This window comes from Athene noctua, chromosome 1 (assembly GCF_965140245.1).
Source record: "Athene noctua chromosome 1, bAthNoc1.hap1.1, whole genome shotgun sequence".
In the NCBI taxonomy this organism is placed as follows: Eukaryota; Metazoa; Chordata; class Aves; order Strigiformes; family Strigidae; genus Athene; species Athene noctua.
Window position 1 is genome coordinate 130,059,237 of NC_134037.1, and position 142,630 is coordinate 130,201,866.

The following is a 142,630-nucleotide window of genomic DNA, read 5'->3' on the forward strand; positions in this document are numbered from 1 at the left end:
ACACAATCATTAATGACAAGCCACATGTGATGCTTCTGTAGTGACAGCCCTCTGGGCACCAGGCACTTTCTAGCAGCTTCTTCAGGCCCCAAACCTCTGCCGTGCCACAGGTTGAGGGGGAATGGAGAGGGTAGAATCCCCTGCCAAAGCTAGCCAGCCTGGAGGAGAGAGGGGAGAGATGCTGCTTACTCATCCTGGCTCCAAGGCACTTACTCTCCTTACACAAGGCACCCCAAGACTGCACCATCAACCCTCCTGTGTGACATCCCAGCCATAAAATGACATCTTCTCTATTCATTAACCTTGTGGCTGCAGCACGTCTCTGAAGACAAACAACCTGTCCTGACACTGCGTTGTGCAAAGTCGTCCCCCACTGGCTGCTCCTACAGCATTGGCTTTCAAAGCCACATGTGTGGTTTTTTCTAGCTTTGATTTCCAGCTGTGGGATCATGTTACTCCACGGCTGCCTAACAGCAATGTGCTCCCCATCTAGACACCAGTATACCCCATACAGGTCAGATCCTTTGGAAAACAGGCCACATTGTTGAAGGAAGCGGTACAAGGTACGCACAAATCTGTTGTGGTGGCAGCACAGGGACAAGAGGTGATCCAATACCTCCCGCAGTGGAGTTCACCAGCTCTGCTGTGTCATACGTCTTGTCCCCCCCACGACACAACTGCTGTGTCTCTTAGCTGCAGCACCATGCAGCCAAGAAATGAGTCTGTTTGAGGGACAGACCCCCAGCAGCCCATCTCCAGCTCTCACATAACTGTGAGTATTTCCGGGCATTCTCCCTCCATGCCTAAAATGCCAAATAAAACAGTTGTTGAGAGCAATTAAAACACTCTGGCCAGAGCCAGCCATGGTCCCTGCTCAATTGTACAGTTGCCACATTATCCTAAACACAAGCAGCATAAATCTTTCAGACATACAAAACCACACTGAGCTGTCTCAATCATGATGTAAAAGCCCCACTGTGCCCTCCCCACTCCTCCAGTTTTTGGGCATCTCTGCATAAATTTTGCTGTATAAAACACTGGTCACTTTTTATGTCTAGTAACTATAGAAACACATGGTTAGGGAAGTAAATTCCTTGAGCAGGACAAGCCATGGTCCTGGGTTATTAATTCCTTTCACAGGGCTTTGAGTGCTAAAAAATTTCCTGTTCCATTCAGAAACGCACTTCACCTTTTTTTCTTTTCCTCCCTTCAGTTCTGGCAAGCTTCAGGTCTGAAGGATGCTGCTGGCCAAAGGGAGATGCACCAGGAAGGGCTGGGATAGCACAGGGAGGAGGTTGTCAAAGAGCCAGCTGTGTGCAGCACCCCAGAGAAGACCAAAAAGAGGAATGGTGAAACCAGTTTTGCTACAGGCACACGTTTTTCTGTTTGTTTTGTTTTGTTTTTTTAACGTGTGGGGTAAAAATGCTAATTTTTGCCTTATGCACTCAGGGGGTCTCAGCAAGACCCCAAAAGTGACCACGAGGTCCCCAGGAAGGGGCTTGCACAGCCCCAGGTGTGCAAGGGGACACCCTCGAGGACGAGGATGGGGCTTGGCCGCAGTGAACCCGATCCAGTACGGCAGGAGCACTGCTCCAAGCCACGGCTGGGCTGGGGCCCCCCGGTTGCTGCCCTTGGCGCAGAGGGCCACCTTGGGGTGGGAGGCCAAAAAAAAGGCAGAAACAGGAAAAGCGAAATTCCAAATAAGTCTCAAGACGGGGGTGGATGAGGAGAGGGATTAGAGCCGGGCTTGCCCCCGCCACTAGGACAACAGCGGCGCCGAGACGCGCGCCCACCTCTGGCACGTCATAGCAGCGGGCGGGGCCCCAGGGAGGTGTGGCCCCGCCCGCCGGCGCGCCATGAGGCCCCGCCCCCGCCCTTCATTGGCGGCGGGGAGCGGCCGGTTTCCCGCGCGCGCGGCGGGATGGCGGGGGAGCGTGCGGTGGGGCTGGTGCGGGAGCTGCGGGGCGCCGCCGGCGGGAACCTGCCGCCCTTCCGGGTGAGCGGGGCCCGGGCCGGGGGGAGCGGGGCGGGCCCCAGCCCGGCGGCGGGGCGGCCTTCTCTAAGTCTGCCCGGTGTTGCAGGCGGAGGGGTTGCGGCAGGCGCTGGAGGAGATGCGGTCGCTGTACGAGCGGAACCAGGCGGACGTGTGAGTGTCGCGCCCCTCCGCGCTCCCAGCCGGCCCGCAGCTACCGCAATGTGGCTCCTCCTACTCCTCTTCCTCCCCCAGGTCCGAAGCGAAGTCGGGACGGACGGACTTGATTTTCCTCATCCGGTTCCGGCACTGCTGCCTGCTCCGAAACCAGCGCTGCATCCTGGCCTACCTGTGAGAGGGGGCAGGCGGGGAGCTGCCGCGACCTGTCGGGACCACGGCGTGGGAATCAACCCCACTGGCACAGGGGCGCAGCCTCCAAAGAGGGGGGGCCCGCAAGCGCTGGGACTCCAGTTCCTCCACGGGCTGCAGCTGCAGGACCGGCCTCCTTTGTGCTCGTTACACCAAACGCTAGCACAAAGAAAAGGCCCTGTTTGCTCCTGTTCTTTAAAAATTTTCATTACGGGATAGGCCAAAAATCACATCCTTTAAGGGAAGGAGGGTGGAATGACCCAAATTTTTGCTCTCTGCTGTGAGGGCAGTGTTGCTTGGGTATTTTCCAGCCTCACCTCAGCAAAGACGCTGGTTTTCCCCCTTGTTTCTTGCCCTAGGTACGACCGGTTGCTGCGGATCCGAGCACTAAGGTGGGAGTACGGCAGCATCTTGCCAAACACCATCCAGTTTCACATGTCAGCTGAGGAAGTGAGTCGGCTTTGTCTTAAATTCTTTCCCCCTTTCAACTTATTTCTCTTGATGGATTATCGATTTAGTAGTCAAAATAGGGTAGACTTGTCTTCCCTCATTATAAACATGACACTTAATGTGCCTTTCTCTAAACAGTGATTTGTTTATTCGTGGTCTACAAGTACAATCCCAAAGATACTGAGGGTAGGTAGTGCTTGGCAGTTTGAAGAATCAGGTGGTCTCCACTAGATCAGACTCAGAACTAGGTCATCACATGCTGCTCTTAAATGCCATCTCTAGACCAACATAGTGTCCTACTCTGAATCGAGGTTGATCTGCCTTTGGGGCAGTTTTCAAGAAGAGCTGGCATTCATCTTTGACTGACATGAACACATGTGGGAACAGTGGCCTAACAGGACAAACTAGATCTCACTCATCATGGATCTGTCTTTCAGCATTAGCTGTTTGGCTTTGCCTGAGGGATTGCTGTTAATGTCCACAGGTGGAGTGGTTCAGTCGGTACAAAAAGTCTCTGGCTACCTACATGAGGTCAGTAGGAGGAGAGGAGGGGCTGGACCTTACACAGGACATAAAACCTCCAAAAAGCCTGTACATTGAAGTAAGTGCAAGATTGGTGGTTTCTGTCTGTGAACAAATGTTTTGCCCAACCATCTTTTTTAAGATAATTTCACCCCCATCCCAAATCAGAAAGTCATTGAGCAAAGCCTCTGAGAGCACTAACGATTCTACAACCTTCTACATTTTACGCTACGCTCTGCCTGCCAGCGTTCTACGCCATCTTATACTGAGGGCTCAAAGTATGTTGAAAAATGACCATTTCTAGTCCACAGGGAATAGGTGTGATGGTGTGAGTCGTCTAAATCGCAGTGAGAAATTTTTGCAGCATTTTGCAGAAACTTAACCAACTCTCAGATTAACTAGAAAACTTATTCTCATGTTAAGGATTGTTGACTAGTTTTCTTTACTGTTATTTTAAATGGGCCTGATAGATGAGACTGTAAATTGTTTTACACAACTGATAGAGCAAGAGCATGTGAGAAATTGGAGTCAGTAGCTGAAGTGCTCTGTTCTGATGTTCTCCTTGAAAGAACATCTAGTGACAATCAACCTGCTCCTTAGGACTGTTTCAGTGTTAACAGATTGGCATTTTCTGGTGTGTGTGTGGAGAGGTTCTTAAAATGATGCTGCTGCTGGTCCCCAGAGCCTGTCTTTTATGCTACCCTTCCTCTAGTCTCTGTGGAGGGCTGGGCTGTGCTGCTCACTGGTGCTTCTTGCTCCAGGCAGAGGCAGAAAGAGTATGTCAGGTAGTCCACAGACCATGGGATCAGTCCACTTCGGCATTTCCAGGTCTGCTCTACTGCAGCTGGCAGGTAGGAATGTGTCCATACTTAAGAGTTCTGGGGCACATGTTGCAGGTCAGCAGTGATGTGTGGTGTTTTTTGATGGTCTGATGATCTGAGAGCTGCATTTCCACTTTACAGGTGCGGTGTTTAAGAGACTATGGAGAACTTGAGATTGATGATGGTACCACCGTCCTGTTGAAGAAGAATAGCCAGGTACCCGTGACAAAAAGAGTAGTCTCTTCCTTCCCTTCCATGACCTCCCCCTGCTTTATCCCAGCTTTGCAGCATGTCAAGAGTGCCTACATACATAGCTCCTCGCACATGCTGCAAGCTGTCTGCGTGGCCCAGGGCTGCAGCTTGGCTCTGCCTGATCTGGTACCACAATGCAGCAGCCATGCAGCACAACAAGCAGCTGCTTGTATGCAGCAACAAATTCAGCCTGCCCGGGTTTCAAGGAAAATTTGTCTCTGTTTCTGCACAGCACTTTTTACCCCGCTGGAAATGCGAGCAGTTAATCAGACAAGGAGTCCTTGAGCATATTCTGTCATAAGTATGCGGGACAGGAGGGACAACCGCAACAGGGAATGAATTCAGGTGTATAGGACTCTTAAGACACCTCAGTGTTTCTGCAGTGGACACCCTACCTCTCCTTCTCAGCAGCCTTTGATACCCAATACAAAGATCAGCCCCAAGTTTATAAAGTATGCAAACCCCATTGGCCAGCTCTTCATGTCCAAAGGGTGCATGCTGGTAATGTGCTCCCAGGAATCCAGCATGGTGGCAGGGGCGGGGGGTGGTGTTATCCAAGCCCCACAGCTACAAGTAGGTTTTGTGAATGCATTTTTGGAGCATTTCTTTGTTCACTGTGCATGTGGGAGTAAGACACCAACTGGCTGGGCTCTGGAAGCCAAGAGAACTCCACGGTTGCAAAATAAAGAACGTTTTGGCCTTCAATTTAGTGTTTTTCAAGAGTTAACACTGTGTTTGTTAAACACTCTGACCTGGCTCTCTGGCCCACTCCATTTTGACCCCGCAGGATGATGCTCAACTCATTACTTGGGTGTCTCAGTGGAGCTGTTCCTCCAAGTACCAGATGAGGCTGCACAAGCTTCATTCTAGAATTTTGTCTCCTATTAGAGTCCTATAAATGTTTCTTAAGGTGCTGAGTGAATGAGCACTGCAGTCTGGGTCATGGGCTGACCAGGGTTTCTCTGAGCATGCTTGGGCTGTGCCTGTGTCCCTCTATGAAGAGTCTCCTTCACCAGACCACTGGAGTAGGGGTGGGAAACAGAGCAGAGGGTTTTAAGGATACCAGTTAGCACAAAACCAGAGCAAGGCTGAAGAGCTGCTCTTCCTGTCTGGTTTTCCTAATGGAGCTGTTCACTCTTGAGTAGTGGCTGAGGGATAACACTTTCAAAAACATAAGCACTAGGTAAGGCTAGAGGTTTGCCTAGCCCCCATATCTGACAGAAGCCTAGAAGCAAATACTTAGGGTAAGAATAACAGGATAAATGCCTGGGGTGTTAGTACATTGCTCTCCCAGCCCTAGCCAAGGAACCTCCCTGAGCTAGCACCACACCCTTTGTGGGGCTTCCCTCCTTGTAATAGCCCAGCCTTCCTCATGGCCCTAGTAATTAGGGCTGCCCCCAAGGCAAAGAGGAGTCCACTGTCATCCACCAGGGCAGAAAAAGCATGTCTAGACCAAGGAGGGCTCAGACACAGCTTCCAGCCAGCGCCTGCCAGGGCCAGGTAACCTCTGCCCTGGCAGGCTGAGACTTAAAAGCAAGTGGCTGAATTTTAGCTCACAGACAATTTATCTTTTTGTTCTTGAACGAACAGCTTGAGCTATTTTTAAGCCTTCTTTGTATTGACTTTGTCCAGCCTCTGCTATGCTACCCTGATCCAGTCAGGCTTGTCTAGTCTCTTGTACAGTAGTAGTCTCCATAGCCTCAAAGAAGCCTTTTCACAGCCAGTGGCAACCACAACCCCCATGTAAACACCCTCTGCTCTGCACTGCGATGATGTATTCTCCATGCAGAGGGTAACACCCTGGGCAGAACAATAAATGTGGTATTTGCTGATGTGAATACTTGGCTTTTTGGCCTTTTAGACAACTTACTTTGGCAAGAGCGGTACTCACTGACTCTGTGAAGGCTGGCAAGGAATACAAGATGACACACTTCACTTACCATGTCTCCTGGTCTCCTTTAAAGAAGTACAGTGCTGAGCGGGGGTCACTAAGCCATCACCAAGCCTGCCCTAAGCCTTTGGAGGCTCAAACTGAAAGATGGCTCTTCCCTCAGCCCCTCTGTCCTGCTCATTGAAGAGGCAACAATCTGGCAAGTTTAGTTTGGATCCTAGTCTTAGGCTTTAGCAGAGCCAGCCTCCTAGAGCCCAAAAGGAGCTGTAGAGAATAAAAGTTCAACAATAGCTGGGGAAGGCTACTGAAATACAGAGCAGACTAGAGATGGCAGAAGGTACTGTAATATCACAAACATTTTAATGCCACAACACAGCTTTCCTGCTTGGAGTGAGATGGATGCAGGAATCTGTAAGCCCTCCTGCCCTGGCTTTCTAGCTGTAACAGTGTGATGACAACAGCAAATCCTCTGCAGAGAGGGAGCATCTGCACCACCACCAAACACACTGCCAGAGTGCAGGCAGCTCCTGCGGGATGGCTGCCTTGAGACAGATCTGACTTACAACAGCACACCGCTGCTGAAGAAGGCAGCAAAGCTGGTGCTTTCAGTAGGAAAATTCAGCTATCCACAGGACCAATTTCTTTCTCTGTTTTCTACTATGTACTCAGGAAAATCCTGTCAAGACTGGAGATGACAAGACTTATTTTCCAACCCAGCCATACCTCCCCTTCTGCACATGACAAACCCCAGTCAAGACCAGTACAGGCTGCCACACCGGCTGCCCCATCACCCACTCAAAGATGCTGTTGTGATTTTTCTGATGAGCTGCTTCAGAGCTGAGGCTTGCTCCTCCAATAGCTTGTTCTTTTCCTCAGTGCTCTTCTGCTTCAGCTCAGCTGCCTGCAGGGCCATTGCAAACCTCCTGTTCTCCTGACGGAGGTCTTTGATCAGAAGTTTATTCCTGGAGAGTTGGGCCTACAAGCAGGGACAGGAGGCTGAAGGTTCAACATCGCCACACAGTGGTCCCAGGCATGCAGGCACGTGCAGCACTAACCACTTTTGCACTCACCTGGATGTCTTTGAGCTGAGCTGCCCTCTCCGCCAGCACAGCTTTAGCACTCCTCAGACTATGCTCCAGCCCCTCTGCCTGCTCCACAGCTGCCTGCAGCAGATGCTCGTGTTCCTCCTGCAGCAGGCAACAAAGCCTAATGTTGCATTGGCCCAGCACTCACCTGGCCCCTGGCAACCCACTCAGACCTTCATGCTCCCTGAAGAGCATTGGAGGATCAGCAGAGGTGATGCAGGCTGCAGAGAGCAGCAGGACAAGTGTCTAGAACAGGACAACCTTCCCTAAGTCAGCACCAACCAGTTTTAAGACAAGACACATACTTCCCAGCAATGTTTTCTACAAAAACAAGCCAATGGCCTTCCATCTCTCAGCTGTGTCCAGAAAAGCCCAGTGAGAGACAGAATTTCCTTGGATGCAGCTTTTGTGTGTGCTCATTTTTATTCCTTGGGTTATAATTTACTCCATTTTTGCCCAAGTTAGTTCAATTGAATCACAGTGTCCTGAAACAAGGGACAAACTCAAAAAAACCCACACCTTGTTGCCCAGTGCCCTAAAGGTAAAACCACTCCACTCTGTGAAGGCTACATCTCTATGTAGAGGCGTCAAACTTTCTTTCCCCAACCTGAGCCAACACAGAGTATCTCCCTGGGTAGCTCCTCCTCTAGGCACAAGGTATCTGGTCTGGGGTAGGTGGATTAGAGTGGGGAGGGCTCCTGTTTCAGTGCAGGGTGGTGACAGGGTTCACGAGGAATGAAAATTGCAGCTGAATTTGAAGATCAAGTGAATTTTCCACATGGGCTCTTGATATATAGCATCTTCCACCCAAACCTCTGGCAGCTTTGACCACAGCTGCCTTACAGGCTGGCAGTGCTCTCTCCCCGGTACCCTTGACTGTGTTTCTGCAATTACCTGCTTACCTGGGTCCTGACCAGCTGCCTGCACATCTGCTCAGCCTGCTGGTGGAGGCTTTCCTGGAGCTGCTGAGCCTTGCACTGTTCCTCTCTCAAGCTGGTTTGCAGCTGTTCAAAGAGTTTCTCTGACACCATCTTGTTCATCTGGGCCTTGGCCTGCTGCAACTGCAGAGCGTGCCGAGACTGGGCCAGGCTCAGGCTTGCTTTGGCTTCTAAGAGCTGTAACACAGAAAGCCAATAGCTGGTTACGGCTTTGTGCCAGCAACGGGACAGACACAGAGTGTGCTGCAGGTGAGGGGAGAAGTTAGGAAGCACCCTCAGTTCCCACCTCAGCTCTCACACCAGCATGGCCACAGCAGAGCAGCAGGACCATGGGAGTGGTTCTTGCTGGGCAGCATACAAAGTCAGGGATGGAAAGCACCAAGTGCTGCAAGAAGAAAAACAGGGACCCCTTTGTAAGAGATGCTCCCCTTGCTGAGCAGTGAGGAGCAGGAGTTGCTGCAGGGATCCTCTGGGAGGGAGTCCTAGCAGCAAGGCCCACAACGGCAGGAGGCACAGGGGGCTGCTCTCATGCATTTGTTCTTAGGTACATCCCAGGCAAGCTGGGATTCAATCTCTGCCTGTACTACATGTCCTCTGCTTCCTGCCACCAGCCAAGGGCAAACCTGGTACTGGGAAGCAGGTCTAGCCCAGCTTTGCCCTAGGGCTACATAAGGGTGGCTGGCATGGGCAAGCTGCACTCTTGAAAGCCAGTCCCTGAGTCTGTCTCCAGAGTAGAAGGCAGGAGAGGGATATTAGCACATTTGGAGGTTTCCTCTATCCTAGTGATCCTTATTCCCCTGCTCCCCTTGTTCCCTCTCCTCAGATATGGCCTGCCTGCCTGGCCCGTCATCCCTACCCAGCCCCTACACGATTCTGCCACTCCTCTAGCTCCTCTGTCAGCTAAGCCATGAGGAGCCACAGCTCCTGGAACTCCTGTGTGAACCACCTCCACTCAGCCTCCATCTCTTCTGCCCAGCCAGCCTGCACAGGACAAGGACAGAGGGACACCGCAGGGTCAGCTGCAAGCAAGCACCTGGTCCCAAGCTGCCCCTGAACTGGCTTCAGACATATCTAAGTGGGAGGGCAAGGCCTTTGACCCCTACAAAGACGAAGAGAGCAGTCCTTTCTGCCTGGGGAATACTGCCCTGATGAGGACAAGACCAACATCACAGGGACCACCCAGCAGCCTGCCAGCCTGCTACCAACTAAGTGACACCCACCTTCTCTTGCAAGGCCTTGAGCTGCTGTTGGAGAAGCTCTGTGCCCATCCAACACACTGCATGATGCTGGTGGTGCTCCAGCCTCTTGGCCGTCTCTGTTCCTTGTAGCCACTCGGCCTCTGCCAGCCTCTGGCTCTGCAGCTGGACAGGGTCAGGGCCAGCACTGTGGCCAGTCTTGTGCTCACTGAGTTCAGGGCCCAGCTGAGGCATCCTGACATTTGGGTGGGAGACCTCCACCTTGTTCTTCTCATTCTGGAAAAGGTTGAGAAAAAACCAATTCAAACGCAGAGGCTTGGGGTGGGAAGAGAGTAAACAGAGACTTAACCTGTCGCATGCTGTCCCCACTGGGTTCCCACTCAGGAACACCACAGTCACTGCAGGGCACTCAGGATGAGGAAAAGCAGACAGTGGGCATCAGGTTTGTGGCTGAAGGTTAACAGAAGCTGAAGCCAGCAAAGGCCACCCTGCTGTGGCTTATGGCCCCAAAGAGTACCAAAGACACCTCCAAAAAACAGGTTGTGGTTCCCAGTCACGAGGAATCCCAGGAACAGGGTGAGGAACTAACAGCCTGCAACCCTCGTTCATGTTGCACACAAGCAATCCCAGATAGGCCTTGTGTGCACACCTTGCCAAGGGCTCGTGAGCATGTAGGTTTGAGACTGGGAGCAAGCAAAATCTCTGAGAGAAAGTCAATCTCATTAGAGATTTTGTAGTAACACCTTCCCTTCTATAAGACCTTCCCTGGCTTTTGTCACACAAATCTTTTCTACTTGACAAGCTATAAAATGAAGCAGATTCTTCAAAGCAAGACTGAGTTTGAATGTTTGAAACAAATATTCCCTACTCCTCTATAAGCACATGTAGTTTTTGTCCTCCTAAATCCTTCAGCCAAGAGCCTGCCAATTAGTGTTAACAGCTCCTTACCGATACTGTTAACTCTGTTATTTCAGCCAGCTCCTCCACCTTCTCTCTGCCCAACTTGCTCATGTGTTTCCTGTCAGGGAGAGGGATACAATCAGCTTCAGGCCAGAGCGCAGCAAACCACAGCCCCCCAGAGAAGGGCCCCATTTCGGGAAGCCACACATCTGGTTTTGGCCTGCAACATGAAGCAAAGCCAGGCCAAAACAGATATGGTCCTGAACTGATTCACGCGTGCATCAGGCATCTCTGCCCCAACAGGTGACTCGGCCCAGCCCAGGGCAGGCAGCTGGGGACACCCAAAGTCCTGCAACATTGTCAGAGGCCTAAAAATCAGGGGATGAACAGTGGGAGAGCCAGCTTAGGAGACTCTTGGGACCATCCACACCAGAAACCTGGTTGTCCTTGGATTTCAGGCTCAGTAGGTGACCTATCTCAAGCTTCTTAAGATAAAACTGGCCAAAAGGTTTGTGTAGCGAAGAATTCTGTCCTTTCCTCCCTCAGCATACCCATCTCCACAAACTTACCCAAAGCCAGCTCCAGACCCTGTGCTCTGGCCTGTCCAAGCCTTTGGCTCACCAAGCCCATCCCAGCATTGGCTGCTTTTGCATGGAGCAAAGCGTGTGACAGTGCTGGCTTGCTCAGAAATGGGAAAAAAAAAAAAAAGGCTGAGCCAGTTGAGATCTGGTAAATGCACCTGAATGGCTATTCCTTTTACAAGAATTAGCTATCCACCAATTTGCCAGCATTCCACAGCTGGCTCCTCTCTTACTCATCATACTCACTGCCCTTCTCCTTTGCTAGCCTCAGCTCTTTCTGGAGTCTCTCAAGTCAACTTTTCAGCAAGCTGTTCTCCAGCAGCTGGCACAGCTCTCCCCTGCAGGGAGAGAAAACCATGCAAAAGCCCAGTTTGCTCTTGGCATTCTATGCTGGTTCCCAGCTCTATTCCCATTTGGTTTGCAAAGACAGCAAGAACTAAAGGAATCTGAGAAACAACCATCCAAAAACTCACTTAAAACGTGGGGACAATAAAAACATTGGTAGAGAAGGAGCAGGTCTTCAAGGCAAGGAAAATGAAGGGTAGTAAGGACAAATAGCATCAGACCCTGAATTTGTGTGGCTTCCAGCTGACTGGAATTATTTTGAAGGCCTGCCAAGGAGTGGAAACAAAGTGATTTGGCTCATCAAGACACACTGAGACTTCATTACAGGATAACCAGGTGGTGAGCCCAAGCCTTCAACTGCAATAGAGCCACGTCTGGAGAAGCCAGTTTGCTTATGAGACCTCTGTGATTTTACAGTTCTGGACACAACAGCTATAACCTCCAATCCAAGGCAGCCTCTCTGCCTCATTATCCTTCCAATCCTACTGGTACTCCCAGTCTCCCATGAGGCCATGAATACTGGCATTTGTGAGAAGGAAGCTCAGTCCTGTGTTAAACAGTCTTATCCAATAGCTACTGCTAAACCCCAGGTCCACACAGGGCGCAAATTCCTCAGAGGAGAGCAGAGAAGAATGGACTGTCCATCCCAGCAGGAAGGACAGCATTTCAGTTGCTGATAACATGGCACTGCATGTGGGAGGCGGAGAAGCTGCGTAGGGAAGTTCTCCCTCTCTTCTCCAAGCCAGGAAGCAAGAGGACTAGTGCATGGGCTATCTGTGTGGCATTCACTCCCTCTGCTTGGCAGGACGCTCCTCACAACAGCTGCTTTCTGAGTCAGTTTTACATTAGGATTCCCATGGTGTGCTTCCTGTACCATCTTGAAAACCCACATACAGCTGTACGAGGCAGAGGAGTGCACAGTCAGGCAAAGCCACATGAGCACATCCCAGCTCTCTGATCACACTCTCATGCTTAGTAGAAGACATGTGGGAGACAGCAAGACAGAACATATCTGCTGTTAGAGTGCCTTGGACCATCATGTTGTTAAGCAGCGTTGTGTTTCACAAGGCATCTGCTTTTTTATTTTTTCAGTAGCAGCACTGTATTAGTTCTGCAAACCTGCCACTCTCTTGAGCTCTGGGTTAATTTTCCAGCCAGCACACATCTTTGAGCTGCATCAGCCCTAGTTTCACCCTGTTTCTTTCCCTCTCCAGCTCCATTTTGACATCCTGAATGTCATGTTTCCTCCTATGCTGCTGTGCCACTCTGTCTCCCAGGGCTTTTTTTCTTGCCCTCCAGATGAAGTCTATCTGTGCCCTGACATGCTGCTGTGTCTGCTGTATGAAGGCAAACTTTGCATTCTGACACTTCCCAAGCACATCCCCCTGCCTATCAAGATTTAATTTCTCTTTGACAAATGCTTTCAGCTTTGGTGCCAGCTTCTAGATTGAGCAGGCCATTCCCTGCCACAGACACCTGCACTGTCTGCACTGGTCTGTCCATCACACAATTTTTCATTTCTTCTCTGCTCCTTCAGTGCTGAGGTTGCAACAGGAGACTTTGTTCTACCTGCTCACCTGAGTCTTGGGGACCTGCTCCTTTTCCCCCAAGAGGGCAGCTCTCCAGACACTTTATCCCTTCCAACACCAGAGCCCTCAGCCCCACAATCTCTGCATTACTCCCATTTCATCCTGGTGCTTTTTTACTTTTCTTCTTCCAAACAGCTATAGCATCTCACACATCTTGACTTGTTCCTCATTAACCTTCTCTTCCAACTTTAGCTGCCTCTTCTTCCACAGAGAGACCATGTCCTTTTCTTTCCATTTCTGCCTCTCCTGGGCACACTGCTCCTCTTGGAGCCTTCATCATTGGGAAATCACCTCCTCTCAGACCAATGTTGCTGCAACAAAACCTTATAGCTGTCCTCACGCTGGCATTTGCTCCATAACAGCTCCTGATTATGCTCTGCATCCTTCCTAAAGATAAAAACCATTTTGTTGACCTGGATGTGGCAACGCAGCTTAAAAATCTCAACCAGCCTCAGAACATACTTTTTCTGGAGAGGCAATGCAAAGTTTTCTTCAGGTTGCAAAGTCAAGGCAATTACTTAAATGCTACAGAAAGTTTCCATCAAAGACTCATCCATCAGATGTTTTCAACAACTCTGAAAGCTCCCCACTACAGCCAGTCCCTCTATCATTCACTGGAGATGGTGATAACACAGCTCTAATGTATTGTATTCCTGTTATTTGGGTTTGTTCCCCTAGTCTACCACAGACTTCAGATAAGTCACCTCCCTTCTCCCACATCTACCCCATATCTCAGCTCCTCAGCCCTAAAATGGGGATAACGACCTAGCAAAATACACTTGTGTATTGCTGAAGCGGACTCTGGTCCTGAAGGGAGACATAGCAGGAAAGAGGCAGGAGGAAAGCCTGGGGCTGTGGTGGGGTGTGCTGGGATGTAGGAGGGAGCAGGCATGGACAGGCAACAGTTCCTTGTCCAATTCCTCTCCAGTCTCCTCTGCAAGGCCATTCTGGCCCCTGGGAGGCTGCAGAACTGGCACCACAAGCACAGGAAGGGAAGAGGAACAGCTATTTAGCGACAACCTTACTCTCCCACAAGCCAGTCTTTGGCTATACAGAGAAATTTAAGCCATTTTTTGCTGCTTTTAAGACAGCAGGTTGTGCTGACCTAGCAAACAGAGGCAGGTTTGCTAAAGAAGCAAGAAAGAGAGAGACAATAAGAAAACACTGATGAAAGCTCTCTTATTTCTCTCACTGTTTTGAGATACAATCTTTGCTGGCAGTGAAACATGGCAGGAAACTTAAAGTCTTGAAATAAAAGCACACATGTAAGGAGACTTTAGACATCCCACTTCGAACAGCTGCAGCCCTACAATACTGCCCAGGTTTTCTTCCAAACTGCACAGGGGATGTACCATTAGTCTCCCACTTAGCCTCAGAAAGAGAATGGCGCCAGACCTCAGGCTCTCTCCGTCCCTGTGCTGCATCCTCAGCTCTTCTTCCCCCTGGTCCAGCTGCTGCCCTGGATGGTAAATGTCTTCAGTGTGCTGTTGTCCCACCCTGGCCTGCTCTATCTCAAACCTCTCCTCCAGCTCCAGGCTCCACACACATTTTTGCTCTTTCAGGCTATCAATTACAGGCCAGTCCTTTGCAACTGTTTTTTCCAGGTCTCTTTTTTGGTCTTCCATCTTGTGCATCTCAGCCTTGAAGCTTTCCTCATTGTCTTTCTTCATTCTCTCAAAGTTTTTCCTCATTAACTCGATTTCCTCCTTGTAATAGTCTATCTGTTGGGAGGAGACAGGAATTGGATATTAGCATCATGCTCCCAAGAGCTCCCTCTCTTCCAATAGCTCTGGCTCAGATCGATCTATTGGTTCCTCTCAACAGGGGACACTCTTCAAGCAGTTCTGGTCCCTACTGAACTTGGGGCAGCAGCCTCTAATCAGATATCAGTGGGTCCCAGCTCTTCCCAGCAAGCAGCACAGTTCTCCCCTTTCTCTGTGTTTGCAAGGGGCCCCAGAGAAGAAAGGGGAGGGGCCAGGGCATCATATCCCACTGGTCCGCACATCCTTCCTCCACCCTGCAGAGTGGTCCCTTGTCCAGGATGTGGTGGTGAGTAGCTGCTGCTCCCCATGGCTCCCCTGTAAACACTAGAAATGCCAGGATTTGATGAGCACAAAGGCAGGACTGTGAAGCAGGCAGATCTGCAAGCAGCTTTGTGCTCCTCGCACTGTTCCTCACCTGTGTGGCAGTTTAGGATTTACTCTTGCAGTGCTGCAGTGGAAACACAGCAAGCGCCTCGACCTCTCAGTTCAGCAGCAAAAGGAAGACTGAAGGTGGAAACTGAGGCCTCTCAAATGAGTACTCACTGATGTCTAAAGGGAGGGCTGGGCTCACGCTGGCACCCTAGGGGAAGCAGGTTAAAAGCGTGCTGCAAGCCCAGGGAGACAGGGCCCTGACATCCCACCATGCCCTCAGGAGACACCTGGCTACTTCTCCTCTTGGTCCTCTTGCTGCTTTTACTGCAATAGCAACACTGAGTAGAGTTAATCTCTGGTTCCCCATTAGGAGCAAGACCCACATAAACATTTTGCAAAGTGACAAGACTTCCACAAAGCCTTTGACAGTCAGTCATGGTTCCAAACCCTCCTACCAGCTAAAATGGGCTGGGGAAAGCACATACAATAACTCCAGCAGAGAGATGAGGTACCACCCTGCTCCTCAGTCTGAACCTTCCAGCAACCCTCCTGGAGCAGACATCCCATCAGCCATACTGTAGCAGGGTGCTTACCAAGCAGTTGTGCCAAAAAATCAGGACATCACCCCCCATCCCCCTCACCTTGGTTCCCAGCTGCACCTTTGGGTCCCGCAGCTGCTCTTCGAGCTGCTCCACTGAGAGTGATGTCTCTGTGCACACAGGAGGGGGAACCAGAGGGCTGGAATAGTGGCGCACTGGCAGAGAAGAGCCCTGTGAGGACAGGCCTACAAGACAGGACAGCTGCAGCTTCATCCAGTCAAGCCCATACAACCCCAAAAGATGGAGATCCCCCATCTTTCTGGCAACTAGTCCCAGGGCTGCATCACCCCTCTGGGCCAGAAGTTTTTTCTTAATGTTCAACCTGAACCTCCCAACCCACAGTTTGGGACTTGTTACTATATTGTGTTTCCTCAACATCCTCAAAAGTGAAAATCTGCACGTTCACTCCCAGCTGTCTAGTTCACAGGTCACCATCACCAGCTTTCAAGTTGGAAAAGCCTCCTTTCCTCCATCTCTCCTTCTCCTCACCACCCATAACCTCCCTTCTTCTTTCCCAGGCTGCCCAGTACCAGAACGGGCAGCAGCAGCTCAGGCACAACAAGCCGCCCCGCAGTCCCATGGCAACTCCCATCCAGAGGGAATACTGTTCTTGCTAAGATGGAGAGGCACCAACCCCTCCCACATTTTACCTCCTGCTGGCAGCCCTCTCTCAGCCCTGCTCTCCCATAGCTGTAAACGCAGCTTTTCCAGCTCCCTTCGCAGCACTCCATTCTGGTCCCACAGCACCTGAAGCAGAGGCAGGTCATGATGCTGCTCCAAAGTTCCCCAGGGCTGTGGAGGGCCAAGCACCTATGGCTCCCAGCAGCCATGTGTACTCAGGGTCTCTCACAGCATGAAGAGCAGAGCCCCCTCGCCAGCACAGTCTGAGAATAAGACAGGGGGATCTTCCTCCTTCCCAAAGGAAGAAGAGATTCTGGAAGAGCCAGAGAAGTAATACAAGACCAGACTACTGCTATCACCATCACTGGACACTGTAAAGCATGGAGAGCCACAAGCAACTGCCTCTGCATGCAAAAGCACACAATACCAGAGGTTTCTGCAAACACCTTGGAGGGTTTGACCTCCGGAGACCCCTCCTGACCTAAACACAACCATTGCTGACAAGCAACACACAAGAAACACCATGATCTCAGTACGATCCCTCACACAGCCCAGAGGTTTGCATTTACATCCTCAAGATACTCCTGCAGGTATCTGGTCTGGCCAACAAGCACTACTGTATGCAAAGTGACAGCAGGATTTATGGTGAAGCAAGTCCCACAGGGCTCCGTAAGGGAACATTTCCAGGTTGCAGAAGGAATAAAGCAAGGCAAGAAGGTGCTGATCCCATGGGAAGCATGAGGCAGGTCCTGCTGCCTGCTTAGCAGAGACAACCCTCAGAGGCTAGCACAGGAGTTTATCCCACCTCAGTGCCAACATCAGCCTGCAGCCAGGGGTCCCACAGCTGAACACCATGCTATGAGCCAACATGGCAGTGCAATGATCCAATTCCACACAGGGGTCTGGAGCTTGGCAATCACTTGTTTCACTTGACACCTTCCATCCCATACTGGAAGCAATAGCATACAAGGCATCCTGCCTCCCTCTGGACTGCTCGCTTTGAGCAAACATCAAATTATTCCATATGCTGCCACCCAGAAAACTGATGTGCTACAAGACACTATGCACTAGGATGCTTCCAAATAGTAATAAATATTATTGAGCAGGTCTAGACAAATGCAAACCCAGTTTGTTTAATCTCCATTCCAAAGAGGAAAGCAGAGGAGGAGGAGGGCTGACAGCATTCAACAAGTGTAAAGGATAAACCCAAGTGGTTGCCTTCCCAGGGGCAGCTGAAGCCTGAAGGCCGAACCTCTCCATCCACCAGCACTCTCATGGACGACTAAGGGGCTGCTCAATGGGAGGAAAATTCACACCACCAAGCACCTTCAACCCTCTGGTACCACCTGGAGCAATGCTGCACTTGATAGTACTTCAGCATGTTTGCCCTTAATTACAGCTTCAGGAGGGGCTGTCTGCTGCATCCATGAAAAGAGCTTAGCTGAAAATGCATATTTCGGCCCCTGCTGAGGGGATAAGTCACCATCTCTACTCAGTGATGTTCCCCAGCCACACAGAGCACTCAGAAACAAATGGGCAATGCAGTAAGCATAGGACTCAGGAGCCAAGTCACAGAGCACCCAGCAACTTACAACATGCAAGATAACCTAAGTCACTTAAAAACAAGATAAGGGGAACAGTGCTCAGGTCCCAGGGAGCCCAAAGCTCTCAGCAGAAGCACAGCACCCTGCAGGAGGTACGACACACACAGCATCAGTGCCTGGACAACACACAGACCCGGTACCTGGACAGGCTCACCTTGACTCTCTAGCAGAGTCCAGCAGCAGCAGGTTTTGTATGGGTTGTTAAAGTGGGGGCAGGAAGGAGGAAGGGAAAAACAAAAAGACAGAAGAATTTAAGTGATAACATGCTTTCCAAAGCAGAACAGCTTTCTCTTTGCATTTGATAAGAAATGAAACAGAGCCCAGGGTGGTCTGTCCTTATACACATGGTTCCCAAACAATATAGCACGGGGCTATAAGGTAGCAGGAAGGGAAGATTTGATAGCCCACCCCTACTCCCCTCTGCCAGTACCCCAGCAAGGGAACCAACCCATAGAGGGCTGCAGGAGCAAGGAGACAGGCTGGGGGCACTTTGCCTCCTGCCAAAAGACTCAGAGCAAAGCAAGAGGGATCCCCTCTGAACAGGGCTGCCTCCTTCCTCCCCTCCCCAAAGTGCCCAACGGATGTGCCGATGAGAGCTGTACTTTCACAACAGCATTGCTGGAAAGCTGCCCACCTGTACCTGGCACTGCTGCTCATACTCCAGGATAATATCTGCAAAGCGCTCACTCTGGTTCAGGAGCTCTGGGCTGTGGGGCTCCATCTGGCCAAGCTGCACAAGCACAGGGAAACACTTCTCATCAAGAAAATTATCACCTCTCCAAATGGAGAGCCAAAAGCTCTACAGAATCACTGGAGTCATGGCACAACACCCATAGATTCAATGGAAGGGCTCCTACTGACAGCTGTGGGACGGGTCAGATACAGAAATGGGAAGAAAAACATTTTTCTTCATGTGTGAGAGACACCAAACTACAGGCAGGCTAGCTTTCCCAAACTGGCTAACAAGATCACAGACTCATTTCTTCACCCAGATCCATTTTACCAGGTGCCTCACTGGAGTGGAAGACACTAAAACCCTTTACTTCTAACACTTGTAAAAGCTTTTCTTTTCTGGAAACCAAATTCTAAAGTTCACAGTTGAAGACTTCAAATTTGTAGAATTTTCTACAATTGCAAACTTTCCTTATCCTTTTTTTTTCAAACTTTGAAAGGCCTAAATTAAAAGCCAGTATTTTTTCTTTCCAGGTTGTCATTTCTGTGCAGGACAGTTCAAAGAGGGGGAGACCATAACAACTGACCCAAAATACTCAAGATTTCATAGGAAAGGGTCAATCTTTTGATGAGTTCCTGAAAAGTTCCTATGTAACTGCAACAGAGAAAGAAAGGCTACCTTGTCCTTCACAACACGGTTGAGTTCTTTCTGCAGCTCCAACACCAGCTTCTCAGAGGCCACCAGTTTCTCAGCCATCTCTGTGACCTTGTTTTGCAGCTGTGTGTTCTCCTGCAGACAAAAGGCAGAAGATTCTCTTGATGTTGTGGGTCCTCACATCACAGGACAGGTTCATCAGCCAGTTCATCAGTTGTAATACAACTGACACATCAACATACCAAACAACGCAGCTCCCAGGAGACCCCACTTTGGACAGCATGCTGCTGGTACACTCCATGTGGGCTGGAGTTTGGCTCGTCTCTCCAAAGGACAGATGCAGGAGTGGGTTTTGCAGAATAAGAGCTAGACAGCCCCACAAACTCATCTCTACTTCTGCTTCATGAAACTATGATTTCCCTCACATCCAACAAAGGCAGCAAGTCCTAAGCTATCTCCACCTGTACGTCTATGCCTAACAGCACTGGGAAAAATCCCAGACACGTGGACACCATTGTCTCTGCTTGGTCCCTGGCACAATTTTAGCCTCAGCCATCAGGTGTTCAGGTGTTAGCAAGGGCCAAACCATGCCCAACAGAAAATATGGGGGTTTAATAATGTCACAGCAAGGGAACAGCTCTGTATTTAATTCAATAGTATGGATGTGGCTGATGATTTTTCTGCATAAAACTCTTATCCTTCCTAGCAAGAGCAACACAAACCATCCATCTTTGTCACCACCTCTGCTTTGCCTCCTCTGAACAAGTGAGGATGTTTCACCCAGGGCAGTTTTACTCACCTTCATTGTGTGGTTCAGTCTCCCTTGCAGGCTGGCCTCTTTGCCCTGGAGGAACTGTGCCTCGGCCTCCAGCTTTGCTTGGTGACTGACTGCTTGCTGCAAAAGCAGCTCTTTCGCCTCTGTATCTGCCTGAAAACCCCTGAGGGAAGAAAGCAGCATGGCTGGGGCACCCAGAGTGTGTTCTCAGGTGGCCATGAGGTCCAGGCACCCCCTCCCACCATGCACAAAGCTGATGAGAGCTTGGTTGGAGGGATGCTGGGACCGTAATGTGGGGAGGTCTTCAGGGACTTCTCTGCCACAAACACAGTGGCAAAACAAGTGGGAGATTCATAAAGGGAGACTGGGACAGAAGGGAGAAGCTGTGGGTACCCACAGGAAAACCACTTTCCCTGCCCCACCAAAAGGACCCCTCCTACCTGAGCTTGCTCTGGGTGTGGTCAAGAGCGACATACTGCTTGTCCAACTCTCTGCCAAGCTGCAGGCAACGTCTCTCCACTTCCTCCAAGTCCAGCCTTGCCTTGTCCCTCTCCCTGGCAATCTGCCTCACCTGGATCCTGCAGGACAGCAAACAGTGCATTAAGACATCTCACACACTCCACAGAAGGGCCTTCTTCCCAGGGAGCAGCACCGTCACCTGAGGCATTGCAGTTTGTATCCATAGGAGGTGACAGCTGCATGCCGAAGCCCTCTCCTGGGGACCATGAGTGTGTTGTTGAAAACTGCAGACAGCTCTGCCTGGCTCACCCACTCCTCCATGCTGCTACTCAGCCTCTGCAAGGACAGCAAAGACTGAAATCACTTTCTTCCTCTTCTAACAGTGCCAAAAGTATTTCTGTTGTTACACCATCTGACCACCCTCCTGTCTTTCAGAGATTCCCCCTGCCATATCACAGGCCTAGATCATAACTCACTCCAGATTTCCCCCAGCCCTGGGGTGGCCAAACCCTGTCATCCCATCATGAACCTGACTGCAAGCGCCTCGTCCACCCCAGGCGGCTGCTTGTGAAAGGCCTTACTGCTCACTTCGCCTGCCACCACTGGTCAAGGCAGCACCACGGACCTAGAGGATCTCCTCTAAGTTCTTTCAGGACTCAGATGGCAATGACAAGTCCAGGCTTGGCAAATCTAGTGCCGTTGCTGATGCCAGAGAATAGATGTGTGCCCACACAGCTTTCCTGGAAGGACAGACTGCTTCCCTGTGCACTCTGACACTGAGGAAAAAAGCAGGGGAGGTAAGTCAATGGGGCAAAACTGGCAGAGAAAAACTGACAGCTTTCAATACTGAAAGGAAGCTCCAGGAATCCCATCAATATTGGAGAATATTCTAATAACAACCCCAAGCTGCCAAGAGGGAAATGTCCTGAGCTTAAGGCAGCCACAAGGAGCAGGTTGGCAGGCACAGACCATGTACTCTGATCTTGCTGCTAACCCATGAAAACTCAGTATCCACAGAAAGACCAACACAGGAAGTTATAGAGCATCAGAAGGTCTTGTGAAAACTGACAGATGGGGACTGCCAGCCAATATTTTTTCTGATCTAGAAGCTAGAATTGGGTTGAGGTCAACTTCAAAGCTAAATGAGATTCAGCCAAGCTGAACCAAAAAGCAGAATCCAGAAAGCTGATACAGAACTGGTAATACCTCCAAGAGCACCGATTTCATACCAGGTTTGGAAGCCTATCTTCAGAGAGCTGTTACCTCAGTCTTAAGCCAAAAGAACCTGAAACAACTCTTTTTTCTTTTTTTTTTTTGAGCTGTTTTGCTCAGAGTCCTGGATGGAGTTGTTCTGGCCGTCAGGGTAATCAGCAATTCACTTACTTACACTTTAGTGCCTTAAAGCACAGTTACTTCAAAAGCATTTGCAAATGCCTTGCCAGCCCTTGGAATTAAAAGCATTATGGGGAAAGTATTTTACAGCAAACAAAGAAAATTTGGATGAATCTGAGTCACAAGAGGTGCAGAGATGTCAGCATTTCTGCAGCCAATGTTAGAATTGGGGTGATCTTTCCATTCTCCTAGGATATGCATTCCTCTCTCTCCTGTAAAAAGAGGAGGCTCGGCAGCCTTCTGTTGTTCTGTATTACCATCCCACTCCACCTGCACAGGGTTTGTTCCTACTCAGGCAGCTACCAGTGGAACCTTTCAGTCACCATGCAGTAGCCAAAGTCCAGACCATACCCAAAAACTGACTGACAAGTGGAAAACTCTCTCCAAGTCACCACCCTCAGATGCCAAACTAATGTCTATTAAATCACTCCTTTGTGAAATGAAACATCTTGGCCTGAATTGTTCCTGGTAGAACTCATTCTTTAGACTCCTTTTCTGTGGGGAAATGGATGGAGAAACCTTCCTAAGTGCGATGGCTGGATTTGTGTCTGGATTGCCTGCAGGACACTGTAGAAACATCAAAGACAAATGAACGATCCTGTGTAGGGAACTGGCAATGATTTAGGTTCCTTATCCAAAGTTAATGGAAATCACCTCAAGGAGCTGCAGATCAAGGACATCAATCAGGATTCTTGTTACAAAGAAAGCTTTCTGCCTTTCAACTCATGCTGCAAAGTGCTGAGTCTTCATTGCTTGAGAGATGTTGACGTACCTTGGAAAAAGGTGGTCATGTGGCTGAACAAGCCAAACTGCAACTCCTCAAAGCTCATCCTTCCATCTCCATCCTTTTCCAGTTTAGTGAATAAATCTTTCAGTTTCTAAAAAATGAGTACAAGAGAAGAGAAACTCAACAGCTGCAAGAACAAGCCTGAAACATCCAAACAGCTTCTCAAAATAAATATCATCTTTTTTACAGCGCAAATGAAACACAATTTAAAAACTCTTCTGGAAAATTAACACTACTGTATTTCTATGCACACACAAAGAAACAAACTCCTCTCCACAAAGTCTGAAATGTGAGCCCCAGTAGTAGATGCAGACAGGTATAAAACCTACTTGAATCCTGCTTCAGTTTTGGGAGAGAAGGGGGACTATGGCCCCATGCCTACTCTGGGACACTGAAGCGATCATCGCTCTATAATTTCACTTTGGAAATGGCAGGCTGTTTGCAGAGACACACAGCAAAAGGACAAAATACAACGGAACAAGCTGCAACAGTTTTTCCTAAACCTTGACTGGCTATAAGGAAAAAAAATTTCCTCCCGAGTGTACTGCAGCCCTAGGACAGGCCCAGATAAGCTGTGGAGTCTTCATCCTGGGAGACACTCAAACCAAAACTGGACAAGCCTGAAGCAACTTGGCGCAGCTTATAAATCAGCCCTGCTTGAGGAGGACTAGCCCTGATGTCTCCAGAGTTCCCTTCCCACCTAACCCTGCCACAGTCAGACACATAGGGAGGAGGGAGACCATCATACCTTGTGCCTTCGGTGTCACGTTCCCAAAAGCTTTATCACTTTCAGTTTCTTTGTTCAGATTCTATAAGAAAAATGAAGAAAGAGCATCAGTCAGTCTGCCCCAGGGCACAGGCTGCACACCCCAAACCTCCCAGCTCCACTTGAACATGCAGCTCCTGACACATCTACTCACAAACAGAATGGGAACAACCCATAAGCAGCACTCAGCCTGACTCACCCAGACACCCTCGGACAGGCTAAGACTAGAAACACTTGTGGGTTTTTCATTTTACCACGTCAAACAATTTGGCTCAGGACTCAGAAGAATACCCTGACAAGCAACTTTTCCCACAAAAGTTTAAGGGTTTGTCCAGAGATCAGCCAAGTATCCTGGAGGCTCCATGGCAGGAGGAGGGTTAAATCTGCCCTCTGTTCAAGGATGAAAAAAATCACTGTATAAGGAGAAGATGGAAGATGTAAATCCTGCTGAAATCCCAAATGGGAATGGAGGGTAAGGGGGTGCAGCATGTCCATATCCAAACCCTCTGGCCCAAAAGCAAACACAGACATCCAGCTCTGTGAAAACTCTATCCCAACTGTTTGCATGACATGGACAGAGAAATGAAGAGAGCAGCAGCTGAAGAAAGGCAGAGAAAAGCATCCGTCCTTGTCCTCTGGTCTTTGTTGAAAACCTCTAAATCTCATTCAACTACCATGTCTTGAGCTCAGGTTTGCAAGTCAACCTTGACACCCATTTGCAGAAAAGTTGATATGGGGCTGAGACCCAGCCCTTCCTACCCCTGAAAATTGCCTGGGGCATTCCTGGATCTGGACACTTGGCTTTTACATGGGTAAGACAGACCACACATATAGACACCAGTGAAACAAAGAGCTTCACTCAACAGTCAGAATTCAGTATAACTGTTAAGCTGGTATTCTTTATTCACGATGCTGGGCAGCACTGGGGATCACTCCACCACAAGTGCCACACTTATTAACAAAACACTCAGACTATATAAACAAAAATCATACATATGCATCAGATTTCTGAAAAAAGGCAGTCTTATACTAATGCGTTCTTAGAACTCATTTACATAGTCTGAGCATGCACAGTAAATACAGAGTGAGGGTCTTCTCCCCTCCTTAGGGGTCCACATAGCCTCTCACACTGCCTGTTAGTAAACTTTAGGTTTCTCATGTCCATATATGCTCATAGAGTTATCTTATCCATCCTTCAGCTCCTGTTTGTTCCAAGGAAGTTAGTTTAGACCAGCTTCCAGTTACTTATCTTAACACTGGCATCTTCTTAGACACTTGGTTTTTTTAGGTTCATGCTATCAGGGATGTACTCAGGGAGTTTTTCAAACTGTCCAAGGTCTGTCTTATCTTTACTAGGCAAGAAGTTAAAGGTTTCAAAACATCTCACAAGTGGATGATGACTACAGAAGGTAGTTAGGAAAAAGCATAAATGAAATTATATACATTAAAGTACAGGAAAAGTAAAAGTTAGTAAAACACAAGTGATGATTAACATTAAAACTAAATGTCCTGCTTTACAGGTCCCTGTACATTAGCAATTTCAAGTATACTTGTAGCAACTTCCCTTCACCAGCACTTATGGCTTTCTAAGGGGGACACATCACCATGCGATCAAGGGCCATCCATATAATCTTCAAGCAATATGTTAAGCAGGGAATCGAATCCGCGTTCCCCACGCATAACCTCTAATGCCCCTTTTCACGGTGTTTTAAGGATCTACAGCCTCACACGAGCCAAACAACAACGACACTAGCCAGCCCCCAGCGCACGCTTAAGACACAGCTATCTGCAGGCCGCATGCCGCGCCTCGGCCGGAGGTGGGGCGCAGGTGCTCCCCACACCCTTGCGTAGGTGCCTGACCACCAGACGGACCTGCGAGGATCAAGGCCTAGGCCGCGCCTGCCCTACCGTCCCCGGCGCCCAGCCACCGCGCCGCCGCGCATACATACACGCCACTCCCCCCGCGCATGCGCACGTCGCACCCGCCCGTCCAGCCTCCCGCTCAGGTAGCAGGCCCGCCCTGCCCACACTCTCGCGCATGCGCAATCCGCACCCTCCGCGCCCACACTTCCGCGGTGCCGACGCTCTGCGCATGCCCCGCCCACTTCTCATGCGCATGCGCACGCCGCAACTCTCTCTCTCCCGCTCGTACTCCCGCGCAGGCCTCACCGTCCCTCTCGCCCACACTCTCGGCGCATGCGCAAGCGCGGCGGCTCTCTGAGCGTGTGTAGGGTGGTAGCGCCATCGCCGGTGCGTGAAGGGTGGGTGGCGGCAGAGGGAAGGTTGCAGCCATGTCGGGGTCAGCGGGATCTGGCGGAACGACCGGCTCGGCTCGGAAGCGGCTGATGAAGGAGGAGGACATGACGAAGGTGGAGTTCGAGACGAGCGAGGAGGTGGACGTGACGCCCACCTTCGACACCATGGGGCTGCGGGAGGACCTGCTGCGCGGTATCTACGCCTACGGTGCGCGGCGTGGGGCAGCGTGGGGGAAGGGGGAAGGGGGAAGGGAGGGTGGGGGCCGGCTGGCTGTGCCGGCGCCCGGATGTGTGGCCTTGCGCCTGCGCGGTAAAGCTGCTGCCTGGTGGGTCCTGGGCCTGCCTCGCCGCCGCTGATGGTCACGGCCGCCTCCGCAGGTTTTGAGAAGCCCTCAGCTATCCAGCAGAGAGCCATCAAGCAGATAATCAAGGGGAGAGACGTGATCGCCCAGTAAGTGAAGTTGCCGGGGCGAAGGGGGGGGGGGGGGGGGGGGGGGCGGCGGGGGGATGGCTACGGGAACGGGGGGTGTCGGTCGCACCCGCCGCCGTTAAGCTGGAAGCGAGATCTGGCACCCGCGGTCCTGGGCTCCTGCGTGGCAGGATTAGGGAAATCGCATCGCGAGCGATACTGGTTGACACTGGCACATTTGCACATAGATTGTCATTCTAACAGTTGTTATTGTCAGATTTTATTAGACTTAGGTATGTCACTGCAATAAAGATTCATCTAAGATACTGTGTGCTATCAATGAACAGGGCTGTGAGACTCTTGGGATTGTTTTGCAGCAAAGCCAGAGACAACTGCAGTCTCAGTCCAGGGAAGAAGTAAGCAGAAGAAAACCTGTTATGTGTCTAGAGACAAAGAAGGATATACATCCTGCTGAAAAAAAATCCTTTCTAGGTCACTAGTGGGAATTGCTAGCCTTCCAAATTGTACTGGCTCATCTGCCATTTACTTTGAGAGTAAAAAATACTATGTACAATAAATTTCAGGAGGTTGAAATGCTGGTTTGATAAGGAGTAAACACACCAGAGCTGGGGACCCTATAGTGGAGTGCTCCATCTCTGATATTGCAGTTCTCAAAGGTGCTTGTCTGCATATCATGCTGTGATCATCACAGAACTTTGTCAACTACACTGTTGGCAGTATCGACTTCTTTGTGATGAAGGAGTATCAAAGAGCAGAGGGGTGGAATATATTGAAACTGCCTGTATTTTTTGTCCAGACATCCAGAGCATTCACCAAACATATGTTTCTCAGGTCGCAGTCAGGAACAGGGAAGACAGCAACATTCTCCATCTCTGTTCTGCAGTGCCTGGATATACAGGTAACTTTGTAGCACGTCCTAAAAATTATTTTTAACTACATTGGTAGAGTCTTCATCATAAAAACCTTCATTTTTAGTGAAGAAATGAAGCTTAACATTGAAATCTATTAATTATGGGCAGTGAACCTCAGACAGATTTCTGACTGAAAATTTCACCTGGCTCTACTCTGTAACAGTTTAACTGTTAAACCCATCCTGGCAAAATAGGTTCAGATAGTCTCGTAATTATAAAGTTGGCTTTAACAGTAGACCTCTTTAACATATTAGAGAGTAAAATAATATTTCAGCAAGCAAAATTGTCCTTGAACAGGACAGTTCAGCATCAGTAACCTGTCTGAACACTTGGCACATGTTGCACAGAACCAAACCTGGATTTTTGTCTGACAGATGTTTGCTTTTGTTCTAGATAGGGGTATCGTGTCCATCTAGTTGGTTTTTAAGTATGACTTGAATGTGTAGATGCCAATGAATAAAGTGATGATTTTCTGTGGGCCAGTACCCTCTAAAATAAAGCTTAGATTGTTACTCACCTGTGTTGTTATGCCTGGGGGCATAAAAATAAGTTCTGCATGTTTCTGTTCTTTTGCAAATAAAGTACACACTTTTATAATGCTTTCAGAAGTCAGGTTGGAATGAAAAATGATCTATTGAAGAACTGCTTTAGTGCTGTCTTGTCAAAGGTAAATTAAGAGGCTGTTACTGTGTAAATACTCTGTGAGAGCTGCTTTCTAGGTGTACTGAACCTTGCAAACAGTAGGTTTTAGCACAAAATTCTATGATTAATCCTTCAGATGTGACATTTCAAAGTACTGTGGCATTTGTAATCTCTGTTGTGCTTGGATGTCTGCCCTGCGATTAACTGCTATATGATCACCTGTTTTAATCAGGTTCGTGAGACCCAGGCGTTGATCTTGGCACCAACTCGGGAGCTGGCTGTACAGATTCAGAAGGTAGGAGCATCTAAATCGCCGTCTCTAAAGCACTTGCAAGGCCTGGGACCAGTTCTCACGTGTTCCTCAGCAGAGCTTGAACCACAGCATCTGCTTTTTCTCTCTGTTCCTGAAAGCGATAAGAAATTTTGATAAAGTGCTCTTTTGTTCGTCTGCGTTATATCCATTCTTGCTTACATGACCACACTGGTTAGCAGTCTAAGGTTTTACACATTTCTAGCTGAATTTTTAAGGACAGCACTTTTGAAGAAGTTATGCTCCCCTGGGAACTGAGTTCCCAGTGTTTGAAAGCCTGCTGTTGAGGAGGCTTGGGTAACAGACATAAAAAAATCCCTCTTAACTGCTTGCGCCTACATCTCTTTAAATAAAACACTGTCTGACTGTGCAGACCTGTATCTCTTCACAAATGCAAACTTCATGAGAGCTCAGTTAATTAAGCCATTCCTTTGTATCAACACAGGGTCTTCTTGCTCTGGGAGACTACATGAATGTCCAGTGTCATGCCTGCATTGGAGGGACCAATGTGGGCGAAGATATCCGGAAACTGGATTATGGGCAGCATGTTGTTGCTGGCACTCCAGGCCGTGTATTTGGTAAGGAGATATGGGAGGCTACATCACTTCCAGCTTCAGACTTGAGTTGAGCCATGGGAACCTCCTGCAACTTTTGTGCACTTGGATTTGGAATAGCGTGAAAATTACATTTATCATGACACCGTTAATGTGAAGTATAACAAGGTAACAGCTTACTGTAGTAATATCTGGAAAAGACTAGAGAGAAATCAGTGGGGATAGTATTTCAGCTTTGTTTCTATTTTGCTTTTCATTGTTGAAGTGTTTCTTTATATGGGGGCATGGGAACAAAGAGTATTTTTTAAGGAGAAAATATTTCTCCTTAAAATTACTTCAGGATCTTGGAGGAGATAGGAGCGAGGTATACTTGAATGTCAAAGTCAGGACCACATTTTCTGTGTACTGGCCATCACACTCTTTGTTAAATCAAGCACACTTGCAGGTGGTACTTTCTGGTTTCATTGCCTGAAAATTTTTATATTTACTGTTTATGGCAGTTACCACAGTGGTAGTGTTAGCCTTCAAGCTGACATCTTCTGGGTCTCTGAGAATCAGGTAGCACTTTATTGCACAAACACCTGTCATGGTGAGAGCATGGAGCTAGTCTCCACAGGCTGAAAAAAACAAACAAAAAACCCCGCAGTTGCTGAACTGGGCTGGCTTTGAATAGCACACTAATAACAAATACTTTTCTATTGCATTATTAAGGAATTACACGAAGCCATGTGCTCTTTCAAACAGGATGTGGATTTGCCCAGCCTATTGACAAAAAGTTCCTGCAGCATTTTGCGTTTCTTGCAAGCAGCTTCCATGAGAGACTAGCTCACCTGTCCTGTGCAGTTAGCCCAGAGCTTGGGCTCTGGGAGCTTCCCCGCTGTCAGCACTGCCTTAGCCAGGCTGCAGAGATGGTCCTCTGTGTTGCAGGGTGCAGGGGATGTGCTGTGGCCCTTGGATGTGCCTTCCATCACCAAACACCCATTTCTGTTGGCAGCAGGGCAAGTGTCTGTCCCTCCTCCACTGACATGCCCTGACAGCAGCTGGGAGCAATGTGGGCTCACTTGCTTTCGGAGCCTTTTCATCTTACAAAGTGAAATCTTACAGATATGATTCGTCGGCGAAGTTTAAGGACTCGTGCCATCAAAATGCTGGTTTTGGATGAAGCAGATGAAATGCTCAATAAAGGTAAAATATTTGTCTCCCTTTTATTTCCTTTCATCTTACCTCTTTCAGGTTTCCAGGTGATTCTAAAATCAATTGGTTTTGCCAGAGTTCGATGATTATCATTAATTATAGACTGTAACAGGTTTAGCTGCTTAATATGCCTTGACTGATTTAGTTGTAGTGTTCTTTTCGATAGTTATAAATTCTTGAGCACTGCGTTTCATACTTTATTATGTACCACAGCCACATTGTAGTGGGTTTGGGAAAATGAGAGAGATGAGCAATATGTGACATTGGCTCTGAGCTGATTCACTTGTCTCATAGCGTGGGCCCAATATTAAATTCCAGATCAAATTGTGAAGGCACGGGACAGTTGGGAGAAAGATGTGCTAACTGTTCTGTGCTACTTGCTTTTCAGGTTTTAAGGAGCAGATTTATGATGTGTACAGATACTTGCCTCCAGCCACACAGGTGGTTCTGATCAGTGCCACTTTGCCTCATGAAATTCTGGAGATGACCAACAAATTCATGACAGACCCCATTCGCATCTTGGTGAAACGGTGAGTGAGTTTCCTTGGAAAGAGTGGGAGCTCTTTGAGTTGGTCTAGCACTGGGCAGTTCACAGTATTAACCGATTGAAATATGCAGTCTCTCTCACATTCCTTCTCACCGTTGCAGTTTGTCTGGATGTTTGCAGACATCCTCACATCTTGTTTTCCAGCAGGGGCCAACTCACCACTTGGACTTTATCCTTCCCCAGTTCTGTTTGCTACTGCTCAGCCTGACTGCCCCCCACCCCTCATCCTTCCCATGTATAGCAGTCCCTTCTCCCAGAAAGGCCATCTTCTGCACCTACCCAATTCCTTTGCTCCTCCAGGGGATATTTGTAGGCCTCCGTCATTAATTTTCTATAGCAAGCCAGAAAAGACTTTAGCTGCCTGATCCTGAATGCCCTTGAAGGTGTAGTATTTGTCTGGTGGTGTCATAGGTCCTCATGCAGTGGAACTCAGCAGGAGTCAAGAGGAGGAAGCATAGGCAGCCTGGCAGGACGAGCCTCCCTCTTGCCTGATCTCTTACACTGTCCCATTTACCTTTCTTCTGTCTCTGTGGTCAAGATGCTTGAATTAAAACCAATGAGAACAGACATGTTTGTTTCCCTTTGGAGCTGTCTGTCTAGAGCAAAGCGAGTGCCGCAGTTGTAGTCTCTGTTGCATGGGTGGTGTTCGAGACCCTTCAAGCAGATTTCTCCAGGAACCTCCTAGAACAACTCAACCTTGTGCACAGACCCAGCAGTGCACAGGGCAGAGGTGTGGTCTCCACTGAAGCCCACCAGGCCCTTCTGACTGCATTGTATGTATTGGTCTGCTTGTGGAGTGGTACAGCTCTTCTTCTTCCCTACAGTGATGAGCTGACCCTCGAAGGAATCAAGCAGTTTTTTGTGGCTGTGGAGAGAGAAGAATGGAAGTTTGACACTTTGTGTGATCTCTACGACACTCTCACAATCACCCAGGCTGTCATCTTCTGTAACACCAAGAGAAAGGTACAGCAGCCATCACATGGGCCTTCCACTTCCTGAGAGTGGCTAAGGGGATAATGCTGGGACAAACCCAGTGAAGAGGTCTGGTTGTTTCCTCACTTGGGAACAGTTTAGCAAGAGCAGAGGTTAAACATTTGTCTTTAAGCTAGGCACATCCCAAAAAACTAGTTATAGGCAGACCTGATACAGTTGGCAGGAATTGCCTTTTAGAGAAGTAGAACTAATGAGGTAAGAATGTGTTTATTCTTCTAATTGCTTATAGTCCCTGAAACAGAACCACACTTTTTGAATAAATGCCCTTAATCCCTTGCCTTTCAGGGCTAGTGAAGTCCTGTATCATAACAGCTGATGCTTTGTAAAGATTATTTACTTCCTTTAGCTCCAGGATGCTTGTTAAAGTGTCTCTCAGTCCTTCAATTTATGTCTCTACAAACATACTGCAAGCACAACTAGCCCATCTGGCTGTCCTGAGCTAACCTGAGCTGCTTGGCTGTATGTACAGGTAGACTGGCTTACAGAGAAGATGAGGGAAGCCAACTTCACCGTTTCATCCATGCATGGGGACATGCCACAAAAGGAGAGGGAGTCCATCATGAAAGAGTTTCGATCCGGTGCAAGGTAAATGCCTTCAGCAGTCTTGCTTACAGCATTGCTGTCTCAGGGTGGGATTTCTTCTAGTGTCTGAAGGGAACTAGCCTCAGAAATCCATAATGCCCCTCTTCTCTGAAGGCCTTGTTCAGCTCAAATTAGGAGGATCTGTGATTCCGTCCTATCTATTGCCCTGCAGTTTCACAGGCTTGAGAGTTTACTGCTTTCCAAGGCATTGAATTAGTCTGTTTTATTTTGCTGAAGAGTTTGGGAGCTGCTGCATTTAAAATAAGTCAAGGAAGAAAAACATTTGGTTCCGTCCTCTGTATTTCAAACTCTTAGGAGTGTCATATTCTTTCTGAGAGACCAAAGCTGCCTTGGTACTCTCTACCTCTGCTGAAGCTGGATGATGCTGCATGTGACAGCTTCCCTTGCAGCCAAAGTGTGGATGCTATAGTGTGCCATGGGCAGGGAAAAGTGCAGAGTAACAGGGGCTGCTGTGTGCTGGAGACATGACTCTGGTCTCACACCCCCCTCAGCTGGGTAGAACAGCCAATAATTGTCCCCTTCTCTTGGCAGCCGAGTCCTTATTTCAACAGATGTTTGGGCTAGAGGCCTGGATGTGCCTCAGGTGTCCCTCATCATTAACTACGACTTACCAAACAACAGAGAACTCTACATACACAGGTGAGCTCAGCCTTCACACGGGAGAGCAGGGTGGGATTATCTTCCCCCACACTAGCTCCATTTTTTTTTTCTGCCTCCACAGAATTGGCCGATCAGGCAGATATGGTCGAAAAGGTGTTGCCATCAACTTTGTGAAGAATGATGACATACGCATCCTGCGAGACATTGAGCAGTACTACTCCACCCAGATAGATGAGATGCCCATGAATGGTGAGTGCAGCCCCAGCATGGCTGCTGCCCTCCTCCAGTTGGGAATTGGTGTGCTGCCTCTGAAGGAGAAATGCCAGAGGCTTCCTTTACCATGTGCCTCATTCTCAGCACACTGCACATACTCAAGAGTCTCTCATTTTCTCTCATTTCAGTTGCTGATCTTATCTGAAGGTCTGTGTTCACCAGGGACTTAAAATTATGGAGGCTACCAAATAGTATGTTTTGGACCCACATCCTTTTATCATATTGGTTATATGTTCTTGAGTTGAGTTGCACTTGGGAACTTGTGTAAATAATGTCTTTACTCCCACTCATGTTCTTCAATAAAAAAAGAAGTTTTACCATAATCTATGCTTAATTATTTTAACCCAAGATAGTACCTGGCAGGGAGTTCAGCCATACTTGGCTAACACAATCAAAAGACATTAGACACTTAGTACAGGGCTTCCAGTTCTCCACTGTTTCACTAGCGTTATGCTACGCTACCTGATGTACTTGCTACTTTCCTTGATTCTCAGGATCAGCCATCTACAGGAAAAGTCTGTGGCCTGGCCCAAGCCTGCTCTAAGAAAACTGGGTTACAAGGTAGCCAGAAGAGAGACTTGTCTCTGCCTTTCTGGAGCTAGAAATCACCTCACTATTTGTTCCAGATTAGTATTTATTATTTCCCCTCCCAAGGAACATAAGGACTTGAGCAGGTGCTTGTGAGGCTAAGTGCCTCTAACTTGATGCCAGCTGGAGAAATACTTCAGGAAAAGTGAGTTAGAATCTAACCCAAGAAGGATCTCTTTTCACCTTTCTCCTTTTATGCCCCCCGGTATTCCACTAGTGATGTTCCTCTGGTCCCTCATACCCACACTGTGCGTGATCCTGAGGTACTTAACACTACATGGGCAAAAGTTGAGCAACACTGACCTTTATTTTACTGAGAATACTAATTGTAAGGGGTTGCCAGCTAGAGGTGAGGTTACCACAGCTTTGTAGACCCATGTGCGAGCAGCTGCAGGGCTGAGCCTGTGTTCCCCACAGGCACAGGTGCAGCACCTGCTAGTGCCACCTGCATGGGTTGACATTCAGCACTGGCACAAACAGCACCAGTAACCTCATCCTGCCCCTCCCTGGCCCATGTTAGTGGGAAATAAATACATGCTCCAGTTGCCACTTCAGCTGCTGTAGATGCCCTCAGTAACTGGCCTTCAGCCACAAGTCTGTCTTGTAACTGGCCCTGGGAGACTCATTTGTCTCCAGTTGCTTCCCACAGACAAATAGCTCACAGTTGAACCCCAGACCCTCCAAGTGAGTCTGGAGTTCCTGGTCCCTCCCAGTGCCTCATACAGAACTAGATGTGCATCCAGCCCAGACTCAGGGCTGCTTCAGTGCCCAGCTCCCTAGCCCCTCATTCTCTAAATCTGGCTTGAAAACACTGACACCACCTCCCCTTGCAGTTGCCAGCACTTGCTTTCTGCTTAATCCAGGCAGCAGTTTGCTGGTGCACCAAACATACAGCCCCTGGGCTCCAAGGCTGGGGGAAGAGACCTCCACACATACAGTAGAATCCCCTCTCCCAGGAAGAGGGCATGAAAGGAATTAACAGAAAACAGGACAGCCAGAGCTAGACAAGAACACACTTGTAACCTGTTCCCACACTTGCTCCTCCCACAACTGACCTTGGCACCTCCCTTTTCCTACATTTGATCCCTCAAAGTTGGGTTTTTTGCATTAATTCTGCAACTTCTTAGCACAGCATTCACAAACTCTTCCCCCAACTGACCCCAATTCAGTCCCCTACTAGAAGGGCACTGTCTGGGCAAAGCCTTCAAGCTTCACTGCCCCCAGCCTCAATAGAGTTCTACTCTCACCATCACTGCACAGCACAGCCTCAAATCCACCTCAGACCTTACGAAGGCAAACATGGCTAGTTGTTCATCCAATAAAGAGATTCATCACCAAAACATTCAGTTGTTTAAATAACAGTATTTAATCTGTACAGTTTGAAAGATGGTATTGTAAAATGCAACATTCCTACCTCATCTTCAGCATCATCAGAGGGAAGGTAACCACCACTCCCCAGCAGTTCTTTATGGTACAAAAGTCACAGGGCAATCGCTTTAGTCCTAGGCAGGTGATATCCCTCACTCGAGAGAGGGGAGACTGATGGAGTTCAAACATTCATGGAAATTGCTACCATTTAGGAATGCAAAAAAACCCCCAGCTATCACACAGTCCTTTCCAGCTGAAACTAGAGCAGTTAATTGTTCAGCTGCCTTTACACTCCGCACATCTGAAGACACCTTAGTTGACAGATTTAGCCAAGAGTGAAAACAGAACCAGTAACATCTCAGAATGATACAGTTGTTGGGAGGGCAGAAGCTGACAAGCAACTTCACATGTCAAGAGGCATACTTCAGAATACCAGAAAGTTTTCCTGTACAGGAAGGGGATATGAGCTAGACAGATGGCATTTTTCAGAGACAAGCACGAGAGGAACAGTAGCTTCAAGAGAAAGCTATGAAGTACAATAGACCATTTGTTCATATAACTGTCAGGGTAAGTATTTGACATAGTTTATGTAGTAGAATACATACTTGAACATCTTTTAAAAATAAGCACGACTTTCATATATACACAACTGATTTTAATCATGTACTGAAAATAAGTTACAGTAAATAACTATAAATGCAACAGAAGACAAGAATTTCACAATAAACATTCCCACTGATTTTCCCAAGGGGTGAAAGATTGCAGTGCTCAAGGCAGGTAAACATCACAAATATATCAAAAAACTTCAAATTGTTGATGCATTCACACATTTACATGAGCCACAAACATTCCTTTACAGGGACTGCACTTAGCTACCACAGAACCAGGTTTTGCCATAAACTACAAAACTTTGATACAAAATTGTATTTATATATTTATATTTCATATACATGCCCTATCTGTGATTTCTTAAAAAATAAAAACTAAACACACTGTACAGACAATCCTAACTCATTGCTTGGTAGCTGTAGGCAACATTTTTGGATGGAATTTCTCCCCCAGTAGAATTAATGGCAATATTATATACATGAAGGCTAAACTGCAGAAAAAGACAGCTCAGTTCTGATATGCACCTCCCTTGGGCCCATGTCTGCAAGGGCAAAGTGAGACACCACATGCTTTGACCCACCCTCAAGTCAGTTTTGCCAGCAGCAGCGTGAGGAACCAATACATGCGTGTGTGTAACACTGGTATAAAAAGGCAATAAAGCAAGATCTGTATTGTAATGTGGTGGCTCTGGTGGCTTCAGCAAGCTGATACACAAACACCTGTGAGAGGGAGCATGGGGACAGTGCGGAGCTGGGTGTGTGGAGAGAGCAGAGTGCACCTTCTGTGGGGTCTGATCGTTACACTTCCAAATCGGCTCCTGCAGAGGGCAGAATCCCACCGTAGGCCAGAGACTGAATCAACGCCGACACTGGGGGAAGATCCCTCTCCCTGCTCCCACCCCCCAAACACACTTGGTTCACCGGGACTAGTCGTAAAAACAGACACAGGCCCTCCCACCCCCAACAGTCTCCATGGCACCAGCTTCTCTTAGAAGCAGAGCACTGACAAACTTACTCTTTCCAGGTGATGGTAGCAATCTGTGAAGCCAGTCACACTAAACTACTTCTACAGTTGATTGTAAACTTTGGTTTATTTTTATTTTTTTATTGAGTTCTCATGGTACAGCAAGCATGTCTAGGATGAGAGGGCAGAGTTGAAGAGGAAGAAGACCTGTCAGTCTGTCTTTAGTCTGGCATGGTGAGACACCTGCTCGGTCAGGCCTGCTTTGATAGAGTTTTTTACAGACTGCTTCATATGATCCTCCATCAAATTATCACTCATGGGCTTCAACACCTGTGGAATGAGAAACGTGCAAAAGAAACAAAAAGATGAGGTAACCAAGGAAGACAATATAAAAACATACAGAGAGATGAGACTTGAAATAGTGACAAAACTTAGAATGTAGAAGTCTGACACAAACTGGCAATGAACTGAAAGAGAAATGAGTTTTGCTGCTAGAGTAATGAGGTTAAATCAGCCACATGCTATGGACACAAGTGATATCCCTCCTATACAGCAGTATTTCACTGAATTCCAACCACTTTACAGTTCCTAGAAGATGGATGTGCAAGTCCATACCCTATATGCAGCATCAGTCTGGTATGGTTACAGCATTTATGCAGGCCGGCCCAGACGGTCCAGCTTATTGTCCTATATGTGTTAGTGTGAACACTTCAGATACAGAAAGAAAGGTAAAAATACTGGCTAGTTTTTCTTCTTGTTATTGTTGGATGAGAGTCGCTGTCGCGGCACTGATGTAAGAGTACGGCGAATTGTTCGGCGTCTAAGAACCTCAAAGAGTTTGGAAAACACCTAAAACATGAATTCAACTGTTAGAAAAAGCAGCTCTTAGAAGGCAGCAGAAAAAAATCAAGTTCAAAAAGAGAAACTGATTGCCAGTAACCTCACCTTCCTGGGATTCCTCTGAAGCAAGGAGGGAAAAGAAAGGGAGAGATTCAGAAAAGTCAATAGCAAGAAGATGGTATATAATCACAGTGACTCAAACAGGACCTGTAGGTCTATATTGTTGGTGATGTGCAACTGTACCACCACCAGCAAGCTCTTTTTAGAGCCCACCTTCCCCTAGCCTGCAGGAGGCAAGCTCCTGCTAGCATAAGCCAAGTTCTCCCCTTCCAGGGAAGGTCAGAAGTCAAATCAAGCCTCATGCGCCCCAGGTATCCTAGAGCAGCAGTGGCACTCTGAGTATTACATGTAGAACCGGACACCTTCCACTTTTCTGGCAGTGGTCTTCATCCCCAAGCTCCAAAGCAAGAAGCTGTGATGGTACAGGAGAGCCTCAATTTTAATCACTTGGTAGGGGTGCAACTCCAGATTTAGTACCCTAACCTTTCCTCCTATTATTAGAAATCCACTTTTTCTGCTCCAGTGTAACTCATAACCTTACCTGGTTGCTCAGGTAGGTCTAATGTACAACTGCCTGTGGTGAGCCTTGAACAGAGTCACTTTTCAGATGTAGGAGAGCACCTCTGCATAGAAAGCTTGTTAGTTATTTCTTCATGCATTGTAGGACCCATTTTGATGTCAGCCCAGGTAAGTTCAGCAAGCCCTTTATGTCCAGTAACAGAACCACCAAAGCCTTTGCCTTCTGCTGGCACCAGACACAGCTACTCAGAATGCTCCAAGCACTACTTGTAGGAGTTGGTCAGGGATTCTCTACATTGGCTTTACTGGCACAGCTGTGTCAACTGGATTCAGGCAACAAAATCTCTGTACAGAAGGCTTTAGTGCTCTTACATGTTCATGTCTGTTCTTTCAGAAATTTGTCTGTCAAGTATTTCCTGCAGCAGCAGCTGCACCAACTGAAGTTGTCACAGACAACACAACTCTTCCTGAAGGAAGAAATCTGCTGTACATCCTCTTGTAGCAGTTGCTGCAAGTCGTCAGCCATCTCTCTGAGGTCTAATTAGCCCTCCAGTACCACACCTTCAGGTGAGATGAGGAAGGGCAGCAGCATTTTGCCTTCCTCATTTCTTGCACCACCAGAGATATTTTATCCACCATGTCCATAGGACAAGTTTATCACTTTAAACATACCTTTAAAAGCAGAATTCCTTGCTCTGAAAAAGTACCAAGATTTTTAAAGAGTGCTTCCACTCTTTACTGTCCATGCACCTAGTAAGGCCTTTAAGTAACACTTTTTTGATAATATCCTAAGTTTAACATTCTTTGTGTGCAGGATCTCTTACTGAGGAGAGCAGTCACACTTCTGAGCCCATTTTCCCTTTGCCAGCACTAGCATTCTCCATTAGGTCTAGACCAGATTTTTGCTCACAGCACTAAACAGGAACTGTTTGATATGTCTGCTCAAGAAAGGAAGATTTTGCATTAAAAACAGATACCAACCTGTTCCCATATAGCTTCAGCAATCTGATCAATGGCTGTTCCAACTTCTCTGAATTCCCCAGAGTACTTAACGTATGCCCAAGTACAAAACGATATAAGAGCCATCCCCAGCACAAGATTACACAGGGTAGCTATGGAGTTCATGCCAAGAAACCCAGTCAGTCCTGAGGTTAGATACATGGCAAACATGACTGCAAAGAGAGTGGCAGGGGTACGAGCAGCATAAAAGATGTTTTTGCCATCATTGTGCTTCACAAAATTTGCATAGATCTCGTCGATTTCCACTTCAAGCTGTTCCTGGTAGCGACGACAAAACTCCTCCCCTCCCATCTTCTTCACCGAACAGAACTGCCTGACAGCTGACTCTCTGAAATCCTGGTGCTTCCGCTCAAGGTCCGATGGGGCAATGTAAGGCTTATCTCCCCCACAAACCTGTTAGAGCAAGCAGATATGAGGTCATCACACCCTGAGTATCTTCTACTGTACAGAAAGCAAACCTGCTCCTCACCGCACCCTCTCAAGCCAGCAGGCTACCTGCTGCAGTTTTCTTGGCTCTGTAAACTATGGAGTCCCATCCCAAACGAAGCAGGTAAAGGTACTCTGCACCATGGCACAGCAAGAGCCTTATCTGTCTAATCACACACAGAGCTGTAGCACAGAACTGAACTCATACTTTCAACCGTTCCCTTTGGGCAAGCCCAGGAGGACAGGACATCAGCTACACATACATTCCTGTTGCAAAAAGGTGAAATAAAGGAACGCCAGGAGGCAGAGAAAGCTTAGCTTCAGGAAGGTTAATGAGAACTCTGAAGGCCACAAGCCCCCCCCTCATCTTTTTACTCCTGGTCACTTATCTCAGTTGAGAGGATCAGAACTTAGAGAAAGAGGGTAGACTTCAGCCACTCAAGTTTATTCCTGTTTACTGCCACCACTAGCAGGCTCCAGGGAGCTTACCAGGTGATATGAATTAACAAGAACTAGCTGCTGACATCTTTAACCTATTCTTCCCTAAACTGTCCTCTAGGCTTGAGTCTGATCAACTTGTAAGTGTACATTTTGATGAAGGGTTCAGGCCATGGACTCCAATTGATACCAATGATGTGGACACCACCATCTTCCTCTCCCTGAATCAGCATGGGTATGAAAATGGTTAGGCTCCAAGGACACTTCTACTCTCCAAGACTGATTTCTGACCTCTTGAGGACTATTATTGGAGATTACCTAGGCCAGAGACATGCATATGGCAGATCTAACTCCTCCAGACCCTCACAGTCAGACTGTGTTTAAAAACTGAAGATCCTTTCCATATAATGTCAAACAACAGCTTTCCCTCTCCTGCCTCAAGGTAGTCTTGTCACAGTGCTTATCATCTTATGTTTTCAGTGCAGCAACAACTTTAACCTTCTCCTGCTGCTATCCCTTCAGCAGGACACACAGAAGATTACTTTCTCAGAGTACAGCATCCCCTTTCTGCCTCACAAGATGGCTTCACTGGCTAGCATCAAGGCACACCTTGTTGTCTAGATCCTGACACCCCCAACTCCACCCTTTGCTCAAGTTTAACAAGCACCTTTCTATTTTTTCCATATTGAAATATTCCACATCTGGCAAAGTTCCCTGTAACATGGCTGCTAGTCTCATCCTCCAAAACGGTCTTTTCACATTGCTCAAACACTAGGAGGTGCTGATGCATCGAGACCACCCCACAAATAACTGCCACTGTTTTCTTATACCCTGTGTGACTGCACCTGTTGCTCCTTACATCAGGAGGTCAGTATTTTGCTTATGCACACTCAGCAAAGCAGGGCTTTGGTTCATGGGAACTCAGAAGCTACAGTAAGAATTATTCTTACATAATCCAGTCTCAACTCCAAAGAGTTCCCACTTCTAATCATAAAAATAGAAGTTTCAGAGCTGTGTAACATTAGGAACATCATCTGAGACATCTGGATAAAAAAATTAAGACATTTGTGTGTATCTCTACAGCGATATAAAAATATACAATACTGGGGAACATTACTATGGAAACGAAATCTGTTTAAGAGAACATCTGTTCCTGTTTATTCCTTGCCCCAAATAAAATACCTTACAACTACAGTATCTCAACAGCTATTGAAGATTCAAGGTAGGAAGGCGGACTTGGCATTTATTATAAACAACCCATTTACTATTTCAAGATATTTTCCAAAATGGAAATAAACCAAGGAGTCCCTCTACACCAGCAGAGCATTCTCAGAACAGCCTGCTAACAACTGGAACTGGCTAGTCTGCCACTAACATTAGCTCTTACCCTAATTTCAAAATGGAAAGCTGCTTCAGCCATTAAGACCAGAATTAGCCTAGTTAATGAGAAGCTACCTTTGTAGCATGTTATCACAGCTACTGGTCTTTTCTGGTTGTAGAGTTTCACAATAAGCATAGTTAAGCTTTACAAGAAATGTAATTGTTTTCAGAATTTCCTATGATAAAACCTTGCATAACACTGTGTTGAAGTATGAAGTACACTCAGCTTGGAGTGGTATAAGTCACTGTCTTCAAGAGAAGAAGCAAGTAGGTAATTACATATACAGCTTTTTCAGACAAGATAATTCTTGTATTTCAAATGGATTTTTTTAAACTTTAGAATTGATCTTTGCATTTTACTGCTAATGTATGACCACAATTCAGAAGCATAAGACTATAACACTAGAACTCTACCCTTGCATGACCCTGGTCCACCAAATAGCTCCTCACCTGTTTTGCCCATTTCAGGTCACAGGATTTTAAGACATCTATCAAGAGCAGCAGGGGGAACTAACAGGTGGTATCTTACAAACACACCCATTCCCAAACCTCCCCAGCAATTTCTGTCTCCAAGAATCCTGGTTTTGCCGTGTCAGACATCTAACCTCAGAGCAGAATGCAGAAAAGACATGAGTACTGGCCCTAAGCTACTTTTTGCCATTAACACACATACAACCAACACTGAGTATATTAGAACATAAGGCCTGTATTTGCATGTTGCAAGCTGTGAGAGACTGAAATGACACATGACTATCTCAAAGCTTGCTTGTGTCTGTGCAAACCTCCAAGAGAAGCTGCTGCAGTCTGTGAATTGGTCTGGGGGATGTCACCCAAAGAAGCAGGAGTGTATTGAAGGATGCACACCCCCCACTTCTTTGTGGTTGCACTGTCCCACTCCTTAGACAAGCCTCAAAGGGGCAGACAAGTACTGAGTAGGCCTCATCCTGTAGCCATTTATGGCTCTATTGTGTAGGCTAGATACCATGCATGGTATCTCATTGCTAATGAATTGACAAGAGGCAAATGTTCCTGCCCTGAAGCCAGATGCAACAAAACCTGCGGGACCAAAGAAATAAAACTAAAGGTGGACAGATATGCTAATCAGTGGATTCGATGAATTTAAAAAGGCAGCATGCATCCACCACCAAAGCCAGATCTGTGTGCACCCACCACCAAAGAACTGAAGACTGAGGACCAATGGAACACTGCTGGATCCATGGTGGTGACTATTCTTGCACCCTATCCCACATTCTTGCTTTATTTCTGCCTTTTCCTTCCATTCTGTCCTATTGCTACCCCTCTTCACTATTTTTAATAAAAACACATTTTCGGTATATGGCATTTGACCTTGTTTGTGTCTTAATCTCGCTCTTGGGATCATATTGAAACCTCCCCTGACATTGGCTTGGGACATCAGTTAGAAAAAATTTTATCATCATACCTGTTCCATGCCTTTACTGTACAAGTCTTTTGCTCCTGCCACAGCAGCAAGATTGTTCGCCTCAGCAGTTGCCTAGAAAACATTGAGCACTATGTGTCATCACAGCATTACCAGCTGGTTACATACATGTAGTTACACTGCTCAACATACCCCCACAACCTCCAAAGCTCCAGATGGCCAGAAAAATACCCCACAAAAACAAGTGAAGGTTAGTGATATACATTAAAACAGATTACTGACTAGGAGAACATTTTCCTCAGCTTTCTAGTACAGCTGCAACACAAACTCTAGTGTGCTTTTCATCATGAGCCATCTCTTCTGAATGCTCTATTGTTAATAAGCAAACAATGATCACTGAACTACTAAATGTTAATCCTGATACATCACTACCTGTGATGAAAGCAGCAAGCTGGTATTTTCTGCATTATGTATGTGCAGTTTTGGTGTCATAATTTGTAAGAATTTAAGAACATTGTTAACCTGTGTCATGTCAGGGACAGTTATTCTAGCTAATGCTGCAAGACATCATCCTGCATATCTTGCACAACCCCATTTATGGCATGCTAAGTAGAGGAAATGATAGCAACCTTTATTTCACTGTGATGGGTTTTATGAACTTCCCCAAGTGTCTAAAGATTTGGTGCCTTGAAGGATGAAAAAACCACCCAGAACAGTCATGTTTTAATGAAGTGACACAGGAAGCTTAAAAAACCCAATTTAATTACAAAATGATTAAAACCAACCATAAAGCCCACACTCTGGGGAAAGCTCTTCATCCCAAACAATTCAAGGATTCAACACAAGCTTTACACAATCAGTTTGTTTTCTGATCACTTTAAAGCTGATTATATTCTCTTGGATCAACCCAGAAAAGAAACCTCAGTGTAGCTATCCAATCTAACAAACCCACAGAGTAGCCCAGCACTGCAAGATCGTGGCAATAGCTGCATTCCTGCAAGCTTTCTTCATTTTATCTGCTGCATCTGATGCTAAAAGCTCTCTGAACACAGTTAAAGACACTGAAAAAAATAACAAGTTACAGGAAACACATGCTTAGAAACTGAAGCAGCTAGAAGAACCCAACCAGATATACCCCTACTCCATTTGGTAGATGGAATTTAGGGAAGACACGAATATGTACCCAGGCTACATAGTTCAGATGGCTTTCAAAGTACATAGCTCCTTCAAGAACTACATCAAGGTGTGTGGGAGCTTCAGACCCACAGCAGTCATGATCTTCATTTGAAAATAACTTACAAAGTACACATCTATCAGATTATTTGATAGAAAAATAAAATACCTGCAGCATAGATTTTGGATGAGGTAGCTCCTCTCCTTGATAGATTTTAATATAAGCCTAAATGGGAGAAAGAAAAAAAAAAAGTCTTTTTCATAAACATTTACAGTTGAGGAAAAGAGAGCAATGATATAGAGCTCATTGACTATTTCTTTGTAGTAATGTTACTCAATTAAGCGCATTTCTTCATACAAGTCTCACAGTTATCACTAGTGCTTTACTTTCCTGTGCATTTAAGACTGGGGCCTAGCAGGTTAGCAAAGCACCTTGAAGAGACATGGATACTATCTCAAGAAGTGACAGTCTTGACAGCAGCTTTCTGCTCCCTCAAATATATTGGGTCTTTTCTAGGCAGGGAATCTTCACCCAAAACAGAGTGAAAATGACTACCTCACACAGCTTTTCTGGCAAGAGGTCTGTCCAAACACACCCCAGTGCTGGGAGAACCAGTCCTTACATTTCCGCACATACCTTTCTCCCTTCAAGCGTGGGAAGAGAAAAAACAGATCAAAGCACTACTGCAGACAGAGTTGAGCAGCCAAAATAGTTCTGGAAGCCAAGCAGGCAGTCTATCCCTCTGTGCCCCACTCCACCAATCTCCAGGTGTCCTTGCTTTCACCAGGGTTTCAGAAGGCTGGAAGAGAACATGCTCCTCACATCACCTTCTCCAGCCCACAAGATGGCACATAGCACAGCCAGATAGGACAGATCAGTGGAGCGGGCATAGCAGGCAGCAGTAGCCATTTCAGTGCTTTGGACAAGCTGTGCAAGTTCAACCAACAAAAAGCCACTCTCAACCCCTCAGAGGCTGGGCAGTTATTCTTTTTCATGCTACTGCTGCTCTCCCCCCAGCTTGTCAACAAGCCCTGCCCTGAGGATTCTTCTCTGTAAAGGAGCAGAGAACAAGTTTATCAGGGGTCCCTATATACCCAATGTTCTAGGTTGTAGGACAACCTACAATAATGTATAGAGTTATACAAGACTCTGGTCCCTTGACACCCTCCTTGCTTCTGTAGTTATTTTTCCTCCAAGTAAAAGTCCTCCAGTTCCCAATTTCAGCTTTAGGTGCACAGTCCCAATGAAGCAGTCCTCTTTAGTTACATAACCACAGTGTTTCCACAGCACCCTGCACGACTGCTCCCAGACTGGATACAGGACATGAATCAGGCAGCTTTTCAACAGAGAAGATTTTACATAGTTTTTAGGGTGCAATCCTTTCTAAACTACTGATGCAGTTAAACACTTCCTATACTGTATAGGATCATGTCTTACTAGAGAAGAAAACAGAACAAAAAGCAGCATGCAACCATGTAAATATAGACTGAACATGAGCTCCACAGTGCTGATTTTATGCTTGTCAGAACAGTCACGACTTCTGCATCCCATATCACGTAAAATGAAGTAACTTTCTAAAAAGGAAAGACAAGTGCTAAAGAGTTCTGGTCTCAGATTCCTCTGTTGCATAGCTTCTTAACATCAGCCCAACTCTGTTCTACCTTTAACACACATGATCAAAAGTAGTAATGCAAAATTAATGTCCATAGGAATGAGTGCCACTTTCTCCTAGCAAGCCAACTAAATCATTCCAATTCAAAAAAAAAGTAACACACACCAGACCAATTCCTGGTGATGTACAGATTATGTTATCACATTTCTACTGGTGTCACCATGATACCAAAACAGCCCAAGAGTAACAGCTGCAAGTATCATACACAAGTATTTCAGAGGATACAGTTGGTGCTGCACATGCAAGTGTTTAGAAAGCATCTTCCTTGCATGTTAAAAATCCACAGGGGAGTATCTGAAATTTCCACTGCATACCTTGCAGTTTGAGAGCTGGTTTTCTACCTGTACAATCTACACAAGACCCTCTTTTAAAAAAAGGCAACACACCCAGACAGACTAGGATTTCAAAGTAGGAAAAAATCTCTAATACAACTTGAAGTATTCCCGCCTATTTACAAAGGAAAAAAAAAAAAAAAAAAAAACACACACACCACAATTTTGCCAACAGTAGCTTACTAAGAGCTATACTGTTAGGAAGCTGTGTCCCAGATCTGGAAAGTCAGAGTAATGAAATGAAAAGTGAGCTGATCAGTGTCAGCCTAGATATCTTCTCTGGGAACAACATGCCCTAAAATTAGAATATTTTCTTTTAAGCCATTAACAGAAATAATTAGTATGAGCTTGCTTACCTTGAAGTATTCTACAAGATCTCTACAGGTCACCTTGGATCCACTAATCTCTTTTTCTACCAAGTTTTCAGGGGCAAGCAGTAATGGTACCAAATTCCGCAGTTCATTCTTAAAATCCTCATCTATATCTAGTAAAATTCAATCCATTTCAGGGAAAAAAAAAAGTGGTTAGTTTTCAATCTTGCATTTCCTAAAGGAACACTGATAACCCATGACCCTTCAAAATCCGTACCACCACAACTCTTGACAGCATTTTTAAGATATTTAACAGCTTAAATACATAGTAGAGCTTTAGTAAGTTCTACCTACTACTCTTTAATCTCTAGACTGAGGGAACAAGGTTCCATAGTCCTTGTAATATTTAAAGTGCATTTCCCCAATTACAACATCACCTTACACAATAATCCCACAAGTCTGTGCCCCTCAGCACAGAGGTGGCTGGCACCCCACTACTGCAAACCCACTTCTTTAGCCTTTGCTATTCTGATACATTCCCTCAGTTGTGGGATCAATCAACAACTGGAGGAATCCTGACTGCCTCTTATTCTGCAATAGCAGAAACCTACAGCTTTTATTTTAAAGTCATTCTACTTCTGATCTTTGGTTTAGCAAGTTTTTGGGAAAACCTTTCAATTTCAGAAAGTGAAGTCTTTCATTTTGTGAACTCTGCCCTCTGGAATCTTTATTTATCACCAAGATCTTTATTTAATGACCTTTAAGTATGTCTCAAGTTATCAGATTACAATCAACAGCTAGACACAAAGATATCCATTCCCTCTGCCTGCTTAACTCTTCTACCTTCAAACCACTGAAAAGAACGGAGTGCACATTTCTAGATTCCACAGTTTCACCTTTTAGCCCAACAGTTTTCCAATCAAGAATTTCAATAGGCAAACATTTCTGTGTTTAACTTCCATTATAAAATAAAAACTCAGTGATCTGAATCAATAAACACATAATCGAAAGCTTCCTACCATTCAACCTCCCATCAAAATTTGGATTTGTTGCAACTTTAAGACCAGGGTGGGGCAACAGGAAACAGCCAAGATTACTGAAGCAGGAGTGAATATGCTTCCTTACGTTCTGTAGCTCTTCATGTTGGTTTTGCTTTACCTGAAGAAAAAGAAAAAGGCATTAAGAACTGTTAATAGTTTTGCAGTACAGCAATTAAGATTAAATAGCGGCTTAAAAGCAGAAAGAGCACAAAAGCATGTTTAAGCTTTCATTCCTGAACCTAAAACTGTCAAGTTCTAAACCCCAGAACTCTGAACACCAGTAGGAACATTACAAATGTATTTTATTAGCACAGATCGTTATCTCATCATGCATCATTACCTTGACAGCAAGTTGTCACTTAAATTACCAGGACTACTGGAGATAATTTACCTGCAATCTTTTCTCTAGGAAGTTTTTTCCTCCTTCCAGGCCATATGCATGTTCATAAGGATAACTCCAATCTCTAATTAAAAACATCAGTGTCTGTAACAGGAAGAACAACAGCAGTGAATGGGTTTCATCATTCCCAAAGTCAAAAACTTTCACACGTGATTATTTTAAGTAAAAAAAAATTTCTAAGCTTGGCTGCTCTAAATGAAGTAGCCTTGTAGTTTTGTGGTGCAAGTGTTTGCTTGTTTAAAAAAAAAAAAAAAACAAACAAAAAACCCCCCAAGAAAACCCCCAAACATCAAACCCACACATTACACACACAAATGCAACTCACTCCTTATCTGAAAGGAAGTACCCAAGTGTCTCAAAAAGACAGCTTCCCTGTTCCATAGGTTTGCCTTTTGCTATCCCACAGGGATTACACTGTCCTCTCTCCCATCAGCTGAAGACAGAAAACAAACCTTGACATTACTCTTAAATCAGACTGGGCCAATCACAAGAACACTGGGGACTCACACGTGCAGGCTGTATATTCTAGAGACACAAATCTTAAAACTCACCACAACAGCAGTCAAGTAGTACCCTTACAGATTAAAGGGGATACTTCAGGATGGAAGAGACCTCAGTCTTTTTCTCCACTAAACAGAAGAAGCCTCAAACCCTTCTCTGGCCTAGCAAACAGTCAGGAGATGCTATCAGTTTTGAGACTTCTAATACTGAAGCTAGTAAGGCTTCATGTAAACGTAAATGAAATGCAATATGGCCCTTCTCAGTGCTATTTCTTAAGAGGCCACAGGACCTTTATGTATAACCATGTACCACCAAAGACCAACCACATCTCAAAGGGTAACGAGTGAAAAGGCAGCATGAAACTTTTCTCCTTAACATTGCACATCACTTGCCACCTTCATCCCTTCTATGCCGTGTAACTCAGGTACAAAGCTATACTTGCCCAAATGTGATCCTCTTCAGCATTTTTCCATTGTGTTTTTGACAAGAAATGTGGTGACAGGGAAGAAAAATCAGTCTTGTAAAGAACAGACTGGTTTCAGCCCAACTATTTTCATAAATTATCCTGAGTTCATTTGCTACACATGCTTGAGATCCATTTAACATATATAGTTACCTGAAACGGCTTTTGATAAATTTCTTCCATAGCTAGTCTTCCATATTCTGTAAACAACTGATAGAAAGAAGAGCGTAAGGGTGCCACATATAAACCACATTTTGATACTGTAAAATATTCTATCATGTCACTAGGAAATAAAGCATTTGATCTTAAATCCTATTATGAGTTGAGAATGGCAAATACACCAACCCTCAGTAAAATTCAAGCAGGAGACATGATTTCCACTGGTTTCCCAGTGCCATTCCATACCTGTCAATGCACCACAGCTCTAAGTGGGTGGCCTGCAGGCTATTCTCAGAGGAAAGCTGGCTGTATCTCTCAGCAAGCCAATTTCCAAAACCTGTTTCCAAGGCTAAGGAGGTAAGCCTGTCTAACATTTGCACCTTATTTCCTACAAAATATTTATTCCTGGATATCTCAAGGAACTTGGCTAGAGTCAATGTATCAGACATTTAAATACAAGCCAAGTTCAGCAGCCTCCCAGATCTCTACTTCAGCCCATCATCTTTATAGTGGTAGGAAAGAACAATTATCAATAAAGGCTAGTGTCAGCTGTCTTCCCCTTGTTGCTATCACCATCTTTAATACCAGCAGCATTCTTCACTGGACTGAGCAGGCCAGACAACCCACGAGAACATGAATTGTGGACTCTGCTGGCTGTTTCAGTAGAGGTCAATACTGTCAGATGTTGATCCACACTAGCTCCCTTACAGATCTTGGAGGTCAAAGTGAAGAAAGCACACCAGTATCCTCTAGTACCAGGCAACCATTGTTCTGCATTAAAACTAACTCCTGGAACATCTCAGATAAATTTCACGGCTAAAAGAACAATTTTTCCTGTGTTGATTACAAGAGCATCTGCAAATTTCCAGGACTAATTTAATGCAAGTTAACTTCCAAGCCCCTGTCACCCTAAGCAAAAGAAGCTCTGAAGTGGCCAAGCACCCACAGAGACTGGCTTTTTTGATCCTAACTCCCTACACCCCATTCACTTCCCTGCTACATGGAAAAGGCAGCCATAGACTAACAGTATTTCAGAATAACAGAAATTCCTGTTATAACAAATTCAGAATTTCCTTCCCTCAGCCCATGATTCCTTGTCCCAGCTTTAAATGCATGGGTGTCCCCTACCCACTGCTTATGTTTATCACCCTTCTCTTCCCTCAGACTTCACCCTCCAGTATAAAAGAAAGGGATCGCTCTATTCATATTGCACCGAGACCGTCGAAGGACCAAAGTCATGAGAAAAGCCTAGCTTTCAAATAATTAGCTAAGGGTTTTTTTTCCTGTTTGCAGTGCTTGGTTGGGGTTTTTTTTGGGGGGTGGGGAGGTCTTGGCCCAGTGATACAACTCTGTTAACTGAGAACTGCATCATAAGACTGTTTAGTTAGTGCGCTTCTACTTCCAGTATTGGCAGTCAGTCGTTTGCAGCACTGACCAAGACAGAAGTCCTTTCAATCAGAAGACACGTAGAACAGTTTTAAGCTGTGACAAGGTCATGGCCTAAGCACAGGCAGACATTTGTTAGTACACAAGCTGGCCTTTAAAGTTACAGGTTTTAAGTTAAGGAGATAAGATTCTAGCACCATTCACATGAAGTCAGAATTCAGTGGCCTTTGACCACAATGTTCCATTAGAGGATGAAAATCACACACTAAAGAAGACAACTCTTTCCAGCTTTTTTTTTCTAAGCAGAAATAAAACTCTGTATTCAGTTGAAAAACTAGAGAAGGCTTCTGGATAGAAAACACTCTTTCTGCCCTGACCCAAGCTCCCACATTTCTTTAGAAACTGATTATGAAATACTCTTCTTTTTCCCTAAAACAGGAAAATGGATGAAAATTGGAATTTTCTCATTAGTTATTTCCATAAATCATTTTCCTTTCTCATCTTTTTGGGAATTTTAGAACTTACATATAGAGAACAGACTTTAGAAAGATAAGATTTAGCCAGATTAGAAGCCTGTACTATTTTGTCTCTGCAATGGCACAGCAGAAGCACCACAGCATCATGGAGATGATGCGTATGTTACAGGCAGCACTAGTTCTAGCATCAGGTCAGCTTCAATGTTTTACATGAAGTAACAGACAGCTCTGAAATCAGTTACATTAGTAGTAACTTCAAGAACAATGTCAAGACTGTCAGTTAAGAAGCAACTTAATATAAATTCAGCATATTCTTACCTGCAAATGCTGAAGGTCATCTTCCTGAATATTCTGGGACAAGTTGTATACCTGCAAGAGACAGTCAAAAGGATTAGTGTAACATGAAACCATTACCTTACATTCATGTAATCTATTAGGTATCTTGAGTATTTTTACCCCCTCCAGATAAGTTCAACTACGCAAAAGTCAGCAACTAGAAAGGTGTCACAAAAGGCATCTCAAACAAAAGTCACTTCCTTATACAAAGCACTAGGGACAAAACCACTACTGACTACCCTAATCCTTCCTAGAACAACTTCCTTCCAAGGAAGCAAGCCATAAAGGAATCAGAGAAGACTGAATACTTCAAATCACCACACAGGTGAGAGACAGGAGGATTAAGAAAGACATGTTTAAGTGCTCTAGGATTCAGTGGTCCAGCTGCATCTCCAGCAACTACATCTCCTACTGAAATGACTGGGTAGTTAGTGCACCAGGTTTTTTTGCTTTCAAATCTTCCCAGAGAAATCTGATCTTATCCAGTGAGCTTGCGACTGTTTCAACAGCATAAATATTAAGCAGCAATAAACTCAAAGATGCAGCAACAACCCAAAGTTATCCTAGCCACAGGAATAAAACAAAACAAAAGCCAAACAAACAAAAAAACCACCAAGACCAACCCCACAGGGCAAAAGCGGTGTTCTACATACTCCATGTATGTATACTTTCATGTTGTAACATGTCTGAAGAAGGTCACTTGTCATCCCTCAGTATCTGCTCACTTTTGGCACATTTAAGGCACAAGCTTAAAACTACTTTTGAACATAGCACAAGAGAATTGTCAGAAGTTTCGCAGTAGCAGCAATTGTATATTTAGCTGATCACAGTGTAATTTCACCCCAAACTGTATCTAAAGTCATAAATATTCTTCGAGGCATTTGTACAGAAGCAGTTGCTATTATGACTTTTTTTTTTCAGGATTCCCCGGATCAGTCAGCAATTTAACTCAGCTTGGCCTTGGATAACCTCAATTCCACAGAGAAACTTATGTAGTATACTAAACTGAAAATAAGACATTAAGTATGAAAGCTTAAATGACATTTGGAGGATATGCAAGTGAACTTTCAAAGCACGGTTAGAGAGATATTCTTTGCATGTTCAGGATAAAAGATTCTTATAGCTACCATTATTTGCCAATACAGGTATTCTCACCTGGACAGAACTCGTCATGGTGCTCAGAGCAAAAACAGTCGCACAGTCTTTGATAGTGGATTGGCTATCAAAGGCACCTTGGGTATCCATGAGTAGTACAGCAACCTATAGAGTTTTAAAGAGCAGCAATAGTTAAACAAGTTGTTAAGATTTTTAAATGCCAGGCCACTGGAATAAATTCTATTTCAAGTCACGTCTCTGCCTCTATAACTACTTATTAAGCCTCAGTCAGCTTCCTGCATACATGTCTCTACACACCTACAGCTGAGTAAGCAGCCTTAAGTCCTTGGCCTTGCTACACTAGTTACCCTCTCCCACAGAAATAGCCTCCCTCAGGCCAGTTGGGGGTAAAGTGCAGAGTAACAGACAGCTCTTATTCACTGGAAGATCTTCAGTCTCAGCTGACAATCCAGCACAGTTCATTAGAGCTAAGAGTGACATGGTTACTTTTAAAAATATATACATCTTAATAATGTTCAGAAGAAAACAATGTCATTTCAGCAGACAGTATCAATGACCAAGAACTAAGTGCTTAATAATATAACTTAATCTGTCCAATTCCCACCTTTGGGATCTACTTCAATTGCCTTCTCTTTCAGTTAAAGATGATGGATAAGCAAGAGCAAGCAAGTGATTTGGCCCTAGATCATAAAAACATCCTCACAACTTAACTGTTTTTTAGCCATAGAACTGTTTGGTTAGCTATGAAATTTGATAAAACTTCCTGCATGCCCCTAAGCCACTACCTGTTTAAGATCAGTGTCCCATATTCATTAGCCATCGGATGTTTTCTTTGCAAATGCAAAGGGTATAAAAGTTAAATAATCAAGAGCTTATGGTCCAGGAAAACATGAATAGCTCAAGATACCCCACCAGTATTGTGAAGTAAATATTTATTAACACTTTGTTTCAGCATGAAGATAACACACCCACAACCAAACTTTGTAGTTAAACTGACTTAAGAGTTAAAAAATATGCACCAGCTTTGATTAGAGTTAGTGCCTTTTATCCCACTGTTAGACTTAGTCCTTTTTTTACAGACTCTTAAAACTATACGGAAGGACCAGCTTCCAGACACTGACACTGTTTCCAGTATTTATAGCCATGTACAGCATGAAATGTATAGAAGTACATTTCAATATAACACAGCTATAAGCTAGAACACATTCTCACCTCTCAAAAAACAGTGTTTGTTAGAGAGCTGTTCTTATCACAGCATTTGTCTATATATGGTATTTACAGCCATGAGTTTTACAACATCCACAGGATAACCCACTCATCAGCCTCGACAGACTTTGCCAAAACAAAGTACTCCTAGAACAGGACTACTGTTGGAGATTGAATCTTACAATCCAGTAAGAAAATTCATACTTACACTGATATAAGGTTTCCAAATATGTTATGCAGCTACTGAATGCAAAGGAAAGCAACTGATGAAAGCAACTGTCTCCATGAAACCCATGGCATTAAAGGTAAACACGGAGGCAAAAATCCTTACATATACTTACTTAAGTCAAGCACTTACCTTTGTTCCATTGGGTTTATCAATTACAAACACTTCACTCCAAATCTGAATACCAGTGGTTTCCCGTTCACATCCACCTCTCCATGTAAACCCAGTCAACGGCTCAGTGTTTCCACCTATCCAGCAAGGGGAAGTCTACAAAACAAGAAGAGAAACTTATCTAAAACCAAGGAGGAGATGAGATTTTTTTAAATTTTTTTACATGCTACACTTTAGCAGACTTCCACATTGTTCTCCCCTCTTCCTCAGAGCCAGTTGACAACACTACCCAAAATACTAAAACACAATGCTATTCTGCAGTGTTTCAAGAATCATCCACAAAGAAATGCTGTTCATGCCTACTGTATTTCAGCAGCTGCACTACTCTTCAGTCACTGAAGAGTATACATGCACAGCTTTAAAGTCTCCAGTGCTCAGAGCTGATGAGAATGGCTCAGTTTTGTCCATCAATTACACTTTGCAGTCGTGCTTTTTTCTCTCACAGACGAGAGAACTCCATTCAAATATAGTTGTAAATAGCCTGTATTTTCACTACAAGAACAGCTAAAGCTCTTCAAGGAACAAAAAACCTGATCTTGACTTAATCCTCTCCCTTCCCCCTCACAAACAGGTCAACTGCTGAAACTAGCTAAGCATCTCAGCCCCTGCACTAACAGAGGCCAGCACAACTCCCAACACCAGAAGCCAAAGAGAACAGGCAAGAACAAGAAGATCTACAATCTATATTTGTCAGTTACCAAATAGTTTTTAAGGGATTAGGACTCAAGAGAAAAGGTCACATCACAAGTTTAATACATGTCCATCAACACATCCATATTAAAATTTTATTAGTACATTGCCCACTCTGGAAAGAGCTATCAAATACAATTTGCAGCTAACACTTCTGGCTAATGGTACTGTAACAAGGTCTTTGGTCCTCAAGGACAGGCAACACACAGAGCAGTGTCTCACACATAAGAATCCAGCCATTATAGGAGTACATTTAACCCAGAAACATAGTTTAATGTACTGGGCAAGTAAGGAGCATGAACAGGTACCCTGAGGTAGTTTCACTGTGATAGGTGATACACTGAAAGAGAGAAGTGGTAGGCAGAGAATAGTTCAACTGATGAGAGGGCTTAGATAAAAACTTTTATTTTACAGGCTAGAATAGAGCATGCTGGCAGAACAGAAAGAGACATTTAATGAATTTGCCTCTGACTACTCAGAGATTACCAGCATGGAAATTGTGCTCTTTGAGAAGGTCAAAGGGAAGACTTCTCAATTCACTAGGCCATGGTCTCTACCTTGCTGACTCTGCACTGGCAGTTTTCAGAAAAGAGCTCAAGACATCTCAGAAAACAGCACAAGCACCCAGGGACTGTACAGAATAGAAACACTACAAATAAGTGAAACTGCTTATTTCTAAAGGGGGATGGGAAAAAACCTGCACGCATTCCTCACACCTAGCAGGCAGAGCAAACCATGCTAAGAGGGAAAGGCAATCAAGCAATTCTGCAGGAGCATTCTCCCAAATGACACCACTCAGCTCTGCTATTTGGATCAGACATGGACAAGTAAATGAGTTGAGCAATAAAAATTCAGAAAATGAACACAAGTATCCAACTGAAGAGAAATAACCATAGCTCTTTATAAGTTGTTCGGTCTTTTTGGTTTTGTTTTTGTTCTGTCATGCACATATACCTCTACCAGAGAGGCTAAGCAAAACCTGAACAGCTTTCCCCAGGAGTTTTTTTTTATTCCAGAAAACATTTATGCATCCACTGACCAGTCTAGAAATCAAAGCTCCAGGCCTGCTTTGAGTTTCAGTACACTCCAGGATAGTTTTGCAATGCTGAATCATATTTCACAGGTATGTCAGTGGACTGTAGCTTTTTGTTTTTGCAAGAGAATCTGTTATATTATTCAACATTAGGTTCCAGTTGTCATTTAGACATGCAAAACTCATGAAGTTCATCAACAAGGCCAAGTGCAAGGTCCTGCACATGGGTCAGGGTAATCCCAAGCACAAATACAGGCTGGGCCATGAGTGGATTGAGAGCAGCCCTGAGGAGAAGGACTTCAGAGTATTAGTGGATGGAAAACTGACTATGAGCTAGCAACTTGCACTCACAGCCCTGAAAGCCAACTGTATCCTGGGCTGCATCAGGAGAAATATGGACAGCAGGTCAAGAGAGGGGATTCTCCCCCTCTATTCTGCTCTCATGAGACCCCACCTGCAGTGCTGTGTCCAGCTCTGGAGGCACCAACATCAGAAGATGTGGACCTGCTCGAGCAAGTCCAGAGGCAGCCAAAAAGATGACTTGAGGGCTGGAGCACCTCCCTAATGAGGACAGGCTGAGAAAGTTGGGGGTGTTCAGCCTGGAGAAGAGAAGGCTCTGGGGACATCTTACAGTGGCCTTCCAGTACTTAAAGGGGGCTACAGGAAAGCTGGGGATAGACTCTTTATCAGGGAGGGCAGGGATAGGATGAGGGGTAACAGATTTAGATCAGATGTAAGGAAGAAATTCTTCCCTGTGAGGGTGGTGAGGCACTGGCACAGGTTGCCCAGAGAAGCTGTGGCTGCCCTCTCCCTGGCAGGGTTCAAGGCCAGACTGGACAGGGCTTTGAGCAACCTGGGCTAGTGGAAGGTGTCCCTGCCCATGGCAGGGGGTTGGGCCTAGATGATCTTTAAGGTCCCTTCCAACCCAACGCATTCTAGGATTCTATGATACAAGAATACTTTTTCCCAGTTTGGTCCAGAAGTTATCCCTAGTTGTAGTAAATCAGGCCAAAACTACACAAATCTTTTGACAAGTCCCTCAATGAGCACTAGATATGACCACATTTGATTTCATGTGATTCATGTCACTTTGGTCTCATAACAGGCACAACTTCACCTAAACCTGCTTCATCTTGTGGATAATGCACTTAAGCCTGTCTCTGACTGACCTCTGCATCACTCTGAAGCACTGCTAGATTGTTACCTGCATCTTTCCTTAGTTAAAACTCAGTATTTTAACAGTCTCCATCCATCAAGTTGGCTTGAAAGATATTCAATAAATGGAAGGAGGAAATAAAGACTTTGTTCATACAGGAAAAAGCTAAAAGTTGTACTACAATTTTGTATCAGTCACTTAAAAAGATAACATCTCAATATTCCACACTAAGGAAAGGACCAATGGAACTTTATTTGCATAGTGCCATTATTACACAATGCACCTTGCAGATTAATACAAGCTAAGAAGGTCATACCCCTGTAAAAAAAGCTTTTAAACCTAAATGTATCAGTGTTACTGCACCTAACCCTTAATTAGGCTTAAACGGCGAAAAAGATCACAGTATCCTTGCAGCTGCAAGCTGAGTACACAACTGCAGCTGTTTTGTGGCAGATTATTCTGTTCTATTTAAATGAGCAATCGTAACACCAGGTATCAGTGCCTGAAATGAGATGCCTATCTCCCTTAAGTTAGTGACCAATCTCAGCCATGCCAAAATCCTACATGTTGACTTCAACTGGTACAAGTGAGTTTTAGGATGGTAGCTTTTCAGATGACATCCAGTTCTTGGTTTAAGACAAGAAAATGGGATTCTGAAGTATCCTGGCATGTTTTTCATCACACATGTTAATATCCACAGGGGAGAACATCCCCAAATTGCTTGATTAGTGTATGAACTGAATGCAGATGTTTTAGTATTTTGTGCAGGATCCAGTATTTAGTTCACAGAAAATACAGGCTTGTAATTAAGCCTGACTGGAGATGGAGCAATCAGACTAAAGAGTACTATAAAACTATACCAAAGCCTCCCCTCCTGTATTGAGTTTGCATATGCATTTGATTTGATACAATTCAGCAGTACTTAAAAGAGGGGGCATTGCACTTCTCTCATCCCCAACTCCCATCAATCAGTTTGCAGAAACTGATGCTTGTCAGACTCTTTACCTAAGCCAGTTTATGTCACTGAGCTTGAAGGAAAACATTCTGGCAAAGTGTAGTGTCTTCTGATGCATCACTGAGTTGGACCAGCTCAGTTAAGGGCCTGCAACCACTACAGCTTCAGAATGCAAATAACTGTCCAGAAGTAGCACAGGTGAGCAAAACCTCTGCTTTTGCTAAGTTACTTGTTAGAGTAGATGGCCAAGTTTGCCTTCACCTTCAGTTTAAGTAAAACAAATGGTATTTTTAAGGAGACCAATAGATAACTGAAAAAAGTGATTGCACAATAAAGGGACCAGAGGGGCATGATATTACACAAGGCTGAAACAGTGTTTCAATCAATTTTGGTTTATGAACTTTTGTTTTATTTCACAACCTGAAAGTTAGAATATTTGCTCAAAGCCCACTCCTATTTTTGGAAGGGACTAGCACCACCTTTAGCCAGCCACCATCTAGCTCAGTGTGCTATACTTCCTGGGATTTGGGGGGTTTGTTTGTATTTGGGGGGTGCATGTGTTTATTTTAAACATGAACAGGACACTAGAGACAGTTTATATACACAACCAAAAGGCCACCCACTGAACATCTGTATCAGTGAAACATTTATACTTCCCTAGGTTAAAAGTGTCTTAAGAAGTTGGGAACACCAGCCTGCTGCTGTGTACTCCTACCACCTCCTCTGTCTTTCTTACGGAGCTCTTGGCAAATCAGCAAGAGGAATTCAACAGCAGGCACTACTATGAGTGAGAGAAAGGAAGTCTTCATCTGCCAACTACCAGCAGCTTCTTTGCAATATTCCCATATTTACTGTAACTGCACAGTTCACCTTAATCTCACCCCGAGCCAGGTAGCACAAATGTTAAATAGATGTAGTCACAGTTAGTTTCTGCTACTGTGAATTCCAACTCTGAGAAACAGTGACCAACAAAGGAATCACTTCTGATATTTAAGAGCTTTAAAAAACAACAAAACACTGATTTATCAATATTCATTGTACAGATTAAAAGAAACACACATCTGCCTGTCACAGGTTGTGGTGTATGTTCACAGAAGGCCCTACCCCACCTTCTCCATATAGGCCAAGAGTTCAAAGTATAGCGGAACACAAGAGAGTACCAGCCAAAGGCTACAAACCAGAAGTTAATTTTTGGATCAGGCATTCATTAGCCAATGACTTAGGATTTAAAGAGTTCCTGGATTATATTCAGCGACATATTCCACGCAGAATACTTTCTCCTTTTTGCCATACCTCTGAACTAAGCAGATTTAGTCTTCCAATAGCCACCTGGTAAGACACTCCTTTTTGTAACAATGGGTAAACTAGTGCTACAATATGATTTCAGATCCAGTCAAAGCAAGATTCCTCCAAGCCACCACTTGGATGAGCCCTTCCCCCACAACTCAGCTAGAAGGCCACCACACTCCCTCACTCAAGTTCTTCTCATATGCACTTACATTGGGACACCAGTAAGTTCCCTTGATAACTGCAGGAAAATTTATATTGAAAAACTTCACCTAAATACACTTCTTCACAGAGTAGAAACAGAGTAGCTGAATTCCCCACCTCCCAAATAACGAAGAAAAATCTGACCTGCTGTATTTGTGCTCAAGTCAACAAAAATACATAGGTAAATGACTAAGATACAAACTACTTTTCTCCTGCAAGGAAAATCCAAATTACTCACCCTGTTATACATGTATCTAAGCATGAAGTCCAGCAGAAAAGATTTTCCTTTGCGGAAAGCTCCTGCTACAGACACAACTACTATGTTAAGATCTTTGATGTGTTCCTGAAGCAAGATTTTTTCCAATGCTTCTTCATCTAATTCAAAGTTATGGTCATCTTCGTGAGCAAGAACAATCTGTATGGGGCACGGCTTATCCAAATCCACCTCGTCATCCGAGTCTGCAAAGGCATCCGAGTCAGGTAGGGCATCCTCCTCTTCTTCCTCATAATGCTTACCTGCAAATTGACAGGTTACAAATAAATTAGCAAGTCAGAATTTAGGGCACTCAATATTTCTTTGAAGTGAAGCCTTGAGGTGGGCTTTCATTCCCAGCAGCAAGAACTATATTCTTGAGAAGGCACAAACAATAAGATCAACAGCAGCTCCCTAACTGTTTTCATCAGCTTTGCATATAGTCTACTTTTTAGATGTTTGGTATTTTCTATGTTTTAAGAAATCACAAAAGAAAACTGTTTTTCAGAATTAAAACCCCCTTTAAAGGCTTCTTAAGTATAACTTCCACTAAAAATCCATGGCCTTTTATCTGGAAAAAATTAATTAGTTTAAGGTCCAAGGAGGACCAAAAAAGGCCATTTTTAGATTACCGCCTTCTTATCCTATTGTAAGGGGAAATAAAATAAGCTATGTGTTCTGTCAGTTTTGCTTGCCAAGCAAGACTAGTGATCTAGTATGTAATCCTAGGATTACATACATCACCAGATTAGTAAATTCCTCTCCAGTTCCAACACATTACACCCATTTCAATTCTCAATACAGCAGAGACCTCAGAGTGCCTATTCACTATTTTCAAGAGGATAAACTCCCAAGCATGTGTAAGGCCTAACACTTCTGAGATAAGAAAACCAAAAAATTGAAGTAATCATACTCATCCTATGACACATTTTTAAGCAAGACTTAATAACAGTAAGTATCAACTCTTTCAAAAAGAGTAAGATAATATTTTATATACAATTTAAGAATCAATACCCTTTCAACATCAACCTGTAGCTGAAAGAACTATAACTCATATGAGACAAATTATGATGAATGATAAATTAAGGTAACAGCCCTTCAGACATACAGCACAATAGTATCAATATCTATTTTCCTGACTTCCAGAATTCAGGAGTTACTGGGTTAGAGGCCTAAAAGGAAACCAAACAAACTGACCTGTCTGAGATGAAGACTTTTTCGAGTATCATACCATTTAAGTTTGTCTCACAGCAGAAAAACTCTACTACTGGCCCAATTCCACTTTTCCTATCAAACATCTGGAAGCGTTTTTGTACTTACAGAATTGCCTCCAACTCCAGATTTACATTTTGCCATTTTCTATCAGAACCCCATGTGCACAAACCTGACTGAGGCACCTTCCTAGCAGCTACTTATCTGGAAACATCACTGTATGAATTTAAATATGCTGGACTGCTAGTGCTGCTTGCATTTCCAAGTATTGCTTTAACAAAGACAAAGAAGGAGCCATCTCCAGTTACTTGATGCACTGTGTGCAGGTATGTTACATGGCCCCCATTCTTCCTGTGGAAGTAGCCCAGAAGCAGTGTTCTCTTGCAGGATGTATCATGAGGCACCATGGCAAGCACCACAGTTTAATTCATTCATGTCAGAGACCCTGCCAATACCCACAGGACCTGACAAGTCACTCCTGACAGACTTTGCATCCTAGATACAATCCTCAACAAAAGACTTATAAACAGTGATCCAACTGTTTTGTGAATGTAATCAGACATCTGAGTTATTAGCATGAACTTGAAAAACTGGTAACATGGCAATCCAAGTTTTTTCCAGTAGCTGTCTCTTTAGCCAGTTCTGACAATTTTTCAATTCATTGCAAATCAGAAAAGATGTTTCCATTTCCAAGCATCAAATCTGTGCTGACTTTGACAGGGCCAGTGGCACTGAATCTTAAAAAAATTGGTTTGAATACATTAAGCTAGAGTAGTACTTGGTTTGAACAGGAAGTAAACTTGAATGCTTATTAAATCTTAAGCAGCTAGAACTAAACTCCAACATTATCCCAGTGGGCATGCAAAACAGCCTCTAGAATTACCAACTTAAAACTGGTTGACAGAGTAGGCCAAAAAAATTCAATTGCGTCAGCAGGCCTGACAACTGGAAGGAGTAACTTTAAAAATAAATTATGTCAACAGGACACCAAACTATATAAACTACATTGACACAATAGTGGTCACCATTTCAGAAGAAAAACTCTCACCTTTGGCCTAAAGCTTTTATATTCCCAGAAATTAAACAAGTCCTCTTTTTTGAAAGAGTTTACAAAACAGACTTTGCCCCATATAGGTAGCACCCTTTGTAGGCCAGAAAACTTAGGAGGATGGCCCAGGTGAGGTACAAAGATTTTGACAGTCAGAAATAAAGCCTTCAGTGTCACAGCCTAGAAACATAAAAGCAATATTGTATTGATAGAAGCATTAGGATTAGATAGCTCCAAAAAGATGCCTGTGATTTAATAAACAGATACTCACATAATGTATCAAAGCCTTTGCAACAAGTTTAACTTGATTTCTTAGAACAGCCTTATGTTCTTAACGCATACTTCACTTCAGCTGCAGTAAGATATCACGTTTGTAAACTAATGTAGACTTTAAAATAGTCTGAAGTAGTATTTGCAACTTCTCTTCATTCATCTGGAGTCTGACATTAACCATCTTTTCCTACCTGGAAGTCATCAGAAACTTGGCAGACCTCAAATTGCAAATTGTAGCAGCATCCTTCTGCCAGTGCAGAGCACAGCCAGCAAAAGATTCTTCAAGCCAAAATGCTTTCTGAACAAACAAGTAGAATGGTCTTTCATCATTATATTTCTAAACAAGCAGATTCTCCCTATCACAAGTAGATAGTACTATCAAGAGTTTACACACAGTATGCCCGTTAAAAGCCCACATGTTGTTAATAGTATTCTTCACCCCTGGAGCTCACTTAGCTCAGAGGAGACACCAAAGAAGATTCATCTTGGGCCCTATTCAATTCCTGTTAGATTTCACTTACCAGCAGAAATTGGAAAATCAAGTCCAGAGCATCAATTCAGGTTTTTTGTTTGGTTTGGGTCAGGTTGGTTTGCTGGGTTGTTTTGGTTTAAGTTTTTTTACACTAGACAGCCTAACATATCTGACACTGCCCAACCTATCTACAGAAAAGACCATCATTGCCGCGAATCAAGCACTTTAGAGGGTGGAGAGCTACAGTGTTGACAGCTGTGAAAGAAATATGATCCATCCAGAAGAACTGGTTTGATAACTTCATGCTCAAATTGCAGAGAACACCCTTGCCTTCCAGAGATTTTGAACTAGTTAGGAACTACCAGGATAGACACTGCACAAGTTAAGCATGTTAAATGTAGAACAAGTAGTAGTGTTCATCCCAGCAGCATAAGCTAACCTGTCACACACTCCTCAGCAGATGTCACAACCTTTTTGGTTCTTTATACTAACTTCTAACTGCTTACCCTGTTACTCTGTCACTGTCTCAGGTAGCACTGGCGTACTTTGGAAGCCTTTCTAGAAGGCTTTGGCATCCTGGGCAGAAGGAACACATTACACTTCCAAGAACTACTTTCAGAGCAGTCTCTCTAAACAATGCTCAGGACAAGAAGTCCTACTTCACAGTCCAGTTTTCTGAAAAAAAAAAAATATGCAGCAACATTGTACTAAGATCTGTAAGTGTTCATAAATGCGTGCTGATAGAACTGTCAAGCCAAGTCAGGCCAGGTGTCAGTGAAATTCACAACACAAAGCCCTACTCCTTAAGGTTCCCTTCCCCCCCAACCTTTCCTCACCTGCTCCAGGTCAGACAGTGTACTACCTGAAATTCAGATTTTAAGTGGATTCATCCTAAAACCCAGTCTAAGGACCACAAGCTCGTTCTTGCAATAGTCCAGTCCCAGTAAATCAAGAATAGAAATGGATGAGGACTAACTTTAGAAGAGGTGGCATTGACAGAATGATCACCCCTACACTTAAGTGTTTCTAGCCAACTGGACAGTAATTTGGACTTCCAGAGCTCATGACAGCCTCCTTATATAGGTCTCCATGACAACACATTCAGTACTGTTATAGACACAACTAAAGCAACTTTTTTTGTTGTTTTGGGCTTTTTTGTTTTTCTTGTGTTTTTTTTTATAGTGTCCCTTAACACTTTAAGTAGTCCAGTTCCATCCTAGTAATGGAGTTACAGACCCCACACATTCACACTCAAGAGTGTTTGAAGCAGGGTTGATGGCTCCTTGCACTGCATGCTGAACAGCCAGGCAATGCTGCCTCCTGCCAGAGTACTAAAGACAGGCCAGTAGATTCACCCAACTCACACACAGGGTTGGTTTCAATGCTGTTGAAAATCCCTATGTGCACAGAAGACTGGACCTCAGGCTTTTAGTACATACAGAAAAGCCCTCATCTTTCAAAGCATATGGCACTAGAGCTTGCAGCGCAGTGTTGCTAGTCCAGAAAGCCATAGCTATAATTTTTTGAAGATGTTCATCTGATCTTTGAAGTTTCTGTACTACTGAACTAACATAATCTAGACTACAGTTACACTCTAGCTTGTGCTGATGCAAAGAGACCATCAACTGGACTTGCCCCTGAAGTCTGCCATCCATTCAGGCCTATTACTGTGGCAGTTTACTAATCACTCCCTACTTCGTTATGGCTTCTTGCAACCTGAATCATTCAATTAAAGCACGCAAGCTAATGTGCAGTTCTGACTGTGCATAATAACTTCCTAACCCAGGTCAACAGGCTATGAGAAAAAAAAGCAATACTGTACAAGCAAGACACAGAAGCAGACTTGAATGGAAGCAAATATAGCCAGGAGAAGATACTACCACAAGGTCTCCCTATAAGCTCTTCACTCCACTCAGCAACTACAGCAGGAATACTACTGACAACTACTGACAGCTAAGTATACAGAACAAGCACCATTTGTTAAAACGCTAAGCCACATTTTGAGAACAGTAGCTTCTTGTGTATGTACAGACAGTATTTCAACTGAACAAACTCAACTAAATAACCTGCTTCTAAAAGTTTTGAGGCAAAATGAAAATAGAATTCCTGCTTGCTCTAGTACGGTTAGCAGCTGATGGCCTATTTGTCCTGCAGTGTAAGAACACAGAAATGAGACAGTCAGCTCAACCTGCACACTACAAAAAAAAAAAAATCAGAGTCTGCTTTAAATGAAAGTTTCTCCCTTTAAGCACATTAACTGAAATAAAGGTAACTATGCTGGTGCTTTAAGTGTCAACCCAAATACAGGTTGAGCTTCTTAAACACATCATTCACATTCTTTCATGACAAAAACACCCACACACTAATTGCTCAGTTGGTTTTAGATACAGTATAGGTTTTTGATCAACAAGCACTGGCAACTAGTAATTGCTTCTCTGGACAGTGAGTTGGACACGGACAACTGCACACAGATGCAGCACAACATTAAAATAAATTTAAACTGCATTTGCTTTTTAGTGGTTTAAGACTCGGATTATGAACAAAGTCTGAAGAAGTCACTTTCATTAGCACAGATGGCTCTCATCAGTATTCCTTCCACTTCCTCGATCACAAGGAGTGACAAAAGACTTCACTCTGTACATCTTCAAGCTGGCAGTCTTAACTTGTTTGTACAGAAACCTGCATTTGCTGTAAGTCCAACTTTAAATCAAAACTTCCAGTACACTTACATACTTCAGCTCTCAGCATCCCTGAACAAGAGTTCCTTGGTGCTGTACAGACACCCCATGTCTGTGCTCATAAAAAGTGATCTAAGTCTCCTGCTCTTAATTCAGTACAGATGCATGATAGGATCCCCCATACATCCAAATGATAAAGCAAGCTGAAGTGGGCTACACTAACCTCAGACCATCTGGCTTGAAATCTTGTTCTACGTCCACGGCCTGAGGGAGTTCACAGCTTGAATCAAAAGCTTAAAATAAGTTATCAGGACGAAATTGACGCACAACATTTAAATATAATGCATTCATTCCTTAGAGAGAAAGGAGACAAACTATTTAAATGTTTGTTTCAGTGTAGTGAACCAAGGAAAATGTAGGCATGTGTGAACTGAGTTCCAGAGTGTAGAGAAAAAAAAAGGTTAATCTTCAAACCTTGTTTGGACAAGGTAAAAAATCTGGCACATCTACTAGGAAAAAAAAAAAACCAACAAACATTTAAGTCACAAAATTGTCCTCCCCTTTCTCCAGCCATCCCACTCCATGCAATTAACTCACAGTAAGACCAACATGAAAGCTGTAAGGCTGCCACAGACCTTAATGTATCACTGTTTTCCTACTGCTGACTAGCAAATACTGCCAAGTAGCTCATTTTAAGGCCAGAAATAATGTTTTTAATATTTCAGCTATAAATAGGACTGATGAGCTAAGTTCCAAAGACTTGTTTGGATATCCAGTAAGTCTGACAGAGGTGTAGTGGAGGGGAAAAAAAAAAAACGCATTTAACTCTCTCTGTTCCATCAGGGCAGTGAGATCTAAAATTATTACATAAACTGTGAGCAGAAGAGAGAAGTACCAGAAGCTACAATTCTGCCAGAGAAAGGGAAAAGCAAGATATTCTGATGACCTAAATACCTATGAAGCACCATAACTAATCAAACAATAGGCCTGTCTACTCCTAAAGTGCTTTAAATTTTTTCTCTGTTGAATGGTCTGCATGCATGCAGGAGCAGACAGCTCTCCCCCAGCTATGCAAAATACTGATAAACTGCCATTTTGCATTCTCTATTTAAGGGGACAGAAAAGCTAGAGGGAGACTTCATTATAATGAAGAGGTGCAGCAAAAATGTCAACCCTCAAATTCAGCTGTTTTCAGCAGATGCGTGCAAGTAGAATACCAATAAGTAGAGACTAAGGCAGAAGAAAAACCCTGATACAACCTGGTAACTAACAATAGAAAAAAACCTATTCAGGAAAGGATTGCTTTTCTGAAAGCACATCATGAACTTCATAAGATGTTTCTCCATAGCTACAAGGGAAAACTTGGAGGGTAGGGATAGTGACAAAGCATGCTTCTCATCCTTCTTCCACTCTGCCTAAAAATCACAGCTATTATTAGCACACTCACTGAAGAACCTAACAGTATCTCTACCCACAGTGAAGTTTACCAGTACTTTTCCACCACCCTCAAAGAATGCTGCTTTAGAATACTATGGCAGATGAAAGCACTAAAAGGCCTCTTCCTCACCTTTTCTCCCCTTTCTTACCCATCCCTCAGATTCTTGAGAATACACCAGATCTGACAAAGCCCTAGATCATCCAGGACTCCAGAAATGGCAAGTGAAAGCTCTTCGTGAACCCTGTAGGCTAACTGGATCCTTGCAAACCACGGATTTAAACAAGGCAGACTTCTGCTTGGATTTCTGAGTGATTTTATTTAATGTTGTTTCTCACCCAAGATGATTCAATCAGTATTTTCTAATTGCTTTAAGTCATAAGTACATTTTATGTACTTTGTATATATTCCTAGTATCTGCAGCTGATAATTTAAATAACGATCAGCTAATGCAAACCAAAACTTTGAGTGAGAAGGACACAAAGAGTAAGGTGAGAGATGCCAATTGCAATTACCCCATGTTTGATCTTTAGATTAGCAGCCAGAATAGATTCAGCCACCCCCAGCTGCATCTGTACCATGGTCACAGAGGAGCTGAGCAGCAAGCAAAGTGCGTGCTTACTTTCACTGTACAGGGAGGTACGCCAAAGGGCCTGTTTTCATACACATTGCCAGGATGAACAAGCTGTCAGTAAGGAGCACCAACAAGTTTAAGCAAACAGAGCAAGCCAGAGAGGCTTTTTCTTTTTTTTAATCAAACCATGCTTCTAACTATCTGAAGCTTCTAAGCAAAAGGAATCTTTTAGCCCAGCCTCTAGTCTACACTCAGTTTTCCACCTCCCTTTTAGTACGTGCAGGCTAAGAGAGCCTCCCGTCCAGCTTCCAGCTTTTCCAGCACTGAACTCCATAATTCTGTTTTAACTCTACGTTTCATTTCAAAGAATAAAGCAAGCGGTGCAGGGAGTGACTGAGTTTACCTTAAGAAACTGCTTTCTCTAGATCACGTAGCTATCAAACCTGACACAGTAACTACCTTCAGACACCTTGTGTGGAGTATTTCAGTTCCTCCTGCCTCTCCCTTCTCAACTGTTCTTAATCTGGTAGCATCACTAACACACCCACGTGATGAAAGGGAAATGGGACCAGGGGAAATACAACATGTGCCAACACAATTACTGCCCAGATCAATGTGAACTGAAACAGGAAAAGACCCCTATGCAGGGAGAATTCAAACCCCCCAAAAATTTCACATTTTCCATGTGTTCACTTTGTCTCCACTGAAGGAAGATATTTTTCTCGCACAGATACAACAGTAGTTTTTATCACAGTCCCTGCTGCTAAGAACATAGCGAAGGAGAGCTGGATTGTCATATCACTTTCCTGCAATTAACTCATAATTGATACAGCATCTAACCATGTCCATATATGTCAGAGCCCTGCACCTACTCTTCACAACTCCTGAGTCTCTGCCAGGCATCATTGTTGTTGCTACACAGAAGTCCCTTCCTAAGGCAACAGCTCAAAGTACATTTATTCTGCCAACAGGACAGCGCCAGCAACCGCCTCCTCATCCTCCTCTCCCCTGCTGCCTCTTCAAGCCTGTTTCAACAGCAGTCTTAACCACCCACTCACACAAGGGCTCTCCCACTCTTTCCCATTTTCAGCACCACACAATACAGTACCACACTGCTTTTCCTGCTAATTTTGCCACATATCCAACACTGCTGAGAGTCAAGTCAGCTAAACAAACCAAACCAGTAGAAAAAGCAATTCAATACTGTTTTCTACAAACTATCACCTCATGAGAGTCCAGCGAGCACTGGAACTGAAGACTAACAAAAAGCAGAGCTTACGCAGCTTCATCTGCAGGGCACAGGGTCAGTTCAGCTGTACTGCTGAACAGTAGTAGAGGACTGCTGCCCTCTGTGTTGGCACCACTGCCCTAGGTCCAGGCACCAACTTATCTTGAACAAACACAAGGTGATGTGCTGTGCACTCTACAGCCTCCAAAACAGCTGCACCAACACAACTGAGGAAGCAAAAGCTGCTTGGGTGGGCACCAGTGCCAAAAGAAACCTTCAGCTTTGTGACTACAACCTAGTTAAGCTGCAAAACTTATCCAGACTCAGAACTCACAAACACAGTTAAGAAGCACGCTCATGTGGAGACTGACTTAGTGATATGTGATAACACTGCATAGATGGGTAGACAACTGGGCTGTAACTGGATCAGACTGCGTGTTGCCAAGGATTTGTCTAGATCTGAAAGAGCTGAGACTTAGGCTGGGCTAGCCAACACATTTGTTAACCTCCACTTAACAACAAGGTTTCCTTTCTTTGCAAGTGGAGGTTAACACTGGTTTCAGTTTTGTCAATAACACAGACTAGGTTATGTGACTGATGGGAAGACATTGAGCTTGACACTAGAGGAGCATTCCCTTGGACCTGCCTCTACTAAAGAGTAGATTAGAAGAATTTCCATTTCAAAATCACCAGTTGTCACAAGAACACTGTAAAACACACTTTAGTAGCTCAGTTCCACACAACAAGCACTTTCATATCAGTTCAAAGGGCTCAAGACTTACCTGCTTACCTAAGCTTCTTTAACATCATTCATGACCCTTGCTACCACAGAAACCTCAGGAGTATTGTTTTGCTAGCAGTGGCTAAGAGGAGCAATTTTGGGTTTTAAACAGCATTTTCCTGAGACAACAAATGCCACTGTTATGTGTACGTTAATGGCTGCTGGCCAGTCAAGCCCAGCAGTGAGTATAGCATTGAGGAGAAAATGAAGAGAGTAATCCCAGAGGCAAGGCAAGCCACACCATCCTCCTGAAAGGAACAAACATAGAAAGGAAGCTGGTTACTACTTCTCTTTACATCGAGTTCTCAGACTAGTCTGAATACATCTAGCCAGTCTAACTGCTTTTCTACAGGACAGCACACCATACCATATGTGGAGACTACAAATGGTTTAATATCCATGTTTCACTTGGGTGGAAAAGGAAGAGGGAAATACAACTGTCTGAAGACTATGTTTAACACTCCCCTCCAACCAACAGTTTAGTCTTTGTAGATCATATTTGTTCTCATCCTGTGTATCCATGAAATCTGTCCTTGCAGGACACAGAGGACAAACACCGGGGAAAAAAGTCAAGGTTTAGAAGATGAATCCAAACAGAGAGAGACATCAGTGTGCTGCTCTTTAAAGCTCACAAAAGCTTAATCTAGTCAGTCCTAATGCACTATAGAAGTCAACAACAGTTTAGACTACAGAACAGCTCAGCTTGGTATTTGATCAATCAAACAGTGGTATGTCTGCAACTCGGTACTTAAACTGAATGTTATTCTTAGAGTCTCAGTCTATCACAAGCCAACTTCCAACCTCTTAAAAAGCACCAGATTGCATCTCAAGGGTCTTCTCAAATAAGCAGGATTCCTAGTAGCATCTGAAGGCTCCATGAGTATTTAATTGCGTCTCCTATCTAAATGCTCATAGTGGAGAGAACGTTCATTTTTCCATTGAAAAAATTAAGCTTAACAGCAGAAGTAGCATTTCTTACTGCTCCTATCACTACTATTATATTTTGAAAGGGGTTTTTTTGGCCTTTTAAATCTCAGAGCATAACATGTGTTAAGTTTTCAGTAGCTACTTATTTCTACAGTACTATTAGCTCTAGAAAATACCCCAGTTCTGTGTCTCAGTCCACAAAGGCATTACTTACTGCACTTTTCCAAATAATTTTTGTACTAGGAAGTCTGACATACTAGCATTTAGAAAGATTTCCTTTTGATTATTTTGTACTGCATTCCCTCCCTCATCCCCATGACAAGCTTAAGACTTTGTTGATTGGAAGATAAGTGATAACTGTCTTGGGGGTAGCTTTAAGGCCATGTTTAGAATTACACTGCTGTTATTAACAAGAACAATTCTGTAGTATTAATTCAGAAATACAAAGCATTTAAGAAACTCTATCTTAAAAGTAAGATGACTTCTTGTTTAAAGAAAGTGTTTTGGTTATATCAAGAACATAAACCTAAATTTTCTACAACAGCTGTTTTCACTACTATCCTCTGTCTTGAATCCTGCATCAAAACAAAGTCAGGCTTTTACCTCCATGCCGAGCAGTTCATGCACTCTGAGCCACTGTTCCTCCCCTGAAATCAGTACTGTGATGACTTCCATATTTAGGCAGAAAATTGACAGATGGTACCTTTTGTTCCCCAATTGTTTAAGGCTCCCCAGGTAGATCACACTACACAGACCAAGATAAATGAACAGCCACAAGTAAAAGCCAGAAGACCCTTTCTTACATTTACCTGAGGGGCTGAAAATGAAGCAGGGGTTGAGGAGGAGAGGGGAATAAGACATAGCATGTAAGTTTGCAGACAGTAGTATCATAGGATCAGGTTTATGGAGACAGTTAAAATAACTCCACTTATTCTCCCACTCAGCAGTACCACCCTGTTTGAGAAGAGGCAAGAACAACTTTTCCATGTACATACAACTCAAGAGGTAGCCCTAACACGTCAGTACAAGCAGTTGACACATTCTCCAACAGGTTTCTGTAATTTTCAACCCAGGTAAAAAAAGCAAAGTCTTGTTTTCCTAGAATCACTACACAACACATCGCTCAAAAGACACTTAAAATAATTTCCTGAGACCAATAAGAACTTGTGAATACAATATGACTATCTCTAAGGCAATAGTGCAAAAATTATTATGATTTGACACTAACTACAAACTAGAATGCGATTCTGATCTCACTTGAGCAACAACTGCATAAGAACAAATTAAGTTCTATTCTCAAATATCAGTTTTCTGGAAATTACATTCTACACTCCATGCCTGTAATCTGTACAACACTTTATTAGTTCAAGTCTTCAACTCCATTGCCTTCCAGGTTTGGGCTTCTGTTTCAATCTTTTAAGAGAAACCTGCAAAGACTTGCAGTAGTAGCACATAAACCCCACCTTGCCATGAAGAAATCACTGGTATGTAGGGCTGAAAATGTAATCAGTCATTTGCTCATTATCTGCACTGAAAACAAAGCTAGAAATACATATAGAACAAGAAAAAAATATTAGATGACATCTCCCTTTCCAGCAAAAGTATATCACAATATCCCTCATGTCATACACAAGCTGTAAATAGAGGCCCAGTAACCAAGCTGTTAAGCTGAGTCCTTTCTCAAAAGGCACTTTGTGCAATCTTACAGCTTTGGCACTTCTCTTATCTGTTCCTCCAGGATGCAGAAGAGCAGGGTGGTTATTTCAAAAGAAGCTGGTCTTTCATAAATCATTTCTGTAGAGGCCCAAATGGACTTCTCTTTCAAATTATATTTGATTTCTTATGAGCCCTGCTCATGAGTTCGTCAAGCTGGCCTCAAATCCAATACCCAGTTTACCTGCATTCACTCAGGTAACTTTTGTCAGACTACCTTGGATGCTATATGGCTCAGTAATGCCACCTTTGGTATCAAACACTCTGCTTCAAGTTTTTCCAACCTTAAAGAGGAGTCAGCTACTAACCATTATAAAATTAGCATGGCTATTTTTTCTGTTTAGTTAATAGGAAAGAGAGAAGAGACTTTATTAGCTTCACAAGTCACACTGAGCACAAAGATCTACTATTCTCACACTAGAATGAGATACAAAGTAGCCTCGTTAACCTCAAGGAGTAACATTCCCATGGAGCAGCTGGAATTCTGAGTGATAAACTTCAGGCAAAGTAACTAGATAGCTTAAGGATATGTAAGCACATAAACAATTTGGTATGGAGGTAATTCATTAAGTGGATTTACCAACTATGGCACTATAATGGCATATGTAAGCTCCCTCCCAAATGCAAAGGGAGAAGAGTAAGCTCCTTGCTTTGCTGCAGAGTGATAATTAAACACCAACAGGTAGCTACTTGCCTAGCACTAATTTATACCCTGGGTCATCTGCCAGTAACTCATTCATACAGCTACAGGATACAATGAGTGTTACCTTCAAGTCTTAGAATTCAGTCAAATAAGAATTAACAGTGAGGGAGGAAAGACAGATCTTCAAATTCCTCAGATTTCATTCCAGGTTTCTTAAGTGGACCAATGATCTACTTCTGAATTTAAATGCCTGAGTTCCTCTGACTTTTATATTGAATGTGTTTCAAAAAGCATGCTTAGCAAGCACAAAATATTGCTTTCCTGAAAATGAATATTACACAAAGTATATTATTTCAGAAATAAACAGAAGTTAAAGGTCAGACAAGTTAGCCACCAATGCCCTCGGAACCTTAGTCCCTATAATGTATTAATTTGCTGCCAGAAATTACTATTATAACACTTGTCCTAACAGACATCACTCATTTCATATCAGCCATTTCTTTGCAGCTAACTGAAATAGCAGACATCGATCTGAGCAATGTTTTCACATAAATTTCAAACCTGCTCATCTGTTTGGTCTGGTGTTTCAGATACAAATCCTAACTCCATAAATGAATTCATGTAAATCAACACCCTACACAGCAACCTGACCTCAAAAATCAGCTATAGGATGAAATAGTATTCTTCAAGTCAAAAACAACCTTCCAAAACCCAAGAAAGCTACTTCCACCTTTCCTCCAAGACATCTCAAGAAGTTCAGGTTGCTGAAAACGCTTTGAAAAGGAGACCCAGTCATTCTCCAGTAAGAGTAAAGTCTTAAGAACCAATGTATGTAAGTACTTTCAAAAACTTGCAGTTGTTTACAAATGACAAATACAGCAGGCCTGCCTATGCAGAAGCTTAGAAAATATTTTTGTGCCTTGTTCACCTTAGATAGTTGAGGTTAAAGACAAACCCTTAAAATATTGATTAGCATAGCAAGTTTGAGAAATTAAAGCAGGATTTAGCAAGAAGTTGGAAAAATACACTCAAATTGGCAGCTTGCAGATCACATTGGAGGCACAGCATGCAGCCACAGTAAAAACCAAAGAAACAATTCAGTCTGATTTTAAAGTTTAAGACCTCCCATGCAAAGGCTGCCATGCTAGGATATCAAAAAATCATCCTCAGGACAGGGCCTGTTCATGACTGCAATGCAGTAAACAAAAGCAACTTCAAATCTCACTTTTCTATGTAAGGTGAAGTTTAAGTTAAACTTGGCAGTTTTCTTTATGAATGTCCTGGGAATAGTTGGAAACTTTTACTGTCTACTAACAACAGGCACAAAGTTAAAACTAGTTTTATCATAGTGCTGAAGTGAAACCTGAGATCCAGGTAGTGCCAAAGTCTAACACCACTACGGTCACTACCAAAACAAGAACGCGGAATTTAATTTACCTACATTTCTGCCTGCTTATTACATCTGGTTTTGCAGTTGGGCAAAACTTGGAGAGGATGTGATACTTTTATCAGCAAATAAGTGCTCTTCTGTTACATCGGAGGAAAATCCCCATCCCTCCTCTCTCCAACACCCAGCTCTTATCCAGCTTAGTCAGTTTGAAGTAGTGTCCCTATTCTTACTAGGACGAGGAAACAATCCCTCATCTATCACAGTATCTTGCTCCAGTCAGTGGTACTATATTAGTATAGTCAGTAAGCAAACATCAGTTACTGATATTTACACAAAACACAGGGATTGTAGTTGGTACAAGGCACCTGAGAAGTATCAGCACTTCTGCAAGACCTGGCTCAAGCAACCCTGTCTACCCAACACGAACAAGAGCTGCTTCGCCTCCTAAAGCAGGAAAAACTGTCATATTTAAAGAACTGCTTTTATGATAGTTCAAATAAAACTCCTCTGTGCTAGAATTATTTTGAGAAATGCCTTTAAGTTACAGGCAGGTGAACATGAAAAGGAAAGAATACAGGCTTCCTCAACCCGACTCCCTGCTTTCAAAAGAATTCTATCTGAAACACCACAGCTATTACTTGGGGAGGAACTGTAACATCGTTAATGACTTTAGAGCAGGCTAGGACATAACAGCTGTTAAGCAACACTTAGTAATGGTACAGGAAGAGTTACAGGCCTCTCCTGTTACATTTCTCTTCTTGTAACTATTCCAATCTATCACTCTGCTTAATTTCATTGTATGGAAAGCTCTTATGCAGGCAGGCACAGCCCATCCATAGCTATACATGCAGATCCTATCAATTAAGTTGTTCCATGTCTAAAGTACACAAGCAACTTCAGTGACACGTGCATGTTTCCCCCACTAATGATGACTCAGCTACTTTAAAGGCCATTTATTATAGGTGCACTGGCACTTTTATGACCCTGAGAAAGCTATGCAATAATCTAATCTATTAAACTACATAGTGGTGAAAACACAGACAACCTTGAAAGAAAATTTAGCAGTGCTGGGGAGGGAGAAACCAGTACCCAAGCAATAAAAGAGCATCACAACCTCAATCTCTGGACTCTTTTAAATTATTAAAATTGCAACGCAGCCAAACACAATCAAACATTTCCACATGCTCAAAAGCACTCCCTACAAAAAAAGTCAGCAGAGTAGCCACTCCACACCTACCAGTTTACAGTGCAGTTAGATTTCCCAATCTCTCGTTGGCTTCCAAATAAAGCAATTGAAGCCAACAGAAGCACATAGCATCTGCTAAACTTTGTTTAATCATGCCCAGTCCAATCGCTCTGCTTCCAAATTTGAGTTACACAACAAAGACGTTTAAATAGTTCAGTGTTCTAGCACAGCGCTAAAAACCTCACAGGATTCAACATAACGTTCAAGTCAATACAGTCTTCACAAGTCCCAGATCCCACCTCACGAGGAGTATAGCAGAATGTTATAAGCTCTTCACTTTTAAGCTGTTCTTGAGAAATAACCCTGTTTAAAAAAACATACTGCGCAGACTCCGGCACATCTGAGGCTAAACACCACGCCAGAGACATGTCCCATCACCACCAGTGAACAGAACTGACGGTGGGGCGCACCGGGGCCATACGGGGGACGGGCCAACGCAGAACAGCCACCTCCTTCCCTGAGCTGCCAGGCGCTGCTCCCTTCGCCGGTGGACGTGGCTCCGGAGGAAGCAGGCGCCCTCGGGGCTGCTCCGCTCCGGCCCTGGGACCGTACCAGGCGAGCGCCCCGCGGCCCGGGGACCTCTGTCGGGCGGCACCAACCGCATTCCGGCCCGCTCCCCCGGCCATAGACACACGGGCGGGCGGCGGGGCAGCCCGGCCGCGCCACAGCAGGGAATAAGGTCACCAACCACCGATCCCCAGCCGCCCCCGCCCCAGTGCGGGCTGCCACCCGCACAGCGGGAGGCCCCGGCCGCCGCAGGAAGAGCGGGGTGACCCCGCTCGGGAGCGCGCAGCGAGCCGAGGGAAGGGGCCGCCGCGCCGGCTCCCCCGCCGCCCCCCGGGGGCAGGCGCCGGGTCTGGCGGCCACCCCCGCCATTTTGAGGAGGGGGGAAACACCGGGGCCTCCCCCGCCGCCGCCCGCCAACAGGTCCCGCGATCCAGCCCCACGCCTGCAGCGGGGGGGCGCCACAGGTAGCCCCGCCGCCGGCCCGCGGCTGCCGCCGCCCACCTGGTGGGGCGCGTTACCTGCCGGGTCGGGCCGTTGGCGGGCCGGACCCGCGCGCCGTGCCGCGTCCCTCTCCGCCATCTTGTCCGGGTTTAAAATTAACTCGCCGTGACGTCAGAGCTCCGCCGCGAGACCTTTATCGCCCGGCGGCGCGCGGCACGCGGGCAGGGTGGGTCCTAGCGCCCCCCAGCCGCTCGCGCGGGGCGGGGCGATGCACGCACTGCTCGCGCCCTGCCACCCCCACTGCCCCCCTCCCCGGAGCGGCGCATGCGCGATCACGCCCCGCCTGCTGCCCGCTCCTGTCTCGCTGCCCCCTGCCGGCAGCGCGGGGCTGCTGGGTAGCGGGGAAAGCAGCGCCGGCCCACGCCGCGCCTCCGCCTGAGCGGGGAGGCAAAGTCCCACGCGTGTGGGGACCTCTCGCCGCTGCGGGAGAAGTAAACACACACACGGAACCCTGCAACTGGGCCCTGCTGCCCGGTCCGGCCCTCCGGCTCAGGGGTTGGGTGTCCCCCTCACGGCCCAGCACCCCACCATCGAAATGACATGGAGTGTGCAGGTTTCAGCAGGGGACTTGGTGTTTGGGGCAAAGGGATGAAGATGGCTGGCGTGTCAGGACAGAAGGCCCCAAAGCCACACAAAACACCTCAGGGTGACCAGCCCTCAGGGATTCCTCACTGGCCGTTGGCATGATGCTCTCAACGCACCTGGTTCGTGCAGAAAACACAGCCAGTGTGCTGCCAGGCCCGTGCCTTAAGGCTCCCTGATGGTATCCAGCTCTACCTGCACTGCACCCTCACTCCGCTGGGTCCTCACTTCCCTTTTCCACCTCTGTCGGGCCACGAGAAAAGCCAGGAAAGGGATCCAGGCGCTCTGCATTTCCAGCAGTAATGCCAGCTCCTCACTCTTGAGTTCTCGCTCACTGTGGCACTGCTGCTGCATTTGGGCTGGAAACACACAGAAGGACAGCTCGGAATCAGAACAAGCCACACAAGTTCCCAAGGGACCAAACACTCCTGCTGTTTATGGGTCTTGTAAGAGTCTTGTTCCTCTAAACCCAAACTGACCTTACACTGTCATTTTAAAAGGCCAACTTTTAAAGCTAGTTTACTGCACAAAGTTTTTAGGTCTGTGAGGTTTCCTATTGCTAAAGGTCATCTAAACCTTCACAGTCGAATTGGTCAGTGTGACCTTGTTACTTGTTGCAGCAATGCATTTGTCTGATAAATCAGCACATGAAGTAGGCAACAGATTTGCAAAAACCCACCTCTCTATGGCAATGCTCTCTGTAGAAACCATTTTTCTCAAAGTCTTGAGATACACTAATGTGTTTGATCCTGGAGATGCAGCTTTTGCAGCACGGCAATCTAAAAAAAAAGCAGAGCTCAGTTCTGCCTAAACAGAGTTGGAGGGAAAGCTTAGAAGAGAAAAAAAAACAATAGACTTGTTGTAGCACCTGGAAGAGGTCCTTTACTACTAAGGTAGTCTTCCTAACAGTGGGGTCCATTACACTGGGTGCTGTGCTTACAGTGGCAGTGCTTGCCTCAGAGAGTTTAATGTCTTAAAACACATTTAATGTCTAAAACACATTAAAAATACATTAAAATATCTAAAAGGTGCTGTAACCACAGCAAGTAAGAACTACAGAAGGATACAATGATTAAACCATATCGTATATTCCATTCCAGTTATACCACTTGTAATAGTAAAATATGCAATGCTGTAAAACTGTCCAGAACTTTATTATTGTAGATTTACATCAGCATAAATGGAAGCAGGATTCAACCCCTTTGTACAGAAGTGTTGGTATAAATGCTAGAAAAAAAAATTGCAATTAGCCTTTTGCAGTTTAATACCCTCTATTTATTTGGGGAAAATGAGCATGCCATTGCCTGTCCTTCTAACCTCCTCCCACATCAAGAGGAAAACGTTTCCTGACATCAGAAAGAAAGCAGAGCACACTCTACAATACAAAGGCATTTCCGAGAGACGCAGGAAATCGGGCAAAGGGAAATACCTTGAATTAAGAAGCTAGAAACAGTGTTAACTGACAAACAGCAGCTCAGCAGTATGAAAACTAAAAACTGGGGGGGAAAAAAACCACAATACTGAAGAAATTTCCTAGTTCTGTGGTAGTAAACAGCCTTGTTTCTGGTCAAGTCTGGAACGGTTTACACAGGGAAGAGTTTGAAATAGTGCATCTACAGACTGATAAGTTTCTGTTCCATGTGACAGGATTTGCTGCTGCTGTAATGTGAGAACAGAAGTCAAGAACTTGGAGATCAGAAATCTCAACCTTAATTCTGTCCATTTATGTTTGCAGGAAGGAGGGAGATGTTTTCTGAGCTGAGGATTTTGCTATCAATGTCATCTCCTGGCCTGCAAAGGTCCCAGTCTCCACCACACTCCCAGCTGCGTGCCACTTTTCTCTAAACCAGGCTATGCAAGGAGCTGGCTCTGAAACTGCTCTGAAACCCGTGGATTTGGCCTGAAAGGACCTCGGGAGAAACTGCACAAACCATTGGCAGGCTGTGGGGGAAGGGACCTCTGGAGCCAGAGCACATATAACCCATAAGTGCAGGTTGGGCCAGTAGTCCCCTCAGCCAGCAGAGGCATAGTTTTGCACTATAGACAGCATCTTCTCCTGGATTTGGCCATGCTGTCTGAAAAAACTCTGCTGTCTCAAGCTTGTCCCAAACTGACTTTGGGCCAGTCAACACAAACCAGTATCACCAGTGTGCAGCAACTCTGCTTGGAGAGCTGTCCCCTCCCACAGCTGGAAGGGAAACAGATCCACCACAATGTCTCCTGGCCTCAGACAGCATGGCATGGCAGGGGGACAGGACAGTCCCTGGCCCACACAGGCATAGGCACCCACCAGACACTAGAAAAGGCCAGATCAGACTCAGGTTCTTTATGCCTTTCTGCATAAAATCTTTATCCCTGTCAACTAACCCATGAAACTGGGTTTAAGGTGACCTGCATGATGACAAATCCGTAAGCCAAACACCCACCTGAAGTATGCTGAACACCACTCCTGGGCTGGGGAACACAGAAATCTCCCATCCTGAAGGGCTGAAGGTCCTGGGATGAGCTGGAGAGGTCTCTCTTGATGCTAGTGCACTTACCAACATCTTTCCTCAGCTGCTTCAGGCTGTAGAGCCCAAACTAGTGACAAGGCGAGTTGCAGTCTTCCATCCAGCCTATGCAGCACTGCAGGCAGCTGAGGACAGACAGCTACAAGGTGAAAGTGGTTCTTTTGGCAGCCGCCACCATCTGCAGCAATAAGGTGCCTCCAACCCCTGGACTGCAGTCCCTGGGGCCACCTGGAACTTCCCAGGGGAGATGTCTGGGGAGGCAAGGAGGTGTCGGCTGCCCTCCCACCAGACACCACCAAGCAAACTGCATCACTTGGGCAAGCCAGAGATATCCTAACAGTCTCCCATGAGGAAATCTGCCTGGATCTTGCTCCCAGAGGCAAACATATGCCCTTCCAGAGTTTTGACAAGCCCTGCAAGGCATCTTGCCTTGTTTTTCTCTGAGAAGCATCCAGGCTGTGGTACCACGGCCCTGCTACTCATGGGCTTCATCTGCTTATGGCTTCCCAGCTGTAGCCTTCCTCCCCCTCTGCATGGCGCCAGCAGGCATTGGAGGCTGCACTGCCCACGGAGCGAGCCCCTGCCCTCTCTGCAGCTGGACCCGCCGGTTGACTCCCCTTTCGCATCACCAGTCCCTGCACCCTGCCCGCACACAGAAACACACTGCTTGGTCCTGCCCAGCCTGGCTGGTGTCTGCCTCACCACCTCTGCAAGGATCTCAGCCCCACAAACAGGCAAGCTTGGTTTCACATGCATTTTTTCTGATTCTTTGCCATTCCCTGAGAACATCTCCCTCAGACTCAGAGGTGTCTTCATCTGTCATGCAGGTGGTCTAAAAGTGTCACTAGAGAGTACCCAGCACAGCCCTGAGTTTGTAGTGACCTCCTGTGTGTTTGCGTGACCTAGGGCTCACCCAAACAAGGCCAAGGTGGGACTCAGCAGGGATTCAAACCTCGTTCTCCCTGCAGAGAGCTCCAAGGAAGCTGAGAGGCTGTTAGGAGCAGAAGGCAAGTTGGGAAGGAGGGGAAAAAGCAACCTACCAAATCTTCTAAACCTGCAGCTATCCCAAATGCCCAGAGGAGATGTCTCCTTAGCTGGCAGCAGCACACATGCTTAAGAGATGGAGAGCAGCCCCTCATATACCACTCACTTATATCAAGCTGAGTGGGAGACATGTCCCGTTCTCCTCTGGTTATGACTCAAGAACTGCTCCTCTAGGGAGGAAGGATGAAATAACATTGAATTTTAGCTGTTGTCAGAGCAGCTCAGAGCATGTTGTTAGGCACCAGGTGCAGGAACTGACTGCAGGTGCTTTCACAGGAGGGGTTGGGCACATTTATTGGGCTCTTCCAGTGCAGCTGAGTGCCAAATACTTTTGAAACAGGCATTATCCATTCTCAATTTTAAGGAGCTATTGCACAGTTTCCCCAGGATTAAGGGCTTAAATCAAGGGGCTCTAGTACAGCCAGGGGAAGGGGAGCGGGCAGACTCCAGAGCCACACTTACCCTGCAAGGTGTGTTGGGGGGGTCTCTGGGGTGGTGATACACAGCCTACTAGTGGAGGTGGTGGTCTCACAGGTACACGTAGGAGCCTTCTCCCACATCCTGCCCTTTCTTCCCTTATCAGGGGGATCAAAGCCTTCAAACGATTAAATGGCTGAGTAGTTTTCTTCTGCTCCCGGAAATGAGGCTCTGTAGCCAGCTGAAGCTTTCCTGTGCAAGTGTTTGCTCAAACGGATGACGCGCGGAAACAAACTCTACAACTTAGAGAGAGTTATAAAGCAGGTATGTTTATTCCAGCCAGGGTGCAAGGGGGTTTCTCCACAAAGCTTGCACACCGTCTCTGGCAAGTAGCCAAATATTTATTACACCAAAACATACATATTCATTAGGAAGGGCCAGGTTATTAGAAGTAGTTCGGGAAATAGGTGTGATTATTATAATTATTCAAGGGGAGAAGTACGTGGTCCTCTTCACGGTGTCCGCTCTTTCCAGGGCATGCGCTGTGAAGCAAAGTCCAGGTGTCTTCTTCCTAAATCGGCAAGATCAGCCTCCCTAGATAGCATCTCTGAGTCCTTTTGTTCAAGTTTAAGTTTGCCTAAGTGCCCATTCAGGGCTCTGAGTAGGTGCCCATTGAGGGCTTTGATTCTGCTATCGGTGAGTTGTCCTTTTAATTCATACTCCCGGGCTACCTGCTACCTTCTTATCATAGCCAATCCCCAAGCTATCTGGTAAACTACACTGAATCCACAGAACAAGTCTGGACAAGCAGGATTCTTAGACAACGTTCAGAAGTCATCATATGTTGCTATAAGTAAATAATTTGCAAGGAAAGTGGTCATTTCTCTGTATCACGGACTCGTCTCATTGGGGACTGTATAAACACAGCGCGATTTGCATCTCACTGTTGTGCAGGAACACAACGAGATGAGGCTGCTTTTAAAGATCGACTCCCATAGAGGCTGGGGTGCCACTGAGAGTGCCAATTCACCTACAAGCCCCAGGGCTGCCCTGCTGCAGAGATGACTCTGCCTGCAGCTAGTGTGCTGCCTCCAGCCTCATGCGAAGGACTCATATGCCTACCTACTGCCTGCTCAGCAGCGATTTTTGACCTGCCTCTCTAAGAATGAAACCAGCTCTGCTTCTGGGGAGTATGCACACATGTGTTAAATGCCAGGATGGTGAAATGTGTTTCCATGCCGGCTATAAACTGCTTTTTCTCACCTGACCTGGGCATTGCTAAGCACCTCTGGGGTTCAGGTCTCCTTGGTGGCACTTCCCAATGGCTCCTTAGGCCATCAAGGCCACCACAGAGAAAGAACTTTTCCACACCCCCAGAATCTAGCTCCCAAACCTCTTGTCCTAGAAAATGAGCAATTGCTCCGGCTGTTACTGTGATGCCCATCAACCGTCTTGCAGAGATAATCACACCAGCCACTGAACCTGCACTGTCTCCCTCCAAGGCACAGAGCTGCGTCTGCTTTGCTGGCACAAACAGCAAGGCACTTGGCTCAAGGAAGAAAGAATCCCTTGTGGTGCCTACATGATTGGTGACACCATGCTTCAGTACACGCTACTAGTGCTTGTTCCACATAGTGCAGCATGCAAAAATCAGGTTACCAGAGAGAATTTGGGATGAGAGGAAGTATTTCACCATCACAGACGCATCAGTGTCAATTCAGAGTCTCACTTGGAAAAATGCTGTGTAGACATTTTATTATTTAATGTAATAAAATAATTTTAAGCTGATTGCCTGGTGTGCTGTGGGTATCTGCTAGGAAACACTCCTGTCAGCTTTGAGAAGAGGGTATTTGTCCTTGCAGCTTAACTGATCTTTCCTATCGCAAGCCAACTCCTCTACAGGGCAAAGCCTGTGTGATAATGATTTGAGCAAAGTGGTGTAGCTTTACACCCAGGGGGGTTATTTTGCATTGAGCCCTGGGCAGGCAGACCTGGCTTTTGGTTGCATGTGGGGTTGAGTATGGTTGCCCTGGCATTCAAAAGGTGCTAATTACACAGTGGAGTTTATTTGCATCCTTTACAGCTACATGACTCTGGCTCCCTGGGCAAGATTTACAGGTCCTCACAAGGAGGCAGGTGGTTTATTCCCAGGGTTTCAAATGGTTTCTCCCTATGCAAGTCCAGACTAGCTACCCAAAGGTGAGTTGTGCTTAGAAGAGTGATTCCACTGTGAATTCCCACAGCACCAGAGAAGCTGAGTTACAGCTCTCATTGCCCTTTCCTGGAAGGCAACCTCCCTCCAACACAAGGCCCCACACACACCCTTGGATAAGGCTGCATCAGCCCATCGCTCCATCAGGACTGTTTTGGACACAGTTTAGCCACATGGTTATAGACCACCCTGCCCAGCTCAGGGGGAGTTCTGGACTAGCGTGGGCTGTCCTGCCAAGGGCTCAGCTACCTCAGAGACACAGCAGCTATCAGCAGGAGCCAGCATGGGACATGATGACAACAGCACCCACAGGAAACCCCAGGTCAGAAGGGGACCTGAGCTTCTCATACCAGCACTGTGGATTTATTTACAAGAGGACACCTGGAGCAGCAGCACCCTATAGATGACTGCTATATCCTGCTCTGAACCAGGCCTGGATCTGCAGCACAATCCTTAACACACTGATGAAACTGAATCCAACTCCAGCATTGAATCAAAGCCTGGGGCAGAAGGACCAGACTTTTTCTGCCATCTGGGTTTCCAAATTCAGTCTGGCCTCTGGAATGTGCCTAATCTGGCTGGATTAACATGTGAATTTAATTAGATTTAATCTACTCTCAACAAAATCTAGAATACAATGTAGAAAAGAGGTGTTTAATCTTTCTTCAAGCCTCTTTGTATGCGTCTGAGCAGGGGGCCCACAGCATAGCTATGGGCAATTGCAATGCAATGAGAAACCAAGTTTTAGCAGCACCCAGAGAATGGGGCTGAGATCAGTGTCCCATCATCTTGTCATCTGTGGATTTGTGCCCGTCTGAATCAGAGCTTCTCCTGCCCCAAAACCTCTCTAACAGAGAGCATGGGGAAGGCAGAGGAATGTGGGGAAGACAGGAATGTAAGGAAGGCGTGGTTATAGGGGCTCGTACTCGCTGACCCCAGCCCTGCTCCCGAGCTTGCTCGAGAGGCAGCAGGGCTTGTGTCAATGGGGTCTCCACGTTCATCTCAGTGACCCCAGGAATTGCAGAGGGCTGTGCTGCTCTGCTGGCTCCAGGGGAGTTTCAGCAGCTGCAGGTCCACCCTCACCAAGCTGAAAAATGCACTCCCATGGGCCAGGCAAGTGTGTTGAAACACAAGCAGCCACTCCAATGTCACCAAAGCAAATTAGACGTGTTCTCTGGGCAAAACACAGTACCTGGTTGCTTCTGGGGACCGCTCATCGAGAACACAGCTGGGTCCTCCAGGAAGACTCTACAACAGATTCAGGTGCTGTCCTGTACGTTCGCTACGTGTCAGCTTGCTCCGTGCACCCAGTTAACCACAAAAAGCACAGTATTGCACTGGCTTTGATTGCATTTAGATAGTTTGGCAAAAGAAGGCTCCAGTGACTCATCACAAGGAAAAGCATAAAATTATTTGGAAATATTAATCAGGGGGATATTACCTATTTTGTGCACCTCAAGTAACATTAACTTGTGAGAAAAAGAAATAGTGAGAGAAGGAGAGGGAGAAGGCAATTTTATTCCTTTCCTGAATCTGCCTGCCCTGGATAAACGTAGCCTGGCTGTAGCAGAGGGCTGGAGGGTTAGCTGCCCAAACCAAAGGCAAATTCATTTGAGATCCGGGGATTAAGATACAATCATTTGATCTGAGATTAAACAGTGGATGAGCACCACAAAGGATAGCTTAAAACATTTGGAAAGGTGTTAAGGAAAATCAAGCTGGATTAAATAACAAAATAGCTGCATTAAGCTAGAATGCCTCCCTGGATCACAGGAAGCCAGGCACCAGAGATCCTGCCGGCAGGGACAGGCAAACACACTCTGTGCCACAGCTCTGCAGCATTTGGGGGCTGAGCTGTATGGGAAGAGTGCTTGCTGTCTGGGGCAGGTGAGTTGTGCAAGTGATCTGGTAGAGCTCATGTCCCACCCCAGCCCCATCAGCCCCATTTGGAGCTCTCTGGGGATGGCACAAGGGCAGCTCAGGGTCCCCGCTGTCCCAGAGCAACCTCAGGGATTGAGCAGAAGGCACCCAGCTCATGACTCCTGCCAGCTTTGCAAGCAGCATTCTGGGAGGAACCAGGGCTGCCACATGGCTAGATGAGAGACATTTGGCATGTGCATGAGACACTTCATATCCTCTCAGGCCCCTGGTGGTCCCACACCAGCACTGGCCTCTAGCTGCCAGGCTGATTCTTCTAGCTCTTGGCATGGCCCTGCTGCTGGTGCTACCCTGACCTCCATGAGGAGATGTGCAGAGCAAAACTGAGGACCCCAGAGCATCTTTCCTCCACTGCCATAGGGCCATGCTGATGCCCTGCTCTGCTAGCACAGCATTCAGGGGGGCAAAACACAAGTGAGGGGTAACTCAAGCTTCCTCAGTGCCATCCAGTATTTCTATTTCCCACCCACACTCAGTTGAAAACAAGAACTTGCCCTGCCCCACACCACTTTGTTGCTCGTATTGATCAGTTATCAGAAGAGCATGGCCACCTGCCAAAAACCTTCATTAGGAAGAAATTATTCAGCAAAAATAAGCTAGCTAGCTGTAAATGCATGCTCGAGGACAGCAATCCCAGGGCAGCGAGACTCAGGCTCTGAGCTCACCGTGGCTGCTTCCCAGCCTTGCTTTGGGAGCTTTTGGGAGTTTTCCTTGCCAGTGTGGTTGGTTTTCCTGGACTTGGTCTGTATATTTCGTAGGACAAATCATCCAGCTCCCTCAAGCAACTTCTCATTTGCAGACAGCACCAATCATTGCTAGCCATTCCCAGAGGTTTCCCCATATCTTCCACAGACATCTCTTCATGGATAGGGCTCCACAGCTCAGCCCCAGCTTTTGCAGCTTTATGAAATACAGAGAGCAGCCATGAAGCTGGGGGACACAGAGCTGTGCTGGATGGATGCCGGGTCTCTGTCAGGTCTGAGCAAGGTGCAGCAGGAATTAATGGCTGTCAGCTCCTGCTGCACCTTGCCCAGACCCAACGGAGATGCAGCGTCCCTGCAACAGGCACAGGTCCCTGCTTGCACCCATCGAGCGACAGCATCCTGCAGATAAACACCAGCCTTTTCTCACAGCAGCCAAAGCCACCTCCCCACTGCAAAGTTCAGGCCACTGGCTTTACAAATAGGTTGTGCCCTTGCGAGGCTGGTGCCTCTGTCACCAAAAAGCACCTTGCAATAAGGAACCTCAAGGCTGGGAAGGGTCCAACCGTGGGACTGCCTGAAAGCATGTAACTGCTTTTCCTTCTTCTTCTTCTTGTCCAGGGGATAGTGTTCCTGCAAACCACAGCCTGTTTTCCAGGCAGCCGCAGCCACCTGGCAGTGACCCCAAGTGATTATATAACAGCGGATTGTGTATCAGAGTGGGGCAGATGTTACATTTCTGTCCCTGACTTCAGCCCTGGGATATCTCCCACCCAGAAAACTTCCAGTCTAATCTTTCAGGCCTCAGGGAGGGACAGGCAGCCTTGGGCATCTGACACCATCTTTCAGAGAGGAGTGATCAGTGGGCATGGACAGGCCTTGCTTAGCTCTTCTGGGCACTTGCTAGCTGATTCAGACCCATATCATTCAGAAATCAGTCTAAACCAGGTTCTCTTGAATCCTCATTTGATCAGAGGCAACAAGGAGCTTGTTTCTGAGCTTGACTTCAGCCTGCCCCTGCTCTAAGCATTCCCTTTCAGCAGGTCTTGGTGGCTGTGAACAGCCCCTCCAGGATGAGCATGGATCTGCTGGGAAGCTGGAGAGGACCCAGCAGGGTCACCAGGCTGGTTGAGGTCAGAAGACATTGCCTACAGAGAGAGGTAGAGACAGCTGGCTTGGTTAGTTGGGAAGGAAGGGAGGTTGGCGTGATTTAGCAGAAGCCTACAGTGACTTGGAGGGCAGATACAAGGAGGATTGAGCCAAAATCTTTCCAGTAGGTCAAGACAATATAACATGAAGCAAGAAGCAGAGATTGCAGCCTGGCCAGTTCAGGTAGCGCATTAGGAAAAACTCCTTCCCCGGAAGGGTGGTGCAGCCCTGAGACAGCAGTTTCTAGAGAGGAGGGGTATCCATCATTAAAAGTTTTTCAGTCTTAGCTCTGCAGAGCCCCAACTGCTCTGACCCAGCATTGGCAAGTCCTGCTCCAAGGGTTGACTGGATTAGAGGCCTCCACGGGCCCCTTCCCACCAGCATTTTTATATATTTATGATAAATTGTGTGTCAATTCTACACCAAAATGAGCTGAAATCAGCCTCCTGCCTTCAGCCATACATGCAAACTTACATTGAACACTGCTCATTGTACAATTTACAGAGATTGACTTGCTCATGGATGCAAGCAAGCCACAGAGGATTTTGCAGCAGCCCAAGCTCAGGAGCAGAATTTACTAACAGCTACAGCAAAAGTAGATTCAAAGGGCAAGATCGAACATCCAGTATTTAAAATGTGTGACTCCTTCCACAGCTGGGCTAGGGAGCCAGCTGCTGCAATGTAATTAATTAATTAACCAAGGAACTAAATAGGTGCGATGCCCTCTGAGGAGCAGGGTGCTGTATTACTGAGACAGGCTTGTGTGTGCTAATGCTGGGAGATGACATGCAGCGAGGCACAGGGATGCTCCTGTAGTGCCCAGTGAGCAGCATGGAAAGATGCCGAGTCTGTGAGCTGCCACCACACCTGATGCCTCTCCACCCTGCAGCAGCAACCAGCTATCAGAGCTCACCTGAAACCATGTCTTACCAATTTCTTTGTCAGGGAAGAAAAGAATCAAAGGATAAATTAATGTATTTTTAATAATTACATAAATAATTAACTCCAAAGCTGCCTTATAAATAGGTGGCACAAACTGTCAGTGCTTTTGCTGAGAGGTGAGCTGGGTACTTAATGCAGAAAACATATTGGCCGTTTCAAAGGCAAACTGCGCTCCCCTTCAGTAAGTCAAATCTCGGCTGGAGGAAGCAGCTTGCTAGGAATATTTTGATTTTGCAAAGCTAGTCTGCTTCATTTACAAGCAATTGGGAACTGCTTTGGAGCTGGTCCTTGAATCTTAAAAGCCTTGTGTGCAGGCCTGGTGCTTTGCAGCACAAAGGAGGCTTGGGCCGTATCCGTATTGTGTCTTGCTGCTGGTGGGTGGGCTTGGGGGCTGCCCAGCCTTCCTGGGGTGCAAGAGCTCTGTTCTAGCTGGACAGCAAGGTCTCTGGCTTGGATCAGCTTTTGAAAGAGCCAAGCTAAGTGAAGACACAGGTTGAAGGCAGTTAATGCTACAGGAACACACTGTGGCTGAACCTGCCATGACTATGCTTGGGGCCTGCACTCCCTCCAGTGAGATGCAAGAGACGCCTTTGCATGTTGCCTCTGTAGCAAACCAGAGCTGGCAGCAGCCCCCCAAGGGAGGCATCTTGGGGTCACGCTGCAAGCACAGGAGTCTGGAGGTCAGGGATTGCAGCACACTCACCATACAGCAGGTTATTCAACAGCTCTGGGCAAAGGGTTTGCCCAAGGAGTGTGTCTGGGTGCAAGTGCTTCCGTATCACATATTCACATGGCTGCGTTTACCAGGCTGTTCCTCCAGCTGTCTGTGAGCAGCAGTTTCTATGCTGCTCGAAGGGCAGGAGCTCACAGGTGCTTTTGCCATCTGATCACACTGCTCCAGCAACACTTTAACCCTTAAGGACAAGCTGCTGTATCACATGGCAAGGGGTGTTCACCGAGTCTCAAGTGTTGGAGGTGTCCTTGATACTTCACATTTGCTAGTAGCCGTGGTTGATAATTGTGCTAGTCGCTACAGTTACTGCACATGTGGGGACAATTATAAGGCTTTGAAGCTTGGTCAAGTGAGACTTTGAAGCATGATCAAGATGACCTTGATTAGTGATTAGAAATTCATCAAGGACAGACTTTAATCTCTAAACTCTAGAAAATAAGCAGAACATCCTGGACCATAAAGAGAATGTCTGCAATTGTGTTGAGGATGATTTGACAAGCTGGCAAAGTGACTATTCATTTAATTAACTTGGTAATGAAACTAACTTTTGAGTGTCCTGAAAGTGAACTACCTTCATTATAATAGTAAAAACCCACAGATCAAAAAGACCCCTGCCCAGATTAAGACCCTTCCCCTGAGCATGCGTAGTAGTAGAAGCATTATGTAAGCTGTATTGTAATTGTATGTTAACCACTACCCAATTAGGATCTAATAGGTGTGTTTGGAAAAGTACTAACCTCTGATTTTTTTAGTATAAAAGAAGCATGAAAACCTGCTGTTGGTGTGCTTGATTTGTGGAAAAGTCCACCAAGCACCCAGGCCTGAATAAATATAATCTCTCTTCTGAGTGTCTTAAGATTGGTTTATTTCACGCCAGCCACGAATCTGCTTTTCAGATAATATCCTGGCACAGAAAAGCGTGAGACCCCAGGCCCCATGTCTCACCCAGACCAGCAGGACAAATGTCACAGTGTTCTTTGCCTGACACAACTGCCTAGGGAGCGGGGATGCTGGCAGCTGCCCTGCAGTTTCAGCTTACTCCTGCCCCAGCAAGACAAGAGGGGCAGCTCGGCAAGCAGTCCCAGAGCACTTAGGCAGCTTGTGCAACAGACAGAGTGAGGGGCTTTCCTGGCTCAGAGGCAGAGGGATGCTAAAAATGCCAAACTGAGATTGGTTCTTTTCCCCTGAGACTTACAAAATTCATGGCCAAGGTTAAACGCTGAAGAGACTGTGACCTCTTCGGCTGACCCTTGGAAAACACATGTCCTGGCCTGAAAGAAGGGAGCACAGACAAAAGGAAAACCAAAAAAGAGCAAATCCAGAAGGAAAGCAGAACAGGAGCAAGCCCCAGCTGAGACCAAGGTGGGAGGGCAAAGGAACAGCTTACCAACAGGCTTCATTGCGCTACACAGCTGCTGAACCATTCCTGTTCTGGAACCCTGGTTAAAGCCAACTTGTGTTACATGTAATGAGGATGGAAAACAAAAAGACGGCAGAAATTTCCCCAGAATAACATAGTTTATTTGGTATCAAACCAACTGTTTTCTTTTGGGCATAAGCAGCCTGGCTCCAGGTTTGAAGCTGTCCCCATTCTTTGCCAGGAGTGAAGGTAACATTAGGGAATATAGAGAACAGCCAGAGCTTGACAGCACATGGCTGGCAGGACCAAGCATTTGCCAGGCTTCTGTTCCGGCCCAAGGCAGTCTCCACCAGTGTAAATGCTTCTTCCTTATCCATGTCTTCCTTCTGCAGCCCATCATCATGATACAGGCCTCCTTCCTCCTTGAAAAAAGCCCCCAGAGAGTTCATCAGGCAGGCAGGGCTTGTTGCTCCCTGTGTGGGGGTGAGTTCCAGACAGAGCCCACAGGGCATGGCTTGGGAGTGGGACAATCCAACAGCCAGCGCAGGAGCCAGACGCAACTCTGCCTCTGCCACTATTTCCTACATGCCCCCACTGCAATAAGCAGGACAAGCAAGGCCTGGAGGAAAACCAGGAGGAAAGCAAATGGTATTCATTCCCACCCCCTCCAGGTAAACCTGCAGACTCCCCGCATCCATTTTGTGAGCCCTTTGGCACAGATGTCCTGCCCCATGGGGGACCCTGATGTCTTCTGGGCCCTAGCTGTGCCACTGTGACAGCCAGTTTTCTCATGCCTCTCACCACACCTCTGCATTTATCTAACAAATATTCCTCAGAGGTCCTGGGCCATCGTAGGCACTGCTCATGCCTTTGGTTGTCGGATCCTTTTCCATTCTCTCCCCCCTGGAAACATTTGTCCTGCGAGATCTGTTCTTCGTAAACCAGGCTGCTGTTATCCATGGTTACTGAAGCATCAAGGGCATCTGCGCATGTTTGGAAGCACATTGGCTCCCTCAAGGAAAAGGGATGAAATATCCTCCCTTACCTGATAAATTGCTTACACAAGTGGAATCAAATCCAGGTGTCTGGGTTATCCAGTGGAGCTCTTTTGCAATACTATTCTTAAGAGAGGGGTTGTAGAAATGTCTTAGCTCGCACCCGAGAGCTGGCAAAGACCACAGGAGAGATTGAGACATCGAGTTTTCCAACAGAAACGTTTTTGGGTAACCTGGAGAGGATTTCCAATGTAAGGATGGGTTTCTGCATAAACAGTCTTACACAGTGCCCTCTCCAAAGCGTAGCTGTGTTCAGCAACATACACGCTTGCTGCCCTTGGCATGCTCTACACAGTGTCTCTCCTCACTCACAGATGTCTCAGCAAGTTATCCTGCATGAGCTGGAGTGGCTGTCCTCGTGAATAAGAGTTCAAACCACAGTTCAGCACGTGCAGGAGAGCATCCCCATGACCTGGAACAGCCGAGGAGCACAAACCAAAAGCAGTGTAAAACCTACTTAACACAGAGTTTGTGTAAGATTTCACTGTCAGCAATTCAGCAGCCAGCTTTGGGCTTCAGACTCCTCCTCCCAGGTGAAGTTCCAGGGAGAAAACAACATACACAGAGCAAAGGGATGCGAACTTCTTGCTGCCACCTGCTGTCCCCTGCCAGCAGGGCAGGCCCTGCTCAGCTCTCCCTGCCAGTACTGCCCCAGGGAGCCCCCAGCCTGGACCTGGGGGGGAAGACAGCAGGACCCAATGCCCCCTCCCAGCCCTTGCCCCCTCTGTAGCACTACAGGGACCCAAAGCCTGGTTTGTCCACCCCAAGACACTAACAGAGAAACAAAAGTAGTGGCTGTTGTGTCCCGATTCTCCTGCTCACATGCTCCAAAGGTACAGTTGGTAAGAGTTGTCCCCAATTTTCTACCTGGCAGGAGGAAGCTTGCTGACTCCCAGCTGCCACAAGTCAGGGCCGTTTGCTCCCCACTGGGAACGCACAGGTTGTTTTGTGCATCTTCCATCCACAGCCCAAGAGGGCTTGAGCACAAGCCCAGAGACAGCCCAGGGGGCCAATCCAGGCCACAACTGGTGCAGGAAAAAGCCCCAAGGGCAAGTGGGAAAGGCCGAACAAGCCCCAGTGAACTGCAGCACCAGTCAAGGTGAGACAGGCACAAAGGTAGCAGGAGCCACAAGAGGCATTTTATTTGCAATTTCTCAAGCTACAGAGACTGAGGAGATGCAACATGTGCACAGTTGGGGAGATATGAGTAGATAACCTGGAAGGATTCACATGGCCACTACAAGAGCAGTGTGAGCAACACAGACAGCAACTTCATTACAAGGGTACAACTGTCCTTCTGGTGCACGTCCAAGGGCATGGAGATGGGACTTGCTCATACTTGCAGCTTTTTCTAGAAGAAAATTTAGCTTTTAACAAGAGTAGTAGGATATTCGGGGATACTCAAGAAACATAACTCAAATTTGGTGCTTCCAGAGGACTTGCCAGTGGGCATCACACCCACTCACACATGCCTTTCCAGAGCTCAAGGGGCCAGTATTTGACTTCACCTCCTTCAGTCTTGAATTGTGTCCACAAATGGGCTTAATGCAGTTTCACCAGTCTTTATAGTAGTGCTTCTATGTAATTTGGATTAACCTCACATGCTAACCCCTGTGCAGAAAAGGTCCCATTTTACACTGGTATAAATTGTAGGTAAGCTAGCCTTGGTTGGGTGCAGTGGAGGATCCCACTGCAGCCAGGATAGACAAACACATCTGATCCATTTGCCAGGCCTCAGAGCACACTAGAGCTGGGAAGTAATTTAGAGATAGTGTCCAGGTACACACCCAGATGGATGCTTACCAAGGACTGTCCCTTGCAGGGTGTCAAGTGCTTCAGAATGCAATGCTCTCCTTGCTCGAGTTCAGTGCCACATGAACATAGCAAGAAGAGAGTGCCAGCCACATGCCTTGTAGAAACTGACCCTTTGCCCTGAGAAGTGGTGGCCCACCTTTGCTCCTGGTCAGGACAGGCCCACAAGGGAGCTTCTTCCCTGTCTACTCAGCCCACCACCACAGGGAAGGAAGGAAGGTAAGAGCTGCAGACAAAGAGGAAATAATAGTTAATAAAATAAACAAAATCTATGCCTGCTACTTTGAGGTAGTAAGTTCCCTGCTTCAGCTGACAGAACAAATACATTGAAGAGTGGGTGCCAGGAATCATTTCAGATCAGGTGTATGGTCCAGAGAGGCAAATTAGTTAAAAAGCTTCTGAAGCCTGACAAAGCAGAGCTGCAGGTGCTTGGTCCTGAACAGGACCCACTCAGAACCCTGCCCATTCCTCCATGGCAGCCTTTTGTATTTCAGATAACAATGCAACCCAGAATTGCAGCAGCTGGGCTGTTCCTGGCAGAAAGGGAATTGGGGACTACACACCATCTAAAGCCATTTTTGCATCCTATTTAATAAATATTGTATCATTTATTTTTAGGCAGAACCACAGGCCCTGAAAGGAACCAGGAGAGGGAGGAGAGGCAGAAGTCTGTTGTGAATGGTCTGTAGAGAAATAGTTGAGAAATGCCTTTATGGCATCAGCTGCCCTATCCTTCACTGTCCTGAATTCCTTACTCACTAGATTCCTGGCAGAAACCAGCATCCCAGCAGGCAAAACCCACATGTGGATGGGTTATTCACACAGCCTTGGCTCCACACAATGCAACAACCGGTCAAGTGACATTCCCCTGGCAAAGCATGGAGGCGTGTGAGGACAGGGGCAGGCACGTTGGCCATGCCTGTGAGGCCTAATGTAATTCCCAAGTTCAAACAAGTTGCAGAGCACGCTACAGGGGCACCAGTAAACCAGGAAGAAGTCACAAGAAAACAACAGGAAAGTCAAAGATTTTGGGCCTCATGCATTCCTCATGTACAAGCCAGGTGCAGAGAGTTACCTTGTACCAAAGCTACTTAAATAGCATGAAAAAAATCCATTTTACAGCAATCTAGGTCTATAAAAGTTCAGCCAGCCTTGCTCTCTGCTTTACAGGTGAGCAGGACAGATGTTTGTGGTTGTTCTGTACTACTGGCACAATCAGGAACCAAAGGTGTGATTGAGCTTCTCTTGTTCCTTTGGTCAGCTCCCCATTAACAGAGCAGATAAGAACAGTATCTCCCAGGTGAACACAGCGTCAGTCTCTCCACCTGCCATTTCCTGAGACCAAGGAGTAAAACTTGGTCTGTACTTGGAAAGGACACAAAGCAAAATGGTTATCAGCTTTGTGTTGCATAGCCCTAGCTACAAAGCTGATTCAGGGTTAATAGGGAGTGTGTTTTGCAAAAGGTAAACAAGACTCCTCACTGAGCTGCAAGGACAAGCATGAACAAGTTTTTGAGCTACTAGCAAAACTAGGAGCTCTGGGCAATTTGTTTCTAGGGCTTTGCTGTGTCAGGGCATACTCTCACTCTCCTTCGTTCAAGAGCTAAGCAACCTCCCAGCTGTCAGACCTAAGCTCAAACCTCATACACAACTCAAAGCAGGCACAGAAGAGGATGACACTGTTGTGAACACTGATCTTTAATAGGAACCAGGCCAATACTGAGTACAGGCAGCCACACAATGACTGGGGAAATGGGGAATATCAGCACCTCAAAAGAAGTACAAGATAGAAGCAGCATAAGTGCTTGCAAAATGGCTTAAGAGCAGCTTCACATGGAAAATGACTGCTTCTAAAGCTCTTTAAAGACTAACCCCTCTCAAACACTGGTCAGCTATGAGCAGCTTATTGGAGGTAGGTTTACTGCAGACTGTCTGGATGACCACATGCTACAAGAAAGAAGCAACTATCCCCTTGGAACATAAAACCTGACCCCACATACATATGGTAGATGAACTCACGCGATCAGGGTTTCTGAACTCTGTCCTCAGTATGAAAGGAGGTTTATCCTTAGCCAGGCATTCTCAGAAAGGGTCTACAAAGCAGAGTTCCTGGAAAGCCAAATCTATTTTCAGCAATAAGAAATGGAGGCTGTGCTGGTGGTCTCAGGACAGGAGCTACCACTCATTCCTTCCTGCCAGTCTAAAAGAGTAAGATTAGCATCTGTTGTCCTTGCATTCCTGAATATACCTGTTCTATTTAAGAAGTTTCAAAATGTGCAGAAGACAAACAGATGAAACAAATTTTGTTCGGAAGCTTTGGGAGATAAAAAGGGAGAGCTCCATTTCTTTTTTTGCAATGACAGGGTCAAAGATACAGTCGCTGGAGGTAATGGCAGGGGCAGGTTGAAGCAACACTCAAATGGTGTATTATAGCCTATGCTGGAGAAACCAAGAAGAGCAGAGTCACACTTAGCTGTGAACTTGGGGTCTATATCCTGAAACACACAGGGAATTATTATCATCTTACTTCTCTTCATGGAGAGAAACTTGTCCTTTAGACTATTAGGACGGAGTTGTTTTTTATTATTAGATGAAAGCTATAGCTGAAAAAGAGCAAGAGTAGAGAGCACATTACTCTGAAATGCCTTGACACCATTTCCCACAGCATTCTCCTGGTGAAAATGGCTGCTCATGGCTTGGATGGGCACACAGTTCGCTGGGTAAAAACTGGCTGGATGGCCGGGCCCAAAGAGTTGTGGTGAACAGAGTTAAATCCAGTTGGTGGCTGGTCACGAGTGGTGTCCCCCAGGGCTCGGTTTTGGGGCCACTCCTGTTTAACATCTTTATTGATGATCTGGACGAGGGGATCGAGTGCACCCTCAGTCAGTTTGCAGACGACACCAAGTTGGGTGGGAGTGTTGATCTGCTCGAGGGTAGGGAGGCTCTGCAGAGAGACCTGGACAGGCTGGAGCCATGGGCTGAGGCCAACTGGGGGAGTTTCAATAAGGCCAAATGCTGGGGGCTGCACTTGGGCCACAACAACCCCCAGCAGCGTTACAGGCTTGGGGAGGAGTGGCTGGAGAGCTGCCAGTCAGAGAGGGACCTGGGGGTATTGATTGACAGCCGGCTGAACAGGAGCCAGCAGTGTGCCCAGGTGGCCAAGAAGGCCAATGGCATCCTGGCTTGTGTCAGCAATAGCGTGGCCAGCAGGGACAGGGAAGGGATCTTACCCCTGTACTTGGCACTGGTGAGGCCGCACCTCGATGACTGGGTGCAGTTTTGGGCCCCTCACTACAAAAAGGACATTGAATGACTCGAGCGTGTCCAGGGAAGGGCAACGGAGCTGGTGCAGGGTCTGGAGCACAGGTCGTACGGGGAGCGGCTGAGGGAACTGGGGGGTTTAGTCTGGAGAAGAGGAGGCTGAGGGGAGACCTCATCACCCTCTACAGCTACCTGAAAGGAGGGTACAGAGAGAGGGGGGTGAGTCTCTTTAACCAAATAGTAAGCGATAGGATAAGAGGTAACGGCCTCATGCTGTGCCAGGGCAGGGTCAGACTGGCTCTTAGGAAGTATTTCTTTACAGAAGGAGTTGTTGGGCGTAGGAATGGGCTGTCCAGGGAGGTGGTGGAGTCCCCATCCCTGGAGGGGTTTAGGAGTCAGGCTGACACAGTGCTGAGGGATATAGTATATTTGGGAACTGTCAATGTTAGGTCAACGGTTGGACTGGATCTTCAAGGTCTTTTCCAACCTAGATGATTCTGTGAAGTAAGTCAATAGCACAGTCCTAATCTGTAGTTTTACTATCCTGTAGTTAGTTCTCATTGCTTCATATTGAAAGGACACAAAAATGAAGAGTTAGAAGCATAAGAAAGATCCTTAAAAAGGCACAGACAAATCTTTGTCTGTATAGCAACAGGAAGATGAAAAACCTCCACAGAATTATTGGGTAAGAATAACGTACTTAAGTATAACTAACATATTCCAGTTTGAGCTTTATCCTTAGAACACAGAAGTTTGTTTCAGATCTAAAGTGCTCCCCAAGAAGAGAGGCAAGTGAAAATTAAAGCTCAGTGAGTGGAATTCCCACCTTAAACTAGTGAAATTCTAGGTTACCATGTTTCAGACAGAAGCCATGCAGTAACATCAAAAAAGATTACCCAAGTCACTGTCTGACCAGGCTATTCCTTAGACACTCTTCTGAAACTTTTCAACAGGATGCTTATCTAAACCCACTGATTTATTTAGCAGTTTCAGTGCTGTGGTTAACAGAAGAGAAAACAGAAGCATAATCTATATTACATGCAAATCCATGCCATTAAGTTTAAAATGGCCAGAAATTTACACTTGGATGATAAACCTTCAACTAATACAAATTGTGAAATATCTAAAGTCTGCTGTATTAACAGCCTAAGTGACAGAAAATTCAGGAGAGGAGAGTTTCAGTAAGCAAGCCCTCCAACTAATAACTTCTGGGGGCTTATCTGACTACTACACACTGAAATTTGAGTGGAGCACAAACACCTGCAATTTCATTTTACTAGCTTGAAGAAGGAAATGGAAAAAAAGGTGGCAAGAAAAAAATAAACAAACAGATAGTGGCTTGTATGAAACTGAGTAATTACATCCGGTATTCTGCAGTAACTGCCAACCATGATACAAGCCTATTTCAGTGTTTTCTTCCAAATACTGCTGTACTGCCCCTGCCAGTACTAATTTGTATTCCTGGATCCCAGATGCCTTGGAAGAGAGGGTTAATTATCTTGCCTTTTTAATAGCTGTTGGCTCCCTGGAACATTCCTGTAGGAGTAATCATTCTCTTGCATGAAGGCCCACTCAGTCTGCAGCTGCTCCATGAACAACAGAGAAGGAAAAAAGTTAAATAAATCATGCCAGAAATTAAGCCCTTGCATCAGTGGCTACAATGGTCAAGAGGAAGAGCAGAGAACCTATCTGAATTAATGCGTGGCTCTAGCCCAGGGAGCTGGCTGTGAAAAGCCAGAACAGGAAGGCTTGGCACAGGATAGGTAACAAAGCTGTCTGAACACAAGAAAAGGGACTGAGGTTATTTCCTTTAGAGGGACATGGCCAAAGCACAGCACAAGGAATCTGGCTGCATTAGGTTCCTCCACATCCTGTGGGAATTACAAATCTTGAAGAAAGAAGTCTTCTATCTTTAACAGGGAAAGAGTATTATGCATTAGGAGATTTAACAGAACACAAATATTTTGTTTTTAACTTGACAATACAACTGCCTAGAAATGGAAGCTCTTCACCAAATCAAATGCTTTAGCAGTAGAACTTGGGGGCCTCATCATCCCAAACCCTGAACAGCTATTTGCTCCATCTTATTTTCATCTCAGCGGATGCTCCCACCAGCTTCTGTAAGGAACTCAAACGGCATGCTGGAAACATCACATTATTGTGTGAGCATATCTGATCACCCCTCTCCACAAGTGTCAATTTTAATGGTGCAACTGAAAAGATACTGTCTCACTACTCAGGTAGCATGCATAGGGTCTAACAAGAGAGATAATAAATAAATAAATAAATAAATAATAATATCTGTTTTACAGATGAAGAATGACACCAAGTATTTGTCAACTTGGACTTCCCTGGAGAATACTATTAACATTTTTCACATTCCAGTCCGCTCCTAGACCATTCCTTATGGAAGCAAAGGTAAACTGGGAAAAGCCTAGGTTAATTCAAAACATGTGGTCTTAATTGTTAAGCATAAAAATAACATAAGATAGAAGAAATTAAGGAAGTGAAAACCACCACACTCCTAAACTAGGATGGCCTTAGGTGAGATCTCGCATATCAGACCTCTTCATCCAGCTGCAGTTTAATGGCTACCACTCAGCCTTGTCAGCCCCACAGTCCGGGAGAGAAATGCTGGTCTAGTGAACCTAGTGCTCACTCCTTGTTCCTCAGAGTCTTCCTTCCAGAGGTCTTGCAGCACCACTTGTCCCTTGCCAGACAGGATTCTCCATTCACTCTTGAATTTCGCAACAAATCAGGTCACACAACATACTTCTCCCCAGATGTTATTCAGTGAGGCCTTTCTCACCTGTCTTAGAGCTACACTACCTACGACAACATACGACAGCACCACAGTACCAGCAGCTAACTAACACACAGGAAACACTAGAGCACCAGACTGCTTTTCCCTTTACACTTTTCCCTTTCTTTTGGCCTGCTGCTACCAGGGGACCCAAATCAATGAAGTTTGTTTCCTTAATGCTGAGGCATCTTTGCCATGTATTCAGAGAGCACTATCAATTCTTCTATGACAACATGCCAGAGCACTGCTTGGTCACAACATCAAACATGCAAACTGATCTGTACAACCACTGCAAGGCAAGTTTTACAGCAGGACTCCTGGGTTACCTTTTATACGCCAGATATGTGAAGATGGGAGGCTCTCAACCGCAGCACAGCTGCATCTAGTTTAAGGTCAAAATCAGAACAGCAGCATTTTGTGCTTTAAGAAGTCTTCACAGGAAGCTGAGCCCACAGCTACTGTTTTATTTTCCCTTGCCTTCTTGCACACTTTTGCTAGCCAAAGCCATGCCAATGCAAACAAGATTATTTTTGAGATTATTACCATCTGTAATTGCCTGAAAGGAATAAACCAATTAACTGGGTAGACATAAAATCCTGAAATGGCTAAAAAACCCTGACTAGTAGTTACAGATGTGAGAATGCAAGGTATTTTCAGAAGAGGACACAGAAAAATCCCAAAGATCTTTAAACATATCCCAGAAGTGAAAAAATTAAATAATTTGAGCAAGTGTGTTCATGTTCCCAGACTCTGACAGAAGAGACTGAACATCTCCTGCTAAGCCATCATAATATCCAAACAAGTTTGTTGCTGTTCACAAGAAAACACACAGCAAGAAAAAGAGCAAGTTGCATTTAATTACAACAAAGGGTGTTTCTGCCACTACAAGCCAGCTTACCCCAAACATTATCCCTTGCTAAAAGACAGAATTAGTGATGCCACATTAAGTTTTATCATTCCTTTCATAAAGTAGAACACCCAAACACTTTCTGAATGGCTTCTTTTAAATCTTTTTCCTGTAACACTCTACAGATACACTCTATCTTGCTGTGGTGGTATAGAAAGCCAAAAAGCAACTATTCGCACCTCTTGCATATAAGGAAAAATAAAGGATTAGAGTATCATGAGAGAAGATGAACAGATCTCCACCTCAATATATCACTTACTCCAAAGAAAGGCAATCAATTAGAAAAAATAAAACTTTTTTTCTTTTCTTTTTTTTTTTTTTAAAAAGCTACAGTGGAACAGACATGAAGATACTACAGTGTCAGTGACAGCTGCTTAGAAGCAGGGAATGTGCATAGCAATGTTCACTATTTTTCTTGTATGGCTTATACAAGAGAGACAGAAAAAAATGCATTGAGAGACCTTAATGGTTTAAGTTTAATCTAACAAGTAAAGTAATACCACTGCCAAAGGACAGACAAACTTCACTCCCCTTGGGACAATTAACTCTTAACCTGCCCCACTGCTTTGGCTCTATTCTAAAAAGCAATAGGTGAACACAGACCTTGTCTGTGGAAGGAGGAGGAGACCAACCTCATTCCTCCCTGAGAACAAGCATCCCTCTGTTACTGATTTTATTATCAACTGAAATTAAATTGTGTTTGATTTTAATATAAGTATAGAATTAAGGGATATTTTAGTAAAAGTCATTTATTTTACATTTATTGTACTTTGAATCTAGCAACTGACTGCTACTCTAAAATCCCCTGTACAGCCCCGTACCAAGGCCGAAGGGATTGGTCATAATTGTTTAGTAGGAACAGTTAGAACCTAGGTAACAAAACACAAGGTGATTTGTAAACTGATTTATAATACATACATAGGACTAGAAGAATGCAAGTAGTTGTCAAGGTCCAGGATTAATGGGAACTGAGGGAAGTAACCGTAACAGCTTGCAAGTACCTGCCAAGAAAACTGTGTCCTTAAGCAAAAGGTAATTCCGGCAGGGGGAGATAGCGACCACCGACTCATGGACCACCTACTCACATTACACTCCAGACCCATTTCTGGACATTTCTAACCTCTACTGCACAGAATTGGAAATAGGAGGAGAATATGTTAATGATTTCTTGGAAGTTGTATGCTTATGTATGAAGACTTAATGAATATGTATGAGTAAATTCTATATAAGGTGTATGATTCTGGTGCCTGGCACATGTTGTTGGTGAGAGCACTCCCCTAACACATCCAGCCGTCAATAAAGAAGTGTCTGCTTATCTGCATCAAATTGGTGTCGATAAGTTATTTTTATCCTGGGTTTTGGTGACACCTCCTTTGTAGGCCCAAGAGAAGACATGTATCTTCCTTTTACAGCAAAACACCAACAAGGAATCTTTCCTGTTCACAACTTCTACATGAATAAGATGATTATTTTAAGAAAGAAACCTGAACATTTTTTCAGTCTCCTTTCTTCCCCATATGGCACAGGCTACTCATTTTGCATTTGGGACTTCTAGCTGGTATCAAGTTCTCTCAGATACACCTGAAACTAGTCTGTCCTCATTTGATCTGGCCAGCCACAGGAAAGATGCCTTTCACCTGAATATCTTAGGCACTTCATGCTGTGATCCACTGAGGACACTGAAACATTAAAGTGCGTGTGTGTGTAAAACCTGAATGATTTCAGTGTCACTCATCCTACATCCCAAACTGGACCAACAGATAACATACTATTTTTCATGCTCAACTACAAACAACTCAACTTCTGAAAGTGCATTAATACAAATAGCAATGCAAGTTAGGAAAGAAGAAACAGGTTCCCAGAGAACATTCAAGTTAATGGAAGAGAAATGAATGATTGGGAGAGACCTTTTACAGTTAAAACACTAGGCAGCACAGAACATTTCACTAGTATCCAGCATTTCTGTTGGCAAGCAGCAAGATATGGCACATAGACTTCTACACTAGAGCCGTCTGGGAGCAAATACTGGGGGAAAAGCAGTGAGGCTGAAAGAGTATTAGCAGTGCCCCTAAAATGCAAGTCAGTTTGCCACCCACCAGACAGGAGGCTAGTATTATTTTAAATTCTATGCAGAAAGAGCTACCAAACAGCACCTGTCCTTCAGTTCCCAGTCCGGATGTATTAGAAGCCTGATGTGAGTACCTGAAATACTCATTACCTGAAGCACAAAGAAAATGGAGGTAGACAGGGCAAAAATGAATCATTATTGATGAGAAAACTTTGTATGATAAGGTGTATTTGCCTCGAAATTAGGAATGGGGAAAATCTAGTCTGATTTAAAGACATGTACAATGTCCACAGTCTGTAAACATACTGCAATGTAATCTCTTAAGGACAAGCATACTGCACAAGTAATCTTGCATAAAGGATGGATATGAATAAAACCCATACGGACAGAACAAAGAACTAGTATGATAAAACATGAACTACCTGATAAAATAACTTTTCTCTGATCACTAATCAAAACTAAAAGAAGCCCTAAACACTTTGCTGCAAATTCAGAAAGGAGAACAAACAGAGCCTAGGACAACAGCTCCCAGACTTTCCTGCTTGGATTCCCATTTCTGAGGGTTTAGCCCAAGTAAGATGAGACTCCAATTCTGGAAGAGAGAATAAAGGTTTCAAAGTACTGGGATAAAACAAATCATCTTCCCCACAGTGAAAGATTTCTCACCTCATTAATTTCACATCATATAATTAGTTACATTACCCAAATCACAGCTAGATTAACTCAACTTAAGTGAGAGGCTAGTCAAGTCTATTCATCCTACGAATTCTTTCACGGTCATAACATATGTGTAAGAAATCAGACAAAAGAAAACATCAAATTAACTGTACAGGTCAGAGAGTATGGTGGGACTTGCTTTTTGTTTTAACTGTTTGTACCACCTTGGTTTCTACTGCGTTCAGTCTTCTCACATATCCAACTTTTACCATTTAGTATAAAAAAAAAAGTCAAAGAGGATATGGTAAATACCAAAGATTTAAATTTGAATTATGGAAAATGAGGATGAACACACTGATACAGGCTTGCAATTTTAATTTTTAAAAGACCCCTATGGTGGGACTAGCTATAGATGGCATCATGCTAATGCAAATGAAAAATAGGGTTTTTTAAAAAACCCAAAACCACTTCAAGTAAATATGAATTCACACCATACACATGTACATACTTAATAATTTTATACTTTAGCTTTGTTTGAACTATAAATCAAGTCTATACTACTAAAAATTTGGTATGTGCAACATTAACCTGATTAAAGCATTTTATAAATACAAGCTTTTTAGTATTGCAACATACTTCACTAAACATACTGAAAAACAAGTTCTACATTTAAAATTCTGATGTAATAGTTCTATCTGCCAATTAAGACTACAAATGGAAAAATACTTGCTAATCTTTAACATTATCTAAAATGCAAATATATTTAATTTTTGGAAGAAAACAATCTTGTTTATACTACTGGTGCTTCTTTAGACATTTGAAGATACTACACTAACAAAATACAAACTTTGTAGTAAGCTTACAACATGTATCTCTCAGAGGCAAAAAGAAAAAAATCTGCTTTGTATTTATGAAGAACATCCATTTATTATAAAACAAGATTAAAGATTAGAATTAAGTTGAAACAAGGCAACATTATAACAACCACTTTAGAGCTTTGTGAATGAAGTGTAGTTTTGAACTTGCAAATCAGGTGAATGTAGCTCTTAACATGCTGTCCTCTTCTCTATAAATGGGATGACGTAGAGAAGCAAAGCTTCAAGGTATAAGGGTTGGAGCCATCTGTCAGGAGACAACATATAACAAAGCATTTTACTGCGCATAGCTCTCCTGCTGATCAAGATCACTTTGCATAATCTGACAAGTTTACAAATTCTGTAGATATAAGGCTCCCATCTCCCTGCCAACCCCCTGCCAGTGCCCTGCAGACACCAGATGACCTGTAAGTAGGTGTTACTGATAGTCTACCAGCATTTTTTTAGACATAAAAACAAAGTGATGGATCTTGTCACAAGGGAATATAGGTAGAATTCCAAATGTTGTACTATACACAGGAAAGATGTTACCATTATTGCTGCCCTTCTTTCTAGCTGAACTATTTATAAAAAGTAGTATTTAACAGGCAATTTAAAGACAAAAGCCATATATATTTAAGGAAGTCAGGATTTAGAATGTGGCATTTGTATCGGAGAGGCACTGGACAGTATTTATGTTTGACTGAGAAAAAACCAGCAGGACGTCCAGCGCACCCTTCAGGCCTCTCCAGAAAGCAAAGCGTGAAACAACCCCCCTCTATTTGGAAAGGCTGCCGAGACCCATGGATGGCAGCACGCATTTGCCTCTTAAGTTATGGAAGATACATCCTCCTGGCTCAGCCAACCTCAATCTTATCACAGCAACTCTTAACCAGCAGTCCTTGTTTAAAAATACTGTCGTTTCCTGTGACACCTATATATGATTATACATTAGAGTTTGCCTTTTTCATGTTGAAAGAGTAAGTTCTTCTGCTGTTATTCACCTCTCCAAACTGAGATAAATCTGAGATTGTAACAGTATGTTATCAATCTATCAATCTTAAAAAATAATTCTGCCCTTGAAGTAATCCCAGTCCATCACGGAGAAGGTGGACAAAAGGGGCGGCGGGACGGAGAGGAAAGATTTAAACTGTTAACATCTTACAGGGAGACAAATTCATAATAGTTTGGAGGAGATAGTTTAAAACACTAGACACTGAATTGGATTCAAAGTTATGTCTGTGAACATAATTCTATTTAATCCAGTAAACTATCTTAATTGTCCCATGCAGATCTCACCTATTGTGTACTTGTTTAGCAGGTCAACTCCCTCTCCATTCTTACTAGTTTGGAGCTAAACTCAGCTTGGTCTCACAATTTCTCATTTGAAAGAGAACCCACTACAGAAGCAGTTAATTCAAAGCAGTGATCTGTACAACTTGAATCTTCTGCTCAAAGATATTGCAGATTTCTCTGCATTTATTTTGAAAGATATAAAAAGCTTCAGTGAGATATTATCCATTAAGTATGATTTTGATAACAGGAGGTTTTAATGCTTTTCCTGCCTGCTACCTTTTTATCCCAAACCATTTTTTTTTTTTTAACCTCTGTCTTTCTTTAACTTCAAAGTTGTGGAGCATATTTTGACTTCTATAGGTTGACTCAAAAACTAAGAAGAAAGAGTGCTATTTAGATAGAAGCTAACAGAACTTAATCTTGAGATTAAATACTGTAATATATATAGCACAGTATATATGCATATATGAAATACAGCATATAATAAGACTGACACAGTTTTTAGCTGTGGACTCAGCTGCTGAAGCCTCACCTTTTACAAAGACAGTATCAACATGAAAGAAAACAAACAAAAACATTGATAGCAGTAAGATCAGTGAAATTGACTTACTTGGGACTCTTATCTGGTAGTGATTAAGTACAGTGAGAGCTTCCACTGCATCTGTCTTACATTCCCATTCCAACAGACCAGACAGTGTTTTGGCAGAAGCTGTCAAAATGAGATTTAAAAAAGGGAAGGGGGGGGACACAATCAATAATGTGTCCTGACAATTTATGCACTTAACAAAACTGGAATTCAAATAACTTCTCGTATAGGTCAAAAGTTTACTTACGTTTTGGGTCAAACACTTTGTATTTAATAAAGCTGAGAACTTCATGATCCTCACATAACTGTCACAAAAATAAAATAATAGGTAAAACTCCAGTAAAAATGCACATAATCACATTAGCAAAAATTCCAAGCTACTGGAAGAGACTCATAAAGAGGAAAATACTGACTCTTTAAGAGAGCTTACACAAATTTACATAAAACTATTATTTTCAAAAGATGTTTAGACTGGTAACTCTTTAGAATACCATTCTATAGTATGCAAAACAAAGCTCCTATATCTGTGCTGTCCCCTGAGAAGTATGATTTTACAGGCACAAAAATTAAGACTACTGAAATCACTACCATCTCAAACATAAAGTAAAAACAAATCTTTCTGACATTCTCACTTCAGTACCATAGCTCAGAAGTCGTACATAAAAGCACCACCTATGAACCATACCACCAATACCACCTATGAACCAGAGTTAACTTTCGGACAGAGCTTGAAAAAAAAAAAAAAAAAAGAAAAAAGAAAAAAAAATTTATTGAACTGAAAGAAGAACTCACTGAACTGTCATCAGTTTTACCTCTGCCTCCACTTGAGAGGCCCAGTACTGCATGCTTTAAGCATCCAGAGTTCATTCAGGACTCAACTGTGCAAACTATTCCAGGTGCATGCTTCTCTCCATTCCAGAACACCCTACCAGTTGTGAAAGTAACCTTCTCAGCAAATCAGTAATCTTTTGTGAACTGTAGTCCGAACTTTCCCTGCATTTGGTTTTGTGTGAATCTCTTCTCCTTCCTCCATAAAAAACCCACAATAAGCTACTCATTTCCAAGATCTTGTTTCTCACATTAAAAAAAAAAAAAAATAAAAAAAAGAGAATAATGCCAGAATTGTGAAAATATAATAGCCTGTATTTAGAAGGGCTACAAACCTATTTTAAAAACTAGTTCTCTTCCAGTCACTATGCTGTAACCATCCCAGTTATTTCTTTTAAAAAGTAACACAGTGTAAAGCTATGATAGACCTCTAAATCACTATACGTCACAGTCATTGCAACTGCCTACCTTTACAAATGTTTCTTCAGTTACACACAGGGGAACATTATAATAATGCAGCACACAGGAGGGTGGTTGGATGATGTTCTTAGATGCTTGGCCAGCACTGGTGAAGCGATTATTCTTACTCATCGCAAAATCCTTGTAACTACTCGTGCCATCCTCCAGTTCAAATATCTGGCTTGGAACTACTGAATGCTGCTTGGAAACACTGGGATTTAAGGATACATACAAATATATATATATATATATATATTTAAATTTTTTTAAATAATTAAGACTCGCATACTTTGCATGCAGATTATTAATCTAACCAGAACAGAGCTGGCATTTCTTTACAACAGTTTGAAATAGGAGAACAAGATGGGTTGGATTTGACATCTTCCTTTAAAATACGTAGAAAGGATAGGTAAGACACATTCAGTAATACTGTTTACAAACAGCTGATCTGTGTAATGCCCATATGCTTTATTAATATAAATAATAAAATTATAAATAGTAATATAGTTGCAAATTTGAAATCGTATCTCCAACACTGATAACAGAACAATAGGATGTTGTCTGTTTGCAACCTCATTCCATCTGCCCACTAGTAGACTATTAATCTGATAAAATATATTTACCAGACATTAAGTCTCTTTCCAAATAACTTGACATTGTTGAGATGTGTGACAGCTCTTTCCACAGCATATTCATCACCCATTTCAACCAGTGCCGTGCCTGGAATAGTCTTCATAAATTTCACCTAAGATAGATAAGGGAAAAAAATTACATTGCAACAAACAGCCCAACTAAGAGTTTTATAGGTTATTAGCAAATAGTTTTAGACCATCTCAAAACAATTAAAACTACTACAGTAGTTTCCAAGTTTCTAATAAATTATGCCTTACCTTCTCAATGTTGCCATACAAGCAGAACAGGTTGAAGACCCTTGAACAGTTCATCTTTAGCTGATGCAACCCACTAACCATGACAACTGAACCAGAAGGATTTCCACCATGCATATAAGAGGAGGATGCCTGGGGCAGCGGATAAGCAACAAGTTCTGGAGTGTCCCGAGATCCCATTCGGTACCGGCTTGGCAAGGGCAGCAAAGGACCATGTGACCCTAAGGAGATGAAAGACCATTCTTTCATAGCGTTTGAAACACGTTTCACTACTTAATCATGCATTAAATCCCACATACGTAATGCATTTTTAAAGGGGGGGGGGGGGGGAACCACACGACACACTATTATAGCAGTTTCCAATTAAAAAAAACCCCAACCAACGAACCAACCCCACCCTAATCTATTCCCTTTGATGTTCCAAGTCTCTTCTTAAATTACTAGACAAAAACGAAGGAGCTGTTTCATGGTATTGTTTTTATACACAAGTGAAAAAAAAAGTATTTCAGTAATTATAAAAATAGTATCTTCCCTACACCATACAAAATATTTGAACATAAACCTATCAGAAGAGATATTTAAAATAAACCTCCAGCAATATTGCCATGTCTACATGACACCAAGAAAGAGTATTACAAAGTAGGGAAAACAAACCAGGAGTGAACTTTTAGCCAGAGGTCAGGAGAGACAACACAGCTTTTTCCAGAGACAAGAGATTAAGTCAGAAGACTGTATCTCTACAAACAGCTCATTTGAAAGAAACAGGAATACTTAAACCCCTGCATTAATGCCAAATGAAGCTGTCCTATTTTCCACTACAAGCAACACGACAAGTTTCACTGAAATAAACAATTTTTTTTTTTTTTTAAATGAATAGACATTACTGGTATTCAACACTTGTTTATAGAAAACATCAGTATTACAGACCAAGGAGAGGATCCTTGTTCTTCTGAGACAAAAATAAAGTGAAATTCATATAAGCCAAGTATAAAAGGAACATTTTCTCCTTTTTTCCCCAGCAAAAAACAGTAATGAGAGGAACACAGTGGTATAGGAGGACACAGCCACATTACTTAAGGTAGAAGGGTATATCAGAAGAATGAAAAAAGAACATCAGTGAATACAAGGTAAAACTTGGAAATTCTGGAGATTTGAAGAACCTTTTCAAAGAGTAGGTGGAAGATCAACCTACTGTAAAATACCATAAATACGTTTGCAAAGAAAGAGGCAAGACAAATCACATTGCATCTGGTAGTTAAGAGAGTGAATAACTAATAAAGTCAATCTATGTGCAGACATTAGTTTCTCAAACCTGAGGTCTTGGTCCAACACAGGAAAGTGACAGCAGATCTTCATTTACAGATAACACTGGTAACAACTGCAGCACTTGATAGAACTAATACCAAAACATCATTCTTATACAGTCACACAGCTATAACTTTTCAGAATTAGCTAAATTAGAAGAAACACAAAGCCCACAATTCACAACTTTGCATGTAAGAACATCAAAGAGCTCTGTGTTGCATCAAACCATTGATCAAGCTATGTTGCCATTTTCTAAAACAGAACTGCTTTCCCAGTACAGATGTAGTTTTCCATCCACTGCTAGGGTGATGGCAACTGAAAGGCAACATTCTTCCAAGGAATAAATTTGTAGAATCAGATGCTCTCCATGAAAGGAAGAGGTATGGCAATAAATGCACATAGCTTTCAGTGAATGACCAGCATTTTCAGGATGTGGAGTGACAGCACCACACATACACCACAATAGTGAACTACTCATGCTGTAGGGGTCCACAGTGAACGACTGATTGAATATTTAGAATTCCACATAACATGTAAAAAAATCATAACCACCTGTCATCCTATGTTACTTACCATAACCATCATGTCTAAACGATGATGGGTGCTCTCCCAAAATAGCTTGCCTCTGGCGGCCCTTCCCTCTGTCTAACATATGGGAAGGGAAAGAAAACAGTTTAGTATGCACAACTATGCACTCGATTTCTCCAGTTAAGACAAAAGCTTCTAGTTAAGAAGCAAAAAAGTAACTTGAGTCCTTGTTAACTTTATAAATGATTTCTCATTCATTATAGGTCCAAAACCACAAGCTGTAGCCCTGGGACACCAAAATTAAAAGACTGCCATCCATATAACAAATTGCACTTAAGTTGATTTGGGGCAGTGGCCAATGAGGAGATGCAGACATTTAAAGTTTATGGAAATACCCAATAGTTTTCCTAAACAGACACCACACATTAGTATAGATAACACCATACAGCAGGATCTACCTATGTGTCTCTTAAAACAAATTTGAAATGCAGTACTTTTGAAAGACAGTACCTGAATCATAATATTAGCTTCAACAGCAACACATTTTCAAAGTGGGCTTCTTTCAAGAAGTTTCAGCATAAGCCAACAACAACCTGTATTACATGGTTTCATAATCAGTAAACAGAGAGCATTACATATGTGTACATATATATTTACAGAACACCTACTGATTTATGGGCTTGCCAAAAGGATTGTACATTATTGCATTATCAGCAGCGTGTAACAGTTCAATTGAAGAAAAACATCACTGAATAATGCACTTAAACAATGGTCAATCCTTTAAGAAAACCCAGTCCTCTAAGATATAAAGTTAAGCAAGGGGTCTACATTACTGGAGGAAAGCAGTGCCTCACAACCAAAGCTGTATTTTCTAATCAGATCCACACTGCATGACAAACAAAATCTGAACTTCCAGATTTCTTTGTGGTAAGCATCAATTGATTTCTCACAATTAAAAAAGCTGTGTTGAATGGAGCAAGACATCTATCAGATCACAACAGTTTCCAGGAAATTTAAGCAGCTGAAAATGCTGAAAGTGGCAACTCCACCCAATGCAGCTGGAGGTATTTCCCCTGAAAAACAGGAACTATTCACATTAGACAACACACAACAGTGGGAGATGAAAACACATGTGTCCTTCCTGCTCAGAATTTTGTGGACAGGTTCCAAGTCATTTAGTTTGGCAATACAGCCTGATGAGAGAAGAGTTCCGAATGCCTTCAAACACATAGCAGAAAGATTACTATTGTCAATTTTTGGTTTTCCATTCCCTTGTCAGGGTAACACCTCTCTGGTTTGTGGCTCTATAAAGCAAATGGGCAGTCTTTAAGCATTTAAACTGCATGCAGTAATCATCTTTCAGAAAAATCAAGTCTGTAATTTCAGTCTGTGGAGCTAAATACTTTGAAACTGCACACAGTAACAGACCATATTCTTCAAATAAAGAATTCTGGGAGAACATAGTTTGACAAATATTTCTCCCTCATGATGGTGTAGTCCACTGTTCTCTCCATGCCCTTCTCATACTTGTTCCTTCCTTAAACAACATCCCTCAGTTGTGCCAGTACAAATACTTGTGCAAATAGGCTCTGAAACATGAGAACTGCTCTGTTAAAAATAATTCTGAAAGGAAAGATTCTTTATAATCTAGTTCAAGTTTGGGGAATTGTTGTTTTTCAGTTTTGTTTTTAAATCAGGTCCTTGAGTCACTGTGTATGCTGGTATTACCACCAAAAGAAATGCTCCAAACTACAGTTTGAACTTTCTGGCTAAAACCAAGCAGAATACTAAAAGTCAGGTGGGGTTTTTTTGGTTCAGTCTAATGCAATACAGGTTCATAGCAGCAGGCACTTGTTAGAAAGTTTACTTAAGTGGAGAAATACTATGCAGAAGTCTGTAATTTGTTCCAAAAAACAACTAAAACCAGTTCTTTAAGAAAAAAATCATTAGCCAAATGCATTTCTTTCCTAAAATTTGAGGGAGGGTGTGAAATTCTGAAAGGATACATCAGCATGCCTCTCCTCCAATAGAAATTCCTTTGGGCTAAGATCTTGTTTGCTGCAGTCAGATCCCTACAGTTTGAGTCACGTTAAGTTCAAAGCCAGACAATGCTAATGCAAGAGTAAATTGAACAACAAATACTTCATAATCCAAAAGGATTACCTTACAGAAAAATTTCTCTAGACGCCTGCTTTATCATGTACATTTCAGTGTTCATTATAACAATTTATATTCCCATTTTCTAGATAAATGTATGTGGGCCACAGTAAATATACAGTATAGCATGATATATAGATATATATCTAATACAAGTCAAATTATTTTTCTCTTATGTGTAATAGTGATGTATAGAAAATAGAGACAGACCGTCAAAGTAACAAAAGAAAAACAAGAGTGAGAAATCTTGAGAAAGAGCAAGCTGTACCTATCCTAAGTTTTTCATTTTCCACTGTTTTCTCTAGCTTGGGGAACATTTAGTTCATATAGCCATATCTATCTGCAGACCAATTACATAATGTAATTACATATGCACAATGTTACCAGCCAGCCTCCAAACACTGCAATGATCAAAAGATACGAGGATCAAAATAATCCTTCAGATTTTTCAAATTCAAAACTTCAGATTTTTTCTTGCCCTTGAGTTTTTTCAAAATTCCTTTTTTAACTCAGAAATTTGAGAAAAAATTGAATCCCGATACAAATAGTCATAATCTACAAGCTGCAACCAATACTGTAGCTCCCTTGTTAACTTTTTACAAAACCTTCATTTTGAAAATTCACGTCCTAAGTTTTTAGTTGTACAACAGATTTACAAGCCCAGTGTCTCTGCAGTATTACTTTGGAAGTGCATATCACTTGAGACAGCCAAAGCCCTGGTTCTCATATAACCTTTCATAAGTAGATACTCTATCTTGGACACATGGTCTTCGCTTTTCTAACTTTACATTGCACACATTATCATACATAAGTTACTGAACACTGCACTCAATAGTTACAATTTTTTTTTTTTTTAAACACTTTACAGGAGTTAGTCTACACAGCAGTTTGTCTTTACATATATAGTCACAGTTTCCACTGACATCAGTTAAGCTCTGGCAATTTTTACAGCTGAGTAAAAGAGATGCTATACCTGTTCCAATTATGAATCTTCCTATTTCAGTACTTAAATATAACTACGGGGACCTATCTGATACTGCACTGCTCAGTTCCAACTATCTATCTACAGATAAGGATTAAGTTTCCCTACTACTAAACAATATTTACACTGTTAAGACTGAATGCAACTCTCACATACAGAAAGTAATAAAAGATTACAATGTCAATGATATCAACAAGAGAGGTTCTTAATTTTGGAGGTTCTCAATTTTGCAGTTATAATTGTAAGGGAAATAAGACCAGCATACATACAAACTTGAACAGAATGGGTACAGTCTATCATGTTATTCATCCCATACAAATCTGAAGTACTGAAAGTGTCCTCCTTTAAAAACTTGTGGTGGTGGTGGTGCATGCAGTATGCAGACAAGGTGAATTGCAAGTCTGAATTTTTTCAGAGGGTTTTTTTTGTTTGTTTTTTTTGCTGATGCCGATGTGGTGCATGATGAAGTGTAGAGTCAGCCTGCTGAAGTCCTCTATCCTTCTTAATGCCTCGTCCAACATAGGGGAAAAGAGTCCTTTCGAAGGAGAAGCAGTGTGCAAGTTTGTAGTTTGTAAGGAATAGTCTGTAACAGGTTTCCTCTCCTCCAAAGAGAGAGAGCTGCTTGGAGAAATGCAAGTCCTTGAGAACTGCGAAGGTGCTTGCAGGTGTGGGCTCCTTGTTGAACTAAGTGGCTCAAGCACACGGCAGTAGGGGGCACTAGGGCTCAGGGTTAATTTCCTGGCTTCTCAACACAGCCTTCAGCAGCACTGGCTTGCTTTGAAATGACTATTGCCATACAGCCTGACCACGTGTCAAGGATTGTCATTAGTATAGTCAAACATCTACAGTGATAACATAGGAAAACCTACCTCGTCGGCCCAGATATGGTTTAGTGTAGTCCCAACTATCGTTGTCGTTTCTAATGACATTAAGTCGAGTTGGCTGTTCAAATAAAGTAAGAGTGAAAAAGGTTACATCTTGATTATATATATACTTTTCTAGTACAATTAAAAGAGAAAGTCCAAGCATTACCCTTGCATATTCAATTTTTAGTGTGCAGCATCCTGCATAGATATCTGCTCCATTGAGTGCAGCCTTCGCCTTCTGGGCACAAAACACTGATTCAAACATACACATCCATGTTAAGGATTTTTTTTCCCCAGGTGTCTCATTCACATCCCTTTCTTCTGATATGGCTTTATTTTTATAGCCTACAGATATTTCACTACATACTTTAATACAGACTTTAATATAAAACAACCAAAAAGTATATATGGGTTTGACTTATGTTAAGCATCTAGTTTTGATATGTAAGCAGCAAACTAGACCATTCATAAATTAGTAAATTCTTTAGTGTGGATTATATAGATACAAGCTTTCTTTATGCTTTGATCTTATGCTGTTTGGGAGGGGGTATTCTGGTGGATTTAGTAATTTCCATCAGAGGACACAAAGTTACCAGCAAGCCTAGAGAATATTTGAAAGGAAAGTTTGAAGGGAAAGTTCAAGCTACATCATTTGGGAAGGGATCAGAGCTTGGGGGCAAGATAGCATGACTTAAGACAATGCATCTCTGCTCACAGCTAGCATTAGCTAGACACTTGTGGGTAAGGAGAACATGAACTCAGTAGCTGCTTTACAGCAAAAACAACTAAGAAAAAGTAAGCCCTTCTAGCTTGTTAGCCAAATAAAACCACAGAACTAAGGGAGAGACTTTGAACGAACAAATAATCACCTTGCGTCAAAAAATACAAGCAGATTGCTTTAAATCCACTGCTCAAGGCAGATGCATTTACCAGGCTATTTCATATCCTCTATATACTTTAGTTCTATGACTAGCAGAAAAATGTACCTGAGCCTTGGCACATGGCAATCCATGATCTTACACACGTTCAGTAACATACAGTGACAGAAAGCCTGAACCCTACAGCAGACATTTTGCACCGTCCTTTAATACAATTTAGTGACATTTTGGAAGTAGTCTTTATCAACAGTATATCCCTTCTTTTACCACATTCCTGCAGCCCAACTTCTTCCAAGGTGATGCAGATTCACTGTGGAATTTAACAGCGAGAAAAGTTAAGCTTCCTAGACCCCTAAGAAATTGTTTGATACTGGCTAGAACTGTCAGAGCATATCCGCAAAAGTAATGGGTATGGCACTTAGCAGTGAAATTTGAGTAAATTTTTGAACTTTTCAGACAAGGCTTCTCTTGAAGCTCACTTGCTTCCCCTCCCCCCAAACTGTTTACCTACACTGCTGCAGTATTTTGCTCACATTCGTGAGTTTTCTTGCAATTGCTAGTTAGTTTTGTTTTTAATAAAAGGCATGTTGCAAAATTTAATTCAAAGGACAGAAGTATGGTAGTTTCCAAGTACGTGCAGGATGCTCCCAACTTCCCTAGTCTTTCGTAAGATGCAGAATAACCCCCAACTGTACAAGTCATCTTATCCAGACAACACTGCCTACCACAAACTCATCACAGTAAGTCAAACTACTGTCTGTTAGGACATACAGTTGAAGTCTTCTACATAGATAAGCAGCAATTAGTTTGCTTTTATGGAAGTGTGGTGGTTTAGGCCCTGCCAGCATCCGAGACCACACCGCCGTTGTCCCTCCCTCACCCTCAGACTGGACGGGGCGGGGAGTAAAATATAAATCCCGGGGTTGAAATAAAGAAAAATTTAATACAACAGTGTAACAAATAATAAACTGAACAACAACAACAACAGTAATAACAATGAACAGAATAAAAGATATATCGCACAGAGTACAGCAAGTGAGGGCACGGACCATGAACACATGTCCCCCCAGCTCTTCCCGCGCTTGGTGCCCAGACCTGATATCAATATGGTATTGAATAACCCGGCTAGAGCTCCCTCCCCACATTCTGGAGAAACTTAACCCTATCCTAGTTGAACCAGGACATAATCCACCCTTTTCTTACATACCATCTGCATAATGTCCAGCTGCCATTTAGTAGTTAGCAATAACAAACCAACAATTTACAAAAGCAAAGCATAATTCACCGCATGTTCTCACCCAGAATCAAGTCCCCCTGTGGTATGCATTGGGCCTCTCCATCGTCCTGCATCACCCACCAGGTACACCCAGGTCCTTGAGCAAAAGCAGTCCTGTGGATGGGTTTGCCTTTGCCTGGTGCAGGACTAAACCAGACCATTTTTCCCAGTACATTCCTCGTGGCGTACCACAGGGACTTTATCCCCATCTACAGCACATGGAAGTTTTGATGGAGCCGGGCCAGCTCAGTTGGCAGATCCTCTTGTGTTGACTAACCAGGGGGCCTTTGCTAGATGCATGTCCCAGTCTTTGAAGGTCCCACCTCCCACTGCTTTCAATGTGGTTTTTAACAGTCCATTGTAGCACTTGATTTTCCCAGAGGCTGGTGCGTGGTAGGGGATATGGTAGACCCACTTGATGCCGTGTTCTTCTGCCCAGGCATTTATCAGGTTGTTTCAGAAGTGGGTCCCGTTGTCTGACTCAATTCTCTCTGGGGTGCCGTGTCGCCACAGGACTTGGGTTTCAAGGCCCAGGATGGTGTTCTGGGTGGTGGTGTGGGGCGCTGGGTAAGTTTCCAGCCATCCAGTGGTTACTTCCACCATTGTGAGCACGTGGCACTTCCTGTGGTGGGTCTGTAGCAGTGTGATGCAGTCGATCTGCCAGGCCTCTCCATATCTATATTTCATCCATCGCTCTCCATTTCGCTGGGGCTTCACCCGCTTGGCATGTTTGATTGCAGCACACGTCTCACATCCGTGGATGATCTCTGCAATGGTGTCAATGGTGAGGTCCACCCCTCGATCTCGAGCCCACCTGTATGTTGCATCCCTACCTTGGTGGCCCGAGGTCTCATGAGCCCACCGGGCTATGAACAGTTCACCTTTGCACTGCCAGTCCAAGTCCACCTGAGCCACTCTAATCTTAGCAGCTTGGTCTGCCTGCTGGTTGTGTCGATGTTCATCAGTGGCCCGACTCTTGGGTACATGAGCATCCACATGGCGCACCTTCACAACGAGGTTTTCCACACAGGCTGCAATGTCCTGCCATACTTCAGCAGCCCAGACAGTTTTACCCTTATGTTGCCAGTTATTCTGCTTCCATTGCTGCAACCATTTCCACAGGGTATCAGTGTACAGGTAGAGCCTCAGCCACTCTTCCCGCTCAGCAATATCCAAAGCAAGCTGGATGGCTTTCACCTCTGCGAACTGTCTTGATTCACCCTGTCCCTCAGCAGCTTGTGACCTGTCGTGTGGGACTCCACACAGCAGCCTTCCATCATCGATGTTGGATCCATCAGTGAACAGGGCATATCACTTCTCCTCATCCGACAGCTCGTTATATGGTGGGGCCTCCTTAGCACATGTCACCTCCAGCTTTGGTGACATCCCAGAATCTTTGCTCTCCGGCAAGTTCATGATATCACCTCTAATATTCCTGTGTGGGTGGGGTTCCCTATTCTAGCCTGTTGTGTTATCAACACAACCCATTTACTCCACGTGGCCTTCGCTGCATGATGTGTAGAGGAGGCTTTTCCTCTGAACATCCACCCCAGCACCGGCAGTCGGGGTGCCAGGAGGAGCTGTGTTTCAGTGCCGACCACTTCTGAGGCAGCCCGAACTCCTTTGTACGCTGCCAGTATCTCCTTCTCAGTTGGTGTGTAATTAGCTTCAGAGCCTTTGTATCCCCGGCTCCAAAAGCCTAGAGGTCGGTCTCAGGTTTCCCCAGGTGCTCTCTGACAGAGGCTCCAGGTAGGGCCATTCTCCCTGGCTGCGATGTAGAGCATGTTCTTAACCTCCTGCCCTTCCCGGACTGGCCTGAGGGCTACTGCCTGGGCAACCTCCTGCTTAATTTGTTCAAAGGATTGTTGTTGCTCAGGGCCCCATTCAAAATTGTTCTTCTTACGGGTTACGTAGTAGAGAGGGCTCACAATCAGGCTGTAGTTCAGGGTGTGCATCCTCCAGAACCCCACAGCGCCCAGGAAAGACTGAGTCTCCTTTTTAGAGGTTGGTGGGGCTATGGCTGTTATCTTCTTTATTACCTCCACTGGGATGTGGTGATGCCCATCTTGCCATTTTATTCCTCGGAATTGAATTTCCCTTGCAGGCCCCTTAACTTTCTTTTGCTTAATGGCAAAGCCAGCCTTCAGGAGGATTTCAATTATCTTCTTCCCTTTCTCAAAGACCTCCTCAGCTGTGTCCCCCCATACAATGATGTCATCAATGTACTGCAGGTGTTCTGGAGCCCCACCTTTCTCCAGTGCAGTACGGACCAGTCCATGGCAAATGGTGGAGCTGTGGTTCCACCCCTGGGGCAATCGATTCCAGGTGTACTGGATGCCTCTCCAAGTGAACGCAAACTGTGGCCTGCACTCTGGCGCTATCGGAATGGAGAAGAACACGTTAGCAATGTCAGTCGTGGCGTACCACTTGGCTGCCTTCAACTCCAGTTCATACTGGAGCTCCAGCATGTCCGGCACTGCAGCACCCATTGCTGGCATAACTTACCTGAAGCCATGGTAGTCCACGGTTAGCCTCCATTTGCCATTAGGCTTTCTCCTGGCCATATAGGGCTGTTGAAGGGTGAATGGGTTTTGCTGATCACCTTCTGGCTTTCTAGTTGACAGATCAGCTGATGTATGGGGACCAGAGAATCTCGTTTGGTGCGGTACTGCCACCGGTGCACCGTCCTGTTAGCAATCGGCACTCGCTGCTCTTCAACCTTAAGCCGCCCCACCACTGAGGGATCCTCTGAGAGGCTGGGTAAGGTGGACAACTGTTCAACCTCCTCCAGGCAACTACACCAAAAGCCCACCAGTACTCTTTTGGGTCTCTGAAGTACCCTCTCTTGAGACAGTCTATGCCCAGGATGCACGGGGCATCTGGGCCAGTCACAATGGGGTGATTATGCCAGCCCTTCCCAGTCAGGCTCACTTCAGCTTCCAGTAGGGTCAGCTGTTGGGATCCCCCTGTCACTCCAGAGATACAGATGGGTTCAACCCCACTGTAGCTCGATGGCATCAGGGTGCACTGTGCGCCAGTGTCCACCAAAGCCTTACATTCTCGTCGGTGTGATGTGCCAGGCCATCGGATCCACAGTGTCCAGTAAATCTGATTATCCCTTTCCTCCACCTGGCTGGAGGCAGGGCCCCTCTAATCCTGCTCACCATCACTCACTTCTTGTAAGAATGATTTACTGGTCCCCTCAAGAGGGTCAGAGTTAACGTTGCCCATTCTATTCTGCCTGGGGGACTTCTGACTGGACACTGGAGCTGCGCTTTTCTTGGAAGAAAAGAAAAAAAAGACCTTTTGTGATGGTCTTCCCTTTCAGCTGCTCTACTCGTGCAGCTAGGGCAGGAGTGGGCTGTCCCTCCCACCTCCTCATGTTTTCTCCATGGTCGTGGAGGAAAAACCACAGGGTGCCTTGTGGTGTGTACCTTCTACTGTCCTTCTCTTGGGTGGGGAAGCGTCTACTTCTAATGGCTGAGACATCAGCCTGTGCAGGTGAAATGTAGGACATGTCCTCTTACACTTTCTGGACGCTCTGAGACAGCTCCTTTACAGCTGAAACCCAGGAATGTTGAGATGAAGGGAGATTTCCCTCATATTGCCGGAGCTGGCCAACCACTCCATCCACTGTTAGAGTGTGGGTGTCTGTCCACCAGGACACTATTGCCAGTGCTTTCGAGTGCGTTTCTGGTGCACTTTGCAGGAACTTTTGCCACATCAAATGTGTGCAAGGGGCCTGATCTGCATCCATGGGTGACTGCTCATCATTCAGATCACCATAGATCATCTCAAACACAGCCAGTTCCCTGAGTTTCTGGATGCCTTTCTCAATGCTGGTCCATTTGCCTAGCTGACATAGGATATCATCCTTGTAGGGGTGCCTCTCCCTTACACTGAGCAGGGGTCGCCTCCAAAGGCTGAGGGTTTGTTTCCCTATTTCCCTATCAATGCCAGCATCCTTGGCCAAAGATCCCAGCTGCTTGGCCTGTCTCCCCTCCATTTCAAAAACACTAGCTCCATTGTCCCAGCATCGGAGCAGCCTGGTGCAGATCCTTCCACATATCTTGCAACTCACTCGGGGATAGAGATCAGATGATCACCTCTGGCCCTTCCCCCTGTTCCCATACTGGGCCTGGCTCACCCCCATCCCCCACTTTGCAGGCTGACTTTTTTGGTGTATTTGGTTTTCTGTATTGGGGCGACTGATACTGACACTGCTTGTCCCTCTGGCCCAGCTGCTGCATTAGTGGGGGAAATTGATACTGGCATTGGCTGTCTCTCTGGCTCAGCTGCTGTATCAGTAAGTTCACTTTCAGATCCTGCAGCCCTTTCTCCCCCTTGAGGGCAGTGAGTAATGTTGAAAAGGACACGGTAGGCATGGGCAAGTCCCCAACACATTGCAGCGAGTCGTGTCTCCTGGGTTTTGTCAGATTAGCAACACACCTTTTTTAAGCACTCCGCCAGTTTATCAGGACTCTGCATTTGTTTGGGAGTGAAATTCCAAAGCGTTGGGGGTGACCACTGACCCAGGCATTTGCCCATCTCTTCCCACATACCTTGCCTCTCACTATTATCTGACCTCGGGGCAAGTTTCCAGGCACTGCTACTGTTGGAGAAGTGCCACATGGTCCAAAACAAGATCTGGCAGACACCCAGAAAACATTGTGCTGCAAATACACTGGCCTGGATGCTCCAAGGATAGTTAAAACTCTCCAAAACCAAGAGGATCTCTTCCCCTGGCTCACCCATAGAGGGGGTGAGACCCCTAACAAAAGCCCAGGCAGCAAACAGGTACCGGCCTGCCCCCACAGTGATACAAAGGCATTATAAGCAGTCAGTAACCAGTACAGCAAAACAAGACCCTTGAGACATTTTCCACCGCCAACAAACACCAGCACTGGGAACACACAGCGGATATAAGGAATAATCCGGCCCCACCACGCAAGCAAGTGGGCCAGCATTGCAAATATTTTTTATCAAACAATACAAATGAAAAAGGTAAAACTGCACCTAGCAGATTGCTCTAACACACTCTGCTTAGGGTCTGTTCCTTTTTGATCCTTATTTCAACCCTCTTGAGCCCCACGTTGGATGCCAAAAAAGGCTATGGTGGTTTAGGCCCTGCCAGGATCTGAGACCATGCCGCCATTGTCCCTTCTCCACCCTTGGACCAGATGGGGCAGGGAGTAAAATATAAACCCCAGGGTTGAAATAAGGAAAAATTTAATACAACAGTGTAACAAATAATAAACCGAACAACAACAATAATAACAATGAACAGAATAAGAGATATACCGCACGGAGTACAGCAAGTGAGGGCACCGACCACGAACACCAGACGTCCCCCCAGCTCTTCTCATGCTTGGCGCCCAGACTTGATGTCAGCATGGTATCGAATAACCCGGCTAGAGCTCCCTCCCCACATTCTGGGGAAACTTAACCATATCCTAGCTGAACCAGGACAGGAAGTTAGGTTAATTCTTTTTGCCTGGCAAATCACCAATGAAGTCACCAGTTAAGCCATATGTTAGAGAAGTGACCCACTAATAAAGCCTGCCACATCAGTAGCATCTGAAATCACAAATTAATTTCTGAGATTTTGGTACAATTTTGTCCAGATAACACCTCAAAAATGGAGAGTAATCAGTCTCTGGAAGAGAGCTCTCAGAGCTTTTATAAACTAAGGCATACTCATACCAGACTTCGGACTTTGCAAACCACAGTAACACATTAACAACTCTGAACATTCATCCCTTGTATAACTTAGTGCTACAAATACAGTAAACAGTAGGATAAAAGAGCAGGGAATTTCCTCAACATAGGATAAACAGGTCAAGGAGGCCTAAGCTGGTCTCATGCTTTATTAAAGTCAGAATAGTAAAGCAAGCAGTATATATTAGAAGAGCCTGGAGAAGTCAAACTGCACCTCTGCAATCCCTTACCCATTTCTTGAGTATCAACACAGGCAAAAGTCATGAATCTTGTGTAGACTGCACTGTCAAATCTATAACATATTTCATGTCTGCAATGATTAGCCTTAGGGCCACCTATAAACATGGTTATCAAGACCATTGTTGACAATGTCATTTTCCTGTAAAGATGAAACGTATTTATCTTACAGACATATAGAAATTATCATGTCTTAGCTAGAAATTAAAAAATAATTTGGTCTCAAATTTACACAGTATCTACTAAAATTCTCATGTTAAATCCCATCTGCAGTCAATAAACCAGAGGAGAAAAAAAAAAAAAAAAAAAAAAAAAATCACACTCAAAAAGGATATTCAACCATAGCTTGTATTCCATTTCTCTTGAATATAACAATGCGCTGAACTTTTCCAACAGGGTTGCACACGGTATACAAGACATCCTAAGGAAGAAGAAAAAAAATTTTAGTCAGATGTGAAATGTCAAACAATTTAGGTCCACAAAGCATTATCTTGCATTGGCATTTAAATTCCAAAGAGCAAAGAAAAGGCTTGTTAACTTTTCATTTATAACTTTCCTTATACAATTTATACATTTCTGATTAGCATTTTTATGGTTTAATATAGTACAGAGAGTTAAATCTGAAAATCAGGAAAAAAACTTCTATAAGAAGTACTCGAACATCAGTTTAACAAGTACCTTCAACTGTGTTAAAACACAGTAATTGCATCCATGTCTCAAACTGTGATCCCTTTTAAGCACGCACGGCAGTAGTTTTACCAAAGCAAAGACAGACAGAGTGACACTGCAGTTATAGCACATTTCATTTAATTAAGAGTCTAGCAGCTGAAGGATTTATAATTGTTCACGTTCATTTTCAGAAGGTGGTAGTCTATGATGTAAGCTTAGGTAGCTTAACAAAAGGAGAATTTCAATTGTATTCACCTGAATCAAAGACACTACAAGTGGTTGCTGTGCTTCTCCACTTAAGGCAGAGAAAACTTCTGACAGGAAATACTGCATTCATGAAAACTCATTGTTAACACTCTGCTTTCACCAGGATTTGCCTATATCATAAGGAACAAATAAAATCCAAGATCATCTTCAGTACTGAGGGGAGACCAAACAGTAAGGGAAAAAGCTCGCCTGACTGCACATCAGGCCAGGCTTATGACATGGTGCTAGGAGTATTTCAAACAACAGTCAATTACACATAACAAATCAGACATCATGGTACCAGAAACTCATCTCCAGCATGAATCTGGTCAAGAAAAATAGGTTTATTTTAAAAGTGATTACACATCCATATTCAAAATTCCCAAGACCCAGGCTTGAGAACCTGAACAAACAGGAACTGTCATTTCTTGAAACAATTCACTTGTTAGATCATGTTCAAACAGCTGAAAGCATATAAGCTTTACTAGACAGCAAGCTTCATAGCTAAACCTAGCAGGCAAAGACACTGACATTGCAGTGAAACACTACCACAATCTATTTTTCCCTTCTTTTCTTCATATCTAAACCAAATACTTCCAAAATGCTCATTCCAAGATCCTCAGGTTTATCTGGGGGACAAGAGGGAGAAAGGGGCAAGGAAGTAGGTACAGTATTTATTATGTTCTGCAGAATAGTGGAGCAATTGGAAGGCAAAGGGGTAAGGGCATGCTGGATTTCTTAAAACAAACACACCCCCACTTACCCCCACCACCACCCCCAGAAGAAAATAGAAAAAGACAATGTCTTATTGCTGGCTACAGTGGCATAATTCCTGTCTTACATAAAGTACCATAAGCATTAATATATGGGCATATTACCACTAAAAAAAAACAACCAAACAAACAAAAACCCTAGAACAAACCAAAAACATTGTCCATGCTCAGGGACAGCTCCAGGCACTTCAGTGAGTGAGTGTTTTGCATAACTAAATGAAGCAAGCAGAGGAGATTGTTAACCTTAAGATTTTCAGAAGGTGGACAGACATTTTTAGAAAGGATTAAGTACCTCTAAAAAGTAAGATCTATAGGTATATAAGATCATTTGTTAAGTATGTTTTCTATGCACACTCAATAGCACGGATACCCTTCATCTTCCTCTTGTTTGGAAGAAGAGTCCTGAAAACTTTCCAGCTACAGGTGACATTAATTTTCAGGCATATGACTTACTTTCACAATTCACTCAAAAGATTTCTTCACAGCCACTTAAAAGTTGTCTTTCAAAAACATAAATGTACTCAAAATACCATCAGAGTTGTTAGCCAGCAGGCATACACATAGCTTGATTTTTTTCTTTTTTAAAATTCAGCTACTTCTGATTACTAAATCAAGTGATTCATAAGATAGAATAACATGGGATGTTTTAAATAGAAAATTAACACTAGCATTATATACGTACTAAATATCATTAAAAAGGTGCAGCAGCCTCATCTCAGAAGTTGACAGTTAAGTTTAAAAATGTTTCAACTGCCAATGCACCTTCCTCAGGCTGTACAGAAGGTTTAGACAGTGAGAACTAAGAGCCAACAGCAGAGGTATAGAGGAACAGACAGTAATGACTGCAGCATCAGGGAGAAATCTGTCAGTTTTTGTAAGATTTGTCTGTTCTTACATGACTGTTCTTACAGACAAATCCCTGACAAAGTTCTGCCCCCAGATCAGGAAACTGGGAGACAGAACTTCAAAGGCCTATATATGACACCTTAGGCAACTTTTTCAAAACACCTATCCCCCATCACAAAGGGGTGGAAAGCAACTAGGATTTAAATACAGTTAATTTGCCCTTCTTGTCCTTCACAGCCACACCCTTCAAAAAAATTCTGCTAGGAAAGAAGCAGGTCACAATTGTAATGGAGGAAATAAACTGCAGCAAAATTTTAGAACAATTTAGCTTCTTTTACAAGATGCCCTTAAGTAGACCAATTTCTCTGCAAAAACTGTATCTTCTTTTGAAAGAAGAGCACTTAAGAACTCTGTAACGGTTTATTGCAGTTATTCAGACTTGCCACTTAAAACTGGTTGCAATTTTTCACATATTTTGACTAAGTGTAGTTCAAATTTAAGGAGAGAAAAGTATTGAAGAGGAAGAGGTGGTGTTGGGCTTTGTGGGTTTTTGGTTTGTTTTTTTGTTCGGATTTTGGTGTTGGGTTTCTGTTTTTGTTTTTTGTGGGTTTTTTTTTAAATGTAGATTTTGTCTGAGGCATTCTTAAATTAATTGTTTTTTTAACCCACTGGCCAAGTGCAAATTTTTTAATTTTTCTCATTATGTTCCTAGGTGTTATGGGTACAATTGCTCTTCCAGTTGCCATGACTCTACTAGTCCACACGAACTCCATGAGCTCCAAAGCTAGCAAATAATTTCGGAAATTTGTCTGCTTCTAGTGCTTATTGGTATACTTTAGACAAACAGCTGGGGGCAGCGGGAAGGAAGAGGTTGGAAAGGGTGTTGATTGTTTTCAAAAAGGAGCTACTGTGCTTCATCCTCAGAATTTCCATGAAACTCTTCTAGCCCAGAACAATGCTTCTGCTATCAATTTCCTCGAGCACTTATATTCGACTCAGCTGCTCATGCAAGCCAAAATTCAAACGCATGAATGAAACGTGGTTTCCAAAATGGTACTATAGTCACATGCAGAGAACACTAACTTCATCAGTGGATTTGTTCACACAGTTCAAAGCACTCTTTAAACACTGATAAAGAAAGCAACTCATGCCTTGCCACGCTTTTCTATAAAGAAACTGCAGGAGTAAGAAAATTCATCATCCGCTAATGAATCAACAGGCAAAAACCTATCGATATTCACAATGCAGCAAAGCAAAAAGCATGATATGGAAGTGACTGCTTGAAGTAATTTCAGGAGTACTAAGCTTCAATCAATTTGCTAACATGATATATGGCAAATTAAACAATACATGCATTAAGTAATATGGTTCACACGACCCAAACACTTTGATCAATTCATACCATCCTATATATTTCCCTAAGAACAAGGTAACTTACACTTGTATCAATTTACAAGTCTGCTTAAAGCAGACTTTAAATTCTTCCTGAAATATTTATGTGCAATTCAACACGTACTAGAAAAACCTCTATGAAAAATATAAGCATTCAATGCATAAGAAAACATGCACTTAAATACTAGCAAAAAATATCTTTATCAGTAAAAAACCCATGCATATGTGCCATTAGTAGATGGCAATAAATTAGGATGCAATTGTATATATGGTGAGACTTGAAATACTGAAAAGTAAAATGTATCAGCCCAAATAAGTGAGGAAGATTCCATCAAACTGGAGTTGATCATCAACAGATGAAGGTTTCAACTTTCCACAAAGGAAATAAGAATGAAGGACTGCAATCAAACAACCCCTCCTACTGGAAAAATTACTTCCTATTTAAACATGCACCACTCAGAGCCTAAAAGCTAAATGACATTCCTGATGTTGTGGCAACACATCTGGAAATATTGCAGAAGCATGTAGCAACTTAAACATTTCAAAATCCTTCAAATGTATTACAAAATATCTGTATGACTGAATCATCTCAAAAAACCTTTTTTCCAGAACATGCACATTACTTAAGCAAAGACAGTGTAAAGCTTTGGTAGGGGAATTTAATTTCTGACTCAAATTAACAGTATACAATTTTTTAAAAATAGTACACAGTGAAAATAACGTAACAGTGATTGCTGCTCCCTGCCTTTTATTATTTAAAAAAAGAAAAAGAAAAAGAAAGAAGAAACATACCACTGTAATGGGGTAGAGAGGATTCTGAATTGACAAGAGTAGAACTTTATTTCCACCAGATGGGTCATCAGTGTTCCCTGGTCGAGTAATCCTCTTACTTGTTGAATAGTTGAAAAAGGCTTGCTGTCCAGCAATGTATACAGGTTCATCTGCTGCAAACGTGACACATTTCTTCGCACTTTCTACATTTTCGAACTCCACCAGAGCCTGGCGCTTAAATGGCATCATCATGACATAGCTGGCAAAAGAAACATTGCAGTAAGTTTCCCTACTTGCTTACTCAAAACAACTCCAAAGTCCTATAACTGTCATACAAGTTTTCTCTAAGCAGTTCCTAACAAGGACATAAAAGGAAGGTAGGTCCCCCTGCTCCTGCTTCCCAAACCTAGTCAACACATTTCTAAAGGGTTTGCACAAAACAAAAAAATGCAGCTGTAAGATAATAACAAGCAGTTGTTTTCCTGAAAAAGTTTAATGGATAAAAATATTCAACTAACACAACAAACAGTTAATCATTTACTAACTTACTAGAAGTACAATTAATATTAAAAAAAAACCCTTCCTCAGCCATTTACAAGGTGAAGGATCAAAGTAAACGCAAATTATAAAACATTCAAAGTTGACACAATAAACATTTGCTTTTGCTAAGAAATTTAAAATACTATTTTCGACACAAAACTACCTTAGAGGAAATAAACAGAAGTATTCTAGTTAACCAAATTCAGACATACACAAACCCAAGAAGCTTTGTCAGCTGATTTAAGTTTTTGAAAAATAAAACTCCCAGGCTAAAATGTACCTGTTTGTATTCCTGAACAAGCTTATGCTCACTTCATTGTATTTATTTATTTTAAGATACTGGTACAAGTATAATTCAATTATTTTAATAATAGGGCAGTGAAAAATACTATTCTACTATTTACAAAACCCTATTTGACTACATTTACTTGAAAAGAAACGCATGTCTCCAAAAAGCAGCACTCAAAAACCAGAATAAGCTGGCTCTACCCACTCACCTTTACATTTTTGTTCACAAATGAAGAATCTTTACATTATATGACCTTTGAAGGGGCTTTCTCTGAATAACCATCTCATTCAGAAGGTCCTACTGCAACACAAGCACTCCTCCCATATAAAAGCATAGGAAAAAGCATCATCTGCTCTGTGGCCCATCCTTATTTTTGGTATATTCACTTCTATCAAGACAACCATTCTCACGCTGTTCAGCAATCCAGTTTAGCTACAGCTCACATTAAGGCCAGGACTAGCTGTCCTACTGAAGTATGGCAGCAGACACTAGGCCATGCGGACAGTGTAACTCTGCTTGACCAGACTTGCCAGGTAAAGAAACACAAAATCTTCACACAGCTAGAAAATCTTTATGCTTTATTATTAACTAAGTTCTGGATTTCAAATGGCTATCATAATGACATGACTTTATACTGCTTGACATACCATATGGTTCCAAACTTTTCAAGAGCTTCCACAAGATCTGCTTCCACAACTGATTCACACAGCCCTCGGACATGGACAACAGGAGAAACAGAGACTTTGTGATGACTTCCCCCAGCATCCTAGCAACAAAACGACATTTTAAAATTCAACACAGAACAAGGAATACCGCTATCAGTAACTAAAATTAAATATTTTGCAGACACTACACTGGGTCCAGAAACAGCCATCTAAATGTACAATCCAAGCGTATTTTAAATAATTTCACTTTTCTTTCCAAACAGATTGCCAAGTTCAGTTGCTGAAGTCTACTCAAAATAAAATGCTTTGCAGATTTAATTAATGTGTTTGCACAGGCAAATTTTTCTAATATTAAGACAAGCCTATTTAACACTTGGTTGAATTGCAGGAGGTCTTCTACCCTATTTGTTAAAAGCATAAAAAACCTAAAATACTTGAACATGCACAATAGCTAAAATTTTTCTGATACTCTTCCTGTTTGTTTATGACAATATTTGTTTGAGACAGTCTCAGGGGGGATAAAAAAGCCAGAACAAACAAGGGCCATCAGTAAACTTAATGAAAATTGATTATTTTTCTGATGTACATAAAGCCGTGACCCACAACACAAGAAAATGCCGGATCTGTACTATACCTGAAATAAACCCATCCTCCCTTCTAATTCTGAACAATCCATACATGTTTTTAAAAACCTACAACTTCTGTACATATGGGCGTGCTCTCTCTTTTCACCCCAAGGCTGACTATGATTAACAGATTCAGCTGTCATGTATTAACACACAGAATTCCCACTATAAACATTTTTCAGAGCTACTGCTATGATTTCAGACAGTCTCCGTTCTATGTGACTGAATAATTCGGGTTAGAATCAGATCATCTTCCCCTGAAAAGCCTGAAGTAGGGCTGAAATTTACCTTATATATTTTAAGATATGGGAGTAAAAAAAAAAAAAGGATTAAATTATGTAAGGCAATAATGAGAGATAATCAAAGAAAGATTAGACACAATAAAGGGCACACTAAAATATACTGTAATTACCAGCACCCAAATTTCATATGGGTAACAGCAGTCTAAAGTTGATGTATTCAAATTTAGCAACAACATTCACCTGTTTGATCTAACAGATCAAGTCTTGGTGATTTTTCACTTTTTTTGCAAGATGTAGTATAGTATTTTCTGGAACTAGAGAAAGATTCTCATTTGTAGCACAAAGGAGCATTCAGCTCCAGTAATGAAGTAACCACAGTGATTGCTACTACTGCTACAGACATTCCTCTATTCCCTATGTTTGAACTACAGATTCATGGAAAAAACTACAAATTCAGTCTTGTGTGTTTAATTCCTGTGTTCCATACACAGGTCCTCCAAAAGAATTATGGATATTTTTCTTTAAATTGAGAATTTGACCATTCCATTTCAACCAAAAGCCAGCACTTCAGACTGTCAGATATCAGAACAGTCTGTGTAATTTTTTAAGCTTAGTTTACATTTTATTCATTTGTAATATGAAAGCATTTAAAGTGGTAACACTTTTCTTTGAAGAAGAGCTGACAATTGTGGGAAAACACCACTAGTGATATTTGCATAAGATAACATATATCCTGAATTAACCAGCTGAGGCCTACAGCAGTAGCAGTGATCAAAGTAGTCATGAAAGGTTAATGCTTTGAACTGCAAATACTTAAGCAATTGTAGAATGAACAGAACTACACATAGGTTTTTATTTTCAGCTTATGCGTCTTTACCCACATGCAGAGTTTTCAAAGCTAAGAGAAGCACCTAAAGAAACCTTCAAAAGAAAACTAACTTTAATTACCAGTTTTTCCTGCAAAGTCTAGGTGTTAAGATAGCAGGCGCTAAAGGTATGCATTTTCTTTTGTTTTCTTTAATGCATTTAAGAAATCTCACCTAAAAATATTTTTGTCTAATCAGATGGCAAATACAAGCAACGATTTTCTCACTGAAGCTACCTTACTTAATTAGCACCCCTATACATCATGTCAAGCTTTTCAGAGGGGAAACATAATGGAACAATATTTCCCCCTCCCCTTCCCAGTTCAATCTTCTGTTATAGTTTCAGTTCATGTTTCTCTGTCATGCACACCTCTCTGTATTTTTATTTATTAGCAGTCCATTTAAGCTTGCCTACTAAAGATATAAATCCTTCCAACAGTACAAATGCTCTCAAAGGTTTTTATACTTGCACCTTCAAAACCATTACACGAGTTATATGCACATATACAGGTGTCCACACTTTTGCAACTGGAATTATTCTCAGAACCATCAGCAAATAAAAATTCTGCTTTCTTTTGTAGTTGATAGTTGGCTTTCCAAGCCAAATTTCCTTCTCCCATAACCATACAGAAAGTATCCTTTAGTAGGGTGTTGTATAGTAGGAGACTCATCAAGAATCAAGTCATTAACACTGCTGCTATTATAGTAATGGGCAGAAGCTCAAGAAGCATGGAATAAAAAAAATAAAAAAACCCAACAAACAAAAAAACCCCACACAACAGTGGATTCTCAGTCTCTTGCTATGAAATTTGGGACTTACCTACACAGCATTTTATAAACTAATTTATACATATAAAACGTTGAGGTTGTAAATGGCCAGATCAGAGGGTCTCTGTTTTACTTAAAATTGTTTCTAAGCAGCAGCAGTGAACAGCAGCACAAGAACCGAACATAAATCGGTCCTGAGTCAGGAAGTTGCAAATTAACATTCAGAGAGTATACTGGTGAAAGACATGAACATGTGCCACAGGCATATGTTTGAGTGCAAAAAAGTCTTCATGAAGGACAGACATACATATTATCGTCAAACAAGTTTCGCAGCTACCCAGCTGCAGTATTAAGCAAATCTAGAATGATCCCTGATTTCCTCTAAAAGGAGAAATAGAACCACTAGACCACATGAAAAATCACACACGTCTAAGCATAAAGCATCTCCACAGCTAAGGTCAGAACATACACAATTTATCCAACTGCTGCCATATTTTTTTCCCAGAGGTGAAAAAGAGGATTTTGACCAAGGTCTCACAGTCACGGTATCTTGAAAACTACACGTGCTACAGCTGGCACACAGACAAAGGTTACATCAAAGCATCTGCTCGCATACCGATTAACCACCACCAGTGTTTCTCTGTTACAAAGGAGTCTTTCAGCAACTCCTAACTCCCACGATGGCACAAAAGTCCCATGCAAAACTCCAGCATGACACTTGCACTCCACCAAAGTCAGGAGAACAGATTAGCTAACATTACTGCTGTACCCATTAATATATATGGCTTAAGGGTTTTTGAAAGCTCAGTAACAATTTCTTGAAGAATCATTATCTGAACAGAAAATGCAATTAGAAAGGAAGTCTGTTTCCATTATCTGTTTAAGTGCTCAAGACCAGCAACAAGGACAGAAAAGTTTTCCCCTCAAGAAAGAAGTGAGGAACTTAAAAACAGTTAACGTTGAAACCAAGCTTCTGTAGAGAGCTGAGGCATGAAGGGGAAGTACTGACATAACCAGGCAGATGAAGCACAAACACACTGCTCCACATACATAACACCGCAACAGAAGCAGCTTCAAAGAACAGCTGTAACATTTTAACATCCATTCTTTGGTGACCTACATAGTTCTAAACAACATTTTAAATATATCACTGTTTTCTTGATAACAACTTATGTTTCGCCACTCCAAAAATGAAGAAAGTCATCACGGGCTCTAGGATGATGTCTCTCTTGCTTACCAACTCCAGATTGGAGAATTTTTCACCAACTGTTTGCACATAAATGTGTCCTTTATCCCTTCTCCAGACACTTTACAGTCAGTATAGTCACCTTAGTTCTATTGTTTTGTACTACCTTTTTTGGATCATCTGCTCCTTTACCATTTCTCTGCTTACCTCCATCACTTTAGTGCAAGAAGATAGCACTACTCCTTCACATTCTCTCCCTCAGGTACCTAAATATACTGTTATTTTTTTCCTCACCATTCAGATTATCTCATTCACTCTCAACTTTTTCCTCTTGCTGCATCCTTCTTAAATGCTCTGAAACTGCTTTTACAAATATGACAGAGCTGGGGGGGAAAGCCCCAACAGGTTACTGATTAGATATCTAAGTGCCCAAAACTTCATTAATGCCTAACTATGAACTGATCTGCACCCAAATGCCTTGCAGGATGTCAACAGTAGCTAAAATTACCACACTATAAAGGCAAGGTGAAGGTACACAATTTCAATCTCAGCTCTGCCCACTGGAGATGGTCTGATGACAGAAGACTTTCATAAGCAGATACGCAGCATTTCATGCATGCTCTTCAACCACTAGTTGTACTACATGATGATGGCATTACTTAAAGCTGGTTGCCTTGTTGTGCATCACCTCTGCTGATCACACCTGCCTGACTTGAGCAGTTCTGTCTCTTCCCTACAGAGACACCTCTCTCCGTGCCATTTGGAATTCCTGTAGCTTTCCAGGACAGAATGAGTGAAGTAAGACAGTGTCTCAGAAGAACCAAGCAAACAAGACAAAGTTAAGGTTTCGTGGCAGTAGAATATACCAGTTTTGTATATCCTGGCGGTTTTTTATTGTTGTTGGTTGGTTGGTTGGTTTGGGGGGTTGAGGAGGGGCTAGACAGGAAAAGGGGGTTAAGGTTAATGACACCCCATATTCGCTACCTGGCAATTGACTGTTTTGGACATGGAGTCTGGGGTATCATTTCTCTTGTTTAATGCATGCTCCTTTCTAGCACTCTCTATCACTGTGTCCTTTCAATGATAACAACTGCTACAGAATGGAATGCCTGCACCCTGGCCCGTTCTGCTAATTCTGAACCCACCCTGAAGCAGTCAGGCAGTTGGACTAGATGATTGTTGTAGGTCCCTTCCAACTGAAATACTCTATTCTATTTTCCTCTCTGCTCAGTAAAAATCTGAATATCCCTTTTAAAAAAAAAAACAAAACCAAACAACACCCCAAAACAAAACCCCACACAACACTCAGCATCATCAGGAGATTCAACCTGAGGTGCTGGAAGAAGAACTAGCCTGATGGAGAACAAAGGAGGGAGGATGACTTACACTTACTCCATAACCAATTCCTAGGATGTACTTCATTTAAGAAACAGATGTATGAACAAGTTGCTGCAGAACAGGTCAAGATCTGAACTCAGCGTTTTCTAGCTACTGTTACCACAACTGCCTGTGATAGACACAAAGCAATTGCATTGTTAAGTGAGCTGCCTTCCATTTACCACCAAGCAACAACCACACACAGGCGATTACATCAGAGTAGCTGAGAAGCTGCAAATTCACATCCCAGTCTTACCTTGTGGTAGCTTGTAGTTATATCTGTGTACTTAGACACCACATCTCACTTCCCCAACTGTAAGAACGGGGATAAAATAGATCTTCCTTACTTCATAGAAATATTTAAGAAGAGGTATGTCAGAGACAATGAGGCAGTTGGATGCTACAGAAAATACAGGTCATATCAATACAACATTAATCAATGAAAGCAAAATTTAAGGAAGCGAGGGGATGGTGCTGAACAACCCTCCAAACAGCCTCAAATGCAGTTCTTAAACCCACATTCTCCCAGTGTTCTGACCCTCTGCTACACTGCAATTCTGACTCCTCTACCAAGGCTTCATCACCACTCAACACTGCCTCTGTTAAAAGTCATTCTTCCCAATCATACTCTCCCCTACAGAATACTTCTGCAAGACAACTTCCTACTCCTCCCCCAGTCAACACCCTGGTTTGTTCCTGGTTCTTCATGCTCCTCAGCCTTGAGGTGAACCATGAGGAAAAGGGTACATCTTTGGGCTATGAGGAGTGTCCACATGAATGCGAAACAGGAAAAGGAAGACCAAAACAAATTCTGGTTTTCCCCAACTGAATCTCGCATACTTCTAGGCACCCACATAAAAAAAAAACCACAAAACTTGAAAGGCTTATTCAGCCCAGTGAAACAATCCCAGAGGAACAGAACACCACAATAATAAATATAATCCATATGACTGTACCCGTTCACTGATATTCTAGGATGTATGATAGAAAAAAAAAAAAAAAAAAAGTGAGGCTACCAGACTCCTACCACTCCTTCTAATTCCTCATTCTGTATAGTTCCTCCTACTTCACTTACTCTTTCTCTGCTCTCTTCTGAGCAACCCAGGATACTTCTTCCCTCTTCTGAGCCTACCTTCATCTTGTGGTCTTTGCCCTGAACCACATACAACTTTTATAAGCTAAGAGCATTTCCCTGGAGAGAAATTAATAAGACATGTCACAAAATAAATAAGTTTCCTGCACTTTTTTTTTTAATTAGAGAAAAAAACCTACAAATCACATTAACTAACTAATGAATAGATGCTCGCATTTTGCTAGTAATTTTATGTAGGTCTTTTAATAGCAAAAGCAGTCATTCATTTTTCATATATCGACTTGATGCTATAGCTTATTCTTAAGAAACTAGCTTGATCTCTATTATCAAGACAACTTCTGTCTCTCCAACAGTGGACCTGTGAATACAGCTTTGTTCATCAGTGTCAGCAATCATGCACCTCTTTGAGGTACACTGTAACTGACACAACAAGCTGCCTAAAAATCCTCATGTTCTTGACTTGTTATACATTTGTTTCACTTTCTTTACTCGCAAGATTCAACACATGACATCCTTGAAAACCAAAATGTAAAGTTACAGACATACTCCATGCTCCCATTACCTAAAGCGGCAGGGCAGTGTGTCCCGTACGTTAACTAGGATAAACTGAAATACTGTAATCAACATGAAGACAGAGCCAGAACTCAGAATGAAAGGAAAAAAATTTTTAAAAATAGCTGATTTCACAAAATACTGCAGAAAAGAGGAAATTCAAGAGCAGTATCTTATTCCTACTTGAAACACCGTGATGTACATGACAAAATTTCAAGATAACTTAAGCAACCATACGCATTTCATTCAGAACTGGCCTTTAAGACCACGTTGCTAAGCTGTGATTGCAACAGAGACAATGCTCCATCACATGAAACTATAAAATTAAAATAGTTCTCTCCAGAGATGTATCTTTGGTGCAGTTTATCAGGAAACTTTTGTACTAATGTAGCGGGTACCCTTCTCTATCAAGGGGTTTAACTGATGAAGAGATGGTAACAGCAAAGGCTCTCTCATTACCTTATCCCAGTGCTAAGCAAGTTAATTTGAACAAATCACAAAACGGTGTTCTAAATTTCAAGGTCTGCCATAAAATCAATGCTTTCTTGACCTTGCTTTTTCACGTAAAAAACAGAAAGACCCATCAAGAAGAAAAATGGTCACAATCAGCTGGACAATTAGCTAAGAAATCGAACGGCAGACACAAGAGTATTGTTAGCCCAAATTTATGGGTCAATGAGTATCTTGATACTTAGATACAAATTCATGAATAAAAAGTAGGTAGCAAAAAAATTAGTAAACCAATGTGCTTATTAGCGTTGTTTGTGGGGGAGGGAGAAGGTAGAAATACAAATTAATTTTAAAAGGAGGCAATCATCAGCCTTCTCGCCGTATGCTGCCAGACACAAGGGTAAAACAGATGGAAAGAAACCCTCTGCCTCGCTTACTTCCCCCGGCCTACGTTTCTATAGTTACACGCAGCAACAGGGCAAGCGCAAAACTTGCAATGGCAATATCCCAAAAAGGCAACAAGCTGCCCACGGAACAGACACAATCTCAGAACGACAAAATCCGAATCACGTACATCTAGCAGACTGCAAGCTCGGCTCCTTTCCCCAGCCAACTACGATGAGAAACAATTACCCGTACACCCCGAGCACGCCTTGTCGCGGGGATCAGGGAAAGACAGGATCCAGCCTGCTTCCCTCCCCGCCTTTCCCGCCCTCCGACCACGGGGACGGGTAGAACCGCACCCCCACCGGAAGCGTCTCCATGCCCGGGGGAGAGGGGCCAGGGGGCTCCGGGACTGGGAAGGCCGCGGGGCTGGGGCTCCCTCCCCGCGACAGCGAGGATAAGGCCTCCCTTCCAACCCATAAAGAGGGGGGGGGGGGGGGGGGGCGCGTCACCAGCCTCGCCCCGTGAGAAGGGGTGGAGTGGGGGGGAGCAGGCAGCTCGCAGCCCCCCCCCCGCCCCGCGCTATTCTGAGGGAAAGCGCCCCCGCGGTCCCCGCGTAGTCCCTCACCCCGCCCGAGAAGCCCCCTCCGCGCGGCGCGGGGGGCTTGTCTCTCCGGCTCTCGCTCTCCTCCACGCTGCTGTACTCGATCTCTCCTTCCTCGGCAGCGGCGCTGGGCTTCAGCCGCTTGGCCTGGCTCTCGTAGGCGCCATCCTCCTCCTCCTCCTCCTCTTCTTCGTACCGCTCTCCAGATGATGGCGACGACATGGCCGCAAGCGGGACGGGACGGCTACTGGCGGAGAGAGGCGACGAGGGAGTGGGGACGGAGCCTAGCAGTTGCGGCGGCGAACCCCAAAGATGCTCTGCGAGCCGTCCCCCCGCACACACCCCGCCCCGCGCCGTGCCGGGAGCGGGCCACGCCTCCCCGCCGGTCACCGGCACTACGATTGGCTCCGCGTCGGGGAGGGGGACGAAGCCGCCGAGGCGATGGGCCAGCAGTCATGCTCATCGGGCGGCGACGGGCGCTGCCACTGGCCGGCCAGCGCGCCTGTCACCGCGCCGCGAGGCTGCCCAGCAGAGCCCCCCCCCCTCCTTGCTCTTCGGTGCCTGAGGGCGTGGGGAGGGGAAGGAGGCGGTGGCGGGGCGACGCAACGGCCGGCGGGGCACGCGCCCGCGGGAGGCTGCCCATGAAGGCTCGGCGCGGCCCAGTGCCCCCGCCCTGGCAGCCTTTCTCTCGCGACCGCCTGTCCCCGCAGCGCCCACCGTCTTTGTCTCCTTCCCGGTGCAGCCGCCGGTGGGGGGGCGCCGAGGCGCAGCGAGGAGCGGCTGGGCCGGTGTGTCCCGTCTGCCGTGCTGCAGCCGTGAATCGCCAAGGTCATAGAAGCCTTCAGGGAGCCATGAGGCCGCTCCCGAGGCACCTCCTCACGCTCAGCCGTTAAGTCCACGCCTGGCCCTTAGCCCATGGCCCGTGAAGAGGGAGGAGCTCGTGTGTTTATTTACGTGGGCTGACGGGGTCGGTGTCCACCGGGTGAGAAACAATACCGCACTAAATATGCTCTCTACGAGCTCCACGAGCGTGGAGAGCTGTCTAGACAGTTGCCTCTGTCTTGCCAAGGGCTCTGTTACTGGCACTGCCATTTCTAACAGTGCCAGTGTGTCGTGCTAGGACTGCATGGCATTGCATACAGGTCTGTTTGCTGGCAATGCAACCAGTGGCTGGGTCTGCTTAGGGTTCCTTCTGAAGGTCTGTTTGCTGGAGATTTTGCCGAAGGTGGGTCTTTGAGCTTGTCTGCATGTAGCCACTCTTCAACTACTGGAATTCTGTGATGATGTCGCACTGTCCCCACTCCACCCCAGCCTTCTCTCTTCCAGGGAGATAAGACCTAATTCCTTCAGTCTTTCTTTTGATCATCTTCATGGCCCTTCTTTGGACTCTCTCCAGTCTGTCCATATTTTTCTTGAAATGTGGGGGATAGAACTGGACAGCGTATTCCAGGTGTGGTCTGACGAGTGCTGAATAGAGTGGGATGATCACGTCTCTATCCCTGCTAGTAATACCCCAGTAGATGCAGCCCCGGATCTGATTTACCGTTGTTGTTGCAGCAGCACACTGCTGATTCATGTTCAGCTGCTTGTCCGCCAGGACCCCCAGGTCCATTTCAGCCACTCAGGTCCCAGCTTATACTGGGCTCTTTCTTTATATAATCCCAACTTTGCACTTCTCTGTTCAATTTTTTGTACTGTTCTTCCTACCCCACTCTTCCAGGCTGTCCAGGTCTCTCCATATGATAGTCTCCATTCTCATCTGTCAACCGCACCACACAGTTTAGTGTCATCAGCAAATTTGGTGAAGGTGATTTTGGTCCCATCACCCACAGATCATTTGTGAAGATGAACAGCGTGGGGTCCAGAGTCAATCCCTGGGGGACCCCACGTGACAGGCTGCTAGTCTGAGTAAAAAACATTGATCACCGCTCTCTGAGTGCAGCCTGTTAGCCAATTTTCTACCCATCTTGCAAACCACCTATCCATTCTATATCTTGACAGTTTGTCCAGGAGAAGGCTTCCTCATGGACTGAGGCACAAAAAGAAGACATTCAATGTTACAAGTGGCTTACAGGACTTTCTAGCTGGATTTGTTTCTGCTGCTGTGGCTGCTAAACCCCAGTGGATGTGGAACCCTGCTCAAAGAAGGCCAATGGAGAATGGGTATAGGATTGTGTGAGTAATTGCTTTTTCAGTTTAGGAGCTAAATAAGAGAGAGGGAAGTAATTCAGAAGACAGCCAAAATAAATGTTACTCTTTTCTCCTTGTTTGGGGGGTGTGTGTGTGTCAAAACCCCACACTTATATCAAACAAAACATGTTGTTTGACCTAAATGTAAGCTAGAAAAGAAAGCACATGCTTTGTGTTTAAGCATTTTCTGTCGTCCTGAAACCCAGTGGTAAAGGCAGTCCTCCAGGAAATGGGAGGAGGTTCAGTTTCCTATTCTGCCTGATATGATTTGAACCTGCATCTCTCAGGTAGCTCATCTAATCATCTTATCTACAAACACATACATTTGGTTTAACTTAACTTGCTGTGTTTCTCACCTTCTTGTTTTCTCTTTGGTCTTTCTTAATTTAGGTTTTCCTTTCAGTATTTCTTGTACCTGTTTTTAATTTTAAACAAAAATTTATTACAACTTTGAGAGCATACAGTCCACAGGGCTGAAGCTGTACATACATCTGTTGTAGGTTCAAATAGTCAGTGAGGAACATGACATCTGTGAACATGAAATTTAATTTTCTTGGCACTTATTTATAAATACACTACCAATATTTCTGCTATAGATGTAAATGCTTACTTGCCAGATGAAGTCTCTAGTAAATTAGTTTTATGTGCTAGAGCTCTGGGATTTTAGCAGACATTTACACCATACCATTGCAGAAAATAACAGCCTGAGAAATCACAGAACATACCAGAGTTATAGTCAGAAAATGGCATTGAAATGGCAATAATGAGATTTTCTCCAATAATTAAATTTTCTTTCCCTGTGTATTTAAAATTACTTTTCTGAAAATGAGGAAATTATTTACCGTTTGACCATATTCTTATTTACTGAGTGTTCCAAGAAACAGAAAAGTTTCAGCATGCTTCTGTGCAGCATATGGACTCCAATGTCACTTGGTAACAGACCCTGCTTTGCTGAATTAATGCAGTCTTTAATTATTCCCCAGTGGAGATGTTAAGATATTTTTCACATTTCAGTTGCGACACTGAGGCTTCCGCACTAAGCTACTGTGAGCAGCCTTGCAGCAGTCCTTCTTTCTGTTTGTGCTACATGCATATGAAAAGAAGGGAGGGAATATGGAAATATATCCCAGTTATGTAAGTTTGAAACTGAGCATCTGACTCAGCAGAAGGATTTTGCTGTTATGTTGCTTGTCAGACACGTGTTTTTTTAGTGTTATTTGCTTACCACCATTCAGTCAAGTACAACCACATAATTACATAAAGAGCAGAACAATGACATGAACAAAAATCCCCAAACCCAGTAGACATTTAAACTACCTAATTATGCACATAGTTTGGAAGTACATGTTATTACCAGAACAACTTTCTCTCTCTTCCTTTCCTGCCTTGTGTTTCTTACACCCTTTACTGTAATTTATATTACATTATGCTCTTAGCTCCTTGTAGTGAGGAATGTTTCTTACCATGCTAACACATTACACTTCCAGTGCTAAGATCAGTGTATTTAGATACCGTGGGAGTGAAAGTAACATCTAGAATAAAAATGGGAAAAGGTTTTAATTTGCTTGGCCACAAGGGAAAAATCATTATCATGAGTTGATCTAGTAATGACAGTCATTGTGGGATGTTAACAAGAAGATGATACCTAAAAATGGTCTGGATACAACTTTAAGATGTGAGGTGAAACTGGTCCCTTAGCCATCACCCATTACTTTGCTGAGTGTGTTAGGGGTGGTATTACACTTAAGACCTGATCTACCCTTTTTGGTTTAGTCAACAAGAGGTCACATAAAAATGGGTCAGACCAAAGGTACCAAAGTATGCTATACTGATGGCAACATGTAAAAATTGGAATGCATGAAGTGAGCATTCCCAGTTAACACTTTCCAGTTTCCAGCCGTCAGCAGTTTAAGGATCTTCTGAGTCAGAAGCTGCTTCCATACCTTTCTGTTTAAAAGCCTTCAGCTGGCTCTTGCCTAGTCTTTTTTTTTTTTTCCCCATTTATACTTTTTCTTTCCATAAAGGTTCTCCTACAGTGATCAGTTCTCTGATGTCATTATGTCTCACACACAGGTTGCATGTTTTCACATGCACATTTGATGGAAACCAACGCCAGGGAACTTCCTGGAGCTTGAGGAGAATCCTAACTAGACATGCAGCTTGTGGGAAAAATTTCTGAAGAGCACATTTCTCAACACATCAACTTGAGGGCTGTTAGCCACAGTTCTCCCCCCCTGGTGTGTTGTGTCTGCTGCTGACACAAGCTGTTGCAGCTGAGGGCACGCAACTGCAGAAGCCTCGGTCGAGGACTGAAACCAAGAAAATGCCATTCTGAAGGAAAAATAATTCCAGCAAAGGGCTAGATCAATTTAAATGGAGAGCTCTGCACACAGCTTCCCTGCCACAGTACGATGCAGAAGACATGCCACAGGTTGATGTCGGCAGGATAGGATGGGAGCAGCATGACCTCCTGAGCCCTACCAGTAAAGGTGCCTCAGTGGCTCACGTAAGCCTGTGCTGGTGCTGAGGGAGGCTCTGCTGCTGCAGGGTTTAATTCTGCAGTTCTTGCTCAGCCAAAACTCAGCTGTCCTGACCAAGAATGGAGCCTTGACTTAGAGGGGAGGGCAACAGCATGTTCAAGGCTTAAGGCCTACCTTCCAACAGTGCTGATTAGTATGGCTTTCCCACATTAATAATTTTGACTCATCCCCTTTTGCCAAAAACTCAGGAGCCCAGGGACAGGCAGTGGCATCACAAAGTTACATGTAGTGGGTAGCATGCAGGTTGAATGGGAAGTCTGGCATGCGGTACTGTGAAGGAAGGTTACGTTGGTGTTCGTTATCTACAGCTGAGGCATAAACGTGCAGGGGTTTTGTTCCTTCTTTGAATTTTGTCTCCACAGCTATAAGAAATTAGTGCTTTGACCACCCTCCTGCTGGAAGTTACCACCACCTCAGCCACAGAGGGATGGTGAAAACACCTACATGTCTAGACAAACTGAACTGGAAAGTTGGTTTTGTTTTTAATTTTGATTTGGATTTACCCATGCTCTCCTCTAGACTGGACAGCACTTACAGCTCCTTGATACTTGCTACTCTTTTCAATCCAATCCACTGGCAGTCTATAGACCCTTATATTTGGGTACAAGACTTCTGAAGCCAAAAACCAGAAGTACTAAGCATGCAATATACTAGTTATTGTCAAAAGAAACTATGACTGCTCAGCATGTTTGACACTGGCTTGAATACCTAAACTGCTATGTGCTTGGGTCAGTAAATCCACTGACCAGTAAGGACTTAAAATTATTGTCTTACATAGCAGAATCACCAAGCCTTGCGCTATTACCAGCACTTTCAAAAGGATCACCAATATTGTGATATTTATTGTTTCTGAAAGCCTCACACTCCAAGTAACTCCAAGTTTAATTCTCTAAGTAAACTTTGAGAAGTTTACTTCTGTCTAGCCAGTACTTCCGAAAAAAGATTTTAATTCCTTTGGTTGCAACTGAAAAACATGATTCTTGAATGTCCCATGCCAGGGGCAACCCAACTGTAGTCAGTTCCTGAGTACACAGTCCATAAAATCTCACAGGCAAATCTCAGGTTTTCTTTTGGATGTCCTGACACAAAGTTTTCAAGTGTTTGAGTTTATTACCACTGCTCTTCTGTATATACAGAGTCAGTGTGTGAACAAACACGCAGAGTTTGAAAGCAGTGACACTGCTTTCTTTCTCCTCAGACCAACATAATACTAGGCAAGTCACTTAAATCAGTTGCTTATAATCACTCACTGGTTCTTCCTCATTTTCTTACACCTGAGCTGTCAACCTCAGAATTAATTTTCAGAACTGAGTGTGAAATAAAATTGTATTATCAGTGGAATCAAGCCTTAAGCATTTCAAATGGTCCCATGAAAAATATTAAGAATATATTTGGCCAAAAGCTGTCTACGTATCAGTCCTCCACCTCTGCAGCAGACTACAGCATCTGCTCACCTCACATGGCAGTGACACACTTCCCTATGGGAGTGAAAAATGTTCAGAAGAAAACAAGTCATTCTTTTACCAGCAGAAGAGCTAAGATGCATGCTCTGGGTATGGCCTTGGCTCTCTGCGTGTGTGGGAGGAAAGCAAAGACTGAGCACTTGCTTGCTGCCTCGGCACTGCCTGTCCAGTCCAAGTAAGGCTGAGGCCACATGTGCAAATAAATTGATGGCTGTAAAATTAAAGTCCTTATCACTCCAAGTTAGTCATGAGGAGACAAAATCAGCCTGCATTTGCAAGTTTCACGTTGGCCTTTTCCACTATGTATGTTTTTGGTGTTAAAGGATTTTACCAGACTGTGGGTATCTCTAGGCTTGCTTTATTAACAACTCAGAGTTAGGCCATCACCTCAGCGAGTGGCAACAGCTAACAAAAAGCGTCTTATATGATTCTTCATAACATGCAATGCAATACCAATTCATCATCAATTTCCAAAGTCCATTATATTCCATAGTTCTGACTAGTTTTTCTCGTTCTGCTCCGGTTCCTCTTCTGACATCGCTGCTCACTGATGCAGTCTTTGGTCATCATGGTTACTTATCTTCAGCATTGTTCCTAGAGCACCCGTGCATACTGCACTGAACTGTTAGTATGGTTCCTAGAGCACCTGTGCTGTATAAAACAATATCTATTTATTAATATTCCTGCTATTAATAATATCCTAAGAGAAAGTAGATTTCTAAAGCATATTCCTTTTACATTTGGCTTTGCACACTTAATTATTTTTCTTTGTAATCTACAACATGTGTGTGTAAAGAATAAAAAGGCAACCTGATGGGACATCCTATGGTATTTCTCAGACCTGAGTACAGCAGAGTTACACTGGCAGACCAGAGCCACTACACTTGTTTGCACTAGTGCAGCCATAGCAGAAATAAAATTCCCAGTGTCACAGCTCTTACCAAGGTATGGGGCCCCCAGGGTAGTGGTGGTAGTTGGTTTTTTACCTTTATAATTTGTTTGGTTACTGCATGCTTTCTTGAATGGACAGTGTAACATACCTGTCTAGTTGGTACTTCCTCTCTCTGGTTCAGATCACCCTTCTCTGCATAAATACTAGACCATTTGTTCCTCAAGACACTGTAGTGGCACTTTCACATCCCCATCCAGGGCTGGTTTTGCTTCTTCTAGGTTGTAGCATAAAAGAACTGCAGAAATTTCTTCCTTTTGCTGGCAGGTTGCTGATCTGTCAGCAAGTCCAAAAGAGGTGGACAACACCTGTGCCATATAGATGTGAGATGTGCCACATAGAGGTGCTTTGTTTGTGTCTCAGAGCAGCCGTTCCACACTGCCTCTTGGCAGCAGAGCTAGCTTATCTCTCTAGGACTCTACTGTAGGTGAAATGAGCAGCAAAGCCATGGCTGCCTTGCTGTCCTAGAAAACTATCCTTGCCCATGCATAAAGTCAGTTCTGCAGCTGGTACACACATCCCTGGTCCCATTAAATCAAGGACTTTACAGTGCACCTGCAGTTCATTTGCTTGCACGTTGGCTGTGCCCTGTGCATAGCAAAGTGCTCTAAAAGAAAACCAGACAGCTTCCTTGTCTTGCCTGGCTCAGGAAACGGGGACACAAAATT

General features: G+C 44.1%; 5 protein-coding genes and 1 long non-coding RNA gene across 26 annotated transcripts; 2 read left to right on the top strand and 4 right to left on the bottom strand.

The window, feature by feature from the left end:
- Window positions 1-1,881: 1,881 nt before the first annotated feature.
- Window positions 1,882-9,487, top strand: GINS1 (GINS complex subunit 1). 7 transcript variants are annotated; one of them, XM_074930369.1, is made up of 8 exons: window positions 1,882-1,996; window positions 2,082-2,146; window positions 2,228-2,323; window positions 2,701-2,791; window positions 3,276-3,392; window positions 4,075-4,164; window positions 4,276-4,350; window positions 9,124-9,487. In XM_074930369.1, exons 1-8 carry the CDS (start codon window positions 1,922-1,924, stop codon window positions 9,202-9,204), a joined length of 690 nt encoding a protein of 229 aa, XP_074786470.1. In that variant the 5' UTR covers window positions 1,882-1,921; the 3' UTR covers window positions 9,205-9,487. The 7 variants fall into 7 exon arrangements, with proteins under 7 accessions (XP_074786470.1, XP_074786528.1, XP_074786606.1 ...); XM_074930427.1 differs by lacking the exon at window positions 9,124-9,487 and adding an exon at window positions 4,619-5,091; XM_074930505.1 differs by lacking the exon at window positions 4,075-4,164.
- On the bottom strand, window positions 6,616-25,670 carry LOC141971808 (ninein-like protein). 10 transcript variants are annotated; one of them, XM_074929775.1, is made up of 17 exons: window positions 25,546-25,670; window positions 23,359-23,419; window positions 22,596-22,701; window positions 21,057-21,207; window positions 20,631-20,767; window positions 20,413-20,550; window positions 19,997-20,135; window positions 19,222-19,332; window positions 18,511-18,600; window positions 16,296-16,392; window positions 15,688-15,830; window positions 14,307-14,632; window positions 10,445-10,514; window positions 9,521-9,772; window positions 8,265-8,477; window positions 7,348-7,464; window positions 6,616-7,253 (listed from the first exon to the last, which is right to left on the bottom strand). In XM_074929775.1, exons 5-17 carry the CDS (start codon window positions 20,750-20,752, stop codon window positions 7,065-7,067), a joined length of 2,007 nt encoding a protein of 668 aa, XP_074785876.1. In that variant the 5' UTR covers window positions 20,753-20,767; window positions 21,057-21,207; window positions 22,596-22,701; window positions 23,359-23,419; window positions 25,546-25,670; the 3' UTR covers window positions 6,616-7,064. The 10 variants fall into 10 exon arrangements, with proteins under 10 accessions (XP_074785876.1, XP_074785792.1, XP_074785956.1 ...); XM_074929691.1 differs by lacking the exon at window positions 25,546-25,670 and adding an exon at window positions 25,285-25,370; XM_074929855.1 differs by lacking the exon at window positions 25,546-25,670 and adding an exon at window positions 25,326-25,346.
- EIF4A3 (eukaryotic translation initiation factor 4A3) lies at window positions 25,668-33,011 on the top strand. Its single transcript, XM_074930272.1, has 12 exons — window positions 25,668-25,839; window positions 26,010-26,082; window positions 26,893-26,959; window positions 27,847-27,909; window positions 28,370-28,502; window positions 29,583-29,663; window positions 30,061-30,202; window positions 31,044-31,182; window positions 31,682-31,797; window positions 32,347-32,454; window positions 32,537-32,664; window positions 32,817-33,011. The coding sequence occupies exons 1-12, from the start codon at window positions 25,668-25,670 to the stop codon at window positions 32,831-32,833; spliced, it is 1,239 nt and encodes a 412-aa protein (XP_074786373.1). The 3' UTR covers window positions 32,834-33,011.
- Window positions 33,012-35,286: 2,275 nt separating this feature from the next.
- ATL2 (atlastin GTPase 2) lies at window positions 35,287-75,661 on the bottom strand. Of its 6 annotated transcripts, none has more exons than XM_074931109.1 (15): window positions 75,491-75,660; window positions 58,831-59,108; window positions 53,229-53,363; window positions 51,704-51,808; window positions 50,531-50,581; window positions 48,345-48,401; window positions 47,219-47,311; window positions 46,807-46,945; window positions 45,833-45,960; window positions 43,641-43,697; window positions 42,341-42,412; window positions 38,617-39,048; window positions 37,162-37,176; window positions 36,955-37,065; window positions 36,435-36,546 (listed from the first exon to the last, which is right to left on the bottom strand). In XM_074931109.1, the coding sequence occupies exons 1-14, from the start codon at window positions 75,549-75,551 to the stop codon at window positions 36,958-36,960; spliced, it is 1,731 nt and encodes a 576-aa protein (XP_074787210.1). In that variant the 5' UTR covers window positions 75,552-75,660; the 3' UTR covers window positions 36,435-36,546; window positions 36,955-36,957. The 6 variants fall into 6 exon arrangements, 5 of the variants coding, with proteins under 5 accessions (XP_074787034.1, XP_074787287.1, XP_074787108.1 ...); XR_012635465.1 differs by having other exon boundaries at window positions 36,475-36,546; window positions 36,832-37,065; XM_074930933.1 differs by lacking the exon at window positions 36,955-37,065 and having other exon boundaries at window positions 35,287-36,546.
- A 13,553-nt stretch (window positions 75,662-89,214) lies between these two features.
- On the bottom strand, window positions 89,215-97,196 carry LOC141973200 (uncharacterized). The gene is made up of 3 exons (XR_012635496.1): window positions 96,693-97,196; window positions 92,068-92,154; window positions 89,215-90,289 (listed from the first exon to the last, which is right to left on the bottom strand). It is a non-coding gene; the product is annotated as an uncharacterized LOC141973200 (long non-coding RNA).
- A 4,786-nt stretch (window positions 97,197-101,982) lies between these two features.
- On the bottom strand, window positions 101,983-135,176 carry HNRNPLL (heterogeneous nuclear ribonucleoprotein L like). The gene is made up of 13 exons (XM_074931415.1): window positions 134,845-135,176; window positions 126,655-126,773; window positions 125,200-125,437; window positions 120,817-120,902; window positions 112,539-112,635; window positions 112,376-112,448; window positions 108,413-108,484; window positions 106,538-106,755; window positions 106,271-106,392; window positions 105,657-105,858; window positions 104,608-104,665; window positions 104,385-104,483; window positions 101,983-102,746 (listed from the first exon to the last, which is right to left on the bottom strand). Exons 1-13 carry the CDS (start codon window positions 135,040-135,042, stop codon window positions 102,691-102,693), a joined length of 1,638 nt encoding a protein of 545 aa, XP_074787516.1. The 5' UTR covers window positions 135,043-135,176; the 3' UTR covers window positions 101,983-102,690.
- Window positions 135,177-142,630: the final 7,454 nt, after the last annotated feature.

Coding starts and splice junctions, on each gene's coding strand:
- LOC141971808 (XM_074929775.1), bottom strand. CDS start 20,752: ATGGAGGAGTGGGTGAGCCAGGCAGAGCTGTCTGCAGTTTTCAACAAC. Junction 10,515..14,306: donor AGGGACGGAGAGAGCCTGAG/GTCTGGCGCCAT, acceptor TCTCCCTGACAG/GAAACACATGAGCAAGTTGG. Junction 9,773..10,444: donor TAACAGAGTTAACAGTATCG/GTAAGGAGCTGT, acceptor AACCTTTTCCAG/AATGAGAAGAACAAGGTGGA.
- ATL2 (XM_074930933.1), bottom strand. CDS start 75,551: ATGGCGGAGAGGGACGCGGCACGGCGCGCGGGTCCGGCCCGCCAACGG. Junction 43,698..45,832: donor ATCTTGTAGAATACTTCAAG/GTAAGCAAGCTC, acceptor TCTCCCATTTAG/GCTTATATTAAAATCTATCA. Junction 42,413..43,640: donor ATCCAAAATCTATGCTGCAG/GTATTTTATTTT, acceptor AATGTTTTCTAG/GCAACTGCTGAGGCGAACAA.
- HNRNPLL (XM_074931415.1), bottom strand. CDS start 135,042: ATGTCGTCGCCATCATCTGGAGAGCGGTACGAAGAAGAGGAGGAGGAG. Junction 120,903..125,199: donor CTCTCTACCCCATTACAGTG/GTATGTTTCTTC, acceptor CTTCTTCCTTAG/GATGTCTTGTATACCGTGTG. Junction 105,859..106,270: donor GGAAAGAGACTTAATGTCTG/GTAAATATATTT, acceptor CTTAAATCCCAG/TGTTTCCAAGCAGCATTCAG.
- GINS1 (XM_074930369.1), top strand. CDS start 1,922: ATGGCGGGGGAGCGTGCGGTGGGGCTGGTGCGGGAGCTGCGGGGCGCC. Junction 2,147..2,227: donor GAGCGGAACCAGGCGGACGT/GTGAGTGTCGCG, acceptor TTCCTCCCCCAG/GTCCGAAGCGAAGTCGGGAC. Junction 3,393..4,074: donor CAAAAAGCCTGTACATTGAA/GTAAGTGCAAGA, acceptor TTCTTGCTCCAG/GCAGAGGCAGAAAGAGTATG.
- EIF4A3 (XM_074930272.1), top strand. CDS start 25,668: ATGTCGGGGTCAGCGGGATCTGGCGGAACGACCGGCTCGGCTCGGAAG. Junction 25,840..26,009: donor GCGCGGTATCTACGCCTACG/GTGCGCGGCGTG, acceptor CCGCCTCCGCAG/GTTTTGAGAAGCCCTCAGCT. Junction 26,960..27,846: donor TGCAGTGCCTGGATATACAG/GTAACTTTGTAG, acceptor TGTTTTAATCAG/GTTCGTGAGACCCAGGCGTT.